The sequence below is a fragment of the Kogia breviceps genome, chromosome 8, assembly GCF_026419965.1.
Source record: "Kogia breviceps isolate mKogBre1 chromosome 8, mKogBre1 haplotype 1, whole genome shotgun sequence".
Lineage (NCBI taxonomy): Eukaryota > Metazoa > Chordata > Mammalia > Artiodactyla > Physeteridae > Kogia > Kogia breviceps.
The window spans coordinates 32,382,330-32,497,140 of record NC_081317.1 but is presented as its reverse complement, the minus strand read 5'-3'; the positions used below and the strand labels follow the sequence as shown (position 1 = coordinate 32,497,140).

The following is a 114,811-nucleotide window of genomic DNA, read 5'->3' as shown; positions in this document are numbered from 1 at the left end:
TGCCTCCTGGTGACAAATTTTCTAAATCTCGTTTAAAACTTTAAAACAGGATTTTTTTCAGCTGTCATAAACATTTTTTCCTACCACAGAAAATTGGTGTTGCCCTCAGGAAACCAATGTTCTGTTACTTAGCTTCCTTTTAAACGTGATTTGATGATTAGAAGTCTCAGTCCTCTAGCCTACCATGCCCCCTCATCACTCAGCACACATCCCGCGAGGAAAACCAGCCACACATCAGGGCTATTTACAGACCCCGGTTGGTCACACTGGCCTACATGTCAGGTGCTCCGCTGGTTTCCTTCCCTTCCCCTAGGAGGGCCCCGCTGCTGATGCTACCCTAATTTTCAGCCTTGGCCTAGACTTGACAAATGCTCCCAGAGAAGTACACAGTTGGCCATCTCAGCTCATGTAGGAAGGGCTCCCCTCGGTCTGTAATTTTAGTTCTTTGCTTCCATTAAAAAGAGATTTTTAAAAATTTATGTATCTTTTTAAGCTGTTTCAGTGGAAGTAATGGCTTTCTGCCATCTGCTATGTCCTATCTGGTAGCAGAACTGAGAACTTGTTACTGGCTACTAGAAAAACGTTAATGAAGCTCCTCAGTCTGACAAGCAAGACTTCACAATCTGATCTCAACCTACCTGTTTGGAACCACACACCGATCTCTCAGATCCTGAAATTCTCTGGTTCCCACCATGTTCGCTGAACCACCCTCTTATCTTTCTGGCTTTATGATTTTTTTGCTCGCCTCATCCTAAGCTTTTAGGATATCCCTCCTCTTTCTATATATCAATACTTACTAGTCCGTGATGCATTCCCACACTAGCCTGGAGTGGTATCTTGCTTAGTCTAAGTGTTTGAAGCCCTAGTTGTTCCATTACTTTCCTTGTGAATTATTCGCCTCTTCTTGTGATATCTCCTGTTTTGATTTCTCGTATGACTTATCTAATTCTTCAGGCTACTACCGCTCTTCTTTCTCAACTCAACTGTAAAGTTTCTAAATGTCAACAACGATGCTCAATTCAGATCTCTATTCCTTATAGTGCCCAGCACACAGAAGAGTCGTCCCTAAAAAGTATCACATCAAATACTGACCTATTTTCATTATCTACATGTTCATCTGAATGACTTTCTAAAGCAAGGCTGCTGCTAGGGGCAGGTATGTTTCTGTGTCTAAGAGCCACCAGTTTCAGAGAACCACGTCTCCAGAATCTACATGTCACCCTTCTCACCATCTTGTAGAGTTTTTCGTTTTTGTTTTTAATCATATCCCATTTCTGCCTTTGCTCTGTTCTCTAATTCTTCGGTGACAGTGAGAGAGAGTCCCTTCCCATTGTGATTTCTCTTCAGCTACAGACCTGTCCTGCTGTAGGTATCTACAAAGCCTACAGTACAATCAACACACAGAACGACAACTTATTCCCTAGGCCCTTAGTATTCATTGTCTCATGCCCGAAAACCTGGAAATACAAGGATCCCTGTTCCTCACTAGGGAAGATGAGGAGAGAGAAGGCCAGAAGGAACCCAAGGATCCTCAACACTGGATTACGGGAGTGGAAGTACAGGAATCTATAGGAAACCCAGCTAATTAGAAGCCAGAACTAGCGTTGGTGTGTGTGTGTATGTGTGTGTCTCATATGTAAATAGTCACAGCATCAAGGAGTATCACTACTGTTGTATTTTTCAATAGACTTTGTGGGGAAAAAAAGAGAAAAGAAAATCTCACTATGGTTGTTTTAAAAGACCTAGTACAGACCGTTCACCAATAACCTTTTATGTCAAATTATTACACAATACACTGTCTCCTCTGCATACCAATAAATACATATCTTAGCAATTACTGTATGCCCTATTAGATTATAACAATATACATGTTCACCGTGTGCATTGTCTTAAAAATGTGTCCTTTGTACAGATCTCCCTCCTGGGCTGATGTACAGATCACAGCCATACTGATACCATATACTTTAGTTACCCATTAAACTGGTAAGAGTGACATTTAAAGAAAAAGTATGTGTTCTCTTATTACCGGTTTAACGTATAAATCATTACTTTTACTGTGGATGGCATCACTCGTACAAAAGGGTTGTATATTAGGACATACCCATTCAGCTATATCACATAACCAGTGAAAAGGCTGTAAGCCTAAATATGCAATTACATTATTAACAAAAAAAAAAACGAACTAACAAGACAGCCTATTGTGTAAAAATAAAGGACCCCACTCCCTGCCCAAAAGCAACAGACCATTATAGACTCAGACTGATTGGGGGGGAAGAACCTGGTCATACGTTGTACAGTCCTTACTCTTCCAAGTCAGTTGCCAGGAGGCAGGAGGTATTCCAGGCTGGAAGTCTTGGAGGAGCAGGTTGCCTAGGTGGTGCTCCAACACTGTCTCGCTGGGTGGACAAGCCTATTGTATTCTGAGGTTCAGTATCAGGGACCATCTGCTAACAGATGCAAGCTTCACCCTCTACTCCAGCCTTTCTCAGTATAAAGGGAGTATTTTGGTTCTCTACCTGCTCACTCTTTTGCTTTATCGGTTGGTTCAGAACTTGAATGGAGAAGAGGGCTGCTCTTTATTTGACTTTCTCAAAGGCTCCAGTATGTTCAGTAAAGTTTCAACCCATGCTGGGATGGAAGGAAAGGAACAGTGCCGACTAAATGTGGCATAATGTGACACATATGACATAATGCTTGTTCAGTGGTATCCTTTGCTTTCATGGCTGGAGATGGAGAAAACTAATTAAGTGGCTGAATTTGGACAGGAATCCAGGCCTCTTAACTCTCCATCAAACAAACAGTCCGCTTTTTTCTCACTATACAATACTATGTAGACAACAGGGAAAAACCTTTTTTCCTAAGCCACGGAGACTTACGTTTGGCAATGCACCAAAATCACGATCTGATGTTAGATCTCAAAGCTGGAAGGAAGTTTTTGGTTTTTGGCTCTTTAGTTTTTGAAATGGCAAGTTACCTTTATAGGTCGAGACGGTATCCAATTTCTCTTTTTTTTTTTTTTTTTTTTTTTTTTTTGTGGTACACGGGCCTCTCACTGTTGTGGCCTCTCCCATTGCGGAGCACAGGCTCCGGACGCGCAGGCTCAGCGGCCATGGCTCACGGGCCCAGCCGCTCCGAGGCATGTGGGATCTTCCCAGACTGGGGCACGAACCCGTGTCCCCTGCATCGGCAGGCGGATTCTCAACCACTGCACCACCACGGAAGCCCAACTTCTCTTTTTTAACGTGTCTCTCCAAAGGCCGAGCTATTGCCACACGCTGCACTTTACAAGAATGAAGATGCCGTGTGCAGGTAGTACCAAGATCAACCTCCCCCTGCTTTGGTTTATAGTACTTCTGGTGCATGGCGAGGCTGTTTGACTATTTCAGAAGAACGAGAATCCAACCTGAAACATATAAATTTGAAACACAGCTTCACAGGTTCTTTTATTTCTAAGTTTTTCAATGCCGTATTAAAATTTTCCAGACTTTTTTTTTAACTTGAAAAGTCTAAGAAGATATTAAAATGGTGATGGTTGATAAGCTCCTTGAAAGAGATTATTGAATTCCTTTATGTCCTATCCAGTGACTGAATATAAGAAAAATAAATGTCAGAGATCCTAGTTTTCGAAACATCTTTACAGTGGATCCTCAGTTAACTGGCTCTTACATAAATACCATCTTCAAATCACTGAATGTTTTCCTAACCCGGAAGGAAATCTCAGGTTAAAGATTTAATGAATCTGAAAACAATTTTAACTCTATCGCCTGGGTCCAATTTGTCAAAATCCTTCTTCATCCTATTAAGGACTCTAATAAACGATTTGGGCATGCTCTCTTCTTGTTGAAGACATGCTGTCTTTCTGCTCACCATTAAGTAATCAATTAAGGTAAGAATTTAACGTCTAATCTCTGGCTTTTAGACATACATCATATTCAGAGTATTGATGTGGGTCTTATCCATCTTCAGATCCCCAGAAGCCCTTGCCAGGGATAGGAGTCATATGGTACCCTAGCCACCCTGGGCATTATATAACATTTTGTGGCAGAGGTGGTACTGCAGACGCTGAGGTTGTCTGGTGGGGTGGTGAGACCACGGACTCAGACCGATCAGACTCCCTGGGTCCAAATGCTGCCTCTGTCATTCACCAGATTTATCATGTGGGATAACTTACCCTGTCTATGCTCCAGTTTCCTTAGATATCAAATAGGACAAGAATACCATCTACCTCACTGGGTGGTTGGAAGGACTGACACATGCACGCATGTACAGCATACGCATGAGTGTTCAGTACACAGTAAGGATGATATGTTAGCTCTACAGATGACTACAAGTCTTCAAAATGGCTTTTTTTCTCTGGGACACTATGGACTGTTCCACTCACTGCATCACTTATTTAAACCATCCTGTATTAATCAATATTTTCTGTTTATGTCCATAAGCTCCAAAACCCAAAACTCACTGAATCCCTTCTCCAGTCACGATATGACCTCTCCGACTTGTTAACTCTGCTGGCCAATGCAAGGGACACGGGTTCGAGCCCTGGTCTCGGAAGACCCCACATGCCGCGAAGCAACTAGGCCCGTGAGCCACAACTACCTAGCCTGAGCGTCTAGAGCCCATGCTCCGCAACAAAAGGGGCGCGATAGTGAGAGGCCCCCGCTTGCCCCAACTTGAGAAAGCCCTCGCACAGAAACAAGACCCAACACAGCCAAAACCAAATAAATTTAAAAAGAAATTTTGTGGGCATACAATGTCCCCGTCGGTTCAGGTCTCCACACTTGGCAGCCTGACATCCAGCCGCTGCTACACTGGCGTATATCATCCGCCTGGCGCCATAGCATTTCAGTTTGCGACCCTGGATAGGAGCCGACAAAGCAGAACTGCTTAACCCGCGGTCGCTGGCGGCTGAGCACCGAGCAACTGCGAACCAGGGATAAGTGAGACGTCGTTGGGCCCCGCGTCCTCCAACATGGCGGGGCGTCCACTCTGTGGGCTCCGTTCCCCGAGACCCCAGCTCGCTTCCAAGCCCCGGCGGTCGCCACACCGGCCGTTTCTTACCCGCAAGTCCAATTCTGACACAGACTCCAGGTCCTCATCCTCCCAGCTCTTGGGGTCAGCTCCACAGCTCCTCCGCAACCACAGCTTCTGCAACTCCACCGCGCTGACCTCAGTCCACGCAACCGGCGGGGCGGGGCGGGGCGGGGCTAACACACGCATCGCCTACTTCCGGCGGCGCCAGAGACGCGGACGGGTCAAAGGTCGTGCGTTCTCAGCCCCGCCCCTGACGCGCGGGCGTATGGTGGACGCGGAAGTCCGGGCGCCTGCGAAGAGCGTGGTGTGGCCGGGCGCTGGGGTCCGAGGCGGACTGGCTGGTCGGCGGCAGCTGGTAAGTGCGGGCCCGCAGGCGTCCGGGCGTCCTCTTCCGCCTACTCCAGGCAGTGGCGGTCTCGGGTCGCCGCGGCGGCAGGGCGGGCACGGGGCTAGGGGCGAGCCGGGGCTGGGAGCGGCTGCCGTCCGAGCGTAGTGTCCTGACCGGGTCGTCCGTTTCTCAGTGCGGACCCGGGATCCTCAAAGAAAAAGGGAGTGAGGATAAAGGGAATGTAGAGTTGAGGGTTTGTTTTTTCTTTGTTTCCCCAGTGTGGAAAGGAATGGAAGATGTTCAGTGCACCTGCATTTGACCCCAAAATTTAGTCGGGAAGCTGGGTGTTTCACCTCCAGTGAAAGCAAGTGGGCGTGATAGGAGAGGCTTGGAAAAAGATCCAGCAGGGGAAGAGAGAGATGTCGGCATCTTCTCTCCCTCCTGCATAAGACCCTTCCAGTGTGTAATCACTGACCTGGAGAAATAATGCCCGAGTACAGAGTACGGGGCAGAGTTCCAGGTGTCACTGTGCACCCAACCCCCACGAGCTTTGTGATTCATCGCAAACGGCCGATCCGGAAGGATGAGTAAACTCCGCAAGTACAGTCGTGGTACAGTATTAGTTGAAGCGCTCAAATTGGACTTGGGCCTGAGTGGGTCTCTCCCTTCAGGAAGCATCCGTTGGGTTCTTACTTTAAGGGACTCGAGAAGTCTTGTCAGCTCCCAGCAGTAGAAGAAACCTTGATCTTTTAACGCCCCGATCTTAAGCCATTTGTAATACGTGTTTAATTATTAGTCACAGGAAATAAGTGACCATGGTGCTCAATAGTTTGGATAAGATGATTCAACTCCAGAAAAACACGACTAACATCAGGAATATCTGTGTTTTGGCTCATGTTGACCATGGTAAGAATCCTTTCTAAATGGCTTATTTTCAGTAATTAAGGGGGTGCCTCTTCGCATGTGTCAGTGGAGTGATGCTCTGGGCAGCAGATGAGAGTGATGCTTGCTAAGCTGCAAGTCTTATTTCCTTTAAAAGTGTGCTGTGGGAGGAACACAGCTAAGTAGTGATTGTTATTCTTCTATGCAGTATATTTTGTTGTCTTTTAAACGAAAAGTTGAGTTTTTAAGTATTTGTCAAGTATTTTGAAATGGCTTTGTAATATAACACGTCTGTAGCCTTGACATAATATCCTCAGAACCTGTGTTACGTGATTGTTTAACTCGTCCGATGTTTTTTGTTTGTTTGGTTGGTTGGTTTTTGTTTTGGGGTACGCGGGCCTCTCACTGTTGTGGCCTCTCCCGTTGTGGAGCACAGGCTCCGGACACACAGGCTCACGGGCCACGGCTTATGGGCCCAGCCGCTCCGCGACATGTGGGATCTTCCCGGACTGGGGCACGAACCCGTGTCCCCTGCATCGGCAGGAGAATTCTCAACCACTGCGCCACAGGGGAAGCCCTGTGAGATGTTTTATATTTTGATTGGTACAGTGTTTTGTCTTATCACTTAAGAGTCTGTGCATTTTGCTCTGTGTAAATTATGCCTCAATTAAAAAAAAATTTTCTGTCCTTAAAAAACAATGTTGCTGGGCTTCCCTGGTGGCGCAGTGGTTGAGAATCCGCCTGCCGATGCAGGAGACACGGGTTCGTGCCCTGGTCCGGGAAGATCCCACATGCCGCGGAGCAACTAAGCCCGTGAGCCATGGCCGCTAGGCCTGCGCGTCCGGAGCCTGTGCTCCGCAACGGGAGAGGCCACAACAGTGAGAGGCCCGCATACCGCAAAAAAACCAAAAAAAAAAAAACCAAAAAAACAAACAAACAAAAAAAAACAATGTTGCTTGATGGATTTTAAAGTGAGGTTGATCCGCAGGGTTGGCAGTACAGATTACAACACTGTGGAGTGCTGGAATCTGTGTCCTTCCAGGTGATGTTTTGTTCAAAGTTCTAATTAACATGCCCGTTGTATCTCGCTTCACTTAGTATAGGTAAATAGGAAATATTTACTAAACCAGTTCTATGGTTAGATGTTAAATTTGTTGATACAATGTACCTACCTCACCCTTTAAAAAAAAGAAATCGATTTAAATTAATATTGTTACTTTAACAGGAAAAACTACTCTGGCTGACTGTCTTATATCTAGCAATGGCATCATCTCCAGTCGCCTGGCAGGCAAATGTTATATTTGATATATACCTGCATTTCAGTAAGTATTAGCAAATCTACAATGTGTTGAGTCCTTCGTTGTGTTCCTAAAGATCGAAAAAGTATGAAGCATAGTTCATGCATCTAAGAAGCTGCCAGTTCATTTAGCAAGATAAAATAGATTGTTGAGATAAAGTTATTTCTAGATTGCTTTATGTTACTTTATATTAATATTTTATAAGTGCAATAATGAGTTTTTGCAACCAATCATTTGAAAACCTGGCATGACTGTGGAAAATTTCACAGGTGGAAGAGATGCTTCACAGTGGGTAATAATGTGGATAAAATGCATAAAGGCTAATTTGTGGATTGTGCTTGATTTGAGTGGAACGTTTGCCTATACTGAGAGAGAAAAAGGTGCAGGTAGAAAAAATGTATCAGATTACAGAGACCTTGAAGGCTAACCTAAGTACCAAAGAAGGCTTCTGAAGCCTGAGGGTCATGATGAAGATCATGTTTTACAAAATGAAATGATAGAGACCTTTGTTTTTAATTGTGAACTGAAAGAAATTGGAATAATTTATTTGCAGTAGAAAGGTAGAGATGTTCCTCCCTTCAGTGAATTTACAGTATAGTCATCTGGATTTATCAGGTGACTGGTAACATAGAGAAGAGGAGACAGAGAAGCAAAATTGAATTTAAAAAGTAGACCTAAGATACTGAAGGAAGACTTGGGCACTTGAGGCACGTTGGGTGAGGAACTGGCCCAAGAAACTGTCTATAGAAGGCTAAAAAAACTGGGTTGAATGAAATAATAAGGTGCTTTTATTTTTCCCAGTTGAGAAGTGAGAAAAAGTACAATAACTCTAAAGTGACTAGATGAAAGGAAATAATAAACCATAAATTAATGAAGTAGAGAAAAGATCAATGAAGCCACAATTTTTCTTCAAAATGATTAATACAGCTAACAAATATGATACAGTGATGGTGGACACGTCATAATACATTTAAAGAGTGAATCATAATGTAAGCCATGGACTTTAATTAATAATAGTGTATTGATTCATTAGTTGTAACATGTACCACACTACACACTTATATAAGATGTAAGGAATAGAGGGAACTGTGTGTGGGAGGGGATGCTTGGGAACCTCTTTACTTTCCAGTCAATTTTCCTTTTCTTTCTTTTTTTTTTTTTTTTTTTTTTGTGTGTGTGAGTGTGAGAGTGTGTGTGTGTGTGTGTGTGTGTGTGTGTGTGTGTGTGTGTGTGTGTGACGTGGGCCTCTCACTGTTGTGGCCTCTCCCGTTGTGGTGCACGGGCTCCGGACGCGCAGGCTCAGTGACCATGGCTCACGGGCCTAGTTGCTCCGTGGCATGTGGGATCTTCTGAGACCAGGGCTCGAACCCGTGTCCCCTGCATTGGCAGGCAGATTCTCAACCAGTGCGCCATGAGGGAAGCCCCTGATGCCTTATTTTTTAAAAACTACCTCTCACCTTTTAAACGTCCTCATTCTGTGATCCAGTGAATGGGTCAGCGGTCAGTTTATTTCTTTTCTCTCCTTATTTTTATAGATTTTAAGAGATTTGTAGCCTTCCTTTTTCCACACTCATGTTATTAGTCTGTTTTTATTTGAAGATTACTTTAGTGTCAATTCTAGTTGCTCTCTGGACTTTGTCTCCAGTTCCTTCACCCCTTTTTAAACCATTTTATTAAGGTTTACTTTATGTATCATCACCTTCAGTCATTCCAGGTCCCTTTTGTCTTTGTGGTACAGTGTTGTACGAAAATGGCTATAGGTCCCAGGGAGTTGAATGGTCTAATCTTTATTTCGTTGAACTGTATGACCTTGGGTAACTTGCTCTCAGAGTGTCCTAGATTGCACAGAGCAGAGGCTTAAGCTAGCTTGGGTTGGGGTGGGATGGCTTATTGACAGAATATGTGTGAAATGATACTGGAAACAATATTCATGAAAATCCAAAAGCAGGAGCATTATTGGAGTGACATCTCAAAGAAACTGAAAGCAGATGTTGATTCTGGATCCAGGATGGCTCTAGAGACCATCAGTAAAAGTTAACGGATCTTCCCTCTGGGACTCCACTGTCATCCTTGGGTTGAGTTCTCTGTTTTTATCTGTTTTCACCCTGTAAGTCTTTTCTCTGTTTTATAGCTGTTGCCTACCCGTAGTGCCTCCATCTTCATAAACTCCCCTTTCCCTGACCCCCTCCTCTCAACTCCTGTTTTTTTCCCTTAGTTCTGTTGTTTACTGCTGCTTTCTCCTACGTTTACGAGCATACATCTCAAGAGCAGGATGTTGCTCAGCTTGTCTTTTGATGCCAGGCTATGGCAGAGGTTGCACCTACGGACTGCCAGTCTGTGGTCGGATGGTCATCTCCTAGTCTGATCAGTGGTGACTGGAGTGGAGCCATAAAGTATTCAACGTGTTTCTTTGTGACCGTGATGGCCTAGAAGGGGCTGTGGGTTAGGCAGTCTCCACACTTGACAGTTAGAGCCTTGCTTTCCATATCTGCAAAATGGGGGTAGAAGTTTGGGATGTTGACTGAGACATGTTCTCAAAACATCCGAGAGATGAGGTACATTCTCATCCCTATCTCAGCATTGACGCTCTGGAATGGGGCATTTCCTGCTGTGAAGGTGGGACAACCTGAAGGGGATCTCCCTTCTGGAAGAGGGAGACCTGATGGTTGAAGAAACTCGGCAGGTGATTTTTGTGTTTACCACTTCTTCCCCTCCTTCCCATGCCCCTTCCAAATGCCCTGTTAGTTGAGGGTCTCTGTACTAAATGTTAATGCAATGCTTTCTGGTTTTGACTCTTAATTTAACCAGCTTTCAACAATGTGTTCAAATCCTCACTTGGATTGAAAGATAAGGTATTTTTCTAGTTTAAGGTAAACAAATAAGCTTCCCAAAACTATGCATATTACAGATAGAGTGTTGAAAACCATCAAGGTGATATTCTTATCTTAGCATTTTCAAGGGCCCCAGTTCTTCCTTGAGAAAATGCAGCCTCTCTCATCTTTACATTGGTGACTAAAATTTGGTACAAATGTTGGGACCATATTGTTAAATCTTGTTATTTTCCTATTTCTTAGCCACCTCTCTTTGTGCCCTTCCCACAAGGATACTATACTTTTATCTGGTCATTTCAAGAGTTAGGAAATAATCCCAATCCCAATATACATTCTATAAAAAAAAATCCTAAGAGGATGTAATACCTTTGAATACTTTAGCCTAGGATGCAGCTATAGATGAGAGAAATGTATTCAGATGGATTAAATACTTAGAAATTCCTGGACTATTGTTGTCAGAAGGCCTGTTGTTGTCATTTCTACCCTGTAGCTGTTCTTCATACCTGTGAGCAAATATTGCTATTGCAGAACTTCTGAAATGAAGTTTTCATTCTAACTTGTCTTTTTAAAATTTTTAAATAAATTTACAAGTTTATATGTATTATAGAAAATTCAGTATGTTGTAGAATATACATTAAAACACAAGACTGAAATAAAAATTACTTCTAGTTTACCACCAGTTCTTTTATACTTTCAGTTTTTACGTTTAATCCTACCATAATTGTACATGTGTATGTGTATACATGCAAGCTGTGAGGTAGATGTCTAACTTAAATTTCCCCCCAAAGAGTTAACTACTTATTCCAACACCAGCCTAATTTGATTATTAAGTACTATATTATTAGTTCTTGACGCGGTGCTGGTGTCAGCAGCTCTGCATGAATGAGGCGGTCTGGGTGGGACTGTTAAGAGTTAGAGAGCAGCCTCTTTCCACCCATGAAACACCCCCCACTACCTGGCCGGGGGCTAGTGCTAGTCGGCTGCAGCCGACTGATGCCCCGTATTTTTCTGTTTTGTTTTGTTTTGTTTTTTCAAGAAAAGTTGGCATCAAGATTTTTGGTAAAATCCTCCAATTTTAAAAATATTGGTAACTGGGCTTCCCTGGTGGCACAGTGGTTGAGAATCCGCCTGCCGATGCAGGAGACACGGGTTCGTGCCCCGGTCCGGGAAGATCCCACGTGCCGCGGAGCAACTGAGCCCGTGAGCCATGGCCGCTGAGCCTGCGCGTCCGGAGCCTGTGCTCCGCAACGGGAGAGGCCACAACAGTGAGAGCCCCGCATACCGCAAAAAAAAAAAAAAAAAAAAAATACTGGTAACTTATTAAAAATTGGGGGCTTCCCTGGTGTCGCGGTGGTTGGGAGTCTGCCTGCCGATGCAGGGGACACGGGTCCGTGCCCTGGTCTGGGAAGATCCCACATGCCACGGAGCGGCTGGGCCCGTGAGCCGTGGCTGCTGGGCCTGCGCGTACGGAGACGGTGCTCCACAACGGGAGACGCCCCGGCAGTGAGAGGCCTGCGTACCGCTAAAAAAAAAAAAAATTTGTAAAGCACCATGTAGAACAAATTGCAGTGGGCTTTAACTTACAGGCTTTCAGTTTGTACTTCAGGCATATGTGCTAGCTAGCTAACAGCCTGGTTCAGTGGGATACTCAGTATTTACCCAGGTGGCAGCCACACTGTAGCTTGGATGTACTCCAAATGTGGAGACCAAGGATATGGCAGGGCTTTCTGCAAAGAGATCCATGTGCAGGTTCACCTCTTTGTAAACACCTCCATAGGGGTTTGTGGTTGTGGGCAAGTGGAGAGTTTACACCCATGTTGGTTTCAACTCTGTGGCTCTCTGGTCTTAATCTCTTAAGACTAGGCCGCGGGGAAACTGATTCATGCCATCCAGATTCACACAAGGCCAACATGTATCAGTCACTTCCCTTACCTTCCAGATATGTGAACATTAACCCGAGGTTCTGATTTCTGTCCTCTTCCTTTGGGACCCGGGTGGGAGGGAAGGGTTCCATTGTCCCTTGTTTGACTAAAGATCAGATTATTTCCTCTTAACATAATGAATGCTTTACCTTGTGAAGTATTCAGCTGATGCCAGATCTAAGAAAATGGGTGCACGATAGTTGGATTCTGAGCCAGATGCCTCATATGCATGATTTTGTTTACTCCTCCCAGCAATTCTGTGAGATGGATGTTATCCTCATTTTACATATGTGCAAGATGGAGTTCACAGGGGTTAAGAAACTCCCCTGAAGACAGAGTAGTTAGCATGTGGTAGTAGTCCTGGGAGCCAAGTAATTACATTTGCAGTCTCGTCGTTTGCACCAGGAGTCTTTGGAAATCAGTCAGTCCCCGGTCCCCGTTCATTAATGACTTTGGCACCTGGCTCATCGTTTTCCTTTTTACCCAAATCCACCAGGGTAGCTTTTACCGTTTCTGAAAATGACCTCTCCAACGGCATGGCTTCATCAGTAGTGACGTGTAGATCTCCACTTCACCCTCCCTCTGGCATGGCTACTTTCTGGATTTTAGCATCATCCAGAACTGTTCATCTTTGACATTTCAAATTCAAATACTCCCTTCTCCACAATCTTTACTCTTCCCAGCTCTGTTGCCTGCGTAGCGAGGTACCCATTCTTTGATTTCAGAAAGCCCTTCAGTCTCTTGAGCCGCATCACTGTCCTTCATTTACTTCCTGCCTCATACAACCCAGATTTGTCTTTTTGCTGACAGTCTTGCCAAGGTCCTCAGTTTGCTTTCTTCACCTTCTGTCCTCCCAGTAAAACTCTACCCCTGATAGAGCTAACTCTCTACACTTTTTTCTCCTCATACTTGCACTGGGTTCTCGGCTGGTCCTCGGGCTGCTGGCAGACTTCCAGTCTGTTGTCTGTCTGGCCTTGCTCATTCTCTGCAACAGCTCTCTTAAACCTTCTAGTCTCTTCCAGTCCACCTCTCAGTCCCTCTCCCACAATCTCAGCGGACATTTTTACGTTCCGTTTCACAGAAAATGGGAGAATTCTCTCAACCTTTTGCCACTACCCCTCAAACTGTAACATTATTAGTATCCTTGCTTGCCTCCTGTCACTGTGAAAGACTTGTGCTCTGGACTTATCTCCTTTGTCCTGGTGCCTAACTGTCAGCTCTTAAGCATGCTAAAGTCTCTCATCTTAAGTGTGTGTGTTTGTGCATGCGTGCGTGCGCGCGCGCATCTCTCTGTCACTCTAAGTCTTAGTCAAAGGTGTGCCGCTGTTACCGTTTCAGTTGTTCTGACAATAGGCCCCATGCTTTATGGTAATGGCACATATTAGCAATGTGAAATAGAGTGAAAGATAGTTGGTCCTTGATCTCTGACTTTCTCTCCAGGGTGATGTGAACATAGAGAAATTCTGAGTAGGTTGCAGAGGTTTAGAACCCTTATATGGGTTCCAGGAAGTGACCATCAATCTTTTTTCACCCCGGGGTTTCTTATTCTGGTTCTTAGCCAAATGAACAAACAAGTGTTGTTTCCTCTGCTGCAAAGTGTAGAGGCATCTGTGACCTTCATGGGAAGTGACTAAGGTGGTAGATAGACCCGGGTGTGTTTCTGTCTTGCAACTGCTTTTGTGACCTTGGGTAAACCTCTTCCCTTGTGGGGGCTTTAGCATGTTTAGGAAATGAAGGGTTGGGCTGCAAAAATGCTGAATGATTTCAAGAATCTCATAACTTTTGTTTTATGCGATGGGAGCGGTTAGAACCCAGAACCTTGCTAGCACTGCTCACTTTTCTCTGGTTTATTTGGTTGGGACCCTGGTGCTTATCCTAAAGGGTAGCTGTGAGACTGATGCTGTGAGACCTGACAGTAAAAGACTCGATTAAGGAGGCACACGGGGCCATTGTTCCAGGGCACTGGTTCTTTGACTTTGTTTAGAGATGTCCACGGTGCTCTCTGGTTGGAGTCTTCCCTGGTGGGTGCATCAGAGCCAGAATTCCTTAGAAAGCAATTTGCATGAAAAGAGGAAGCAGGGGAAGGAGTGGTATTGAAGAAGGCAGTCTTGCTGATTGATGGCAGAATTTCCCACTGAGCCCACTGCATTTTGGAATCCTTAACCTAGTGTTCAGAAATTCACTACCAGTGGAATCTTGGCATGTGAGATTAAATATATGCCATCTTGAGGATCAGGGTTAAAGGTATGACTTTGGAGGTAGATGGGTTGGAACTTTCACCCTTCCATTTTGAATTCTTTGATCTTGGGCAATTTACCTTAGAGTTGGATTCTAGCTGGATGTTCTTCAGTAAGATATTTTACTTTTCCGTGCCCTAGCTTCCTGCTCTGTAAATCGGCCTAATGGTAGTAACTACTGCAAGCGTTGTTGTAAGTAAACATTAGATAATGTCTATAAAATGTTTAGAACAGTGCCAGATAGTGCCCAGATAGGCACTCCACAAATGTGAGCTGTGGCTTTGGTCACTACAGTGTTGTTGTTTTATCATTATCAGTGTCACACAGGGTACTAATCAGGTCATCAAGTTGTTAACATCACACTGGGGAAATTCCTTTAAATGGCCCCATAAGTTATAACATTCAGCCCTGTAGTAGTTCTGGAGCACACAAAAGTTGAAAAACACTGAGTTAAGAGGAGGAGCAAAAGTAAAGTATAGGTATATTCAGGTGTTTGATCATTTAAGTAATTATTATGCCATTAAAAGAGAATTGTATCAGATTTATCAGTGAATGGGGAATGAGTGTAGAATTCTAATGAACTACCTACCGGTTTTCTGGCTGGTTTACTTAATTATCTTTTATTGATAATATGATGTCTCTGTAACCTAGGGTGGCCAGGAGTTCTGGTTTGCCTGGGACTGACTTAGGGCTTAGTGGGACGTGGGACTGACGTTGGCGTTTGATGGGATGTGAGACTTTCAGTGCTAAAACAGGACACATAGGCATGAGTCATGCTCTCAGCTTACTACTTTGTTGTGAGGATTAAAGGATACTGTATATCAAACGTGAGCGCACGTAGCACACTGCTCGGCACATAGTAGCTGCTCTTTAAGTTTGTGACTTAGAATTGACTGTAAGTCTTGCTGCGCATATTCACACACTGCTCTTTGAGAAGTTGTAGGGAAGTAGCTGGCCACCTGCTTTGTGTCTTTTCCATTAGTTTCTTGTAGTCCCAATTCCTAATCTGCACAGTGAGTAGAGGAAAGTTTATGTTGTATGGATATTTTAAGGGCTCAATCATGTGTGATTAGCACAAGTGTTTAGCACAGTGCCTGGCTCACGGTAGCTCTTGATAAGTGGTTACTAGATTATTAGAAAAATACAATCCTTTAACCTTTTATACCGATGCTGTTTGGAATCGATAGTTCCATCGTTGGGAATTCCTAAATTGGAATGGTGGCTGTTGACTGAGCTTTTGTCTTCTTTAGCTTTATTCAGTCATTTCTTAGAAGCTCTCTGACTCTGGGTTGCCAGAGGAAGAGTACTGTATACCTGCACAACTGAAAATGTGTGTCTTCCAATTTCATTTCAGGTGAGGAGGAGTACCTGAGTAATCTGATAGACTCTCAGGACATGTGGATTTCTCCTCAGAAGTATCGACGGCTGTTTGCATTTGTGACGGGTGCATTATTGTAGTGGACGCTGTGGAAGGGGTCTGTCCGCAGGTAGTGGATCAAGCAAGTGAAAGAACATTTGAAGCTCGGCAAGTAACAGTATCCATCCCAAAACATGTCAGAAAAAGGGGCCCGGAGTAGTTGGCACATGGGAATAGTTGGCAGGTAAACATGGCCACCTAACAGTTTATTGTTTAAGACTTTTAAATACAAAGCCATCACTGGCATTTAGTGATCTTACGCCAGTCAAGACTGAGCTCGAGTTGATACTTGAAAGTGTAGATCTTATACATGGAGCATGGCAATTATTGTTTCTGCTTCTCTCCTACAGAATAATTATATAGGTCAATGGAAATTTTATATGACCCTGTATAAAGGGTATATAAGACTGTTCTTATAACAAGAATCTGTTAGAATTTTTGTTTCTGTTAGATTAATATGCTATACATTGTTGTTTTCCAATTTATTTACAGCCAGAAGAATTTAACTTATTTGAGTAATTACACACTAGTATTTCTGCATTTATTAAGTTTTCAAACCAAAGCAGTCCTTTGTGTGTGTGAGAATTTACAACCTGCTGCTCTTATAATGTCAAAAACAGTGAACCAACATGAACCCCATTAGGCCACTCTCAGACCTCTTTCTTTTTTTTTAAAAAAATAATTAAATTAAATTCCATTTATTTATTTATTTATTTTATTTTGGGCCGGGCCTTCCTGACCAGGGATTGAACCCAGGCCCCCTGAAGTGGAAGCATAGTGTCCTAACCACTGGACTGCCAGGAAATTCCCTCTCCAACCTCTTTCAATAGTTTCATTTTGATACTGGACTCTTTCATGAACTCAGAGAAATCAGTTCCACATTTGAACTGTCAGGTTTTGACCTGAAAATGATGTTTTAACTCTGAATAAAATAATTTCATTTTATTTATTGAGCCGGTGTTTTTCCCTGGGCTATTCTTCAGATATTGCATGTGTGTGTCCGCCTTGATTGAGTCCTCAATTGCATCAGTGAAACCTCAGATTCTCAGTGACTTTCTCTTTGCAAGAAGAACATGTTAGTGGACATAATTACGTCCACCTGTGTCACCTCTGCGACGTCCTCTGTCCTGGCCAGCTTTGTCGTGTTCCTGATCCAGGGGTGCGTCAGCAAATAGAAGCACCTGTAGTTCATCAGTGGAGTGAAGCCCATCATTCTACTGGCTCTCCAGTTCTGTCTAGGACACGGTAAGAATGCTGGTCTGCCGCTGCTTTATAAACCTCCAGTAGGGCTCTGGACGGAATGGATGAAAGGGGCCCTGGCCATCACCTGGAAATGTTCTAGCTAGTCCAAAGATGAATGAAAGAGAAAAAGGCAGACCCAGTTGTACACTTTCATGTGACCAAACATGGCCTTAAGCACACGGCTGATCTCACGCCAGAGGAAATCCGTCCACACAGCCTGCAATTCATAATCACCACCACCTCATTCCCTAAGTGACAACTTTTCAAAAAACTGAGGTGGAAGACCCTTAGTCAAAACTCAAAACCTATGCCTCTGACATGTCTGATAGATTTTAGCCTTCAGAGTCAGGGTGTTCTTTGTCTTACTAGGAACTCATCTGTCCTTCAGATTCCTGAGGACCAGGTAAGTGAGAGGTGACCGTGCTTCCTGCTTTTCAGGTTTCTCATAGATAGCTAATTCATAATTTATTGTTCTTGCAGTATGTTAGAAACATAAAATAACACAGCTGTAAGTACAAGCTACCAGGAGAGCTGAGAAGTGCCAAATCTAGTTTGAGAAGGCTGAGGCACTCAACTAAAATAAAAACTAAAGTTGTTTGTAAGAAAATCCTAGTATGTCTGTGGTGGTACTGAAGAAATTCTTATAAGGTTACTAGCAGGCTATTTACTTGAGGTGACAATATTTACAGTAAAGATAGTACATTATTACTGTCTCATTACCTTATGGCAACACAACAATAGCTCCAGAGATGAGGATAAAAATATAAAACACAATAAAAAGAATCAGATTGTATATGCAGGCTTTTATTAGGGCAAACATTTCCATAACCATAAATATCTCATTAAAACAAACAGATGACCAAGGACCTTTGTTAAATAGTGATTTAAAATGAAGTAAAAATTAGTAAATTAACTGTAAATGAAGATACTGCAGCATATAAACCAATGAGTCATCAATAACTTTTAATACCAGGACCTAATAACATTATTTTCCAGGTAAGTAATTATTAATGTGAAAAGCATAATTAATGCAGATGACACAGGTAACATTGTACTCTTCCATAGTAAAGAAATATGTTTAATATTTTTATGAATCCTATCTGGCAGTATAAAATAAACTTTAATGGACAAAAACTTTTAAAATCTCAGAAAAATAGACATGATGAAAAGGTTAATAATGTATACAAATAGTTTAAAGATATTATCACAGGTATGGAAATGAAAGAATCATTTGAATGTAAGAAAATGCTATAAAAGCAGAGGGTTGTCAAAATAGAGAAAAAGAGATATTTGGAAACAAATGAAAAGTCAAGACCCTATAGCAATAACAACTATTTTTAATGTATGACAGATACTGAAATGCCTAGGCAAAAAGAAACCGACTGTTTCCTGAAGTGGTGGTGATAGTGGACAGAGGTAGCTTTTAAATATGCAAGGGACATAGCAAATTAACTTACCACCTCCATCAAATAAAAGTGAGAATCTCTTGGGAGAATTTAAGCACCATTAGTAGACACATCTTATGGCAGTTAATGAAATGCTTCATTTATCAGTGGAAAACTATTTCAATGGTGAAAAGGACACAGGAATCAGAAGCATATTCTGCTGAGACCCAAGGAAGTTAACACTTTCCCGAACTGGAAAAAAATTCATAAGAAGGTATATAAAGTTATTGACTAAATCAAATTTGTTCTAAGAATAACTCGTGCTTAGTGAAATAGCTTACCAGCTGCCACAACTCTGGGATCCTCATGAGACTGATGTCTCCCAGCTGCTCGGCTATCTGCACTCTTGTTCCACCAAAGAACATGAACTGCGGAAATCAATAAACCAGAAATAGATTCTAAAGACTGTGGCATTACTCAAATAAGAAAGACAGAAACATTAATCAGAAACTGTAACTCCTATTCTTTAAATCAAAATAGTGATTATCAACATGGTAACACTAAGTATATTAGTGATAAGATTTCAGTGTGGTGAGCGATTTGGGAGAGAAATTTATAAATTAATTAGTCAAACTGGTTTTGTAGATGAAGAAACAGAAAGCTGGAGAAGGGAAGTAAAATAACACAGCTAAAGACATAATCAAGACTAGACTCAGGGTTTCCCTGGTGGCGCAGTGGTTAAGAATCCGCCTGCCAATGCAGGGGACATGGGTTCGAGCCCTGGTCTGGGAAGATCCCACATGCCATGGAGAAGCTAAGTCTGTGAGCCACAACTACTGAACCTGTGCTCTAGAGCTCGCGAGCCACAACTACTGAAGCCTGTGTGCCTAGAGCCCATGCTCTGCAACAAGAGAAGCCAACTCAATGAGAAGCCCGTGCACCACAACGAAGGTTAGCCCCTGTTCGCCACAACTAGAGAAAGCCTGTGCGCAGCAACAAAGACCCAACACAGCCGCCCCCAAAAAACTAAAGACTAGACCCAAATTGCATGACTTCCTAATACATGTTCCTTTATTTTAAAAAAGCAAGATCATAAAAAAAAGTTGTGTTTATTATTGAACATTTGGGTGATACAAAGAAAAAAACTAAAAGTAGCAATAATGTTAACCACCTAAGGAAAACCTCTATTAAGTGTATTTCCTTTAAAAAATGAGGGAAATCACATTAGGATCTTGCTGTATATTATGCTTAGTCTTAGTAATACATTTTAAAAAATCAACAATGTGTTCTTTCTATGGCAATAACATTAATTTTTAAAATTAATTTTTATTGGAGTATAGTTGCTTTACAATGTTGTGTTAGTTTCTGCTGTACAGCAAGGTGAATAAGCTATACGTACACATATATCCCCTCTTTTTTGCATTTCTCATTTAGGTCACCACAGATCATTGAGTAGAGTTCCCTGTGCAATAACATTAATTTTTCATGGCTATGTGAATTCCTTCTTATAGATATAACAACATTTTATCCCAACCCCTTATTATTGACCAATTAAATTATTTCCAATATTTCAGTATTCTATGAAATACTGGGGTAATGTTCTTGTGCATAGTTATTTTACAAACTTTTTATAATTACAGTATAATACATGTTATCTGTATAGGAAAATGCAGATAAAGTAGGAGGCATTTCAGCACCATCCAGAAATAACCACTTTAATACTTGGTATATCTCTTTCCATAGTTATACATACATGTTTGCATTTTAATATATATTTATGTATTTATATACACATAAACATAAAAATATATGCTTATGGTTATAAATACATTACATGTGACACATATCTATATATCTATTTATGTATCACATGTGCATTACATAAAGAAGGTTATACCACATTGTTTCCAAAGTTTCCTTACTATAAATAATACTGACATAAATTTCATTAGAGCAGCAGTACATGTATATCTATAATAAGAGCAATGTTGATGACAACTTCTACTAACATTTATTGGGTGCCTACTACGTGCTGAGACTGGTTTTACATTTTGTGTGTATTAACTCATTTAGTTTTCATAATAACCTTCAGTGGTAGGTTATTATTATCATCATTTTATGGATGAGGAAACTAAGGCACAGTAAGGTTAAGTAACTCACCCAAGGTGACAGAGTTTTAAGTGGTGGAGCTGGGATTCAAACCCAGGCAGTCTGGATCTGATTATTTTCTTAACATAAACTCCTAAAATTTAAATTGAGAGAAAGAACCAAAGACTATCTTACATATATACACTTACAAATGTACAGTGTATATATTATACACTGTCCTCCAGAAGTGAAGTACTGATTTATACTCAGCATATTATCATATTCCTAGTACACTGAGAATGAATTTAAGATTAAAAAGTGTGTGCACACACATTTCAGTAGTTTTTTTAAATAAAAATTCTATACATCCATTATAGTAAATTAGAGATTTAAAAAACCTTTAATGTCATCATTCAAATGTGATTATATATTTTATATCCTTTCAAATTTCCTTCTTGTATAACTAAAAACATTCATATTTCCTAGAATATTGGCAAAAACAGTTGAAAAATTAAGCTTTTTATTTTATTACCAAATTATTAAGGGGGGCAAGATTAAGCCAATACAACCCTACATAGTACAACAGTACTTGTTTGTCCCTAACCCCTCTAATACTATATCTATATAATATGTTTTTATTAGGTAAAAAATGGCATCCAATTATTGTTTTTTTTTTTTTTGCGGTACGCGGGCCTCTCACTGTTGTGACCTCTCCCGTTACAGAGCACAGGCTCCGGACGCGCAGGCTCAGCGGCCATGGCTCACGGGCCCAGCCGCTCCGCGGCATGTGGGATCTTTCCGGACCGGGGCATGAACCCATGTCCCCTGCATTGGCAGGCGTACCCTCAACCACTGTGCCACCAGGGAAGCCCCAATTATTGTTTTAATCTGCAACTTCTTTAATATATATTAGTCATCTGTGTCATCTTTAAATACGCTTTTATTTTGCTTTTTGCTTTTGGATTTCATTTATGTTGTTTTGGGTATGCACAGAAATTTGAGCCTTTGTACAATAAAATCATTAATTCTTTTTTTCTCCTTCATAGTTTCTTCATTTGCTTTTGGCTTAGAAATGTTGTTCTCACATATTATTAAATAAATTTATCTATATTTTGTTTCAGTAATTCTATGAATTCAGTTTTTTAATTGATATTTATAATCCATCTTGATTTTATTTTAGTGTATGGTGTGAGAAAGGCATCTAATAATTGTCATAATTTTTCTCCGCTTCATGTATTTTCCAACTTGAACAAACATCTATTTTTGCACAGTCCAACTTTCTTTTAACAATATATTATTAAAAGTTGAATTTCTGGGCAACAATCAGCTCAACTCTGGATATGTTAGGTTTGAGATGTCCATTAGACATGAAGTGGAGAATACGAGGAGGCAGCTGGGTATTATGAGTTTTCAAATATTAAAAGTCTAGTCCTATCCTCTCAGATAAACTTTATAAGCATTTTTCGAGTTTGCCACAAAAAAACAAAAATACCCTCTGAAATCCTGACTGGAGTATCTTTCAACTTGAAAAGTTAAATATCCCAAATAGGTGTTTTATTAAATAAATCAATATGGTATACATACTATGTGTATATAAGTAGTGAGAAATGGGTAATTTTTTTCTTTGGGCTTGTCCATGTTTTTAATATTTACAATAACTATATATTATTTTTCACCCCAAAACAACCCAAGTAATATTATTTTAAAAAATCACAAATGGTACAACAGTACAAACTTTCACATATAAAATAAATAAGTTGCTGAGAAACTTCAAAGTTCCCATCACAAGGAAAAAAATATTGTAACTATGTGAGGTAATGGATGTTAACTAAACTTATTGTGGTAATCATTTCACACAATATATACATATATCAGATCTTTATGTTGTACACCTTAAACTTATACAATGTTATATTCAATTATATGGCAATAAAAGTGGAAAAAAATCAATAAAACTACATTCAGAGATTATGTAGATTATGAAAAAAAGATTATGAAAGGAATAGGTGATTTCTTGAGGTTCTTTCCAGTTTTAAAAATTTTTTCATTTTGATGTATCAGAGAAAAAAGCAGTTCAGTATTTGAAAAAGGCTTCATAAGGTATTAATATTCTAAATAAATAAGATTTAAAACAGGTTTACTCAACCCTAAAATCACAAAAAACTAAAAATTTGGCAATAAAAAGTAAAATACACTCAATAATGAGAACAGAGACAAACTGGCCCAAGGAACTTACAGTATATCACCAATATACTTTGCAATTTCATAGATGAGATGGACAACTGTACCTCTGTTGAGTATTCCATATTCTGCATGGAACACTCCAACTAATTTTGTATAGCCTTGATTGACATGAGTATGAACTGCCCTTTTAAATGGGTCACCCCACAGAGCTGGCCCACCAGGTTTCATCTGAAAAGTAGCCAGTTCATAGACTCCTGGAATAGGGAGAAAAATAAGTATTTTACTGAATACAATCAAGCAATTTATAATCCTGTCTAGTTTGGTTCCAGTGGAAAGCTAATCTACATATAGGTTTGGAGGATCATACACATATACATGTTTATATGGACATTTATTAATAATTTGCACTGTGCTTTTATGTTTAGAAAGTCCTTTCCTACTTTAAGGATGAGTTGTTAAGCTTATCAAAGGGAACAAAGAAAAAGGGACTGGAAGATATAGGTAAGTTATTATTTAAAATATTTTTAATCTATAAAATTTATCAATAAAATAGTGAGAAAATAATGGAATAGGACTTTTTAGCTGCCTGCATTTACACTTTTATAATAGAAATGAATAAAGTAGTTTCCAATCTCTTACAGTTCTGTTCTTCTTTCCAACTTCTACTACTTTTTTGCTTTATATAATTTCCCCCTATAGGTTTCCATTTCTACCAGGAACAGCAAGCAAACAATGGACCTGAAGTGACTGTCTCAGAGTTTTTGAGGGAAAACAAACCCTAAAGGAGGTGGTTTTATTATTCCAGGTATATAATATCCAGGTAAATACTTGAAAAGTATTTTACCTTCTGGGAGGAAGTATAGGGTGGGTAGACAGAAAGAAACTAGGGGACCAGTAGATTTGAGAAGTAAGGAAAAACATGCAAAAGTTACTGAAGAATCATCAATAACATAGAGGAAGAGAACCAAGATTTGACATTGTCTTTGAGGCCCACTAGTTCATTTAGATGGTGCCTAAAACTGAGGGGATCTAGGTGGATAAGGATCTAAATAAGACTTCGCAAATCTCTTGTAATGCAAAATGCACTAGAGTTAGGAGTAATGGGGGAAATAAAATTTAAATTCGTTTATGCTTTTTCTAATCTGACCTTTGTTTAAAACTGGATTGAGGTAATAATGTCTTTAAGTCAGCAAGAAGTGAAATCAGGAAGAAGACAAATCTTTAGGAATTATTTTCAAACTGAGAAATAAGAAAGAGGAAGACATAAAAGTTAGACTACAGTAATACAGCTTGGCAGTTTCAGTTAATTCATTCCCCCCAAACAGTCAAATTTTATAAGCAAATTTGTACTTAATGATTTGAGATTAGTAGTAATTTGTGGAAAAATACTTTTATATCTAAAAGTTTGTAATATTTAAAAATTATGACAAAATATCATACACTATCCCTCATCTACCCACATGTGTTCCCAGCTCCCAAGGCCCAACTTCTCAACCTTTAGTGACCATGTCAACTTTTTCTATAATATAGCTAAACTTTTGGAAAAATACTCCATTATTTAATGCTCAATTTTTAAGAATAAGCTAAGAGCTCCAACTTATTTTTATCTCAACAATCAACATGTTCCTGTATTATGCAAAAGATTAACTTCATGTTTTTCCAGTAGAACTTTAGTTTTTATAGCTTAAAATCTTTAATATTTTCTCCATCAAAATTCAGTGACTAAGACAGAAGGACTTACCTTCTTTTGGAGGTTTTTCTAATTTGCACCATGGCACCAGATAAGTAATTTCACTCTCTTGTTTATCAATAAGAGCCAAATTTGGAATGAGAAATTGTTCTTGCCATTCCTTATCTTTGGCCAAGGCTTTCTGAACTTCAGTTCGATGAGCAAAATTGTCTATGGGATGAAAAGGAGTAAGAAAAATAAAAATGTTTGATTTAAAACCACCTGTACTTTTTCTGGGTTTCATTCAGTTTAGTAAATGTTCATCAAGGCCACATAAGGACTGTGTTATATCACTGGAGATACCAACCTAAGTAAATGTGACACCTGTCCCCAAGTTGTTAATGGTCTAAAAGGGGAGTAGGAATGTAAACAACTGATAATGTCATATAGTAATGGGCTTTATACGCTCTACCACTTAGTAGTTAGTTGTGAGGCTTAGGTAAGTTATTGAATCTTTCTGTCTGTTTAATTCCAGGGCTGAAGTGAGGATTAAATGAATTAGCACATGAAAGGAGCTCAGAATAGTGTTTGGCACCTAGTGAGTACTCAATATCTGTTAAATATTCTTAGTAATTTTACTGAGGCATTTAAATTATGGCACCAGTTTAGAAAAAGACTAATTTTCTTTACCGGTGGTGATGGTGATGAGTGGTCAGGTCTGAACTAAATTGAACATACATGAAATTAAGATTTGCTTTTTCAGTCTCTTCTTTGAACAAACAGCTTTCAAAGAAACAGTGCTCATTCTCTTACTTACTGTCATCCATTCTTTTTACCCAGTACTATTTCTTTTCTGTTTGTTACCCACATGTTACTAACATATGGGCCTAGTACTAATATTTACTAATAGGGCCTTATAAGACTAATGGTAAAAGAGTTCTCTGGTTTTCGTTGCAGTTAAGGAATAACAGCTTTCTTAGAACTTTAGTAAGTTATATCAGGACCTTACTAGTAATTTCTTAATGACGTGATTCAGCTGGTGGTGCATTAAAGCATAAATTGTGTTTTTTAAAATAAATTTATTTATTTTTGGTTGCGTTGGGTCTTCGTTGCTGCACGAGGGCTTTCTCTAGTTGCGGCGAGCGGGGGCAGCTCTTCGTTGTGGTGTGCGGGATTCTCATTGTGGTGTCTTCTCTTGTTGCGGAGCACGGGCTCTAGGCGTGTGGGCTTCAGTAGTTGTGGTTCGCGGGCTCTAGAGCGCAGGCTCAGTAGTTGTTGGGCATGGGCTTAGGTGCTCCGCGGCATGTGGGATCTTCCCAGACCAGGGGTCGAACCCGTGTCCCCTGCATTGGCAGGCAGATTCTTAACCACTGCACCACCAGGGAAGTCCCATAAATTGTGTTTTAATGGGGTTTGTTTTATTACAACAGGGAGAACACCTAAACTATGGCCACGTTAAATACAGAATGAGTACTTTTCATATTACAGTACTTTATGACTATTAACTTTGGACAATGATAACCAAACACTAAATGAAATTATTAAAAGTTCTTTAGATATCATCAAGTCCTGATGTGACTTCACAAAAATTTAATACTGGAGTTAAACATTCTGGGGATTCCTGTAACCATTCTTCTTGTAAACCAGGGGTTGGTCAACTTCAATATTGAAAGAACTCACTTCCTTTCCTTTACCTTCCTAGACTAGTATAATGACAGTGAATTCCTTGAAACTCTGGGGGCAGAAAAAAACCAAAGTGGTCCTGAAATATAACAAAATTATTAAATCTTAAGGATGGGTGAGGGCTTCAAAGTTAACTGTCATCCCCTATCAACTTCTATCTCCCTGAAGTCCCTAGATGTTTGAATGATTTCTGCTAAAACATTGATATCCAGCTATAGCTTCAATATAAAGAAAAAATAATTCTACTTTCTTTTATGATCTTAGCCCACTCTGGTTCTTGAATTAACTGCTTTAAATTTTTCATAAAAAATCTTTACAATAAGCCATTCTAAAATTTTTTTTAAGAATTAAAGTCTAGTTCAGAATTTTATGACTTGAAATTGGAGATGCCACATTTTCCCAATATTGCTTCCCATATGATAATATTAAGGTTCCAGCAATGGGCTGTTAAGAGGTATACTGTTGGGAAGAATAATCACTGAATTAATTTTTTTGGTATTGCTTTTTTAGTTTTACTTAACCTGTATGTATTTATAGTAACATAGATCCAAGAACTAAGTCTCATGTAATATCTAACTGAATGGAAATCTGTACTGAATACTTAAGCTGATGACTCATACCATACTTCCAAACATGAAACACTTTATTCACTCTGCCTCCAAATTCTACAGTCCAGAATCCAACCAATTCAGAGTGAGCTGTCCGAAGATGAATGTTTTTCTTAACATTTTCCAGGAACTCATTCATCTTTGAGGGCTTAACATAATAGGTACGAAATTCATAGAATGTTCCATCGTATTGTCTGGGGCCTGTAGCAAAAGATGAGCACACCTGAAGAAAGATAAGGCAAGTTGAAATATATGGGGAAGGTAGGGTTTATAATATTATGTTACAAACAACTCTGAGTCTGGAAACAAGGGACACTCACTAAACTCATATTCTGTTTCGACTTCTATTGTTCTCTCTCCACTGAATTTGTTTAGAGATATGTCAATAAAGATGCCTGCTTTTAAACATTCTAAATATATAGCTAGGGGCTCCACCTTTAGTCACTTTTCCATGAGAAGTTGCTCATAAAAAGGCACTGAGGCAGTCTCTTTACCAAAGGACTACAATTAGGATCCTAATAAATTTTACAAATAGTTTATTATCCCTTATTTAGCCAATATTCCATCTTTATTGGATAGCATATGTATTAGAGTTAAGCATTTAAAACAATTTTTTAACATAGACAGGTATTTTGGCTGGCACAATGACAATGTGTTTACTGGCAGAAAACTCATTTTTTTTTTTTTTAGGTTCTTAAAACAATGGAAATTGCTGGTCAGACAGAAGTATTTTCTAAATCCAGTGAAGTGGACCACTAGTCAAAAATAGGACAGGAGTGTAACTAATGTAATAGGAAACTATGATTAGCCAATTGCATTGTAATATGGTGATAGCCTGTGTAAATGCTAGAAAAAGGAAACGTCAGTAAGTCAGAATGTCTGAATAATTATTAGGGTTTAATTACATATGCAACCAGCAGAAGGGCATTTAATCCATCCAATTATAGCAGGTTGATGGTAATATCCCTTAAGAACCATTCATTACTTTTGTAATAGTCATATGCTCACAATGTAAATTTCTAATTGGCTTCTCCGAGTAAACTTAACTTTCAGTAGGAGATGCTTTGTGTATGTATATGTGTTTGTGTATATATATATATGTATATACAAATATATGTATATACACACATGCGTATACATTCATATAGCATTCTAGTTTACATATCCATCTTACATAAGTTTGGTTAGCATGTGCACATTTCCTGAAGCTGATTATACCAGAATTATCTATTAAAGTAGTTTTGGTACTTATAAGGCTATTGATGAATTTTGGGCTTATACTGACTACCTGATATGTCAAAGGAAAGCAGTAGGCTTCTTCCTCTGACATATATTTTGTTTACAAAACACAGTAATGCATATATTTTACTTAACTGTGTATAAGGCTTAATTATAATCATCTCTCTTGAGGTCATTCCACGTCTATGATGAGTTATACTCTTATTGCCCAACTGACTTAAGCTTGCCATCAAAAACAGTTGCAGCTGCCCCTGTATTTGGTAGATATTCTTTTTGTGCCATCTTACCAAACTTTACTAACAGAATGTTAAGCAAATAAAAACTGCCTAGTATTTATAGTTAAAAAATATTATAAATAAAATATATCAGATATCAGAAAATGGGCCAATAGGGTACTTGTAACAATTGCTTTTTAAGTTGCTTTTCAGGGAATTTGTATTTGGAGATCAAAATATGTGATCAAAGGCACACATTTAATTATTGTTGGCAGAAGAACGTGTCCTCCCTGTGTCCTCAAGTCCATTCTCTACGTCTGCGTCTTTAGTCCTGTCCTTTCCCTAGGTTTGTCAGAAGCATTTTTTTTCTTATTTTTGGTTGACATTTAATAACGTCAAAGTTCAGAGTAAAATTCTAAGGAATAATTCTTGGTCCTGCCCCAGTAGAGAGAATCAGAACAAAGACTATTGCTAATCTTGGGTGAAGGGCCCATTAATGGTTCCTCTTTAGTCTTCACCAGAAAGTCAGTCTCTAGAGTAGATTATAATCCCCTTCTTACTGCTCTTTGAGAAAGAAGTAAAAGCCTAAACACCAAAAGGAAAAAACCTCTAGGTTAGATTCACAGAATAGGCCAATTCCTGACAGTTAAGGCTGAATCACAATAATCTATTTTGTACATGTTTTATCCAGATTAAATGAAGTTGTCATCATATTTGCTACGAGGTTCCTGACACTGCCTGACTAGGGCACCAACCTCAGGAGACAGTGGCATCTGGGTAGGATGCTTCACCACCTGCACCCTGGGCCCCGTCTTGAAGGTTCTCTGCCTGCAAAATGCTGGAAGGTTGTGTATTTCATTTAATAGGGGGAGGCCTGTCCTATTGCCCCTTCAGTCTGGAGGGGCTTGTCAAAACACAAATCAGTAAGAGAGGCCGGACCAGTGTCTAGCACAGTCCCCAATGCGGCGACAGCAACCTCGCAGAGCCGCAAAAACGCAGCAGCTGGCGCTTCAGGGGGTGTTCTCAGGGCTTCCGGGTACCTAGGCTAGAAATGGCCCCTGTCTACGACTGTTTGCGAGCCGGCCGGAGGCAACCCTGGCAGCGGGTCTTCCTCTAACAGCACCCTTCCTCCTGCCGCGCATCCCGGGGTGCGCCGCCTCGGGATTCCGAGACTTATACTACAACCTCTGCGGCAGCAGCACCACGTTGGCAGGTCTGGGCCCGTAGGCGCATGCGCGGCCCGCGCTCTCCCCGCAGACGCCCCTCTTCGCCCCCTCCCCTCAACGTTTTGGGCGCGTCCCGGGCGGCTGGTACCTGAGGCGCCTGCGTCCGAGCGGCCAGAGCCTTAGTCAGGCTCCTTCGGAGGGCAAGCATGGCACGGATTCGAGCACTGAGAAGGGCGGCGGCCGGTATTCTTCCTTAAATTCCTCCTCCTGTGGCTTCCCGACTAGCAGAGAGCGGCGCATGCACAGCTGCCGGATGCAGACTCCGGGCGGACCGGCTCCTCCTCCTGCGTTGGGGCCGGGTGGGGTGGGGTGGCGGCCGGACCGCCCAGTCTGCCAAGTGTCCTCCGCAGCCCAGGCGCGTTTCGTGTTAGCCCTGAGTCTTGCTTCCGCGTTGGTTCCCTCAAACGTTCTTACCCCCAGCGTCAGAAATGACATTAGAATTAGCTGAGTGCTGATGTCGCTCCTGTACCACCTGTCTGGGCCCATCGCCGCATCTCCTTGCGCACCTGCGTACAATTCCTAATCCCCGTCACTGCCCACAGCGTGAAGTTGCAAGCCTCCTAATAATTTACACTGTGTTTTCCAGGAGCTGAGAGGAATGGGGGCACCGAGCTAGATAAGAAAAATTCAAATATAAACATAAGTTGTTAAAATTCTGTGATCCTTAAAAGCAAAACCTTTGGTATAGTCTCCCTTATCCCTGATTATTGCTCACCAGAATAATCACCTTTCAACATTTCGAACTATTTCTTCTGACGCCTGTTTCTGTATTTTTAAATAATAGGCATATTCTGCTATTTCTTGTGGTTTGTGTGTGTGTGTGTGTTTCGTTTTAGATAGTATCTCTTGACTCCCTCTATGGGAGAAGGGGATTTATGTCTCTAGTATAACACTCCCCCCAAATAATTTCCCTTCCTGCGTCTAACAATGTTTACATGAAAAATAATCAGTTAATTGATTACATCATTAATTTACATTATTTACATCATGTTAATGTTTATGTTATTCTTGCTAATAGTTACATTATTGCAAACATTAATGCAATATTACTTATATTATTAGGACTAGGGGGTTAGTTGTACCTTGTACAATGACTTAAATCATCTGTTCAGAGGAAAGGAGGCTTTTTAAAATTAGTAATTCCAGAAGGGCGAGTCATTTTTTCCAGATGATGGGCATCCATTTCTAACTAATGAAGACAAAACAAAGCATCATCTGTGCCCAGACTGGATCTTTATGTTTAAAGTTATTTTCTGGGCTTCCCTGGTGGCGCAGTGGTTGAGAGTCTGCCCGCCAATGCAGGGGACATGGGTTCATGTCCCGGTCCGGGAGGATCCCACATGCCGCGGAGCGGTTGGGCCCGTGAGCCACGGCTGCTGAGCCTGCGCGTCCGGAGCCTGTGCTCCGCAACTGGAGAGACCAGCAGTGAGAGGCCCGCGTACAGCAAAAAAAAAAAAAAAAAAAAGTTATTTTCTTAGACCCCCCCCCAATTAACAATTCATTCCCTCATTCAACCCATATTAATTAAATTTCTTCTATGCTTCAGTCACTTATCCAGAAACTGAGGTGAACAAAAGACAAAGTCTGTGTCGCCTTGGAAGTTCCAGGTTAGGGGAAACAGATAGACAAATGAAGGAAAAATATATCAGGGATTAATAAATACGACAAGGAAAGACAAAGTAGGATATGGAGAATAGAAAGTGCTGGAGGGAGGTAGCAGAGACTGCTAGCTCTTTCCCAATGCCATTCTTGTCCCAACCCCTCTTAAAAAAATACTAATAGAACCCAGGCAGCTTGGTACATCCACGTGACTTAGTCCTGGCCAGTGGGATGTTTTAGCGCATTTATGACCTACTGTAAGTGATCTTAAAGTTGTGTAGGAGGGGTTGTTTTCCTCTTTGCCTTTTTCTTATTTCTGCCTGCTGGAATGTGGATGTAATGGTTTGAGTTCTTGGTCTTTGAGGTAGAAGCCACATGCTGGGGATGGCAGAACAGCAAGAGAGAAGCAGCCTAGATTCTGACACCATGGAACACCATACTAGGAGCCCTGGACTGCCTGTCTCTGGACTTCTTCCACAAGAGAATTCATCTTCTTGTTTAAGCCACTGCTATGTGGCTTACGTCTATGATCTTAATCATCAGAAGGTGACTTTTTTTATTTCTCTTTTTCATTTGTTTCTTTTCTTTTCCTTACACTTATTAATCACCAAATTCTTTGCCAAAACTCAAAATGATTAAACCTGTTAATCAGTTTATCAGTTTCATCTTCTAGAGATATCTTTCAGGAGTCTTTTCTCTTGGTCCAGTGTGGACTAAGTGTTCTCTAAGTTGGCCCTGTAGTAATTCTTGGATCTCCTTTCACTGATCTCCTGGGGAATCTCATTTGCCTTGTGTTGGACCTCATTTTTCCAGGATCTTGTATCTTTTTTTTTTCTCCTAATTTTAGGAGACAGCACATGGGACTTAAACTTTTGAGACTTGCATCTCTAAAAATGTCTTTATCAACCTCCTTAATTTATAGTTTGGGTGGATGTAAAATTCTACATTGGAAATAATTTTTCCTCATATTTTTAAAGGCACTGCTCCATTGCATTATAGTTTCTAGTGAGACATTCATCCTGTTCTGATTCCTGATCCTTTGTATGTGACTTATTTCTCTCTGGAAGCTTTTATGTTTTTCTTGTTTTCCCTAATTTTCTGAAATTTCACAGTAATGTTCCTTGGGATAGATATTTTTTCATACATTGTGTCTCACTCAGTTGACCCCCCTCAATCTGGGAACTCTTAAATTATGAAAAATTTGTTATGTTTCTTGGATTTTGTTTCTTCCTCCTCAATCTTTGGAACTTCTTTTATTCAAACATTATGCCTCAACTTGATCCTCTAATTTTCTTTTTCCTCCTAATTTTTTAATCTTTCTTTTTTGCTTTTTTTGGGGGTGGTCATGAAATGTTCCAATTTTATTTTCTAACTCATGTAGTAAAATTTTAATCTTCTAATTTCCAGTGTTTATGTCCAAGAGCTCCTTTTTACCCCTTTTTCCAGAATGTTTTTTTCCCCACTCTCTTCAGAAATATTATCCTCTTTTTGTTTCATGGGTTCAATATTTCTGTCTCTCTGGGGACATTGATTATAGATGTTTTCTTTTTAAATATTGTTGTTTTAAGTCTTCATTTGAGTTTTATATTTATTTTTTCTGTCTCTGGTACTGGAGTTTTTCCTGAAATGTTTTTGTATTTGTCTATCAGCTCATATTTTGAAGTTGGACTATAAAAAAGTTTGAAAGCTCTGTGAGTATGGGTGGGTCTTGCCAAGTAATGGGCTTTAGTGTAGGGTGATCTGACTGGGCAGTTTCCTTCAGTAGATGCCCATCACCCCACTGTTATTATCTGTAAGTTATTTCTCTTGTCTAGTCAAGTTTTCCCTGCAAGGAAACTTCTGGTGTCCCACCTGTGAGGTCTAATCCTTGTTGCCATGTTCTTGAGGCTAAAGAGAGAAGGAGGCCAGCGATCTCAATATTTGGTAGTATCTTTCAAGAATATATATAATATATATATACATACATACATATATACATACATACATATATATCGTTTAGGCTAATTTGCTGTTACAAATTGATACCAAAAGCATATTATGACTCAAACACTAATGAATTTTATTTTTTATGAGAAATCAGAGTGCATTTACCTACTTGGCAGGCAGCTTTTCTACACATGACAAGGACCAGACTTCTTCCACACTGTGGCTTGGCCACCCACTAGAGCCTCATCATTAACTGCATCCAACCAAGAGAAAGATAGAGGAAACTTCCAAGAATATTTCCAAAAGGAGAATGCTTACAAGATAGGAGTAAAATTTATGGCTACAACTTAGAATTAGGTAAATATTGTTAAGTACTGTTAGGTGCCTAAGACAATCTCCTATTTATTTTCTCACAGGTTTTAATAGTCCTCAAAATGCTATAAGTTAAATTTTATCTCCATTTTATAAGTGAAAAAGGTGAGATTTTGAGAGATTAATTTCCTCAGGTTCACTGCTGCTATGTGGCCCAGCCAGGACCACTTTTTAATTATTGCCATCTGGTCCAATGAATGTGAAAGTGCATTTTACACTGTACATAACAAATAGGTATCAGTTAAAGGGTGGAGGAAATATATGAGGTGAGGAAAGGCAACAATCCACTTGATGATGTCTCTGCTTGGTTTTGTCCAAAGGTCAGGCTTATCAGATCTGCAGAAGGAAGTGGGAGAGATGGATCCAACGCTGGTCCAGCTGCATAGGAAGGCAGTAGCTCTACGTGTAAACTCCAAATGCTTGTACTTCGGTGACATCACTGGGTAAGTACTTTCTTTGTGCTGCATCATTGTGTGGCCACTAGGTGGTGGTATAAACTAGTTTCCTTCATTAGGCCTCTAGTAGTGTGAGCTATTTTTGTTATTTTTAAGTTCCTGTAAGTTAACCTGTAGGTATTTAGAGTGGAGTTGTCTTACAGTTCTTCTTTTTTTGTTATATGGTATTATGTATTGAAGAGAAAAATTTCAGTAAATATGAATTACTTTCAAAACTTTTATGAGTTGCTTTATTATTAATATAAATAAATGGTAATAAAGTAACAAATTTTCATTCATTGTTTCTTAGCAAGTATCCTACTCATATCAGTGAATATGTATTAAGCACTTGTTGTGTGTTGAGTATTTAATTAAATGCTGTGGGGAAGGAAAAAGACTGGATGCCTCTTCTTGAGATTGTCAATGTCTTGGTATTTCTGTATCAGCCTCTTTGCTGCTAGCCTTATTAGAATTAGTAGGAAAGACTTGTGAGCAGCCCAGTATTACATATAATATGAATTTATTTAACGCTGTTTCTATTAATAAAATAAATTGTTTTTATTACTAAAACACATAAATATATGAGTTTAATATATATCCATTATATACCTTTTTAGATGTCCTCTATTAATTGGCTTTCTTTATGTTTTGCATTTGCAAGTGAATTCTAGTGCCAATGACATTTAAAAACCTGTCAATAATAAAAGCAGTTATTTCCTGAAATAGGCTTGGCAAGTCTATTCCTTTGAATAATCCTTATGCCTCACAATTGGAGTTGGGGGGAAATGTTTGGGGAAGGTATTTCTGGGCCTTTTGCTAATTGTTTTGGATTTTTATTATGAAATATGGCTGATTTCTTTCCTAGGTGTAAGTCGAAACACCTTTTACCTTTAGGCACTAGTGCGCTTAGTCTGTGACATGTTTTTCCATGAAGTTCCTCTTTCAAATGAATATGCATTATCTGATGCTCTCCAATGGAATTCTCTTCCTCTCTGCAAGTTGTCATAGACACCTACTAGCGGAGTAATCAACTCATTTTTTAATCTGTGTTAGCTTTACTTGACCATCCTTAATTGCTTTTGCAGCATCTTTATAATTTGTTATTTTAAAATTTATTCTTAATATTGTATTGCAGGCCAGAGCATTAATGTAAGGGGCTTGTAGGACGTATCCAAACCCAGGGGGCCTATTGGCTCTTCTGTCCCTTGTTAGGTCCTTCAGGATATAGTTTAGGATTTCCCCAAATACACTTTATGATTGAAGCTCAGATGTCACATACCTTATGGGAAATCATCATTATTTAGATTAAAATTTCTTCTGAAAAATGTAAGTTGACTTCTCAAGATAGCTTAATAGTGTAAGCTAGAAGTGGGCTTACTAGAAGTGGGGTTACTAGTTCTATTCCTAGAAATGGGCTTCATATTCAAGGTGATTTTCTTTTTATATAGACACTGAATATTAAGAAATATGGTTCCCAATTTTCCTACTACCTTGGTGTCATCAGAAGTTCTCACTCAGCACAAAATAAAACTAAAACTAGTTAGTGAAAAGTCATAACTTTACAGGATGCTTCAGTATAATTCCTGTTTCATAGTGTTTTTCATTAAATAATGGTCCTGAGCCTGTAACTATTTTGGAATGGAGCCTGTTGGTAGATTCATGTGACTAGAGTCTTGTTTGTGATTACCTCTTCAATGAGAGCTAGGCTCTCATTTGGTTGGTTAATTCTTTCCTCTTTCCTATCTAGCTGCCTTTCTCATTTTTAAACAGGTTTTAATAAACATTGATTATTCTCAAATCATGTATCCTATTCCTGTCCACCTCTCTTTCAGAGAATGTTGGTGATACCTATTTCACAGACAAGAGAACATCAGATTCTAATGTACCTGATATTTCATAGGAGCTATTATATATATTATGTCATTTACTTATCTCTTTCTTACTTATTCTCTTTCATTTCACCTTGTGAGGTTGATTTTCCATTTCATAGATTAAAACAAAAACAGCAAACAAGAAGCTCAAAGAAGCTAAGTGACTGACAAAGGGTAACAGAGGTAGAATTTCAGTTTCTTGTATCTCCACATTTTGTTCATCTCTCTTCAAAGGCTCGGTCCTTAAATTGGTTCTCACCATTGGGCATCACCTATAGAAAGAACACAAACTCTGCCTGAGGATATGGATCATTAAGCATTCACCCTTCTCCCCATGTTTACCAACAGGAGTGAGTAGTAGTTTGTAAAGCACGTGTACATACCCAGATTCCCCAATTTTAATGCAAGGAATTTTTTTGAAGCACGGTCACCATGGAAGATTTCCTCAAGAGGAAATTTTCAGCACTAAATATTGCATCCTATATCTTGTTTCATCCAGTTTTTTTGTACTATTTATAAAGCACCTTTGTTCTTCACATATGACAGATCTCTGGTAGGAGATCCTGAATGCTTGTCCAAGTAAATGGCCCTCTAGGAGCCCTATAGGGAGTTGATAATAAGCAATACTGGGGGAGTCAGAATTAAGTCCTCTTCTCCTTTTCCTATGTGGTCTTGAGAATTCTGAGGGTTTTTTTTTTTTTTTTTTTTTTTTTTTACTAACACTGCTGTGTTAGTAAAAGAACTGCTGTGCAGTTCTTTGCTGTTGAGAACACAGCTGTAGCTTCAAGCTTTTACCTCGTAGAAGCCTCTATCTGAACAATAGGCTCACTTTGGGGATTGATTAGAACATGCTATCCTGCATATTCTAATCATTTATAGGGCTGTGCCATGGAAGCCTACTGTGCTCCAGTTCTCTTACCTCTTTGTTCTTATTGCTAGTAAGGTTTTTTATGGAGAACTGTGGTTTTAATTGAAAGAGCAGTTGTTTGAAGTCCGGGGACTTAGAGCTCAGTCTTGACGCTATGGCAAACCTTGAGCAAGACACTTAACATGATGTAAAATGTAACGGTACTTTGAGGGTTGTGAGGATTAACAAAACATATCTGGAAGATCTTGGTATAGATGGAGTACATAATACATGTTAGTTTAATCTGAACTCCAAGGCTGCTATGTTTCATTTTCTATGGTAAAAAGAAACAGCTAATTTAAAGTGATGTTCATGAGTATCCAAGACATTTCCTTCATGCAACATACCTTACTTCCCATGATTTTTTCCGCAGTTTTATTCAAAACTTTTTAAACAAAACAAGTCATTCAGAATGCCTAGTTCCCATTTTTTCTCTCCTTCCTGAAAATGACTCTTCCCAACTCACCTCTGGTCTGTTTCATTTAAGTGTCAGTATAGGGTCCTGAGATTTTCCACTTAAGATAGGTACAATGGTTTATTGGGATTACAGTCTTCAAAACAAGGAAGCTGCTTTAGGGACAGGCATGGATATCTCTATTCAACATTCCTTTTCTCCAGTGTTTCACTAACATTTTCGGTGTACATACGGAAGTCACTGTAGCTATTCCTCCTTAGATTAGTTCAAATCTTAGTCCTCTTTTCTTGAGCTGTAGTCATGCTATTAGAACCAGTTCCAGATGACTGCTGGTAGTGGTGAGGGGGGCAGACCAAAAATAAAGCATTCATCCCCAATAGAAATTCATGTTATAAATTTGTATCAATAATAAGTCAACCTGCCACATAAGTACTTTCTAACCACTGGGCCCTAAATATTGTCAGAGGTTGTACCAGTGGCTCTGGTGTCAGTTTAAATACTTCTTCGTTTTCCTCAAAGACACCATAATCCCAGAAGTGATTTAAAGTTGAATCTTTAAATCTTGCTGAAGATAGTAACTTTTAGATATGTTAGAGATAACGTCTCAAAGACCTAAATTATACCTTACTTATTATTAAATAGCAACTTTTCTTTCTTCGTTGAATTACTTTTCCCCTGTTTATATAAATAATACACACTTGTAGAAAATTTGGGAAATTCAGAAAAGCCCAGTGGAGATATATATTTTGATTATTTTTAGGCATATACTACAGATAGTGAAAACTTGAGAGCACAGTGCATTTCCTGTTTTATGATTTGATGGTAAAAATTAACAATATATTGTGTGTTTTCTCATTAAGTAATTTTAATAAATGTCATAATATCTTTACATAGTAAAGAGGTGTGGGGGGAAACACGTAACAAGGAAATGAAACAGTTTACTGTTGGATTCTTAGCAGCTTTCTGTTTTTTCTGACTTTTGAAGGTAATGACAGTGTTAGAGGACTGGAAATAAAGCTTCCCTTCTATCTATTCCTAATGACTAAAAGGCAGGCTTTAGTATTTTAATTGCCTCCACATTTATGTTTTTCCAGCACCTCCACAATGGTGTCGACTTCAGTTAGGACATTCATGTTAGAAAGGAGACTTAACTCATCTATACTAATAACACCATGAAATAAGGGGATGGAACACATAATTTTAAAAGAGGAACAATCAATTACACTTCAAGTATATAGCATGTGTTTTCATTTTTCTCTAGATGTTTTATAGTTCTTTGGGTGGTTTTTTTTTTTTTTTTTGCACTTACATATTTTTCTTAAATTTATTTGGGGCACAGTATGGGGTAAAGTTTTAGTCTTTTTTCAACACAATTAGTCCAATATGCAGGCACCATTTATTAAATAGTTTATTTTCTCTTGATTTGTAATGCTGCTTTATATCAAATACCAGTTCATTTAGGATATAAATAAACTTCTATATATGCCTACAATATTTCTGCATTCTCTGCTCTCTTCCTTTGGTATCTTTGTCTTTACCTGCACCAATACCACACTATCTGAAGTACTGTAGCTTCATGATCATTCTTGATATCTTGATATAGTGAGTATGTATTTCTTATCCTACAGCATTGTCTTGGATATTCTTGACTCTTTACTCTTCCATAATCTTTAGGATTAACTTGACAAATATAAAAAAATCCAATTTCATTTTGTTTGGAATCGTATTGAATTTTTAAAAATTGGGGCAAATTAATATATTTATTAAAAAATTCCCTAACATGAACAAAATAGAGCTTCACAATTTACTGTCTTTTTTTAATGTCCTTGAATAATTTGATGTTTAATAGTCATTAAGTTTTAAATATTTTGGAATTTTTATCACAACCTATTTCTAACCTATTAATTATTTAATAGTATCTTTTAAAATTTCCAGATGTAAAAGATACTTTGGAAGGTTATAATTTCAACATTTATTTCTAATATTTTTGCATTGTGGCTAGAGTTGAAGTTTGAATGATATTAATTCAAACTTATTGAGACTTGGTTCCTTCCCTAACATTGCATCAGTTTTTGCAGATATTTCATTTGGGTTTTTAAAAATCCTCTAATGTTTTAATGCAAAGTTAGTTATATATGCATATGTGTGGGTATGTGTGTTTATTATTTCACCTATTAGTTTGAGACAGACACATTAAATTCTCCCTTTTTAAAAAAATTGTAGATTTGTCTTTTTCTTGCAATTCTGTCAATACTGAATCTGTGGTGTAAGATTCATAAAGTTCAGGACTACTTTTTCTTTCTGATAATTTCCCTGGTAATGCTTTTTGCCTCAAGGTCCTTTTAGCCTGATTTAATCAAAGCAGTGGCTTTCTTTTGGTTGGTATTTGTGAGATTTATGTTTTTCCAACATTACTTTCAACTTTTGTCACACTTTAGGAATTTGAATTTCTCTTATAAATAGAATATAACTGGATTAGTTGAATTTACCGCTGGTATGAAAGATAATTTCAGTATTAGAAAATGTGTTAATGTAATTCTTCACAGTATCAATCAACTTCTCACTGGTGCCTTTAACTATTTACATTCAGTGTGAATATTTATGCTTCTGATTTTTTGATCCTCATTTGGTGTTTTTTTTAATGCTTTTAAAATTAATTAGTTAATTAATTTTTGGCTGCATTGGGTCTTCGGTGCTGTGTGCAGGCTTTCTCTAGTTGCGGTGAGCAGGGGCTACTCTTCGTGGCAGTGCGCAGGCTTCTCACTGTGGTGGCTTCTCTTGTTGCAGTGCACGGGCTTCAGTAGTTGTGGCACGCGGGCTCAGTAGTTGTGGCTCGCGAACTCTAGAGCGCAAGCTCAGTAGTTGTGGCTCACAGGCTTAGTTGCTCCATGGCATGTGGGATCTTCCCAGACCAGGGCTCGAACCCGTGTCCCTTGAATTGGCAGGCGGATTCTTAACCACTGAGCTGCCAGGGAAGTCCTTTTCTTTCTTTTTTGTGTAGAATATTTATGCCTTCTATTGAATTAACAAAAATTTTTTGCTTTATTTTATTCCCTTAAGAGGTTTGGAAGTTCTATATCTCATTTCTATTGTTTTTGTGAGTTCCCTTAATTTTTTAATGATGCTTGTTTAACTTAACATAGTGTCTACTTACTATCTCTGCAATCCTTCTGAATAGTACAAGGACTTTAAAATGTTTATCTCTGATTTCTAACTCCTCACATTATCTTTCATGTTATTTATTTTTTAAATTTCATTTTTACCTCATATTTAAGTCCTCCAAATTATTGCTGGTTGTTTTTTTTTTTTTTTAACAAGTTAGGGACAATTTGGATTTATCCACATATTTACCAGTTTCTTTGTTTACTATGATATATTTTTTTCATTTGAGTACAATTTCTTTCTTTCTGGAGTTTGATGTGGGGTAAAATTGCTCATCTTTGTCTAAAAGTGTCTTCATTTTGTTTTCTCCCTGGGAAGTTAGTTTAGTTTGGTGCAGAATTCTAGAGTTTTAGTTATTTTCCATGAACAACGTGAAGATATTATTCCACTGATTTTGGGCCTCTGGTCTCATCGATGACATTTCTACTTCATTCTTTATTTTTAAACATTTGACAAAATAAATATTATAGGTATAACATGATACCAAAATTTAATGGGATTTTTCATCATTAAGAGAAGTTTATTCTTCATTATTTCTAAATAACAATAAATAGTCTCATAGAAATAACATCAAGGCATTCTTGACTAACTTCCATGATTCCCTATTGGACACTAACTTTATCATTATAATTTGTTTAATATAAACATGAATATCAAGTATTGGTTTTAGAAAGTGATTTGCTTTGTTTTATAAATCATTACAGTTAAATATTGATTTAAAAACACTTTATATGTCTTAGACTTCGAGATATTTGGATTAAAAAATATAATTTTTATGACAGTAGTCCAAAGGTTTAAATATCAAAGCATTATTTGTTCTTTGAGTATGTCATAAGTCTAGAATTATATAATGCACAAATAAAATGTACTTACTTTTGACAGATGCATACACTTGTGTAATCTAACCCCGTATCAAGATATAGAATATTAGTATAACCTTAGAAGAGTGCCCTTATGCCTCTTCCCAGTCTTTCCCTGCCTCAACTCTCCCAAAGCAACTACTTTTGTGATTTTTTTAAATACCATTGATTACTCTTACCTGTATTGGAATTTGAGTATATACTCTTTATTCTTTTTTTTTAAAGACATACAAACAACTGTACATAATTAATGTATACAACTTGATGAGTTTGGAGGTAAATATACACCATCTGAAACTGTCATCACAATCCATGACACAAACCTATCCACCACTTCCAAAAATTTCCTCCCACCCTCTTATTTATTACTATTATTATTATTTGGTGATAAGAACTCTTAACATAAGATCTATCCTTAGAAAAACTCAAAGTATATAATACAGTATTGCTAACTATTGGCACTATTGTCAGTGTATCTCTAGAACTTACACATCTTGTATAGCCAAAACTTTGTACCCTTTGATTAATATCTCCCTGTTTTTCCTTCCCTCTAGCTCCTGGCAACCACTCTTCTACCCTCTGCTTCTATAAGTTTGACTGTTTTAGGTTCTTCATATACATTGTATCATGTAGTATGTATTTATCCTCTCTGACTGGCTTATTTTACATAATGTCCTCAAGTTTAATCCATGTTGTTGCAAATGGCAGGATTTCCTTCTTTTTAAAGGCTGAATAATATTACATTTAATTTTATACCACCACATTTTATTTATCCATTTATCCATCAATGGGCATTTAGGTTTCTTTTTTTTTTTTTTTTTTGGTGGTATGCGGGCCTCTCACTGTTGTGGCCTCTCCTGTTGCGGAGCACAGGCTCCGGACGCACAGGCTCAGCAGCCATGGCTCACGGGCCCAGCCACTCCGCGGCATGTGGGATCTTCCTGGACCAGGGCACGAACCTGTGTCCCCTGCATCGGCAGGCGGACTCTCAACCACTGCGCCACCAGGGAAGCCCGGCATTTAGGTTTCTAAGTCTTGGCTATTGTGAAATCGTTCCAATGAACATGGGAGTGTAGATATCTCTTTGAGATCCAGACTTCACTTCCTCTGGATATACACCCAGATGTGGGACTGCTGAATCATATGTTACTTCTATTTTTAGTGTTTTGAGGAACCTCCATACTTTTTTCATAGTGGATGCAGAAATTTACATACCCACCAACAATGTACAATGTTTCACTTTTCTTCACATCCTTCCCAACAGGTTATCTTTTTTTTCTTCTGATAATAGCCATTGTCACATGTGTGAGGTGATATCTTGTAGTTTTAATTTGCATTTCCCTGCTGATTAGTGTTGTTGAGCACTTTTCATCTGTTATATATCTTCTTTGGAGAAATGTCTATTCAGTTCCTTTGCCCAGTTTTTAATTAGATTATTGTTATTTTTTGCTATTGAGTTGTAATTAATCCTTCATCAAATATGTGGTTTGCAAATATTTTCTACCATTCCACAGGTGGCCTTTTCATTTTGTTGATTGTTTCCTTTGCTATGTGGAAGCTTTTTAGTTTGATATAATCCCTCTAGTCTATTTTTTGCTTTGGTTGCCTTTGCTTTTGGAGTTATATCCAGAAAATCATTGCCAAGGCCAATATCCAGAAGATTTTTCCTTGTGTTTTCTTCTAGGAGTTTTATGGTTTCAGATATTAGGTTTAAGTCTTTAATCCATTTTGAGTTGAATTTTATATATGGTATATGGTATAAGATAAGCATCCAGTTTGATTCTTCTGCATGTGGATATCCAATCACTTGTTGAAGAGACTATCCTTTCCCCATAGTGTATATTGGCACCCTTGTCAATCAGTTGACTGTACATGTGCATATATGTATGTGTATTTCTGGGCTCTTTATTCTGTTCACTTGATCCATATGTCTATTTTTTTGCCAGCACCATACAGTTTTTTTTTTGGTTTTTTTTTTGTTGTTGTTCGCGGGCCTCTCACTGTTGTGGCCTCTCCCGTTGCGGAGCACAGGCTCCGGACGCGCAGGCCCAGCGGCCACGGCTCACGGGCCCAGCCGCTCCACGGCACGTGGGATCTTCCCGGACCGGGGCATGAACCCGCATCCCCTGCATCAGCAGGTGGACTCTCAACCACTGCGCCACCAGGGAAGCCCATCCATACAGTTTTGATTATATAGCTTTGAAATATAATTTGAAATCAGGAAGTATGATATCTCCTGCTTTGTTCTTCTTGCTCAAGATTGCTTTGGCTATTTGGGTTCTTTCGTGGTTCCATATTAATTTTAGAATTGTTTTTCTATTTCTGTAAAAACTCTGTTGGAATTTAGATAGAGATTGCATTGAATATGTAGGAACTTGGGGGTAGTATGAACATTTTAACAATATTAATTCTTCCCATCCATGAATACGGAATGTCTTTCCATTTATTCATGTCTGCTTTAATTTCTTTCATCAGCATTTTATAGTTTTCAGTATACAAGTTTTTCACCTCTTTGATTAAGTTTATTCCTAAGTATTTCATTCTTTTTGTTGCTATTGTGAATGGGATTTTTCTTTAAATTTATTTTTAGATAATTAGTGTATAGAAACATACTGATTTTTTTTTACATTGATTTTGTATCCTGCAACTTTGCTGAGTTTGTTTATTATGTTCTAACAGTTTATATTGGTGTGTGGAGTCTAGAGTGTTCTCCACATAAGGTCATTTCATTTGCAAACAGAGATAATTTTAATTTCTCCTTTCTTATTTGGATGATTGTTATTCCTTTTCCTTGCTCTGGCTAGGACTTCAAATACTATATTGAATAGAAGTGGTGAGAGTGGGCATCTTTGTCAGGTTCCAGTTCTCAGAGGAAAAGCTTTTAGTTGTTTACCACTGAGTGTTATTTTTGCTGTCCTCTTGCCCGTTTAAATTGGTTGTGCCTGCCTCAGACTTTGTGCTCTAGTTCTTCATACCAGAAAGATGGCAGGTTTTCTGTTAGAGTTTTATCCTGTGTAGCATTGACTTCTCTTGGGCTAAAAACCATAAATGTGGGCAACTCAACCCATAATTTTCCTTATTCTAAGTTTCAAAGTCTGTCTTGAATCTGCTGGCTTTTTAATATTAACTAACGCTTGTTTACTACTCTTCCCCACACCGAGTTTTCTTACAAAGCCTCTAGAGATAAGTGATGAAAGATATTAGTAACATCTAACATTTCTTTCTCTCTTGAATTAGGACTTGACAAGTGTACCTCTTTTTTATCCTTAGCTTAACATTGACAGGATACATATTATTTTTAAAAGTTATTAAATATTGTAATGTGGATTATCTATTTTCATCACAACTCTAATTGAAAGAATTTATATATAGTTATGGGAAAATAGTGAAAAGGAGATAATACTATTTCCTATTATGTGGCCTTTTATTCTGTTTCATATCATTTTTAAACATATTTCAGTTGTTTTTTCTTGAAAGTATATATTTGCTCTCAAATTTCTTCTGAGATTGGCAGTCTGAGAACAGTTTTTAGTCCTGTACCTGGTATGTAATTTTTTCCTCTCAAAAAGTAGGCTGCCTCATCAATCCATTTATCTATTTCCATCTCTAGTCCTGTTGGTTTGCTTTTCAAAGTGTATTTCTCTCACAATTAAAAACTTTTTTTTCTTATAATGTTGAGACATTTGTTTCAACATTTATAAGAAATTTTTCTTATATAGAGTTTAACTTTTGTAACATATGTATAGGAGATATTGGAATCAAAGGTCAGGTCTTTTTTGCAGGATGTTATATTTTAAAATATCTTGAGAGTCTAATAATACTAGCTTCTAAATTTTCAACAGGTACTACATTAATAATTGTTTATGCAACTGAATTACCTCCATCAGAGAATATACCAAATGGAGTTACCCAGAATGTGGCATGGCAATGTAAAATGGGAAACTTACTGCTTGGACTTTAATTAAGAAGTAACTCTTTCTAATAGTAGAATTTTATTACTACTCTCTCTACAACTGATAGCATAATAGAAAACATTGACTATGGTAGAGTACACAGAAAAGATACCAAGCACCTAAATCAGCTTTGAGACAGAACTTCATCACAGTATAAAAAAAGAAAGAAAGAGAAAAACAAAGACAGACACCTCCATAGCAATGGACAATATGTAACCAGTAGTTTGCTGTCCATTCTAGAGAAAAAAACCTTCACAAAAATCATATGATAAAGCCTATATATTAAAATGATCTTCATACATTTTCAAATGCAAAGAGAACTTATTTTCTCAAGATAAATCAGAACCCTTAGTGTGGAACAAGAAGCTCATGTTAACATGTAGAAGAATCAGCAGAGTCTGGAAAGAAAAGAGTACACTGGGAAAGTGTAGACTGTAGTCCTTTAACCACTGGCTTAGGGTTCCTACCAGTTATTTTAGTCATGAAGAGGCATAAATTTATATATGGATATACTCCAGAGTAAAATGTATAATGCTGTCCTACATTTGGATGTGAAAGTTTATTCCACATCCAAATCCTGTTTATGAACTACCATTTATGTATCATTGATGTAAGTACTGGAGATCCACAGCAATGAACAAGAAAGAGTTGCTGCCTTCATGGAGCTTACAGTGGATAAAATAAGACAATAAATCCATAAAATGATAAATCTATAATGCAGTTTTACAGGAGTGATAAGTGCCGGGGGATTACGTTAAGGTTTTTCTGAAGAGAAACATTAGACATTTGAGGAAAGACCTATTTGAAATGACAGAGGGAAGCCTCGGAAATTCTGGGGGAAGAGTATTCCATATAGAGGGAACAGCAAAAGTAAAGGCCTTGGCATGTTTGAGAAACAGCAAGAAGACAGTGAAGCTAGAGTCCAGTGAGCAGATAGAAGGCAGGAGATGAGGTTATAGAAGTAGATGGGGGTCAGATCATTTGGTAAGGAGCTTTAATTTTAAGTATGTTGGAAGACATTTGTAGCACTTTAAGAAAAGTATGACATAATATGATTTACATTTTAAAAACAACACTACAGTTGCTATGCAGAGAATGGACTGTAGGAGAACAAGTGGAGTGGAAGCAGATATATAATTAATCTGAAAACCATTACAGTAGTATAGATGAGATGACTGTGGCTTGTACTAGGGTGGTAGCAATGGAAGTGGTCAGATTCAGACTAAATGTGAAAATAGTGTTAACAAGATTATTGGTGGATTGGATGTGAGTTAAGGATGCTGGCACTTTCCAAGAAGGGAAGAATCGAGGAGAAGTAGTTTGGGGTTAGAGAGAATCAGGAATTCTGTTTTCAACATGCTGTATTTGAAATGCCTGTTAGAACAACACATCGGGGCTGGAGATAAACACATATGAGTCACATTGCTATAGATTAATATATTTGTTTTTAATTTCTGTCAAATTCTGAATTAAGTATAGGGAGTATATCTCTATTTAACTAAATTAGGTAGACCATGCCTGATCTATTGTAATCATGATTCTGGTGCACAGAGTGGACAAAATCAGATATGCAGCATCTTCTAAGTGAATTCTGTCTTTACCAGGCTCATTGCTAGTGGTGTGTGTTAATATGTAAAGAATCATACTGGCTATAGTCTGCCAAATGACAATGTCTGTTAAAAAATTAAAAACAGGGCTTCCCTGGTGGTGCAGTGGTTGAGAGTCTGCCTGCCAATGCAGGGGACACTGGTTCGAGCCCTGGTCTGGGAAGATCCCACATGCCGTGGAGCAACTGGGCCCGTGAGCCACAGTTACTGAGCCTGTGCGTCTGGAGCCTGTGCTCTGCAACACGAGGGGCCGCGATAGTGGGAGGCCCGCGCACCGCGATGAGAGTGGCCCCTGCTTGCCACAACTAGAGAGAGCCCACGCGCAGAAACGAAGACCCAACACAGCCATAAATAAATAAATAAATAAATAATTTAAAACATTTTACAAAAAAGCAAATTGCAGTGATCAGAAGAATCAATATATTGAATTGAAGCCCTTTTTACCAGAGAATGGTAAAAAAAATTCCAGAACATCAGTTTGGAGCAAATTCTGAGAACAAAAAATTAGGAACGTGTAAATGCTCCTCAGAAATAATTGGTGAGGTTACTGGAATGTTGAAGTTATGCAGAATAGAGGTTAGATTAGTGTAATTTAGTTATTAAGAGAGAAAAGAACTAAAGACTGGAGAACTTGGAACCACTTAAATAACATACCATATGTATATATACACACACATGTATAAATACACACACACATATGTATTTATTTATTTTTAGCTTCAAAAATGTGAGTAGATAGAGGGAGATGTGAGGTAAGGGGATATATTAATTAGGATTTATATGGTTGTAAGTGGTAAAATCCAACTAAAATTAGTTTTGCATAAAATACTAATTTGACTCATAAATAAAATGAACACTGGTGACTCTGATTTTAGCCATAGCTGGGTTCAGGAGTTAAAATGACATCATCAGGCGCATTCTCTATCTCAGCTCTAATCCCCTCGATTAGATTCTGCCACATATTGGCAAAGATGACCATCAGGAGCTCAGGGTTTACATTCTTCCAGTTTAGAGATCATTGCACAAAGAGCACCCTTTTTTCTGACACTGGGGTAGCACTTCTGGGATTGAGTCTGATTACCTTGACTCAGGTCAGTTGCTATACTATACAAGTCACCATGACTAGAGGAATAAAAGTCTTTTTTATGAGAGTTATTTTATACTTTTAAGAAATAATTTCTGTGCCATATAGTATGTTTTAATATGAAAATATTATGGAATATTTTATGAAAACATTTTATCACATTAAAGTAGTCTGTTATTCTAAATTGTTAAGGGTAGATTAAAACTATGGAATCATTATTACTTATGCATATATATGCAAGAATCATAAATAAGTATATCCAAACTATATACTAAAGTGATATGATTTATTTCATGGATTCATGAAATTCCAAATTAATATTTGAAAATCTATCAATGTAATGTACTAAACAACTAGGCAAAAAACAAAACAAAACACATGGTCAGCTAACAAGATGCTAAAAAGCACTTGATAAAATACAATACTCATTCTTGGAAAAAATTAAAATCTCAGTAATGCAGATATAGGAGGATACATAATTTAGATAATAAAGATTGTCTTAAAAAATTCTTTGGCCACATATTCAAAATGGTGAAACTCTGGAGTATATCCATAAAAGTAGCCAAAGATTGGTATTAGCACTATTATTATTACTTAACATTTTCTCCCCTTAATGATCCACCCAATTGACTAGCATAAGAAAAAATAATGACATTGCATGTCCTTTCATGTTTCAGGTTCGATCATGATTTAAACAGTTACAACAGTTTTTTCCTCTAGGCTGCTGGAATTCTGGTTTGTGTTGGTTGAGGGTCAAGCAACACATGTGAGAAGACATACCCTTACATGTTATACAACCAGTGAAAATTGTAATCTTGGAGAAGAGTAAAGGGAAAAGAAAATGGTCGTGGTATAGTATTAAATTAAAATAGGAAATTTCATAACTATAAAAATGAGCACAATTTGTGTACGTGTGGCTAGAAAAAGCCACAGCAAAATGTTAACTTGTTTTCTCTAGAATGTGGGACTTGGCTGAATTATTTTTATTCTTAACTTTTCCTCATTCTCCAAATTTTCTTTAAGGAATGTATATTTTATGACTGTAAACATCAGAAATATTAAAAAGTTTTTCTTTGAAGGAAACAGTGGCAAGGATTTGCAGAATTTTGTCCTTAGTTTTCATTAACACCCAAGAAAGGGTTAAGAACAGTTAATGGAAAGGAAATTGGAGAGATTTTTTTGCTGATTTATTACATAGGCTGACTTAATGCCATTTAATGTTTCGATTTCAAGCAATCACTTCACAAAAATATCCACCCTGAGCAGACACACTGACATAGTCTCAATTCTTGGAACAGGATTCTAGAGTCCGCCATTTAGAATGGCCCAGGTGGGCAGTATAGGTAGGATGCACTTTATGAGGCATTCAGTCATATTACACAGTAAAGAGACAAGGCAGAGGAGATACCCATGGTGAGGAGTGTGGGGGATATTAGTGATAACTGTTGCCTTGGCTTCTTTATTTCTGCCAAAAGGAGGTAAAATTTCAGCTTCTTGGCTCTCTGTTTTTTGTCCATCTCTCTCCAAAGGATCAGACCTTAGATTGATGTTCATCTTTGGACATCACCTATAGAGGGGAAGCAAACTCTGCTTGAGGACTTGGATCATGAAGCATTCACCCTTCTCGCTATGTTTACCAATGGAAGAGAGTAGAAGTTGTTTGTAAAGCACATGTACTCACCCAGACTCCCTGATTTTAACCCAAGGAACCTCTTGAAACAGGCTGTGCCTCACTCCCCTCAGAAGGAAATCAAATGCAGTAACTATTGCATCCTGTCTCCCACATCAGTTATGTTTTTCCTCCTGTTTATGAAACAACGTATTCTTCGTGATATCAGACATCGCTGGTGCTAGATCTCCAGTGCATGTCCAAATTTCTGAACCCTAAAATTGCTAATAATGAGCAATAGTGTTCTAGTTAAAAACTCTTCTCATTTTCCTACATGGTTTTGATAATTTTCTTGGGTTTTCTCATTCACATTTCTGTGTGGAAACCAAGAACACTTCTCTGTTGCTTGGAACTTCAGTGAGCTAGGCTCACTGCTGGGATTGATTCATCTAGTTCGTGTTCTTCATGCTCTGACCATCTCTGGGGCTGTGCTAGAGTATGGTAGTCCTATGTCTCTGGAAGCCTACTGTGCCTCAGTCCTCTTACTCCATTGTCGCCTTAACTGCTGATAAAGAGAAGCACTTGACTTGGAAGACCTAAATTTCAATCTTAGCTCCTTGGCATATTGGCTGTACAGACTCGGGCAAAACACTATCTCTCAGCGTGATGTGTCATTTAAAATGTGGGTAATGGTACCTATGTCTAGGGTTGTTTTGAGGATTGGTGTAACATACCTGAAAGTTCTTGGCATAGATTGTATGCACGATACATGTTAGTTTAATCTGTACACCTAGGCTGGTATTCTTTCATTTTCCATGACAAAAGACAGTGACTTATTTAAATTATGTTCATGTATATCCATGGTATTTTCTTTTCTTCATGGTAGTTTTTTCGTTGTTGTATTCAGCACTTTAAAAATAAAATAAATTATTCATAATTCCCAGTTCCCATTCATCTTTTCCTTTCTGGAAGTATCTCTTCTCAACTTTGTCCTTATGTTCCCTGTTACATCTTCAGTATAGGATCCTCAACTTCACCAGTTGCAGTAGATAGCATGGCTAATTGGGATTTCAGTTTTCCGAACAAGGAAAACATTCTTTCTTTTTCATCAGTGTTTCACTAACTTCTTGTGACACTTGCTGCTCGTCCTCAGTGAATGACTTCTTAGTTTTCCTTCTAGAGCTATAGCCATGCTCTAGGACTCACAGCCAAGTATCCCACAATCACAGACGACTATTAGTAATGGTGAAGGAGAGGAAAAAATAAAGCTTTCTGCCCAACAGAATGTCATGTTATAAATTTGTATGCAATAGTAAACTAACATGTCACATAAATACTTTCCAACCTCTGAGCCCTAAATATTTCCAGAGGCCCTTCAGTGGTTCTGATAGCCAATTTAAATCCTCCTTTGTTTTCTTCTAAGAGACTCTATAATCCCAGAAGTAATTTCAAGTTGAATCTTTAAATAATATAGAAGGTAGCAACTTTTAGATACATTAGGGTCGATGTCTCAAAGAACTGATTGTACCTAACTTACTAACATTAATTTCCCTTCTCCTCTGAATTATTATTTCCCTGGTTATACCAATAATACATATTCAATATAGAAAATTTGAGAAGCTCAGGAAAACCCAAAGGAAGAAATGAAAGTAATTCATAATTATAGAATAAATATTAATATTTATATATATCTATTTATATACTATATTTACACACCTGAGAGCACATTGTATTTCTTGATTTACTACCTGCTTTTTTATAATTAACAGTATAGTGTATTTTCCCATATCATTTTACTAGGTAATTTTAATTAATTTTATAATAATCTTTAAATGGTAAATAGGAAAAAGCATGTAAGAATGGAAAAGAAACAGTTTTTTGCTGGATTCTCAGAAACTTTTCACTTTTTTTTTTTTGAAGGTTGGAGGACCGAGATCAGAGATTCCCTTCATTTTATTCCCTGTGAGTAAAAGCCAGTTCTCATTGTCAGAATGTATCACAAAGCCCATTTTATAGAATGGAAGATCAGTGTGATGCACAGTTTTTCTTTTTCAGGTGAAGCAGGTATAAGGGTGTGGCAACCAAAGCTGTGGAGGCACAGCCTCAAGGAATGTCCAATACCCTCCTGCCATTTCTTCCCAACTGTCCCCTCTCACTCCATTTATCTTCTATTGACTTTCTGTCCCCTGACCCTGCTGTGCACTTCCATATCTTAGTGTTTTAGCTCCATCCACACTTATATTCTTCCAGCACTCCAGAATTGTGTTGGCCTTAGTTAAGAGATCACAGTTCTATTTGTATTTTAAGATCCAAATATGTGCCAGGCCCTTTGCTCAATTTTGATGCCAGGTGTATTTACTCAGTGTTGCGGGATGCGCAAAGGTGAAAAAGACTCTGCCTCTTGATCAGGGGACCAACAAGGTTTCAGAAGAGCCTGTTGGAGTAAAAATATTTCTGTGACTATTTGTGGAAATGGAATTTTCCACAGGTATTGATGTTTTGCTTTAGCAGGCAGTACTTTGACAGGACTCAGATTCCAAACTTGTCTTCTCTGAGGTGGGCAACAACTGAAATCTCTGTTCAGGTCTTTTAGCCTTAACTCTTCTTATATGTAGTTTAGGGATCAGCCAGTATTGGGGCAGAGTTTATATAGAAATTTGGGGCTCCTACTCTCTGGCTGTATTTGACTGTGGTTTTCTTTTCTAGATTTTCAGCTGTTGTGGTCTTCCTGAACTCTGTCCTCTGTTTCTTCAAGTCAGTAAGATTGAAGTTTTCTATCTGAATTTTAGGCACCTTGTAGTGGTGGTGACTGTCCTTCCCTTATCTTAAAATCCCTAAAAGGGAAACTCACCCAGTGCCATTCCTTCTTATAAATGTTGACTGCCCCCATTTCATTTTCTAGATGCTTTTGGCCACTTCAAGAAGGTTTTGTTTTACTTTTTTATTGCGGTAAAAACTAACGCGATATAACCCCGCTTAACAAGACTTGAACTGTACACTACAGTATTGTTAACTGTAGCACAATTTGTACAGCTGATCTCGGGAACTTATCCATTTTCAATATATGAAACTTTTAGATTCCTAGATGTCCTTTGGGGTTAAGAACCATGGTTAGAGAATGTATCCAGGAGAGGAATTTTTGTGTCATAGTTTATACACATATTTATCTTTTTTGTAATTTTTTTGTTTAATAAAAAAATTGGTTTGATTTGGGATATATATTCATCTTTACTAATTTTCCAAATTTGTACCTTAACAGAAGTGTACGAGGGCCCCTTTTGCACCATATTCTTTTCAATGCAATCTAATCTGGTTAGTTTGGAGAAACAGTCTTTCAGCCTCATACAACAATGGATATCATTTGAAGGGTGTTGGAAATTACATAAGATAGACATGAGAAGCACTCTGCCTGAAGATATTTCTACTTGGTTTTGTCACAAGGTTAGGTTCATGCAAATCTGCAGAAGGAAGCAGGATAGATGGAGTTAAATACTGGCCCAAAAGGGCAGTGAGGGAAGTTACTGCATATATAGACTCTGCACATTTATAAGTTGTTGCTGCGTCCCTGTGCAGGTACTCTGAGAAGTCCTTTGTAAACACTGCTGAAGGAATCGTATTTTCTATTATATTCTGAGGCCACTAGATGGTGGCATAGACTAGCTTTTTCTTCATCCTTTCCTTGAGTACATACCTGGGAGTGGAATTAAGGGATTAACTTTATCTTGCTTATTTGCTCTTCAAAGTGTTAATTCATATTCCCCGTGGCAATAAGTTAGATTTTGTGTTTCTCCATATTACTGTCATAATTTACTGTTTGACTATTTTTGGGGTATGCAATATCTCATTAAAAAGTTTTTTGTTTCTCTGATAACTATTTTTTTCTTTTCTTTTTTTTTTTTTATTTTTGTGGTACGCGGGCCTCTCACTGCTGTGGCCTCTCCCATTGCGGAGCACAGGCTCCGGACACACAGGCTCAGTAACTGTGGCTCACGGGCCCAGCCGCTCCGCGGTATGTGGGATCTTCCCAGACCAGGGCACGAACCCGTGTCCCCTGCATCGGCAGGCGGACTCTCAACCACTGTGCCACCAGGGAAGCCCACTCTCTGATAACTTTTGATTTGATTATTTTAATATTTTTTATTGGTATTGGGGTTCCTTTACATTGTAGAAATTGCAGTTTTTTATTGGATTGTATTTTTAGAAACATACTCTGGACTAATCCTTTTTTTGTTTTTGTGTACTACAGATAATTTCTCCCATTTATGTCTAGTATTTAAACTTTCTTAATGGTGTCTTTTGTCATATAGAACTTTTAATTTTAAGGAGGCTGAGTCTTAAATTACCTATTTTTTGGTTGCATAATATTTCATTGAGTTGATTCCGGATACTTGGCTCATTCTCCTCCTATCTTTCTCATATTTTGATATTTTAAATAATGAAAATTTCTGTATGCTTTAATTTTTTTTCTTTTGGCTATATCCCTTGGATAAAATTCTAGCTGACTCTCAGTAATGAATAGATTGCTAAGATTTTAAATAGGTAGTGTCATATTATTTTTCTGAAGGGTTGAACCAATTTTTATCATTTAAAATAAAATTTTACTGTTTGTTAAGTGTATTTCTTTGACTAAATAGTTTTTAAACCTGAAAACACATCTGAAAAAAAATTTTTTTAAGGAGGCTGATTTGGTCATTCGTTTCATTTACTTTTTGTTTTGTGTCTTATTTAACAAATGTTAATACTATTCCTGCCCATATGCCATAGAGATATTTTTCCACAATTTTCTATAGAAGTTTTAGAATTTCGCTTTTTAGAATTTGGCTATTTACTCTTTATTAAATTTATATGTGGTGTAGTATGAGGTAGACATCTTTCGTTATCTTTTTTTGTCAGTATTTGGTCTGTACTGATTTACAATGCCATATCAGTCATCAAACTCTATAATATCTGTTATCAAACTCTTTTAGATGCCTGGGATGTTCCTAGACTTACTGTCCTATTCTGTTGATCCATTTGTCTGTTTATGTTCACCAACACTACATTATCTACATATCTACAACTTATAGTCAGTCTTGATATTTGGTATAGTGATTACCATATCCTCATTCTTATTCTGCAGTATTTTTTGGTGACTCTTAGTCTTTCATTCTTTCTGTAAATTTTAGGATCAACTTAATAATATCCAAAGAGGGGATAGAAAACCTCACTTTGTTTGACTTTTAATAGAAATTGCATTAAATTTAGATTGTTGGGGATAAATTTTTTTTTTTTTTTTTTTTTTTTTTTTTTTTTTTGCGGTATGTGGGCCTCTCACTGTTGTGGCCTCTCCCGTTGCGGAGCACAGGCTCCGGACGCGCAGGCCCAGCGGCCATGGCTCACGGGCTTAGTTGCTCCGCGGCATGTGGGATCTTCCCGGACCAGGGCACGAACCCGTGTCTCCCGCATCGGCAGGCGGATTCTCAACCACTGCGCCACCAGGGAAGCCCGGGGATAAATATTTTTGAATTTCTTAACTATATTCAAAATATAGCTCTCTGTTTACTCAGGTTTCCTTATCTGTTTTTTTAAAAAAAAGATTTATAATTTTTTCTGATAAAGTACTTGTGCTTTTTAAAATTAGATTTATTCATAGACATTTCACATATATGTTGCTATTGTGAATGAGATTCTTTTTAAGATACTTTTTTAACCGGTTGTGATTGATACAAGGAACACAAGAGTTTTTAATATTGATCTTTGACTTGCAACCATTATTAACTCAGATGATTTGTTTATAACTTTTCTTCATTTTCTTTGTAGAAAATTGTATTGTCTGGGATAATGATAATTTCATTTCTGCCTTTGTAATCTTTAAATGTCTTATTTCTTCTTCTTTATAAAATTGGATTCTAGTCCAGTGTTATGGAAGAGGCAAACCTAGGCATTTAAAAAATCTCACTTTGAACATTACAATGAATGTATTTAATATTTCATCATTAACTATGATATTTGCTGTGGGTTTTGGATAGGTATCTTATCAGGTTGAAAAAGTTTTTCTGTTCTAATTTGCCAAGATTAAAAAAATTACAATTGCATGTTGAATTTATAAAATGATTTTCCTGCATTTATTAAAATGGTCAGTTTTTTCCTCCTTAATTTGATACTGTGAATTATTGATATTGTGTGAAAATGAACACATTTTCTAATGTTAAAATTTCCTTGGTTGCCTGGGATAACTCCTACTTGGACACTAGGTATTATTACTTTGTACATTGCTGGATTATGTTTGATAATATTTTATTTAGGATTTTTGTATCTATGTTTGCAGTAGAGTGACATTTTTTCCTTCTATTCTTATGCAGTCTTTTTAAAAAAATTTAATTTTATTTATTTTTTTATACAGCAGGTTCTTATTGGTCATCCACTTCATACACATCAGTGAATACATGTTAATCCCAATCTCCCAATTCATCACCCCCCCCACACACACAACCGCCGCTTTCCTGCCTTGGTGTCCATATGGTTGTTCTCTACATCTGTGTTTCTATTTCTGCCCTGCAAACCGGTTCATCTGTACCATTTTTCTAGGTTCCACATATATGCGTTAATATACGATATTTGTTTTTCTCTTTCTGACTTAACTTCACTCTGTATGACAGTCTCTAGATTCATCCATGTCTCTACAAATGACCCAATTTCGTTCCTTTTTATGGCAGAGTAATATTCCATTGTATATATGTACTGCATCTTCTTTACCCATTTGTCTGTTGATGGGCATTTAGGTTGCTTCCCTGACCTGCCTATTGTAAATAGTGCTGCAATGAACATTGGGGTGCATGTGTCTTTTGAATTATGGTTTTCTCTGGGTATATGCCCAGTAGTGGGATTGCTGCGTCATATGGTAGTTCTATTTTTAGTTTTTTTAAGGAACCTCCATACTGTTCTCCATAGTGGCTGTATCAATTTACATTCCCACTAACAGTGCAAGAGGGTTCCCTTTTCTCCACACCCTCTCCAGCATTTGTTGTTTGTAGATTTTCTGATCATGCCCATTCTAACTGGTGTAAGGTGATACTGCATTGTAGTTTTGATTTGCATTTCTTTAGTAATTAGTGATGTTGAGCAGATTTTCATGTGCTTCTTGGCCATCTGTATGTCTTCTTTGGAGAAATGTCTATTTAGGTCTTCTGCCCATTTTTGGATTGGGTTGGTTGTTATTTTAATATTGAGCTGCATGAGCTGTTTATATATTTTGGAGATTAATTCTTTGTCCATTGATTCATTTGCAAATATTTTCTCCCATTTTGAAGGTTGTCTTTTTGTCTTGTTTATGGTTTCCTTTGCTGTGCAAAAGATTTTAACTTTCATTAGGTCCCATTTGTTTATTTTTGTTTTTATTTCCATTACTCTAGGAGGTGGATCAAAAAAGATCTTGCTGTGATTTATGTCAAAGAGTGTTCTTCCTATGTTTTCCTCTAAAAGTTTTATAGTGTCTGGTCTTACATTTAGGTCTCTAATCTATTTTGAGTTTATTTTTGTGTATGGTGTTAGGGAGTGTTCTAATATCATTGTTCTACATGTAGCTGTCTAGTTTTCCCAGCACCACTTATTGAAGAGACTGTCTTTTTTCCATTGTATATCCTTGCCTCCTTTGTCATAGATTAGTTGACCATATGTGCGTGGGTTTACCTCTGGGCTTTCTATCTTGTTCCATTCATCTATATTTCTGTTTTAGTGCCCATACCATATTGTCTTGATTACTGTAGCTTTATAGTATAGTCTGCAGTCAGGGAGTCTGATTCCTCCAGCTCCGTTTTTTTCCCTCAAGTTTGCTTTGGCTATTCAGGGTCTTTTGTGTCTCCATACAAATTTTAAGATTTTTTGTTCTAGTTCTGTAAAAAGTACCATTGGTAATTTGATGGGGATTGCATTGAATCTGCAGATTGCTTTGGGGAGTATAGTCATTTTCACAATATTGATTCTTCCAATCCAAGAACATGCTCTATCTCTCCATCTGTTGGTATCATCTTTAATTTCTTTCATCAGTGTTTTATAGTTTCTGCATACCGGTCTTTTGTCTCCCTAGGTAGGTTTATTCCTAGGTATTTTATTCTTTTTGTTGCAGTGGTAAATGGGAGTGTTTCCTTAATTTCTCTTTCAGATTTTTCATCATTAGTGTATAGGAATGCAAGAGATTTCTGTGCGTTAATTTTGTATCCTGCAACTTTACCAGATTCATTGATTAGCTCTGGTAGTTTTCTGGTGGCATCTTTAGGATTCTCTATGTATAGTATCATTTCATCTGCAAACAGTGACAGTTTTACTTCTTCTTTTCCAATTTGTATTCCTTTTATTTCTTTTTCTTCTCTGATTGCCATGGCTAGGACTTCCAAAACTATGTTGAATGATAGTGGTGAGAGTGGACATCCTTGTCTTGTTCCTGATCTTAGAGGAAATGCTTTCAGTTTTTCACCATTGAGAATGATGTTTGCTGTGGGTTTGTCATATATGGCCTTTATTTTGTTGAGGTAGGTTCCCTCTATGCCCACTTTCTGGGGAGTTTTTATCATAAATGGGTCTTGAATTTTGTCAAAAGCTTTTTCTGCATCTATTGAGATCATCATATGGTTTTTTTTCTTCAGTTTGTTAATGTGGTGTATGGCATTGATTGATTTGAGTATATTGAAGAATGCTTGCATCCCTGGGATAAATCCCACTTGATCATGGTGTATGATCCTTTTAATGTGTTGGATTCTGTTTTCTAGTAATTTGTTGAGGATTTTTGCATCTATATTCATCAGTGATATTGGTCTATAATTTTCCTTTTTTGTAGTATCTTTGGTTTTGGTATCAGGGTGATGGTGGCCTCATAGAATGAGTTTGGGAGTGTTCCTTCCTCTGCAATTTTTTGGAAGAGTTTGAGAAGGATGGGTGCTAACTGTTCTCTAAATGTTTGATAGGATTCATCTGTGAAGCCATCTGGTCCTGGAGTTTTGTTTGTTGGAAGATTTTTAATCACAGTTTTAATTTCATTACTTGTGATTGGTCTGTTCATATTTTCTATTTCTTCCTGGTTCAGTCTTGGAAGGTTATACCTTTCTAAGAATATGTTCATTTCTTCCAGGTTGTCCATTTTCATATGTAGTTTTTGTTTCACTTTATTCTAGGCCCAAAATGTTAGTTTGAGAAGCTCTTCATATTTTCTATTTTCTGAAATAAATGCATGCGATAGAGTTTTTCTATTCTTTAAAGTTTATTAGACTTTTCAAGGGGAATTGTTTTGGCCTGGCAATTTTTTAAGCAACTTATTCACTACTTCGTTGTCTTTGTTTGTTTGTTTCTTCTTTATTTTTTCTTAGTTTTTGAATTGAATGCTTAGTGTATTAATTTTCAGTTTTTCTTATTTTCATATATGTATATATGTATGACATGTATATATGTCATATATAAAGATTGAAATATCTATTTATACCTATAAATTTCCTTTTAAAGTTAACCTATATTAACTGGTTTTGTTGGAATTCTGTTGTGTTGTAACTAGAAATTGTGGTCAAGTGATTTTAACTGTTCAATATTTATTAATACTTACCTTATATTTTAAACATATATTCTCTAGTGTTTGAATATAAAATTTTATAGACCTTACATATTATGTAGTTCATATGTTATTATCTATGTCTTACATTTTTATATATTTTAGTTAATCTTATTTACTGTAGAACTCAAATCTTTTATTTTCACATTTCTATAGCAAACAGTTTGAGAGAAGTTTGTATTAAAATCACCTACTCTTATTTAGTGTCTTCACAAAACTTGAGTCTTTTTGTAATTCTGAAGATTTTTGTTTTCTTTATTTTTCTATAAAGGCTATTTTATAGATCTCTTCATATATTTATTAAGTTTTTGTTAACTATTGCTTTCTTTTTTTCCATTCTACTCTTCCATTTAGGGTGAATTTAGTTCTTCCTTAGGTACATTCTTTAATAGTTAATTCAATACATTCTTTGAATGATTAAAATCCCTTAGTCTTTATCTGAAAATAATTTATCTTCAGTCTTGAAAGATAATTTAGCTACTTTACAGTTTACAGTTATTTTGCTCCAGTAATTTGAAGATATGATTCCATTTATCATCTACATTCTATTTTGTTGATGCCATTTATATTTTACTCTTTCATGCATATAACAAAGTACTATTAAAATTTAATAGGATTATTTATTATTAAAAGCTGATTGTGCTTCTTTTTAAAAAATCTAAATAAATAAATGCTGTTGTATAAATCATTATGACTTCTTTTTAGACCAACTTCCATGTTTCATTATTGGCACTAGCTTTGCTAACATATTTTGCTTTATTATAAATATTAGTGCTCACTTATTTAATATCAGTTAAAAACTCTTTATATGTTTTAAAATGTGAAATGTAAATGTTCCCGCCAAACCATAAAGTGTCAACTACATGATACACACAAAAGAAAAAGCAGAAGGAGGTCTTCTATAGCAACTGTGTATAGAAACATAGTCTAGTCTAGGGTTTGTTACTTTGCTCTTTATCTTATAAAAGGCAAATTAAAAAAATTATGTATTTTGTTTTGAAAAAAGAATATATGTTAAGGGAAAATACTAACAGGTTATAATAAACTTATTGAAAGATAATGTTAATTCTGCATTCACTATACTGTTACATCATTGTACTTAGAATTTATTATGATTTCATCATTGTAGTTAACATAGCTTGTCAAATTTCCTACCTTAAACAATGTACATACTTAATTTAAAAATAGTTTAATATTAAAAAATGCTAACCATCAATTGAACTTTCAGTGACTCATAATCTCTTTGCTGGTGGAGAGTCTTGCCTCAGTGTTGATGGCTGCTGACTGATCAGGGTGGTGTTGCTGAAGGTTGGGTGGCCATGGCAATTTCTTAACATAAGACAACAGTGAAGTTTGCCTCATTGGTGGACTCTTCCTTTCATGAATGATTTATCTGTAGCATGCAATGCTGTTTGATAGCATTTTACTCACAGTAGGACTTCTTTCAAAATTAGAGTCAAATCTCTCAAACCCTGCCGCTGCTTTAGCAACTAAGTTTATGTAATATTTTAAATCCTTTGCTATCATTTTAACAATCTTCATAGCATCTTCACCAGGAGTAGTTTCCATCTCAAGAAACTACTTTCTTTGCTCATGTTGAAAAAGCAACTCCTTATCCATTAAAGTTTTATCATGAGAATGCAGTAATTCAGTCACATCTTCAAGCTCCACCTCTAATTCTAGTTCTCTTGCTATTTCCACTACATCTGCAGTTACTTCCTCCACTGAAGTCTTGAATCCCTCTAAGTCATCCATGAGAGTTGGAATTAACTCCTTCCAAACTCCTTTTAACGTTGATGTTTTGATTCTTCCCATGAATCTGGAATGTTCTTAATGGCATCCAGAATGGAGTATCCTTTCCAGAAGGTTTTCAATTGACTTTGCCTAGATCCATCAGAGGAATCAGTATCTATGACAGCTATAGCCTTATGAAATGTATTTCTTAAATAATAAGACTTGAAGGTCAAAATTATTCCTTGACCCATGGACTGCAGAATGGATGTGTTAGCAAGTGTAAAAACAACATTAATCTCATTGTGTATCTTTAATATTTTGAAAGGAGTCTCTTTTTCTGAGCAATAGGTCTCAACAGTAGTCTTCAGGTATTCAATAAACCATGTTGTAAACAGTGTGCTGTCATCCAGGCTTTGCTGTTCCATTTATACAGCACAGACAGAGTTGATTTAGCATAATTATTAAGGGCACTAGGATTTTTGGAAGGGTAAATAAGTATTGGCTCAAACCACCAGTTGCATTAGCCCCTAGCAAGAGTGTCAGCTTGTCCTTTGAAGCTTTGAAGACAGGCATCGACTTCTCTCTATTTGTGAAAATCCTAGATGGCATCTTCTTCCAGTATAAGAGTGTTTTGTCTACATTGAAAATCTGTTGTTTAGTGTAGCCACCTTCTTTCGTTATCTTAGTTAGATTTTCTAGGTAACTTGCCATATCTACATCAGCACTTGCAGCTTCACTTTGCACTTTTTAATTATGGATGTGGATTCCTTTCTTAAATCTCATGAAACAACATCAGCTAGCTTCAAACTTTTCTTCTGCATCTTCCTCACTTCTTCCAGGCTTCATAGAATTGAGGAGAGTTAGGACCTTTCTCTGGCTTAGGCTTTGGTTTATGGGAATGTTGTGGGCTGGATTTGTTCAGACCACTAAACCTTTCTTCATGTCAGCAGTAAGGCGGTCTGGCTTTCTTATCATTCATGTGTTCACTGGAATAGCATTTTTTAAAAAAATTGGCTGCATTGAGTCTTCTTTGCTGAGCGTGGGCTTTCTCTAGGTGTGGAGAGCGGGGGCTACTCTTTGTTGCGGTGTGCAGGCTTCTCATTGTGGTGACTTCTTGTTGCAGAGTGTGCGCTCTAGGCACACAGGCTTCAGTAATTGTGGCATGCAGGCTCAGTAGTTGTGGCTCGCGGGCTCTAGAGCTCAGGCTCAGTAGTTGTGGCGCACAGGCTTAGTTGCTCCGCGGCATGTGAGCTCTTCCCAGACTAGGGCTCGAACCCATGTCTAGTGCACTGGCAGGCAGATTCTTAACCACTGCACCACCAGGTAAGCCCTGGCACAAAGATTTATGAATACTTGCAAGTATTAGTATGGCTGGACCAGTGATAGCTAACTAATATTTATTGAGAACTAACTCTATCCAGGTGCTGTGATAAGCACTTTATTCAGTCATTTAATATTCACTGCAAGCCTATCAGTATTATATATAATAATAGTATGAGAAACAATTATTATCCCCATTTTACAGAGCAAACAGGTAAAGGGAAGTTAAAGTAGCTTGCCCAAGATAATATAGCTAGAACCAGGATTTAATAACTGGCAATCTGGATCCAGAGTCAGTCCTCTTAACACAATGCCATAGTACCTATCACAGATTCTCTTCTGATCGTCTGAAAATACTACACAGCGTTTAGGTGTGTTGAAATTAACATTCCTGCCTTACTTGCTTTTTCTAGCCTACAGTGTATATCATGAGTTCCTATGATATACAGTGTTAGTACATTATGAAAACTCAGCTGTTGCCCTAATTGTTTCATATTTGTTGAATTTGATGCCCAGGAAAGACTGTAGATTTTGGATGTAAGCACTGTGCCTTATACTATGCTGTATTCCTGTGATAGATTGTTTTCATTGGGACCAGGGCAGCAGAGTGAGAAAATGTCTCCTTTTTTTCTGTCCTCCAGCCTGCAACCAACCATTTGCCCTGCTTTCTTTATGGAGCACAGAAGGGCATGATTCCTTGGCTTATTCCTTGGCTGGTCACATAGGGCAGCCTTCCTGGCTTCCCCATTAACTTCCTATCTTTTTTCTCTTCCTCCTAGTGAGTTACCACCTAGATAATGGTTTGGCAAAGATTTAAAAAGAGGTCATGGTACAATAGTTTATTAACAGAAGAAATTCCCTTCTTCCTGCTCTTCCTTGCCTGTCTCTGTTCACGTTAGCACATGGATCTAACTTCAGAAGTGTGAGTTGAGGCAGTTTTGATTTGTTTGAGCACAGCTGCTCTAAGTAGAAGGAGGAGGAGAAGGAAGAGAAGAGGTTAGAGGAGGATAGAAGGAGCTTATTATTCTGTTACAAATGAGCACTAAACTAAGCACTTATATCTTGAGAGAGTGGGTGTTGAGAAAGAAATGAGAAGAGAGTGGCTCCTTTTCTTTGCTCAAAGAAAAAGGCCCAAATGAAGGAGACCATTTAAATACTTACGACAAATAAGAGAAAGTGGAAAAAGTCATCTCGTTAACACTGAATTAGCCCATGATAAAAGGCCCAGTTTAATCTCTCCATCTTCTTTTATGTCATTTCCATATTTCCCCACACCACGAATGTGTCAAGGGAAAAGATATTGGGGGAGGATTTGCTTACCCATGATCTTCATCAGTCTTGCCCCCAACGTCAGTCCAATATAACAGTAGTAGAATTTGAGATAAAATAGTATAGTTGTTATATAACATGGCTTCAAGAAAAGTTTCCTGCAGTCAGATCGTCACCCCTAAATGCTAATGTATAAATTTTGGAGCCACTACTGATCCTTCTTCTTTACGCTCTGCAGTAGCCATGCTGAAATCCTTGAAATTTACCTCGAACACTACAGTCTTTCTTCTTTATGCTTTTGTATTGATACGAGATCTTATCTTAAACTGGAAAGGCCCCTCCTAGTTAGTTAATACCTTTTCCTAGGAAACTTTCCTGAATTTCTAGTTTGGGTAGGATGCCCATTTAAGTGCTTCCATAGAACTGTGCTTACCTCTCTCCTAGTATCTTTCATTTATTCATTTAGTAAACACTTAGCATAATAGATTCTGTAATATTACCAGAGATTCACCTGGGAGAAGGATAGATACTGATCCTCAAAATGAACATTGGACACAGATTACTTAGTAAAGAGTTAAGTTATACTTTCAAGAAACAATCTCTGTGGTACATAAATAGTTTAATGTCCAAAAAATTATGGAACACTTCATAAATCATTTTATCAGACTAAAATAACTTTTACATCCCAAATTGTCAAAGATAGAACAAAACTATGGTTCAGTCTCATTTGAACATATTTGTAAAATTTGTAAATATATTCAAAACAATTCTAACTGTATATTAAAATAATTTCATGAATGCAAGACATTCCAAATATTATTTAGATATCTGTCAACATAATATACCAAACAAATAGTAGCAAAAACCCCTATATGATCATCTAGATAGATATAAAAAAATCATTTGCTGGAATTTAACATTCTTTTTTTTTTTTTTTTTTTTTGCGGTAAGCGGGCCTCTCACTGTTGTGGCCTCTCCCGTTGCGGAGCACAGGCTCCGGACGCGCAGGCTCAGCAGCCACGGCTCACGGGCCCAGCCGCTCCGCAGCGTGTGGGATCTTCCCGGACCAGGGCACGAACCCGTGTCCCCTGCATCGGCAGGCGGATTCTCAACCACTGCGCCACCAGGGAAGCCCTGGAATTTAACATTCTTGATAAAAACTCTTAGTAATTTAGATATGGGCCAACTTGATTTTAAACGATGAAACTCTGGAGGTGTTTCCCTAAAAGTCAGTTAAGGATTACTGTTATTGTCATCATTATTATTACTTAATATTATTTTTCTGAAATAATCAATAGACAGTTGTAATTTGTTTTTCTTTAGGATGCTGAAAATCTGGTATGTAGTGGTGGAGCATGTTATGATATGTGAGAAAACATACCTTCATATGTTGTACCACTGAAAATTGTATTCTTGCAGAGGAGTTAAGGATAAGGAAAAATGCTCATGATATATTATTATGTGATAAAAGCAAGTTACTTGGCAATATAAATAATCACAATTTTGTATATGTGTAGCTAGAAGAAACAAAAATATTAACTGTGGTTTTCTTTGTCAGATTGGGTTTGAAGCATTTAACTTTTCTTAATCTTTTTCATATTTTCCAGTTTATCTATGCTAAACCTATATATTTTAATTGTAAAAATAAGAAAACAAATTTTCTTAATAGGGAACTGCCCTGGGGCAAAGGTTAGCATCGCTGTGTTCTTTCTAATGATTAGGAGAAGCCAAAGAGGCCAGAAGGTCCAGGCATTTGTTGGCTCCAGCTGTCTCTAAAACCCAAGAAGGAAAAAGAACAGTCAATGGATTGGAATTGACTTGAGATTTTCTGTTGCTTTTTTTCATAGACTAATTCAGGCCATTTAAAGTTCCAGTTTCAACCAATCAATCTCACAAATATATCCACTCTGAGAAGACTACTGACACAGCCCAATTCTTGCAAAAAAGATTATAGAGCCCACCATTTAGAATGTGACCAAGGTTATCGGTACAGATAGGATTCATTTAAAAAGCAACAACAGTGTATCATATAGTAAAGAGAAAGAGGAGATACCTGGTAGAAAGGCAAGGCCTTGGGGAAGCTTTCTCCAAAAAATGTAAAGTTTCAATTTCTTGGCTCCCTGAGCTTTATCCATCTCCCGAAAGGCCCTGTCCTTAGATTATTTTTCACCTTTGGGCACCACCTATGCAAGGAAAGAAAACATCAAGACTCTCAGATCGCGTGCATCTATAGTCTACCTGTATTTGCTAATGGAAGTTTGTCTGTAAATCATATAAATTCAGCCAGTGTTTCCTATTTTGCCCCAGGAGGCTCTTAGATCGGGCTCTACCTCAGCCATCCTGGAAGGCTTCCTCAGGAGTAAGTTTCCAGCACTAAGTATTGAATTCTAATTTCAGAGTTATCAGGTTTCCCCTTTTGTTGGTAAAACGACTTTGTTCTTCACAATATGAAACATCCGTCACAGGACATCCCCAGTGCTTGTGTGAATAAATAAGCTCCTATGAGCCCCCAAAGGAAACATTAATGAACAAGATGGAGTGAGTAAAGGCAAAGGTAAAAAGGAAAGGCCCTTTCTCCTTTTTCTACGTGGTATTGAGAATTATTCTGGGTTTTTCACTAACATTTCTGTGTGGAAACCAAGTGCAATTTTTTTTTTTGTTGGAAACACAGCAACAGCCTTCAACTCTTATCTAGTGGAAATGTCTGTGTGAGCAACAGGCTCACTCCTGGGATTGATTCACCTTGCTTATCCTGAATGCCCTCACCATCTCCAAGGCTGTGCCCTGGAAGCCTACTGTGCCCTAATCCTTTTATCCCTTTGTCTGAAATGCTGATAAGATTTATTTATGAAAAAGTACCATGTCTTAATGCAAACAGCAGTTGGCTAGGAGTCAGAGAACTTAGAGTTTAGTCTCCACTCTGTGGTTTCTTAACTGTATAGACCTTGGACAAGACACAAACTGTCTGAATGTGATGTGCCATCTGTAATATTAGCATAATAGCACCTATTTTATAGAATTGTTGTGAAGTAAGTATGTGTGATGTGGTAATCCTTGATATGAGTAATTGCGCAACCTGTGTTAATTTAATCTGGACTTTCAGGTTCACATTTTTCGCCTTTTTTCATTGTAAGAAGAAATGATAATTTAAAATGATGTTTATAGATATTCAAGATATTTCCTTAATTTAATAATTCTTTTTGTCTATATTTCCTTTTTAATTTTTTATTTAGAGCTTTTCAAATTGATAAAAGAAAGAAGACTGAGGAACTGACACAAACTGGAAGAGACAAAGGACAAATAACAATTATATAGAGTGTGGGACCTTGAAAAGGATCCTAGAACAGAAAAAGACACTAGTGGAAAATTGGTGAAATCTGAATAAAGTCCACAGTTAATATAATGTACCAACCTTAATATCTTATTCTTGATACTTGTACTATGGTTGTGTAAGATATGGACATTGGAGGTTAGTTAAGAGATGTAAGGGAACTCTTTGAACTAATTTGGTAAATTTTCTGAAAGTTTAAAATCAGTTCAAAGTGAAAAGTTAAAAAAAATATAAAAAGTAAATTATTGAGAACTTATTATTTCCATTTCTCTTTCTTTTTCTGAAACAAATCTTTACAACTCTGCCCCAGTACTTCCTATTTAGTTTTTTGTGTAGGATTCTTACCTTCTCCACACCCAATAGGTAGCATGTCCTGTTGGGACTTCAGTTTCTAAAAAAGGATGTAGTGTTAGACACAAGCACACTCATCACTATATATCATTCCTTATTCCATTCCAGTATTTTATCAACTTCTTGGTAATAAATTCATTGTGGTTGCACTTCTTCAAGCTAGTTGACATCTTAGCTCTCTTCTTTTTTTGAGCTATTTGGTAAGACTGTCATTCTTACCTGAATGTTCTGTCTTGAGTTCGTATCAATAGTAAATCTTACAAATATTCCCCAATCTCTGAGCCTTAAAAATTTCCTTAGGACCCATCAGTGGCTCTGATAGCAATTTAAATCCTTCTTTGTTTTCTTCTAAGAGACTCTATAATCTCAGAAGGGATTTAAATAGTATCTCTAAACTATTATGTGGAGAGTAGTAGTAGTTCTTAAAGCTTTAGGGATATTGCCTCAAAGATCTAATTAAATCTAACTTATTAAATGATTATTTTTTAATAAATTAAAAATGTATTAAATTAACATATACACACTACTATATATAAAATAGGTAATCAACAAGGACCTACTATATAGCACAGGGGACTCTACTGAATACTCTGTAATAACCTATATGGGAAAAGAATATAGAAAAAATTAGATATATGTATATGTATAACTAAATCACTTTACTGTATACCTGAAACTAACACAACATTGTAAATCATATATGCTCCAATATAAAAAAAATAAAAATAAAAATTTCCTGATTAAATAAATAATACATACTTATTGGAAAAGATCTGGGAAATTTGGAAAAATTCAAATGAAATTAAATTCATCCACCATTTCAGTTATAGTAACTGTTAATATTTTAATATAGTCATATGCATATACTATATATAATAAACTCAAGAGCATAGTGCATTTCTAACTTTCTAACCTACTTTAAAAAATAATTGTATATTTTGAATTGTTCTGTGTTATTTTTTCAGGCAATTTTAACTGATTTCAAAATGTCTGTAAATGGAAAATAGGGAACAAAAAATAAATGGAGAGTGAAACAGTAATTTTCTACTTTTGACAATAATGACAATGGTGAAAGACTAGAATCAATGATTCTCTTTATTCCCTATTCCTAATGAGTAAAAGCCCATTCCCAGCATTAAATCTTATGATTTTTGTAGAATGGAAAATCCAGTGTGGTATGGTTCATTTTTCCTTTGTGGAGTAGGGGGATATAAGGCTGTAATAGCTGAAGGTGTAGATGCCCAGCATCAAGAGAACACATTACTGCCATTGCTTCCCAACTGCTTCCTCTAAGTCCACTTATCCTGTTGGTTGGCTCTCTGACCGTGTTGTGATAGCTCCAAATCTTATTTTAATTCGATTCACATTTATATCATACCAGCACCTCTAGAGTATATATATTAGTAAGAGGGATGTGACTTTAACATGGAGACCCAAGATCATTTGTAAAAGATAAACCATGAAAGAAACAAAAACAAACAAACCAAAAAACCACCACCACCACAACAAAAAAGATAAACCATGAGACAAGAAGTTAGTATGAATAATTTGGAAAAAGTAATGGGCAACAGTACTTTAATAACATTATAAACATTTGTTATATTTCTTTTATTCCTATTTCAGATCTGATTATGTGAAAGATCTTTCACTAAATTTTGATGTCAAAATTGTGAGGATGTACAGAGATGAAAAAGCAAGGTTCTTGCTTTCAGATAGCTAATTACCTAAACATAAGACAAGGCAAAGTGAAACTTGTTCTGTAAGCTTAAAAACAAAGAACAATAATTTTATAATAGTTTTCTGCCTCCATGAATGTTATTACATGATATTTCTTTTAAATAATATTACTATAATTTTACTGTTTGATTTTTGAATGTTAAACCACTCTTACATTTCTAGAATTAACTCCACTTAATTGTAAGCTATTGTTCCTTTTATATAACACTTCATTCAATGTACTAATTGTTTTTTGAAGATTTTTTTCCAACTGTGTTCATGAGAGCTACGCTCTTAATTTTCCTTTTAAACATAATCCTGTTAGATTTTGGTATGAAGTTTATGCTAGCCTCATGAAATGAATTGGGAAATCTTTCTTAAAAGATTGAAATAATTCATGGTAGAGTTATTTGAGCTAAATATTTTTTAGGGAAGATTATAATAATGAATTCACTTCTTAAATAGATATAGGACTTCTGGTTCCAAACAAGTTGGAACAGACGCTGCTCCCTGTTCTGTTAAATACAGCTAAAACTCTGGATATTAGATATAAAAAAGCCTAAGAAGACTGGGAAAAGTAGTGAGAAAAAAGACCAGCTATTGCCTTTGGGACCCAAGCAACCAAAAGGCAGTGGGTTTCCTGATTTCCTTTTTGCCTTCTATATATCTCAGACTGAATTCTAGATAAGCTTACAACTTGGAAACACCAATGGGAACAAGCAAAAAAGCACCAAGGAAATCTTACTCTCTGTAGCCAAAGGACCGAGAGGAGAGTAGCTTAGCAGGATAGAAAACATTTTGGCAATACTTGCCATATTGCAGGCGAACACCAGAGAAAAATACTTCAGCCCTTCCCCCTCTTCTTCAGCTAATATCAAGTAGGAAGCCTAGACTTCCACCCTCTTCCAGCTGTAGCAGGTGCCCTTCCCCTCCAGAGAGGATTTCAGAAGAGTACTAGTGGGAAGTCAGGGCTTTCCCTACATCCCACTGGCAATGGATTTTCCTATCCCCATTGTGTCATGAAGGCCATGCGGTGAACCTATACTTACACCCCATCTTGTAATAATGAGGTAGTGACTCCCTTCCCTAAAGGGCATGGTTTTAGAAGAGGGCTGCTAAAACAGAAGATTTGAGTAAGATCCAGATTCTCATAGTACATAAAATATCCAGGATAAAAATGAATATCAGTATTCAAACAAAGAATCAGGTATCTCAATGTAAATGATAAAAGACAATATCCAGATGCAATGACAAGATGAACATCTGTTGGAATTATTTTACAAGCAATTTAAAGCAGCATTGTAAAATACTTCAGTGAGCAATTATGCATACATTTGAAACAAATGAAAAAAATAGAAGGCCTAAGCAGAGAAATAGAAAGTCTTGGAAGAGAGATGGGAAATATAAATAAGAACCAAAAGGAGATTTTGGAACTGAAAAATACAGTAATGTAAATAAAAAATTCCATTGGTAACCTCACTAGCAGAATAGATGGGGTAGTATGGAACATGTTGGTATGATTTTCTGTTCTTTTTTTAAACTTGGAGATAGAATCTAAGATTATTTTCTAATAAATATATTTGGGGCTATAAATTTTCTTCTGATCACTGGCTTTAGCTGGATTCCATAAGTTTTTAGTAGTATCTTCATTAACATTTGATTCAAAACAGATTTATTTTTTGTTGTGATTTCTTCCTCATACTATAGGTTATTAGGAGTCCAGGTGTAAGTTCCTAACATTTGGGATATTTTTAGTTATATTTTCTTTTTAAAAATTTTTCTGGCTTAAATCTATATGGTCAAAGAACATTCTATGAATGATTTAAATTACTTGAAAGTATTTGAAGCTTATTTTAATGCCTCATATAGTTATAGTTTTCATTCTGCTATGTATCCCATTTATTGAGTTTCTTATTTCAACTGTTAAATGTTTATTACCAAGTATTACCATATGATTCTTTTCTTGGTAACTGCTTATTTCTGCTTTATGCCATGAATATACTTCCTTATCTCATCAAGGATATTTATTTTGCTCTTTCAAAATTTTTGCTCTCTCTTGTTCAATGAACTCTGCCTCATGTGATCTTGGGTTGCACATTTTATTATCTTTCTTTTATAAAAGTTGTGTTCACCATTTATCACATTATTCTTCTCTATAGAATTTGTTTTCCTCTGAGGTACCTTGGTCAGTAATGTGTACCTTATATGGAAAAGGCAAAAGTCCAGGCCCTAACTTGTGCTACTTCAGGTGAGTACAAAAGTAGAGAGCCCATTGTACTACACTTGGGGTATGTGCAAATATCGTTGCTCATCTGGAAACCCTAAATCTTAGGGTACTTATCCTTCACCTCTTCCTGGATGCTGTTCTTCTAAGTCCTTTTCTTCATTGGTAAAAATATTTCATCTTGTGTAGTGAGATGAGACAGAAAGAGGGAACTCCCTAGGTAGGTAGGCTGCTTTGTGTGCACTTGTAGTGAGTTATTCACTCTTCAATTCTTCTTAGCTCTGGACCACTCTCATGTTGCCTTATGTACCTTTGCTTGTAAGGGTTATAGAAGGGTCAAGCATAATTTCCTCATGGCAGTGCAACAGAGAAGGAAGAACTCTACTCAGAAATACTCCCACAATCTATTTCTTGTCAGTGTCTACGTTCTGTTTCCTTGGGTTTCTTCCAGTTTCATTCTATTCTTCAGGTTGACATATTTTAAATCTCATTTCTATGTCATTTCCATGTTTGAGTGGGCAAGAAGTCAAAAAATTATGCTAGTTTGCTCTCTGCAAAAGCTGGAACTATATTACTTTCATAATAAGTTGTTTATTGATGATTAATTAGATTAAAAATTTATTAAGAAATAGCCCTCATACAGAGACCTATATTGGAACTGAGTTAAGTTAGATTGATCTGTGCTATATTTATTTTTCCCTTGCCTCCATCTCTTGCTATCTCAACCAAATTTATTGATTGGTAGTGTTTTTCTGTTTTGTTTTGTTTTAACCACAGCTCGGATCCTTCCACTGCTTAGTGTTAGAGATATTCCATTCAAATTCTAGGTAACTGACCCCACATGATGTCCCTGTTCTGTTTCTTATATAATGGGCTAATTGGTATTTACTTATTGCCTTCTACTATTCCATCAATCTGTCACTCTTCTGTCTTGATAGATTCTATTCTGCCATGTACAAAACCCACCTGTTAGAGAAACAGGCAAGAGAGAAAATGATAATGAGGCTGTGAGAGATTCTCATGATTAAATGAGTTAACATACTGATCACAGTGTAGCTGTATTATGGCTAATATGAACAATTTAGATAAATTTTAGCCTGAGGATCTAGATGAGGTTCTGTGCCCATTCAACAAAAATGTATGAAAACATTGCCTTTATCTAACTTTAAGGTGATGAAGGCCTATCATGAAATCAAAATTTTGTTCACAATTCATATAAAATATAGCTGTATTTAAATAGAGTACATTATTTTAGGGAACAGAAGAGGCATGAGCCAGATTAAGTGACTGATACCTAATTACATGGTCAGTTTGTCTTTATATGGATTGAAATGGACAGGTGTACCAGCTTCCTGGTAAAGGGGCAAGAAGATGGTATTTGAATGCCATCCATAACTAAGAGATACAGAGGGACCTGGGAGTTAGGGAACTCGAGCAGTGTATGCCAGCCCCTCCAGGGAGAAGCATGGAATGATGTGTGGCCTAGCCTGAGGGAGAGCAGCATGAATAGAGAATCCAGGGCAGTCTCTGGAGGATAGATGGGCAGTTGACATTAGGGGATTCGACCCCAGATATTAAAACCCTAGGCATCAACTTGCCATTTTTGTAATGGGCTATAGTACTTAGCAGAGGACTAAAGTAATTTCATGGGATCTAGGGAAGAAGCAGACCTGGTTCCTAGAACAAGGAGGCCTCAATTAGTACACACTGAATTGAATGAAACCAGGAAGGGAGATGACAAGATGATAGTCTAAGACTTAGAAATGTTGAAGAGCGGTACTTGATCATGAGTTTCGTATTAGTTCATCTTAAATGTTTCTTCTTACAATATGTATCCTGGAAGAGACAGCCATATATATACATGTATCATAGCAGTAGGTGATATTTATGTGGTGGCTGAGTACACTTGAGACAACAGATATACAAGCTGTATCAGAGTGGTTCAGGGAAATACACTGAATACTGTCTTTCTGTTTCTCATTTGAAGGTTTTGAAAATAATATTGCTGCACAGTATTATTGTGAGTAGTACTGCTCAGATACCTGGAGGGAGTGCAGGACTCCCTCCATTGCCTGGGAATGGCCAGAACTGGCCGTGGTGCTGGGTGGGACAACCCAGGCTTGGACTGGATTCCATGTGAATCCTAGCCACATGAAGTTAGAGTTGCTACGCTTGCAAATAGATGGTGCTCAGTTAAATTTGAATTATTTCTAATTGCCTTCCCATATGTACACTGGGAAAGAAGAAAAGTATTGTATAGGAAATATTTGTACTAAAAATTACTTGGTTATCTGGAATGAATTGTAAGTATGTATACTACATACCTCTTTAATTATATTTCTATAAATATATGGCTCTACTTAACATTTCTTTGTCTTGCGTAATTTGCTTATAAAACTCCTTGCAGTTACAGACTATCTTCCATTTGCATTGTAATATGGCTTTTACTGTGGTCACATCAAAACTCTTTAATTCCTACGTCTACTCAACATTCATTAATGAGAAAACATGTCCAACATTTGCATTATGAGCCAGTATACTGAAAAAGTAGTTACATAAAGTTCACAACTCAGAGAACTGCTCTTCACATTTGATTTTTTGAAGCGTGTAATACCATCTTTCATGACATAAGTTGCTTTCCCATTGTTTAGGATTATGTTGCTCAACGACTTTTTAAAACTATTGTCCACTGACAAAAAAGCATTGTTGTCAGATTTTATTCCCTTCTTTTAAAAATTACACATGATGTTTTCACCTGTTTCCATGATGGAAGAGTATTTTACAACATCTGAGTAAAATGATTGAAATCTTCAAGGGTTGATATTGATTTCAAAAGATAGTCATGGCAAGTGTCATAATAATTATCCACTTCAAGTCAGAACAACTTTTCCTATTCATAAGTAAAGTGTGGTTTGCTCACATCATGGAAATTGTTGATGTGGTCTGCTCTGTACTGTGTCATGCCAATGTGGGCATGACTGAAGGACAGGTTGGATAAATTTGGGGGTATTGTGTGTGTATTTGAACAGAGGGCTTGAATGAGCAAAATTAAAATGACTGTGCACATGATTCTGGCTGTTTAGAGAGGCCAGTGAGACCAGAATGAAGCTAATGGTTTCTGAGCCTCCAGGATTTAGAGGTCAAAATAAAGGTGATTAGCAGATAATATATTGAGAACAAATATCATTTTGACCTAAGTGTCACAGATTACTGCTACATCTTTGCATCAGATATAGTTAATTCTCATTTCTGTGTCTTGACTATTTTACCTGGAGAGCAGTTCTAAATTTGTTCTTCGCAGAGGGTGTAAGGACAGAAGATTTATTTGTTTTGTGAGTTCCACCTTAATTAAATTGTATTAGCAACTTTGTTTTAATTACTTCTAAGGGACTTCATCCCAAAAGTACTAGAAATTTTCTAAATTCTATCCAAACTACATTGTGAACTTTAAATTGCTTTGGGGATTAGAAATATCCTTAAAGCAGCAAAATCTTTAAGTTGTTTGGTGCTCCACTGGCTAATCCTTTAAGGGATCCTCTGTTAGTGAAATGACTGTAAAAAGCCCCAACTTTCATTTTACTGGAAGTCAGTTCTATTTTGCTAGTGGTTAATTGCTTTTTTTTTCTTTTTACAGTGTAGCAATGGCAGCTACTTGATATTAATGAAAAGTGAGAAGCAGATAGTTCCTCTTATAGTTATCTTACTGAATTTACTGGGATGGAATTTATGAGACATGCAATCTCATTAAAAAGTAAGGCTACTTCAGTTTCTGGCATTTTAATATAGAAATACTCTATATTCCAGTAAGTGGGGATACAGATAATTATAATGTATTGCTAATGCTTAAGAATATTTTTGAATGACTCACCCCTCTCTTTTATGGGTTTTCTGAATATGCAGTGAGAGGAAGATCAGCAGAGCAGCTGTTAGAACGGAGCAGCTGATTTCTATGCAGGGAGAAGATACTATGTATTTTCTCATACCTGGAGGTAAAAGAGTAAACACCTGTCACTTAAATTTCTTAGTTTATACATTTATTTTTGTTTTGACTGTAGATTGAGACATGTGCACTAGAGTTTTCTGAGATCAGCCTGTTATTCATTATCATGCAGGACAGTAGAGTTACCTACATGTCCCAATTTGTACTGAAAAAGACTAAGGAGAGTAATTTTATCTAACTATATTTTCTTTTATAACCATTACTAATGCCTTTGATTAATATTCTTAGGATATCGCAGGTATATATTTCTCCCCAAATTAGAAATAACCAAACATCATTCCTCTAAAAATGTGTCTTTTCAGTTTGTTCTTCTAGCCACAAAACAGTGCTGCCACTGAGGTTAAATTACTGTTGAATCAGGATTTACATCTAACCATTATGTTTTAGTAACTGCAGAACAGTTATTTTCGCTAAGGCTAACATTAGTTGTGTTTTGGATTGTTTGGTCAAAATGTTATGGTGACATTGCATTCACAATAATTTCAAATTCATAATGTAAGTGAGATACACAATTCTAACCCAGTTGTATGTATTCTGAATCTGTTTTCTAACAAGGGCATACTTTTTTGAGTTAAAGCCTCCTTCATGTGTTCTTTTTTGGTGGTACGCGGGCCTCTCACTGTTGTGGCCTCTCCTGTTGCGGAGCACAGGCTCCGGACGTGCAGGCTCAGCGGCCATGGCTCACGGGCCTAGCCGCTCCGCGGCAAGTGGGATCTTCCTAGACCGGGGCACGAAACCATATCCCCTGCATCAGCAGGCGGACTCTCAACCACTGTGCCACCAGGGAAGCCCAGCCTTCATGTGTTCTAAAAGTCTAACTGATCTTAGCTTAGAGGATTGTAACATGTTCTTATGCTATCTGTGTATCCAATTATAGGTCCACATTACCCATAAGAGAAGCCACTTAAGGGTACAAACAGCTCTTACAAACACTGCGGTTAACAGATGCACATGTATTCTGGCTGCCGCGGAATTCCTTTTGGTGAAAGAAAATATTAACATGGGAAAGACCAGTCTTCTGTTACAGAATTTGTCCTACTGGGGCTTTCTGGCTACTCAGAGCTTGAGGCCATTTATTTCTTGCTGGTGCTATTTATGTACCTGGTGATCCTGCTGGGAAATGGAGTCATCATCATTGTGTCTGTGACTCTCACCTACACACACACACACACACACACACACCCATGTAATTTTTCCTCAGTAACTTATCATTCTTGGATATTTGCTACACCAGTTCTTCTATTCCCTTATTTCTCAGCAGGTTCTTAGCTTCAGAGAAAACCATTTCCTTCTGTGGGTGTGGAGTGCAAATGTTTCTCTTCTTTGCTATGGGAGCCACAGAGTGTGTCCTTCTAAGCATGATGGCATTTGACTGCTATGTGGCCATCTGTAACCTTCTGAGATACCCCATCATTATGAGCAAGAATTTGTATGTGCCTATGGCTGCTGGGTCCTGGATTGCAGGGCGTGTCAATTCTTTGTTGCAAATGTCTCTTGCCATGCGGCTTCCTTTCAGTGGGGATAATGTCATTAATCATTTTACTTGTGAAATCTTGGCTGTCTTAAAATTGGCCTGTGCTGATATCTTCATAAATGTTATTAGCATGGTTGTTGCTAATATGATTTTTCTTCTGGTTCCGGTACTTTTCATATTTGTTTCCTATGTTTTCATTCTCTCCACCATCCTGTGAGGATTCCTTCTGCAGAGGGAAGGCACAAAACCTTTTCCACCTGCTCTGCCCACCTCACAGTGGTGATTATATTCTATGGAACCATCCTCTTCGTGTATGCAAAACTCAAAGGTAAAGACTTCTCTGGTGCAGACAAAGTACAAGTCACAGACAAAATCATCTCTCTCTTCTATGGTGTCGTGACTCCTATGCTCAACCCCCTCATCTATAGTTTGAGAAACAAAGATGTGAAGGCAACTCTGAAGAATATACTCTGTCAGAAATGCTCCTCAGAGGAAATGTGAATGTTGCTTTTTTTTAAAAAAATTCATTTACTCTGAATGCAGGACTAGTTCTCACCTGGAGTTCCAAAGTAAATGTAAGGGTTGGGAGTATCATTAATTCTTGAAATTCTCATTTTTCTGTTCCTAGCATCTAAATGTGAGAGAAATCTGGGGCCTATATTCTTCATGACTGGCTTAAAGAAAAAAAGGGAAAGAAATCTATGGGTAAAAGGATTCTCATCCAAACCACCCACCTTCACAGAATTTATTTATTTATTTATTTTAACATCTTTATTTGAGTATAACTGTTTTACAATAGTGTGTTAGTTTCTCCTTTACAACAAAGTAAATCAGTTATACATATACATATGTTCCCATAACTCTTCCCTCTTTTGTCACCCTCCCTCCCACCCTCCCTATCCCACCCCTCTAGGTGGTCACAAAGCACAGAGGTGAACTCCCTGTGCTATGCTGTAGCTTCCCACTAGCTATCGAATTTACATTTGGTAGTGTGTAATGTCCCTGCCACTCTCTCACATCGTCACAGCTTACCCTTCCCCCTCCCCATATCCTCAAGTCCATGCTCTAGTAGGTCTGTGTTTTATTCCCATCCTACCACTAATCTCTTCATGACTTTTTTTTTTTTTTTTTAGATTCCATATATATGTGTTAGCATACGGTATTTGTTTTTATCCTTCTGACTTACTTCACTCTGTATGACAGACTCCAGGTCTATCCACCTCATTACAAATAACTCAGTTTCATTTCTTTTTATGGCTGAGTAATATTCCATTGTATATATGTGCCACATCTTCCTTATCCATTCTGTTGATGGACACTTAGGTTGCTTCCATGTCCTGGCTATCGTAATTAGAGCTGCAATAAACATTTTGGTACATGACTCTTTTTGAATTATGGTTTTCTCAGGGTATATGCGCAGTAGTGGGATTGCTGGGTCATATGGTAGTTCTTTTTGTTTGTTTGTTTTTTTTTTTTTTTTTTTGCTGTATGTGGGCCTCTCACTGTTGTGGCCTCTCCCGTTGCGGAGCACAGGCTCCGGACGCGCAGGCCCAGCGGCCATGGCTCACGGGCTTAGTTGCTCCGCGGCATGTGGGATCTTCCCGGACCAGGGCACGAACCCGTGTCTCCTGCATCGGCAGGCGGATTCTCAACCACTGCGCCACCAGGGAAGCCCGGTAGTTCTATTTGTAGTTTTTTAAGGAACCTCCATACTGTTCTCCATAGTGGCTGTATCATTTTACATTCCCACCAACAGTGCAAGAGTGTTCCCTTTTCTCCACACCCTCTCCAGCATTTATTGTTTCTAGAGTTTTTGATGATGGCCAATCTGGCTGGTGTGAGATGATATCTCATTGTAGTTTTGATTTGCATTTCTCTAATGATTAATGATGTTGAGCATTCTTTCATGTGTTTGTTGGCTATCTGTATATCTTCTTTGGAGAAATGTCTATTTAGTTCTTCTGCCCATTTTTGGATTGGGTTGTTTGTTTTTTTGTTATTGAGCTGCATGAGTTGCTTATAAATTTTGGATATTAATCCTTTGTCAGTTGCTTCATTTGCAAATATTTTCTCCCATTCTGAGGGTTGTCTTTTGGTCTTGTTTATGGTATCCTTTGCTGTGCAAAAGCTTTTAAGTTTCATTAGATCCCATTTGTTTATTTTTGTTTTTATTTCCATTTCTCTAGGAGATGGGTCAAAAAGGATCTTGCTGTGATTGATGTCATAGAGTGTTCTGCCTATGTTTTCCTCTAAGAGTTTGATAGTGTCTGGCCTTACATTTAGGTCTTTAACCCATTTTGAGTTTATTTTTGTGTGTGGTGTTAGGGAGTGTTCTAATTTCATACTTTTACAGGTAGCTGTCCAGTTTTCCCAGCACCACTTATTGAAGAGGCTGTCTTTTCTCCACTGTATATCCTTCCCTCCTTTATCAAAGATAAGGTGACCATATGTGTGTGGGTTTATCTCTGGGCTTTCTATCCTGTTCCATTGATCAATATTTCTGTTTTTGTGCCAGTACCATACTGTCTTGATTACTGTGGCCTTGTAGTATAGTCTGAAGTCAGGGAGCCTGAATCCTCCAGCTCCATTTTTTGTTCTCAAGATTGCTTTGGCTATTCGGGGTCCTTTGTGTTTCCATACAAATTGTGAAATTTTTTGTTCTAGTTCTGTAAAAAATGCCAGTGGTAATTTAATAGGGATTGCATTGAATCTGTAGATTGCTTTGGGTACTTGATACTTCTCTTCCTCTATCACCCATATCCAAGCCTGGAAATCCTGTTGCCTACCTTTTCAATATATCCAGAATTTGACTATTTCTTACCATCTCCACAACTATCACTCTGGCCTGGAATAACATCTTTTCTCCAAATTACTACAGTAGGTTTCTAAAATCTTCCTGACTCTAAAATTATTCCCCACAAAATGATCTTTTTTTTTTTTTTTTTTTTTTTTAAGTTTTTTTTTTTTTTTTTCTTTTTCGGTACGTGGGCCTCCCACTGTTGTGGCCTCTCCCGTTGCGGAGCACAGGCTCCGGACGCACAGGCTCAGCGGCCATGGCTCACGGGCTTAGCTGCTCCGCGGCATGTGGGATCCTCCCGGACCAGGGCACGAACCCGTGTCTCCTGCATCGGCAGGCGGACTCTCAACCACTGCGCCACCAGGGAAGCCCCCACAAAATGATCTTAGCACAACATGTGATGATTTTTTAAGAACTTGTAATAAATATTGTGATATGTGAACATGATTCACATCTTAAGGAAGAGAGCTATCGATACCAAATTAAGGTCTCAAACTCTGCTTTTCTCACTGTAGCTTCTAGGATCATTCTGTTGTGCTTGTCTTTTACTGATAGGAGGTCTCACTAGAGTGATTTATTAAAAAATAAACTAAGCATATTTAAATGGCCTTTAAATATTTCTTCCTTCTAGTATATATAGAGTGTATTTGTAAATTAAATTGATGGACTTGGTTTTTACTTTTTTCTCTACACAAATGAGACTGCAGCAAATAAGACAGAATGAAACCTTGTATTTATCCAGTTCTTCTTTGAACAGAGTCCCAAGGGGTGTGTACTCAAACTTTTCACATTATTAAATGGATTCTCCCTTTCCCTAACACTTTATAACAAAGCTCTGCACATAGTTTTCCTAAATTCTGATCAGTTCTGAGTTGGGATATTTTCATCTCCTTGACACTTAACATATCTCCCCACCCTGATTCTAAAAGCATTAAGTAATAGGGTTCAGTCTCTTCCATTTAATGCTCTGAGTCAGACTTCCCATAATTCTCACATAAGAATTGCCAGGTGTTATAAAACATACAGATTAGCATATATCTCCTCTGGAAGTTCTGATTTGGATCTAAGTTGAACATTTGCATAATATTTTTCACAAGTATTCCAGGTGATCCTTATTTTCATGATGATTTTGGAAAGTTTCAGGATAGCTTAAAACAAGTAAAGTAGCACAGGTATTAGTATGTTCTCAGATTGTGGGAAACTAGTGAAGTGGAAAAAAAAGACCGTATCAGAAATCATGTAAAATCTTATTCACCTGAAGAAAAGAAAAGCAGAGATATTTAGAAAAAGACTTTAATAAGACATTCAGGAATCTCGTGGAATGATTAAGTTCCCATTTATTGTGTGATTGCAAAGGCAAGCATCTATTTCCTTTGAGTTCATATGACTATATTTGAAAATGGTACTTGGGAGTGGGTCACAGTGAGATGTTCCTTAAGACCTTGAATCAAAGTTGCTCTCTTAGAGCTAAAATATTAAGTTTTCCACAAGGGGTTGAAGTTACTCATCTGTTGAAATTAATCACCTGTGTGAGTGAACCATCTAAGGATGCTGAATGTAAATATTGCTAAGTGTGAAGTGGATGGTACTGCAGAGAAGCAGGACTGAAATGTGATAGTTTTGTAAACTGCTTTCCAATGAACTGTTTCCTCTATTGATAAAGAATGTTGTAACAATGGAGGTTGCTGATAATGAAACACAGAATGATAAAGAAGTAATCAAAATGCAGTTCAGGATTACATATACAGTTCTATCTTTGGAAGACAGAACAAAACATGTTTGGATGATGCAGAAATTTACGCCATCCTGGATCTAGTTGTTTAGACAAGATGACTCTTGCTGAAGCACCTGAAATCTGAGGACCCTCTCTAGGCCTTTGATGATTCAGTCAGGTGGGTTAAGAGCCATTTTATTGGGTTTTGCCTCTGGACAGCTGGTTGGCCTCTCAGGCAATAACTAGTTCATCCATATCCCTTTAAAACACAAAGTTGTTGAAGATGATAGCACACACTCACTGGGGCTGATGAGGCATAAAACTACAGATTTTATTTTCACCCACATAAACAAATAAGATGGATATTTATAGGCTCAATGTTTGTGATTACTTGAAATCAGGTAAATGTTTTGTTGTAAGTGATTGTAGAGATTGAGTGGGTAAGAGTGTAATATATCTTCCGTTTTGCTTTTATTATGATACAAATCCCCAGTCTCTACCTTTGGAGAGATTCGAAATTAATGGAACTGTTCATCTAATACCTGAGAAGGAAACAATTTTCTCATGTTTACTAAGGGTACTTGGATTAAGAACACCAGCACAGTTCCTATACATTGAATTCTTTCCTCCGACATGGTTCCTTCATCAATCCATTCACCCTCAACTGAATCATTCCTTGCAAGTTCTGTCTTGTTCAGAATGGGACATTCTGTTAAAATTATCTATAATTGTCTCACCTTCTCTAAGTCTAAAATTTAAGGGGATTATGTCAATGCTAGCAAGAGTCACCTTCTCCATAGAATAAAGCCATCATCCACATATACCCCAAAGACATCTCTCTGATAAAGAGGAAGTAATGTACATGCATTGGCCTCATAACTCCCTAGCTCCAGTGAGGGTGGAAAAGACAAGGAAAAACTGGTTAATATGCAATATTGGTGTAATTATAATTTATGTAATTTTGCTCACATATGTCAAATATATCCATGAATCTTTTTGCACAATATGTGTGTACATTAGTAAATAATTTATTTTGCAGTGTAATTTCTACAGAGTAGAAATCTGTTGTTTCTTAGCCATAATTGCTCAATTCAGCATGCTCTAAGGAAAATAAGTAACATGGTGTGTGTTGTGTGTGTGTGTGTGTGTGTGTGTGTGTTGATGAATTCACTTAGACATTCAGAGTACAATATGAGAGTACTTTGACCTTATAACCATGGATACTTTAAGATCTCCTGAATGCTATTCCTTTACTTCACTTTATATACAGGATTACAATGCACAAATACTTGTCATGATGTCTTTGAACGTACACAGATATTTACCCATCCCCCACATATATATCCTAAATAAACAAAATCATTCATGTGGTAGTTTATCAAATCTAACAGATTTCACATTTTAACATTTAAACTAGGAAAATTTCTAAAATTAATGGTGTCTTGGTTTTATGAACTGATATAGCTCGAACTATATTCACACTTACATAAAAATACTATTTCTTTGTAATTTCAGACATAATTACAAATCATATGAGGATAAATTATTTCAAAATATACTAGGCTTAATATCTTACACTCTTGGTATATTAGTTATTGTCATGGTGCTGCCAGAGTTGAACACTTAGATGATATAGCAAATTAAATATGAAAAAATAAGCAATCATCTAATTCTAATGTTATATTAATATTCAATGAATGCTAAATACTTCTCCAGAAACATGATTCATTCTACCTAAATTATTTATTAATATCAAAAGTTTTATTTACAAGGTAAATCAAGATATTGGACTTAATGTTGAACTCCTATCTAAAATGAGTATTTTCCAGGGTTTGGTTTATTCCAGCGACTTTGCAATTTTCTGGATAATGTTGGAGATTATCCAGATGAGTGTGCTTGCTCCCATATTATCTGAAGATAGAAATTAAAACATTACCAAAGAATTTCTAAACAGCAATTTTTTCAAAGCTGCTTTCACCTATTTGTTTCATAGACTATAGATGATAGGATTCAACATAGGGGTTAATGCACCATATACCAAAGTCATAAATTTATCTATTTCCTGTGAATCTACAGATGAGGGCTTCAGGTACATGGAGAGAGCTGTCCCATAGAAAAAACGACCATAGTCAGATGGGCTGCACATGTTGAAAAGGCTTTGCTTTGACCATCCACTGAGCTGATTCTCAGGATGTTGGAGAGGATGAAAGCATAAGAGATACAAGTTAAAAGCATCAGCATAGGAACAAGAAGTACGGTGATCACCAGCATAATTAATTGCACCATGGAGGTGTCGACACAAACAAGTTTTAAGACAGCCAGAATTTCACAAGCAAAATGATTGATGACATTACTACCACACAGAGACAGCTGCAATACAGACACTGGTTCCACCAGGGCAGTGAAGCAGCCTGTCACCCAGGAACCAGCTGCAATCTGCACACAAATCCTCTTGTTCATGATGATGGGGTATCTCATGGGGTTGCAGGTGGCCACATATCAGTCATACGCCATCATGGACAGGAGCACACACTCAGTGGAGCCCATGGCAAGAGAGAAGTACATCTGAGTGGCACACCCTGAGAATGAGGTAGTGTTTTTCCCTGAAACAAAGTTTATTAGCACTGGAGGGAAAGCAGAAGAGGTGTACCAGACATCTAAACAAGAGAGGTTGCTGAGGAAGAAGTACATGGGTGTGTATAGGCTGGAATCCAGGCTGGTGATGGAGATCAGAATTATATTACCCAGCAAGGTGATCAGGTACATCAGCAAGCACAGCACAAATGTGATGACCTCAACTTTGGGGTAGTAGGAAAATCCCAGGAAGAAAAAAAATTGTTACAGATGTCAAATTTGCCTGGAACATTTTATTATGTCATGGTCATTTGCATATATGCATAGAATGATTAACATTACATATTATATATAAAACATAAGATCCTCTCCCTTTATATTTTCTGGTATTTTTTCTTCACATCAACTTGTAGTCTGTGCTTAAATGTTCCTCTAGCTTGGTGATAGCATTAGTAATGTATATTTGAAGGAATTTGTCATCATCAATAAGGAAAATTTCAATCAGGAAGTCAACAAAGTATCTTCAAGGTGTTATTTTTGCTGCAAGTCTTTTAAAGACAATGTTGGGGGAATGGCAAAGTTTATTTCATAAATATCATGAGAGACTGAGGAAAGAAACAATCTTATGGGGTCTTTCTTTTTCCAAAAGTACATTTGTAACTGATCTATGGTGAAGACATTTGTTTACCTCTGAACCATTGGAATGATTTTCTTCCCCTAGTTGGGTAACAGTCTTTTTAGGAAACTTTTCTGCTTTCCAAGTTCAGTATCTTCTGCCATTTTTAGGGTTCTGTCAAAAATAATTTGGGAAATTCAGTTAGTAAAAAAAGACAGATTTCTGCAACCACAGATTAATTATCTGAAAAGCTTGAAAATTTAGACAAAGCCCAGACTTTCCATCTCAAACCCACGAAAATGCTGATATTCTCGTGATGGGACTTATAGCCAAGATTTCCTTCATATGGCCAGAATTGTCCTGACATATGTGCTCCAGAAACTTCCTCCAAAGGACCAACCATTCACACTGTAAGGCAATTTAAGTTTTTTGTTGCTTGTGAAGTTTCTAATTCATGCAGCAAATTAAAGTTAGAAATCTATTTGTACAGTATTAAAAATTCTGAAACTCCAGGGACAATCTCCCACAGATCCAATTATAGTCAGTAGCTGATCTGTTCTAATTCTTGTGTTATTCAAACAAGAAATTACCTTTTTCCTGTCTGTGCTGACTTTGGGAAGGGAAACTTTGCTCCGCTCCTAATTGTGTTATTAACTCAGTCAATCTGGTTTTTAATTCTCACTGTTCCCCTTTTTGTTTGACTATGGAAATGTCCTTGCTTTTCTTTCCTCATTTAGACAAGATTCACTGCAACCATAATACAAATTGTTGATCAAAGGGAAGAAAAGAGGTTGACTGACATCTGGCCCAGAGTCCCATTTCCAACTCACTTGTTCAATTCCTGTAGACCAAGGCTTATATGGCTGGAAGTAAATCATTTAGGTTGACCTGATTATGCGTAGGAGGAAGGGTCAGAAGAGAACTGTGCTTTAGAGATACACTCACAAAGTTAAGATGGAGGCAGTGGGACTTCCTTGGTGGCACAGTGGTTAAGAATCCTCCTCCCAATGCAGGGGACATGGGTTCGAGCCCTAGTCTGGGAAGATCCCACATGCCGCGGAGCAACTAAGCTGGTGCGCCACAACTACTGAGCCTGCACTCTAGAGCCTGTGAGCCACAACTACTGAAGGGCGTGCACCTAGAGCCCGTGCTCTGCAACTAGAGAAGCCAACGCAATGAGAAGTCCATGCACCGCAACAAAGAGTAGTCCCTGCTTGCAGCAACTAGACAAAGCCCGTGCAGCAACAAAGACCCAATGCAACCAAAAATAAAAAATTAATTAATTAATAAATTTAAAAACACATGGAGGCAGTAACTAAGACTGAGGAAGAAGGTTGCTGACCTGATTCCCTACTATGTATAAAGCACCATCTGCTTTGGAATTACCTTGAAGCACACTGAAAAGAAGAGAGATTCAGAACCTCCATGGTATTTTCTGTCTGAAAAAGAAATAACCAAAATTTTAACAAGTTTCCTGATGCTTATGAGTCTGTATTCTTCCCTATCTCCAATAATAGTAATAGCATTTACTCACATACTTAGACCAGTAATCTAGAAGTAATCTTTGATACTTTCCCCCCGCTTATTCCATACCTAGCTCAGAAGGAAGTCTGTCAGATCTTCCTCAAAAGTACATCTTAGATTTCCAACTTCTAGTAACGATGGAGTATCTTGTGGCAGAGTAGCTTAGATCAGACTAACTCTCCTGCTACTAACAATTATAAACTCTGAATCAAATATAAAAAATGACTGTTTTATGACACTGGAGAGTGATCAAAACCAGGCAGAACAGGAGGGAATCCAACCCCTGAAAGATGTGAACCAGACTGAGTGAGATCAACAGGGCACTCCCGAGTCCATATAGCAGATGTACTCAAGCAGAAAGTAGCAGTCTTGATCTGAGGAATCAGATTAGCATTTGGGGCTGCCAGAGCTGCTGGAAATCTAGGGATACATCCTGGAAAAGAAGGAGCCATAAAGGAGGAAACTAAACTCTATGTAAAATCTCTCATCAAATCCTTGACTGACCACTGAATTGGGCATGAAGAGAGTGAGACTTCTTAGGACCCAAGGGAAAGTGACAATTGGAAGGCTAAAGAGTTGAACAGAGATTTTAATAAAAAGCTCACAGCTGGGGAGAGAGAGTTTGGCATTCAAGTCCCACCAAAAAGAAGGGCTTGGTAAATACTTCTAGATTTCCATTGAAACCCAGGTTGTTTTTCCATGCATTAGACAGGTATATGGGCCCAAATAATAGGTGTGGTCTTAAGTGAGATTACAGTTACCTCACACAGAGCATTTAAGTTAAGAAGCATCTTAGTTTATATCCCAGCTATTGTGTAGCGTAGGAAATATTCTTCAGGGAGTCATGTATTATAGAAGAATCTATAACCACAGAAGGGTTTATTTACTGTAAGTGATTTTTATCCAGGGACACTTTGGAAAGGGCATTGAGTAGATATGGTCAGTTCACTCCCTCAAACATCATTAGTCTCTGCTCAGAAATCCAGTTGATAAAGGGCCTATACCGGGAAACCTGTCTTTTTTTTCTCTTTCTCCTAAGATATTCCACCTGGTAAAGAAAGTGAATGGATCACAGGCTAGTTGCTTTAACTCCTTCATCCTTGGGCAGATAGAAAATTCCTTTCATAAGGTTTTTACACTTTACATTAAGTGACTTAATATTAATTCAACATAGAGTGAAAGAAATTGAGGAACCATACTGTAAACCCAAGAGCAACCACTATAAATCCTAAGAATAAATTTAGCTTAAAAGCTAATAAAGGAGATACAATGAAATAAAATAATAATAATTTAAGACTTCATTAATCCAAAAATACGGAAATAAAAGAAAACAAGTAAGAAAAATGGAGGGGACAAATAGAAAGCAAATAGTAAGATAATGGATTTAATCCAAAACATATTGATAATTACATTAAATATAAATACTAAAAACTCCAATTGAAAGACAGAGATTGACAGACTGGATATAAAAAAGGAAGATACAACTTTGTTGTTTTAAAAACTATACTTTGGACAAAGATACGGAGAGGTTGAAAGTAGAAGGATGGAGAAAGATATAACAATCAAAGACTAAATAAAAGCTGGAATGGCTATATTAATTGCAGGCAAATTCACTTCAAGAAATAGAATGTTGCCAGAGATAAATGATAAGAAGGTCAAAGCATCAAGAAGACATTAAAATAAAAGCTAAATGTATATCTAGCTAATAGCATAGCTTCAAATCTATGAAGCAAAAATCGACACAACTAAAGGAAAAACAGGCAAATCTATAATTATATCGGGAAAATTTTAACACCTACCTCCAATAATTGGTAGGGTAAGTAAACAAGAATTCAGTATGGATTCAGAAAATTGAAAAATACTATCAAACAAATTGATTTGTTGACATTTGTAAAACACTATTCAACAATTACAGAATATGCAGTTTTTTCAAGTGAGTATGGAACATCCACCAAGATAAAGATATGCTGGTTCATAAAACAAGTCTCAATAAATTTCAAAACACTAAAAACATAAGAAAATGTTCTCTGACCACAACAGAATTAAATTTTAAGCCAATATCAAAATAATAATTAGATAATTCCAAAATGCTTGTAAATTAAGCAGTACACTCCTAAATAAACAGTGTGTCAAAGAAGAAATCACAAGGGAAACTAAAACATATTTTGAGTTGAATGATCATGGAAATAGAATATGTCAAAATCTGTGGGATGCAGTAAAGCAGTGTTTAGACAGAAAGGAATAGTGTTAAATGATTATAGTAAGATAGAAGAGAAGTTCTTAGTCAGTTATCTAAGATTTCAACTAAGGCTGGAAAAAGAAGACCAAAGTAACTCGGAGTAAGTAGAAAGAAATAATGAAGAGCAGAAACAACTGAATTAGAAAACAACACACAAAAAAACAGAGAAATGAACAAAGCCAGAAGTTGGCTATTTGAAAAGATTAATGAAATTGGTAAACCTCCAGTTAACTCATTAAGAAAAAAAGTGAAACCACAAACTAAACATTTCAGGAATGAAAGAGGGAATATTACTGCAACAGAGACAGCTTTGCTAGTGAATTTTGTCAATTTAAAGAGTAAACAATATTAATCTTACAGAAACATTTATATGAACTCAGAAAAGAGGATAAACTTCCATATATCAGGAGAGAACACCTATGAACCTTTTTTATGAGGCCACCATAATCTGGTACTAGCAAAACCTGACAAGAATATTATGACAAAATAAAATTATAGACCAATATCACTAGTGGATATAGACTCAATAATTATTAATAAAATCTTAGCAAATAATATCCACCATTATATCAAAAGGGTATTATATCATGAACAAGTGGGTGTTATACAAGAAAGGAAAGATCAGTTTAATATTTGAATATCAACCAATTAATTTTATCACATTAACAGAATAGAGGGAAAAAATTCTTATGACCATGTCTATAAATGCAAATTTAAAAATTTACGAAAATTCAAACCCTATTTATGATAAAACACTCTCTGTGAACTAGTAGTAGAAGGATACTTTCATAAGGACATGAGCAATATAGTAAAATAGGAGTTTCCAGAGCTTGTCGCCTCACAGAAACATCAGTTTGAACAACTATCCACAAATGAAAATACCTTCACAAGAGCTAAGGATTCCAAGTGAGAGATTAAAGATGGGTAAAGACTTCTGGGTTTTCACTGAAACCCAGCATAAAAATAAGAAAAGACCCATTAAAGAGGGTAAAACAATAGTTTTGCATTACCCATGTCATCCTTCTCCCAAGTCTGAGCAGTGCAGTTCGTAGAGAGACTCCTACTTCATGGAGGAAGAAGAGTGTAGTGTGTACCCTACTTTGTCATGAACCCCAGCACCAGGCTCACCCCAGTGAACCCTGGCACCATGCTAACACCTGTAATCCCAGACTTGCCCTTCCATATATAGGCTCCTGGCTGCCACAGTGCCAGTCCAGGCCCAAAGGCCCCAGGGTCCAGGTCAGGGCCCGTGGACCCAGGCTCAATGCCTGCCTCAGTGACCCAGCTTCCAGGCCTGCACCAGGGTTAGGTTGGCACCTGCAGCCCCAGAATCCAGACCAGCCCCTGCTAATAACTTCAGTAGATGCAGAAAAATGTATTTGACAAAATTCAACACACTTTTCTGAAAAAACTTTTGACAAATTATAAGAAATATACCTCAACATAATGAAGGCCATATATGACAAACCCACAACTAACTTCATATTCACAGATGAAAAGCTGAAAGCTTTTCCTCCAAGATCAGAAACAAGACAAATGTTCCCACTCTTGCCACTTCTATCCAATATAGTACTGGAAGTCTTAGCCAAAGTAATTAGACAAGAATAAGAAATAAAAGGCATCCAAATTGGAAAGGAAGAAGTAAAATTGTCTGTGTTTGCAGATGACTTTTTCTTATATATAGAAAACCCTAAAGCCTCCAGCAAAAAAGCAGAATTAATAAATTCACTAAAGTTGCAAGATACAAAAATCGACATACAAAAATCAGTTGCATTTCTATACACTAACAATGATCACAAAAAGATATCAAGAAAGCAATCCAATGTATAATAGCATCAAAAGTAATATAATACTCATGAACAAATTTAATCAAGAAGATGAAAGATATGTACACTAAAAATTACAAGACATTGATGAAAGAAATTGAAAAAAAAATAAATGGAAAGATAGTCTGTGCTCACAGAGTAGAATAATTAATATTGTTAAAATGTCATACCACCCAAAGCAATCTACAGATTCAATGCAATCCCTATTAAAATTGCAATGGAATTTTCCACAGAAATAGAAAAAGCAATACTAAAACTTATGCAGAACTGCAAAAACCCCAAATAGCCAAAACAATCTTGAGAAAGAACAAAATCTGGAAGCATCACACTTCCTGAATTCAAAATATACTACAAAGCTGTAGCAATTAAAATGGTATAACTGACATAAATAGACATAGAGACCAATGGAACAGAATAGAGAGACCAGAAATAAATCCATACATTTACAATTAATTGATCTTTGACAAAAATGCCAAGATCATACAATAAGGAAACGATGGTCTCTTCAGTAATTGGAGTTTGTAAAATTGGATATCCACATGCAGAAGAATGAAATCGGGTCCTTATACCATCTACTAATATCACCTCAAAATGGATTAAATACTTAAATTAATACTTGAAACTGTAGAACTACTAGTAGAAAACAGGGAAAAAGCTTTCTGACGTTGGTCTTAGCAATGATTTTTGGTTATAACTCCAAAAAGGCAACAAAAGCAAAAATGGACTATTGGGATTGCATCAAACTGAAAAGTTTCTGCACAGCAAATAAATGAATAGAGTGAAGAGTAAACCTATGGAATGGGAGAAAATATTTGTAAACCATACATATGATAAGGGGTTAATATACAAAATCTATAAGGAACTCAAATAGCTCAATGGCAAGAAATCAAATTCCCTGTTTAAAAAAATGGGCAAAGGACATGAATAGATATTTTTCCAAAGAAGACATACAAATACCCAACAGGTACTTGAAAAAAATGCTCAACATCACTAATCATCAGGGAAATGTATATCAGAACTACATTGAGATATCACCTAATATCTGTTAGAATGGCTATTATCAAAAAGATGAAGGATAAGTATTGGTGAGGATGTGGAGAAAAGGAAACCCTTGTGCACTGTTGGTGGGAATGTAAATTAGTACTGCTCTTATGGAAAACAGTATGGAGGTTCCTCAAAAAGTTAAAAATAGTACTACCATATGATTCTGGGTATATATTCAAAGGAAATGAAATCAGTATCTCAAAGAGAGATCTCCATTCCCATGTTCACTGTAGCATTATTCACAATAGCCAAGATAATGGAATCAACCTAAGTGTCTATTGATGGATGAATGGATAAAGAAAAGTGGTATATTCATAAAATAAAATATTATTCAGCTTTAAAAGAGAAGAAAATCCTGTCACATGCTACAATAAGGATGAATCTCAAGGATATTATACTAAGTGAAATAAGCCCGGCACAGAAAGACAAATATTACATGATCTCACTTATATGTGGATTCTAAAACAGTTGAATTCATAGGATGATAGAATAGAATGATGCCAGGGGCTCAAGATTAGAGAAAAATGCAGAGATGTTGGTCAAATGGTACAAAGTTTCAGTTATGCAGGAAGAATAAGTTATGGAGGCCTAATTACAGCGTGGTGAATATAGTTAATAAATACTATATACTTGAAATTTGCTAAGAGAGTAGATCTTAAATGTTTACTCCACATACACACAAAAATAACTATATGAGGGATGGATATGTTAATTAGCTCGATTGTGATAATCATTTCACAATGTATACACATTTCAAAACATCACATTGTACATTATAAATATATATACCTTTTATTTGTCAATTTTACCTATATAAAGCTGGAAACAAATAAAAATAGTACCTAACAACAACAACAACAACAACAAAGGGTACTTCCAAAGCATAATAAAGGACATCTATGGAAAACTTCAGCTAATACCAAACATAATGAAAGAAGAGATGAAATTTTTAATTTCAAAAATCATAATACTTGAAATTTTCTTTTAATAGATGTTGATGTTTTGGGATCCTATCTAAGAAATTCTTGTCGTCCCCAGGGTAAAAACGATATCCTGTGTGCCCCACAAGAAGTTTTATAGATTGAATATTTATGTTTAGGTCTATTATCTACCTCAAATAGATTGTTGTATATGGTGTATATACTTGTTCCAGCATTATTTATTGAAAAACTATCCTTTCCCCATTGAATTACCTTGGCATCTTTGTTGAAAATCAACTGATCATATATGTGTGTTTCTTTCTGTACATCTTTATTCTGTTCACTGATTTATTTGTCTTTCTTTATGTCATACTGCAATGACTTGAATATTATAGATTTATATTGAGTTTAATGATGCGGTAAGTGTAAATCCTCCAACTTGATTCATCTTTTTCAAGATTGTTTTGGCTCTTCCAGGTCCTTTACATTTCCATATCAGCTTAGAATCTTCTTGTCAGTTTCTCCAAAATTTCTGTCTGGATTTTGAATGGGATAACATTAATCTGTAAACTGACTTGGGAAGAAATGATATCTAAATAACATTGAGTCTTCTAATCCACGACAAGGTATCTCTGTAATAGGTCTTCCTCAATTTCTCTCTACAATGCTTTGTAGCTTTCACTATAACAGTCTTTTTTTGGTTGTTGAGTTGTATGAGCTGTTTGTATATTTTGGTAATTGAACCCTTGTTGGTTGTATCATTTGCAAATATTTTCTCCCAGTCCATAGGTTGCCTTTTCATTTTGTTTATGGTTTCCTTTACTGTACAAAAGCTTGTAAGTTTGATTAGATCCCATTTGCTTATTTTTGCTTTCATTTCTATTGCCTTGGGAGACTGATCTAAGAAAACATTGGTACGATTTAGGTCAGAGAACGTTTTGCCTATATTCTCTTCTAGGAGTTTTATGGTGTTGTATCTTATGTTTAAGTCTTTAAGCCATTTTGAGTTTATTTTTGCATATGGTGTGAGGGTGTGATCTAACTTCATTGATTTACATGTGGCTGTCAAGCTTTCCCAACACAATTTGCTGAAGAGACTGTCTTTTTTCCATTGTATATTCTTGCCTCCTTTGTCAAAGATTAATTGACCATAGGTGTGTGGGTTTATTCTTGGGCTTTCTATTCTGTTCCATTGATCTTTATGACTGTTTTTGTGCCAGTACCACACTGTTTTGACTACTGTAGCTTTGCAGTATTGTCAGAAGTCTGGGAGACTTATGCCTCCTGCTTTGTTTTTTTCCCCTCAGGATTGCTTTGGCAATTCTGGGTCTTTTATTGTTCCATATAAATTTTAGGATTTTTTTTTTTAGTTCTGTGGAAAAAGTCATGGGTAATTTGATAGGGATTGCATTAAATCTGTAGACTGCTTTGGTAGTATGGCCATTTAAACAATATTAACTCTTCCAATCCAAGAGCATGAGCTATCTTTCCATTTCTTTGAATCATCTTCATTCCTTTAAAAATATGTTATAGTTCTCAGCATATATGTCTTTCAGGTTTATTCCTAAGTGTTTTTTTTCATGCGATTTTAAAAGGGATTGTTTTTTTACATTCCCTTTCTGATATTTTATTATAAGTGTAAAGAAATGTCTTGCCTTGTTCTTGATCTTAAAGTCTTTTAAGTGACTTTATCTTGTTATTTCTCCTTGCCCATGTCCCTACATTCTGCCTCTTTTTTTGTAGTCTATAAATGGAAGGGACTGAAATATATCATCTTTTTATTTTTAACTGTGGCAAAATTGGTTAAATTTACCATCTTAACTAATTTTAAGTGTACAGTTCAGTTGTGTTAAGCATATTCACGTTATAGTTCATCAGATCTCTAGAACTTTTTCATCTTGCAAAACTGAAACTCTGTGCCCACTATACAGTAATCCCTGTTGCCCCCATCCTTGGCAACCAACTTTCTATTTTCAGTTTTTATGAGTCTGACAACTTCATCTGAGTGGAAATCATACAGCATTTGTTCTCTTGTGACCAGCTTATTTAGCATAATGTCCTTGATGTTCATTCATGTTGTAGCATGTGACAGGAATTCCTTCTCTTTTAATGCTGCAGAATATTCCATTACATGTATACATGACATTTCCTTTATCCTTTCAATTGTTAATGGACATTTGGGTTGCTTCATTCTCCTGTCTATTCTGGATAATGCTGCATTAAACATGAGTGTACAGATATCCCTCTGAGATATCACTTTGAGTTCTTTTAGGTATATACCCAGAAGTGGGATTGCTGGATCATATGGCAGTTCTATTTTTAATTTTTAAAGGAGGCTGCATAATGTTTTCCATAATGACTGTACCATTTTATATTCTCACCAACCGCACACAAGGGTTTCAACTTTGTATTCTTGCCAACACTTGGGCATAGGAGCTACTGGATTGAGGGGCTTTTCTTACTTAGACAACCTAGGTATTGCAAAATCAGCATTTTTCATATTCTCATTCCCTCTTCCCCCACATAAAACAAGCAAGCAAGCAAACAAACACCATGTTTCTCCTGCTCTGTTCTGATCTTGAGTAAATTGTTTAATTAACACTCACCAATTTTCAATTACTTTGTTAGGTGCTGGTGATGAGAAGATGATAAAGGTATAAACACTTCCCTTACCATCTTCTCAGTCTAGAAATATAGTGTAAAGGTGGAATCATTTGTGAAGCATGGGAGTGAGTGAGTAACCTTTGCTGTGGTCTGGGAATGGGTTACAAAGGACTTCTTGGAAGAGTTGATACCAGAGTTGAATTCGGAAGATTATTAAGGGTATCCAAATGAGTATGTGAAAGAAAAGATTTCCAAGACAAATAGAATAACATGTGTTTAAATTTAGAGTTGTAAAATGTTATTTTGCATTCAGGAAAAAATAAGTAGATTGGTGTGATATAATCATTATATATGAAGAGGGAGTAGCAGGTGGTAAAGCTGGAATTGTCACACCAGGTTGTCTATGCTAATTTAGTAGCTTTCTAGCTTACATTTTAGGTACTAAAGAAGTATTTTTTTTTTAACCAGGAGAAAAGCAATATGAATATTGCTTAAATTTAAAAAAATATCACTTTGGTGAGAGTGGGGAGACAGGATTAAAAATAAAACTGAAATTAAAGCTCTGACAATGAAAATGGATGGGCAGAGTGGAGTGCTGAGATAGAATAGATTGAGATGTGTATAACTTGGGTTATATTGCCATCTGGTGTTCACCATACAGTATAACTTGATTCAGGGAGTTAGAACGTTAGAGTTGAACGTAATTTGAGAAAATTGGGAAAAGAGGAAAATGAGCTCTCAGTGGAGATCAGAATTTGGCTTTGCAGGTGCTTAATTAATGTCTTATTTTGACACATTCTAGAAGCTCCTGGGAGCAACGTGAAAGATGTGTCACTTTCAGTCATTTTAGGAGGGTCTATGTGCATAGATAAATCATGAGGGAAGTCACCTAATGAACATGTGGGGCTGAGAGAATTTCTTTGATACTTTCCTGATCTCCCTTAAAGAAGACAATCTTTCATCCTGACTGAACGTAAGTCTGGCTGAGTAATCATTAACTTCCCCAAAGAAGAGTCAATATTATGGGAAATACAACCTCATCTTCTAAGAAGTAGGGTTTTTACTCAAGTTGAAGCCTCCATGGAGTTAAATTTTCTAGAGGGGAAAGACCATTAAACCAAGATTAGGGTTATTGCATAGGAGGATGTATTAGTTTGGTAGGCTTCCTTAACAATATACCATAGACTGTGTGCCTTGAACAACAGAAATTTATTTTCTCCCAGTGCTGGAACCTGGAAATCCAAGATCAAGGGGTTGGCAGGGTTGGTTTCTCCTCTGAGGAGACCTCCCCTGAGGCCTCTCTCCTTGGCTTTGCATGGCTGCCTTCTTCGTGTGTGTTTACATGGTTGCCTCTCTGAATGCATCTGCCTGGTGTCTCTCTGTGTGTCCAAATTTCCTCTTGTTACAAGGACACCAGTAGTATTAGATTAGGGCCCACTCTAAGGAACTCATTTTAACTTGATTATCTCTTTAAAAACCCTATCTCCAAATATGGTCCCATGCTGAAGTTCTGGAGGCTAGGACTTCATCTTATGAGTTGCGGGAGACACAATTCAGCCCAGAAGAGAGAGTATGGCTGGCTATTTCATACTTCCTCAGGAACATACTCAGGGCCTACTATTAAAACTAGTACCTGGCTCTGGGAAACACTGGGGAGTCCTGTGAAGTAATCTGCCTGCCAAAATCCATACTGATGGTCTCTCCAAGCAGTGGTGAGTTTTCTTTCATGGTGGCAGGGATAAGCTTTCTGGAACCTTTCTTGAACTCGGATACCAGCAAAGCAGATGCTTTAGGCGGGGGTGTGATGGTAATTGTTAACAGCTGGGTGCACAGAACTGTGTTTGTACTGCATTTCCTAAACAGAGAGTAAAGAAGACATTGTCTCATTCCCAGTGGACAGGGACCTCAAGGCCTGAAGATTTAATGTAGTGTCATTTTTGCTTCCTTGTATAATTTTTGGTTTGTTTGGGTTCTCTAAGGCTGGCATAGAAGTTAGAGTTTTAAAAATTCATGTTAAAGAAAAATTTATGAGGAGCAAAGTCAAAAGAAGTGTGGTCAAAAGAATCATCAAAACAAAAGGTGGCTTCAGACTGAACTAGGAACCTGGGGGCAAAGCCAAGGGCTTAGAAAATCCAAGGTGATGAAAGCAAGCAAGAATGGATCCAAATGGACAGAGGGAGGGCTGAAGTGGACAGAGTTACTTCAAATGGGTGAGATTTTGAATATTTCTGGTAGTGTGGCAAGGGCAGAATAAATTTATTTAAACAAATTTAAGTATGACTCACTTATATCACATGATTGTCTATTTTGTGGATAAAGTGTCTTATACCACTTTTGATTACCATTACAGTGCCTGGAAAATAGTAGTGGCTGAATAGAGATTTGATAATTGAATAAATAGCTCATCACAGAGCTCATGCTCCTGTAAACCAGCACAAGATAACAAGCAACGAAATGCTACACTGTCCTACCTTGTGTCGAAATAGGAAGCAGCTCTACATGTGAGCTCTACACTCTGCATTTTTCCAAGTATTGTTTTAACTATTCCTTGGAAGGATTGAGTTTAAATTTAAGCTCTATACTGTCATAACCCTCTTGCTACACTAGATGACGACAGAGACTAGCTTGTCTTTCTCTGCGGTTGCCCTACTGAAAAGCTCAGGAAGAAAACAAATTCACTGGTTTGTTTTCTACATATTGTTATTGATATTTACAAATAGTGAAAAAAAGTTGTTTTACTTATATTTTTATTCAGAAGATTTTAAAACAAAAATGAACTCTCGAAGAGACTTGTAGTGTCTTATATCAAAGATTAAATAATAAGTAATAGTTCTGTGCTCAGCACTGAGCTGGAATCTATGGGGAATAGCAATGAGGAGAAGGCTTTATCCCTGCCCTTGAACTTACTAATATCTCTTACATGGACATAATGTAATGTATCAGTCAGCAGCTCGCTGGCCTCGCCATTGCTCAGGGTAAACAATAGGAAAGCTCTATGAAGAGCATCTCTGATCTAGTGCTGCTTGTGTTTTGTGTAATCACCAGGTAAGATAAAGCATTTGTTTCAGTGTTAAGTGATTTTTAACGCTTCAGCCAAGGCAGAGCTCAAGGTTGACCCATAGTGTGGTTTCAGTGCGGGTGGGAGTGTGGTAGTAGACTGTCTTGACAAGACACACACTATTGTTTCTAGTGAATGACTTCAAAGAAGGTGTATTCGTTTTGCTAGGGCTGCTATAACAGTATCACAAACTGGGCTGCTTAAATAACAGAAATATATTATCTAGCAGTCCTGGAAGAGGCAAGACCAAGATCAAGGTGTTGGCAGGGTTGGTTCCTTCTGAGGGCTGTGAGAATCTCTTCTGCCTCTTGCCTAGCTTCTGATGGTCTGCTTGAAATCTTTGGCATTCCTTGGCTTACAGAAGGGTCACCCCAATCTTTGCCTTCATCTTTGCATGGTCCTGTGATCATTTCTGTATCTAAATCTTAGCCCCCACCACCTTTTTAATCTGCTGAGAGAAATTATACAAGATAAGGTGCTTTAAGGATATTATAATTTTTGAACAGTTACGAATTCATTTATAAACATAATTATAAAATTGAATGCACACATAGGATATAATGAGACACATAAATGCTGACTGAAGGGGACAAGGTAGGGGCTGATTCGAAGATATGTTTAGCCCCTTAATTCATAAACCCTTGCCTGAAAGAAGATTTGGAAAAATCAAAATGATCTATTAGTTATAATTAATGCAATGGTTTTCCAAAGTACACCTGGAATGATCTTTGATAGGTCATGTGGCAGATTAAAGAAGCCTGCGCATTCTTAGACACTCCAAGACAAGACATGGGTCTATGTCACCTCCCCTGAAGTGTGAGCAAGCCCTGTGCTTGCTCTAATAAAATATTGCAGACATGATATTGCACCAGTTTTTCAGTCCAGGCCTTAAGAAAGTGGCAGCTTTCTTAGCTTCTTAGCTCTTGGAACACTTGGTCTTGGAGCCCTGAGCCACCATGGAAGAAGTATGGCTGCTCAGCTTGGAGCCACCATGTGGAAAGAACAGGCATTTGAGTGAAGCCATTCTGGATACTCCAGTCCAGTTCTGCTGCAGCCTAATCCCACCAAATTTTCCCTTTTTATAAGAAAGGGCTTACCCTACCCCAGTATGACCTTATCTTAACTAATTATATCTGCAATGATCCTATTTCCAAGTAAGGTCACATTCTGAGTTGGGGAATTAGGACTTCAACAGATGAATATTTGGGGGACACAATTCAACTCATAGCAGAAGTCTTTCATACTATTTCCCAGGTCGGTATTATAAGTATCCTCTGGTTGATTTCCTTTTTGGGGAGTGTGTGTGGCTTTTAAAAATCATGAGATGGCCCCTGTATAAAATGTATAAAATCTATCATAGAATCTATGCTAAAAAGCAGTAAGTTATCTCTCCTTCTCTTCTTTCTTCCTCCCTCCCTCCTTCTCTTCTTTCTTTATTATTATTTTTCACACAATGGTGTTAGACTTACATCTGGTACATGACTAGCAAATACTGAATCAGTAGAAAACAAAAGGAGCACAAAAGTAGGAAAGGATAGGAGAGGTTTCTAATTTATCAAAATATTAGCAGTCATACTTCATGTTGTAAACAAAAATGACAACATAGAGCCTCATTAAGTTATGAAAAACTAAGTTTCCTACAACAGATATTCTAAGGCCACTTAGCCAAATGAATCTATTTTTTTTTTTTTAAGTCTTGAAGGACACTAGCTGCTTACCTCATAGGCAAGGCAGGCAGGCTCCTTGAAACATCATTCTGTATTCTCTCTGCTATCCAAGACGAAGCACACTGGGGAATGATGTGGCCTATTGCAGCCAAACTGGCCATGAGGAAGAATGCTCAAAAACAGGAAGTTAATGACTTTAGTGAGTGCATGTGTCAACCTTGTTGTATTGTAACTGGACTTTTGGTGTTGAATTAAATTTGTCTTTACAAGATGCATTATTTACATTATATATGATTAGAAAAATGTTGTTCTGGTCATTCATACATACAACAAACTTCTAAAGAATTCTTTCTATGTGAAGGCTCAATTTTCAGCACAGAGAACTCAGAGCTGGATAAGGCATGGTCCTTGTTTTCAGGAGAATCCCTCCATGCAGTTGAGCTCATTCGACAGCCTAGATATACACGTGCATTACAGCAGCATGAAGAACACTTGAATATCTGCTGAGCCCAGTGCCAAAATCCTGGACAAGTGTCAGAAACTCTGCATGTGCATATGGCTGATGAGGATCCCATGCCAGCTCATGGGAAATTCTTGTACTTGGGCCCTTGCCTCTTTTCTCAAACATCTTTGACTGTTCTGCTGGTCACGTTTATGGGTCAGGCAAATGAGGGTAGGCAGAACATGTGGAGATCACCTCCTGGATATACTTTGAGCACATTTGCTGAGTATGATTGTCATCGTGATTAGTGTCCTCCTCCCCAATGAAGGACGACTATTGAATATCCTCTATTAACCCTAAAGTGTTCACTGATTCTTCAGTTCATCAGCATTCTCAAATAATGTTATTTAAATTCTTAACTCTTCTTTCACTGGCTCAAATTTATTTTCAAAGCTCTTAATTTTGCTTTATTCAACAGCTTTTTTTTTTTTTTTTTTTTTTGCGGTACGCGGGCCTCTCACTGTTGTGGCCTTTCCCGTTGCGGAGCACAGGCTCCGGACGCGCAGGCTCAGCAGCCACGGCCCACGGGCCCAGCCGCTCCGCGGCATGTGGGATCTTCCCGGACCGGGGCACGAACCCGCGTCCCCTGCATCGGCAGGCGGACTCTCAACCACTGCGCCACCAGGGAAGCCCTCAACAGCTTTTTAATATGTGAAAATATATTCCTGGTTATAATTATATAATTTATTCAGGCAGTAGAGTCCTATTTCTGGAGAAAACATCTTCCTCATTTGTATGCCAGATCAGCTATACTCCTTCAGAGAACAGTGTGTGTCCAGTGCTCTGCCATTGGAGAAAGTGTGAGTCCCACTGTCCCACAGCAACCAAAGAGCTGGGCGGAGAACTGCCAGGCAAAATGTACATTCCTAAAAATTGCGAAAGGAGCCCTGGTGGTTGGACGTAGCCTAAAGTGGAGGTCTACGTGTTAGTATAAGATAGAGTCCAGGCCTTCAAGGAGTCACACAGACTAAAGATGGCACCTCATTTGTTTTCATTCACACTGTGTTCCCAGCACTGAGCACAACTTACATGTTCCCTGACTGCATAACAGGTTGAAAACAGGTAACTCAGTAGTTTTATTGGAGGCTGTATTAAAAGCTGCTTAAAGGACCAACAATTTATTTGACAAATGATTTTCGGGCAAGTCACAGGAGACTACAAGCCCAGTTGTTTTTATTATTGATTTTATTATTTTTAAGAATAAATAATTTAGAAATTGACAAACATAATTGAAGTATGGCCTATCAAATCGAAGCAAAGCAAATTTGCACATCTATAAATCAATAAACCAGAAAAATTATCCTCCTGACTAGTGCATGGTGTTTGCTTGCCTAGCCAGTGCTCAGTAACCATTTATTAATTTGAAATTGAAGGAGAAATTTCTAAAAAGTAATCTCAAGGGGCTTCCCTGGTGGCGCAGTGGTTGGGGGTCCGCCTGCCGATGCAGGGGACACGGGTTCGTGCCCTGGTCCGGGAGGATCCCACATGCCGCGGAGCGGCTAGGCCTGTGAGCCATGGCCGCTGGGCCTGCGCGTCCGGGGTCTGTGCTCCGCAACGGGAGAGGCCGCAGCAGTGAGAGGCTCGCATACCGCAAAAAAAAAAAAAAAAAAAAGTAATCTCAAGTCAAAAGCAATGTACATTCTTTTGTAATAAAAACTTTACACCATGATGACAAGTTTAAAGCTCTCATTTGGCATTGCTTGAGTCCCTACTATGTACCCAATATCCAGACCTATGACGCACCGTCCTTTTCTGAACTTTATTATTTCACAATAACAATTTTTCTTACCATGTATATACAAATTAAATTGTCTGTCATTCTCTATTAATAGAGAGAAGGAGTTTCCTTTATTAAGCTCTTATTGGAGACCAAATTTTCCCACTCTGAGAAAGATCAAATAATTTCTAGCCTTTCAAATTCTTTAATTCCATAAAAATTAATGCTAGGAATATTTCAATTAGGAAATATGTGCAGTAGTTAACTTGTTTAAGAGTGTGGTAAAAGTCATTTCAAAAAGACTCAATTCATGGAGGACATTAATTATAGCAAGAGGTCTTTTGATATTGACATCAAATCACTATAATTTAAGTGTTTTGACATGTGCTGACATGCTTAACTTTCTGAAACACATTTAAATATTTCTGTAAATCATCTACTAAAGGTGAAGAGAAGACTACCCATAACACCAAGTATCCTTGAGAAATGACCACGGCATTCACTGTGAAGCCACATTACAGAGTCAAAGTTGCTAGTCCTTCTGCAGTGTAAAATGAAAATGTTTTATGAGTCTAAGTGGGACCAGTGAGTATTGGTGCTGCCGTTTCTAAAGGAGCCATGGCAAGGTGACTTCAGTTCTTGTAGGTAGATAAAACCATCCTCTGTGAGGGTATCTCATAGGACTTAGCACACAACATCCAAGAGTTTAATTATCCACAGACATACCCATACAGTTTAAAAATAATTGACTGAGGGACTTCCCTGGTGGTCCAGTGGTAAAGAATGGGGGAACTAAGATCCCACATGGTCCAGGGCAACTAAGCCCACGTACCACAACTACTGTGCTTTGGTGCCGCAAACTACAGAGCCCACGTGCTCTGGAGCCTGCACGCTACAATGAAGAGCCCACATGCCACAATGAAGAGCCCACACCGCAGTGAAAGATCCCACATGCCACAACTAAGACCTGATGCAGCCAAAATAAATAAAATAAAATAAATAAATAAATAAAATTATTGACTGAATTATATGCAGTGTCTACACCTTACTAAAGTGACCAGGCTAAAACAAGGAAAAGTGTCACTGAATCATCTGCAGTGTACATGTTCCTGTGAACAAAAGAGGAGTCTTACCTACTTACGTCTAGAAAAGGAGGAATTTTGCCCAATATAGAAAAACATTATCCAAAAGACACAGTCTGACCACTAGAAAAGTGAACAGGATTGGTGGACAAGGAGAGATTGCTGGCTTTTCTACATCTCTGTTAAAATATTCCTCAAGAGCATCCAATTCCTTTGCTCTGATTCTTTGTCACTGAGCAACCTTCTGATGATGCATTCATTTTCAAACTACTGAAGTCTCCTGTGTCTAATACCAGGGAAAGAGTGCCCTGAATTTGGTGGAAGTGTTTCTTCTTCCAGGATAAATTAACAAATCTGCTAGTGTCTGCTTTACCACCTATCGAGAATTTTGTTGTTATAAACCAGCCCCTCAGAGATCAGTTCCAGCCCCTCAGAGATCAGTTAACTCTTGGCACACTGACAAGTTCAAATTTCTGGGATTAAAAAGGAAGAAACTTTTGGAGATGATGGATATAGTTATTACCTGGATAGGGATGGTGGTTTCATGGGTGTATATATATATGTCAGAATTCATCAAGTTCTTCCCTTTAAGAGAAGAGAAACTACAAGACAATATGTTGATAACATTAATATAGAATTACAAATCCAGCTTCTAGATCTAGAAGACTATGTATATCATGAGTTAGGATTAATTCAATTTATGTACTATTCTTATGTATATTACAGCAGAGGTACACAATGGAAGCCTGTTCAACCTGAATTTGCTCATGGAAGTGTTCGTTTTGGCTTATAGTCTAATTTCTCAAAGCTTAAATTATCTTCCTCATTTAGACACAACAATATTTCATACAAAATATTGCATTCACATTATGCAATCAATAAACAACTGAAACTGTTTAGGGGATGCCTCCTTTGGGAAAGAATCCAGGCTATGTAGTTCATCATATACCCCACCCAGTCTTTTCCGCCCTGGGCTCTTGCCTGGCCCATAGGACTAGTCCTGTCTCCCTGAAACAAGGCTCCTCCACATCTGGCTACTGCATGCCTTCTAGTTTCATTTTTGCTCTTTCCCCAGTTCTCCTCAGGCTCAAGCATTGCCAAACACTGGGAGGTGGTTGGTCAGAGACCTTCACACTTCTGTGTCTTTGCACATGCTGTCCCTTAGGTCTAAAATGTCCTTGTCAACTTTATATTCTTGGTTATCTTTTAAGAGCCATTGCAAGTATCATATCAGTTGTGCAGTCCTCCCTGGCTCTTCCCAGGATAGGTTAGGAATTCTACCTCTGCTCCCTAACAACTTTGTGAAACTCTCTAGCACCTCTTAGCATGTTGTACTATAATCAACTGTTGAACATCTCCACAACTAAACCATGACTTTATTCAGTATTTGACATTTAAAATAAATTTTTACCTAGGCTTGGTATAGAAAGGATCCTTTCAAACCCACAGGCAACCAGAAGATCTAATAATCCCAGTGACCCAACTGCTTAATTATCTTACTAGTAGACATTGTGACATTATTTTAGAAGAATGCATAACCATTTTGACTTTATCCAGAAATTTTTGGGCAGAGTTCTTCAAGTAGGTGCAGTGTATTCTTTCTTATTTCATTACAGTTATTACACTTCTGAAACGAATATATCAGAGGAGACCTAAAAACCGACTTTATTAAAATTCTTCCCATCAGATATACTACAACTACGTCTTAGCTGAATGCAATTTGTGGTAAGTTCTTAGAAGAAAATCCTGTTCTATATTTAACTGTAGGCTTATCTAACATAGAAGTCGCATTTAACTCTGAATTCTGTTTATTCTCTGTTTGGTAAAATAATCTATTGCCCCTTTAAAATAATAATTCGTTTCAACCATTCTCTATCACTTTCAACATTCCATTTCCTCCAAACATCATGCAAAGTTATTTTTCCTTTTCTTGAACATGCTTATTAGTTTCTCCCTTTCTTTTTCTGGTCAAATGCCATCAGGTTTTAATTAATTCCTTCTATAATATTTGCATGCTATGATTTTCTTTAATTTATTTTGTCTACATTCTTGCCTTATTTAATTCAAGGGAACATTTGAGGAATGGATATAGTTTGCATAAAGGATGCTTCACAAATAAATTATTCTGCTTCCAACTGCCAGAATGGGTAAGCAAAAGCTTGCAAAGCCATTTCTATAAAGTCTATCTGCAAACAATGAGAACACTCCTGATTAATGTAGGCTAAAGCTACACCGAAAGTCATTAGTACACTTCAGTTGTACTTGCCCACTTCAAGTTTTTAAAAGTGACGCTGAGTTTAAATGTTTGAAATTACTTTTTCAGCACCAATTTTAAAAAGAATGCATCAATCTGGCCTTGTTTGGCTGATAGCTCTCTGTCCAGATGGAACTGTGCATGTGAATTTCTTGAGCATTACAAGCTTGGAGGTCCAGTGATTGTACTATGATGTTTCACAAACTAAATTTTGCTCCTTTGTGAGTTGTTGCCAAGATGATAGCATTTAGTTTATTGAAAATAACTTCAATTCCATTAAAATTAACTGGGTGAATTAATATAAAGCATGTTTTTTGGAAGGTGTTAGGAGACAGAGATGAGCCTAAGGAGAAGGAGAGCAGGGCTGGAGGAAGAGGTACTGGTATGAAGTGACACAGAGAGGGGAAAGTGTCTGATTAGAGGTCTCCAAGAGGGAGAGGGAGAGAGAGGATACAGAGGGGGTGCCAGGCTGTAATGATTTTTGTTCATTTTTTAAACTCTCCATTACTTCTGTTTTTTTCATAAAACTTTACAATTTGATGTTTTATAAACACTTATGTAATTGCTTATTATCTCTCTCCTGTAGTAGAGTGTAAGTTCTAGGAGTGCAGAAACTGTGTTAGTTTTATTTTCAAATATATACTAAGCACCTGTCATGGTGCTGGTAGATCATAGATTCTGAATAAATATTTGCTCCATAAAATAAGAAAGACTGAGAAGTTAATACATTTCCAAGTTCTGGAAGTATATGAGCCATGAAGATCTGAGCAACCCAGGCAGGAAAGGAATTGTGAAGGTAACTTAAAGTTAAGTATTTACAGGGAGAAATGAAACAGCAGGAAGATTGGAGATGGAGCAGGGGAAAATTCTGGTGTTTTCGTACGGAATTAATATGATAACATTTAAAATGCCTTAAAAGATAAACTAGTTTGTTTGCAGTAGACTAAAGTAGATAAAGAAGTAATTAATATTAGAACATGTATATATGAGTTTTATTTTATGGTGAAAGAGTAAAGAAGTAGAGGAAGTAAGAGAGGCTAATTTTAATGGTGTTACACCAGGCATAGTTATTGTGGCCATGTTTCTGAACAAATGGGGGATTCTTCTTTTGCTTGTAATTAATTTAGGAATTCTCTTTTCTACCAAAAGAAATTTAAAACAATGTCTCCATTCAAGGGAGAAAGGCGATATGGTGCTGAGTGACTTCCATCAAGGCTGCTCCCTGTCAGGCAAAGGATTGGGGTGAATCCCACATCAGTTTATATCAAGGGATAAGAAATAGGATTTACTGGATATAAAGAAATAACACAAGGCAAGATCAGTGACACAGATACCCATGTCTGCCTGTCTCTTACCACTGCACAGAATGGTATACCAGAACCAAGGCTTCTACTGATGAAGTTGAGGGTCTCATTTTTAAAGGGCAAACATGAGAAAGTGGCTTTGTCAAGAAAAGAATAAACTGGCCAGTTGCATTTTGGGTACTGGCTATTTATAGGGGTCATCTGGGATGCTTATGCCCCAGTATCTGAAGATCTTAGGACCTATGCAATATTGCAGTTCTCTGGGGGAAGGAAGCCTGACACCTGGGATGCTGAGCCTGCATAAGCTCCTTTCATTGGGAGCCTACACCAGTTTCTCAGCCTGCTTATTGTCTGGGAAACTCAGGCAGAGAAGCACAAGTCATCAGTAGTACTTGCTTTGTGCCCTTTGACAAATTAACTTCTCAAGGTCTCAGTTTTTTTATCTTAAAATGAGAATTATGTGTACCTCGTGGAATTCCTTGGAAATTTGGATTTTATTCTAAATGAACTAGACGTATTTGTTTCTCAAAAATGTACTACTGAACAAATGGGGGATTAAAAAGAAAAACTAAAAACTACACTAAAAACCACTAAAAACTACAAAGTTTCATTTTCCTGACCTTCATGACTTTTTGGAAAGTACAAACAAATGGTAACTCCATTCCAGATATGAGTTAATACTGGAATTTAAGTGCAGAGTGCTAGAAAACTAGAATTCTGTTTGAACTTAAATATTATTTAACATTTTTTAACAGTTACATCGACCTCAATATTAGGTAACAAAATGCTCAATGATCACGACTTAGAGACCTTTTTATTTACACATTTATTGCAAAGTAATTCTGGCAAGAAAAAGAAAAGGGTGGCATGATTGTTTAGATGATGTCAAAAGGACAATTCCTGAGTTTTCTGGCACATACTAAGAGCATATTTCTCTGTTTTTTAATAAAACTGGCATGGAGAATCACAATGTCTATGTTCTTATTGCCCAGAAATAACTCAAGCAAGACAGTCCATATAGTTGGAGAGGCTAAGGATGTTCTAGACCAGTCTGTGAGGAGGGAACTCTTAGTGTGGTGTGCCGTGGAACTAACAGGATGCTTTCTTTGTACCAAGCACCATGTTTTACCTTTTACACATATCATTGCATTGCATTGCATTTTCACAACAGTCCCTGTTGTTCTCCTTTAGTGGTTCATCTGAGAAAAAAAAAAATAGATTACTGAAGAATACTGGGTAGCAATCTGAGAAGGAAAGATGCCTACCTTATTTTTAATTGAAAGAGTGGATTACTTTAAAAAGTTTCTGTAGACTTAAGGTCTTAAGAAATTTCAGAGCTAGGCAGCAAAAATATTTTTTAAAATAACAAAATTAGCTAAAAGATAACAGACTAAACTCTAAATAGAAGGGTACTTTAAATAAGAAAAACACCAAGGACAATGGCTACACTCACATTGTAGTAGAAGACAGGGTCATGGTCTGCAGTGAGGGGACTGGGTCAGGCTGTTCAAGAACAAGGCCTCATCACTGTGCATGGAGGTCAGGACCTTAGAAGCTGGAGTGACACAGATCAGGATTCAATCCAGGTGTCCCTATTCTCCAACTATATGACTTTAGGCAAGTCTTTTAAGTTGTCTGAGTATTTGTTTTCTATTTATAAAATGAGAATAATAAAATGCCTCCATCATACAGTCCAGATTAACTTAGTTTGTACAAATTACACCTAGCACAGTGCTAGGTACATGAACATTCAGTAAGTGGGCTTATTGTTTTTAAAATTTTTATTGCCTGGGCAACTTTTAAACGGTTTCTGGTATATAGGGTTGGAATGAATCTGAGGTCCCTAAGATTCCTGTGTCCCCAGTTGAGAAACCAGTGTCTTGGGGCTCTGTGCCTGGCATCAGGGGTTCATACCTTAAGGGAGTGACATTGATCTTTTTTCCGCTTATAACACAGAGACTCATCAGAAAGGAGACATTCTTCTTAATTTTGTTCATACCAAGTGCCATATTTCCCTTTTCTTATAAAATAGCACATAGACTTCAATCCAGAGTCCTTGTTAATGAAAATGTGACATGAACTATTGGCTTTAAGAAATCATACACACTATTTTAAAGAATTGGTATTGATACTTTCATTTGTATATTAACAAGCACACTGAACACATTTATAGCAAAACACAGATCTCATCTGAATGCCTTTCGACAATAAAAATAGTTAACTCTTTATTTCTTACCATCTTTACTCCTGTATTAAAGAAAAGGCATGAATACGTCTAAGTGAAACATGAAAGCTGCTTTTCTGCAACATAGATTTATAAGTACTCTGAAGTACTATAATAAGAGTGATAGTAAAATTCCAATCATTCACTGCTACAAAAGTTAAAATACAAAAAATTTATTGGAGTTTCTTTTAATCATCTTTTTTTTTTTTTTTTTTTTTTTTTTTGCGGTACGTGGGCCTCTCACTGTTGTGGCCTCTCCCGTTGCGGAGCACAGGCTCCGGACGCACTGGCTCAGCGGCCACGGCTCACGGGCCCAGCCGCTCCGCGGCACGTGGGATCTTCCCGGACCGGGGCACGAACCTATGACCCCTGCATCGGCAGGTGGATTCTCAACCACTGCGCCACCAGGGAAGCCCTCTTTTAATCATCTTTTAAATCTACAAAGATAGTCAAAGTAGAATACTATTGGTTTTTATTTCTGAAAGTACTTTCCCATAGGGCATTATGCTGCTGTGTCAGACCAGGAACTCCTTTCCATCACTTTGTGTGAGTTTTATAAATTAATGAAGATCTTGTTTGGGGGGAAAACATGCCATTTAAGATATTGTATGTTAGAAAGAGCTCCAAAATTCATAGGTTCCTTTCCATTTAGGCACTTGAAATGCTCAGATTATACTGAAAGCTTCTTGAGGAATGCCAAATGCAGTTGCCTCGGCAAGTGAGCAGCAGAGCCGCAGAGGGTCATCTGAAAGATGTTTTGATCCATGGCTGATGTCACTGGAGGGATGGCTCAGTCTAAGACTTGAGATGTCTTCAAAGACCTAGGATCTGTGGTTTAATTAAAATGGATGGACAGAGGTGTAAAGGGGGAAATTTTTTCAACAGCTTCAAGACTAGAATTTATTGACTTCAAAGACAAAGAAAGTAGACAAGATGATAGTCCAAGAGGATAGAATAAAATATGCTAGTAAAAATGGAGCAGCATTTTGTTTCTTTTTAAGATCTCTTAAACATTGCAAAACAACAAAAAAAATATATTCAAAGCACCCTCCATAGCTCTGGTTCTCAGATTTCTATGTTCATTAGGATCAGCTGTTACAATACAGATGCCCAAGCTAGACATTAACCCTAATGATTGAGATTTTCAGTGGGAGAAGGTAGGTGATTCTAATGCAATCAATGTCTAAGAATAGTTACTCCATGGTTTTTGTCACCTGACATACCAGGCAATAGGGAAAGGGCTCTGGATTTTAAGACAGTAAAACACCACTATTTTTTTTAATGAGGTATAGTTGATGTACAATATTGTATAATTTGCAGGTGTACTGCACAATGATTCACAATTTTTAAAGGTTATATTCCATTTATAGTTGTTATAATATATTGACTGTATTCCCTACGTTGTACAATATATCCTTGTAGCTTATGTATTTTATAGATAGTAGTTGGTACCACTTAATCCCTCACCACTATCTTGTCCTTCCCCCTTTCCTTCTCTCCACTGGTAACCATTAGTTTGTTCTCTATATCTGTGAGTGTTTCTTTTTTGTTATATTCAGTAGTTTGTTTTATTTTTTAGATTCCACATATAAGTGATATCATACAGTATTTGTCTTTCTCTTTATGACTTATTTCACTTAGCATAATACCCTCCAAGTCCACCTACTGGGTTGGCCAAAAAGTTCAGTCAGTTTTTTTTTTTTTAACATCTTTATTGGAGTATAATTGCTTTACAATGGTGTGTTAGTTTCTGCTTTATAACAAAGTGAATCAGCTATGCATATACATATATCCCCATATCTCCTCCCTCTTGCTTCTCCCTCCCATTCTCCCTAACCCACCCCTCTAGGTGGTCACAAAGCACTGACCTGATCTCCCTGTGCTATGTGGATGCTTCCTACTAGCTATCTGTTTTACTTTTGGTGCTGTATATATGTCCATGCCACTCTCTCACTTCCTCTCAGCTTACCCTTCCCCCTTCCCATGTCCTCAAACACATTCTCTACATCTGCATCTTTATTCCTGTCCTGCCCCTCGGTTCTTCAGAACCATTTTTTTTCTTTTTTTAGATTCCATATATATGTGTTAGCATATGGTATTTGTTTTTCTCTTTCTGACTTACTTCACTCTGTATGATAGTATCTAGGTCCATCCACCTCACTGCAAATAACTAAATTTCATTTCTTTTTATGGCTGAGTAATATTCCATTGAGAATGATGTTGGCTGGGGTTTGTCATATATAGCCTTTATTATGTTGATGTAAGTTCCCTCTATGCCTACTTTCTGGAGGGTTTTTTAATCACAAATTGGTGTTGAATTTTGTTGAAAACTTTTCCTGCATCTATTGAGATGATCATATGTTTTTTTTTATTCTTCAGTTTGTTAATATGGTGTATCACATTGATTGATATGTATATATTGAAGAATCCTTGCATTCCTGAGATAAACCCCGCTTGATCGTGGTGTATGATCCCTTTAATGTATTGTTGGACTCTGTTTGCTAGTATTTTGTTGAGGATTTTTGCACCTATGTTCATTAGTCATATTGGCTGGTAGTTTTCTTTTTTTGTGACATCTTTGTCTGGTTTTGGTATCAGGATGATGGTGGCCTTGTAGAGTGAGTTTGGAACTGTTCCTCCCTCTGTTATATTTTGGAAGAGTTTGAGAAGGATAGATGTTAGCTCTTCTCTAAATGTTTGATAGAATTTGCCTGTGAAGCCATTGGTCCTGGACTTTTTGTTTGTTGGAAGATTTTTAATCACAGTGTTAATTTCAGTGCTCGTGATTGGTCTATTTATATTTTCTATTTCTTCTTGGTTCCGTCTCAGAAGGTTGTTCTTTTCTAATAATTTGTCCATTTCTTCCAGGCTGTCCATATAGCTTGTAGTAATCTCTCATGATCCTCTGTATTTCTGCAGTGTTGGTTGTTACTTCTTTTTCATTTCCAATTCTATTGATTTGAGTCTTCTCCCTTTTTTTCTTGATGAGTCTGGCTAATGGTTTACCAATTTTGTTTATGTTCTCAAAGAACCAGCTTTTAGTTTCATTGATCTTTGCTATTGTTTCCCTCATTTCTTTTTTGTTTATTTCTGATCTGATCTTTATGATTTCTTTCCTTCTGCTAACTTTGGGGGGTTTTTTGTTGTTATTTCTCTAATTGCTTTAGTTGTAATGTTGGGTTGTTCATTTGAGATGTTTCTTGTTTCTTGAGGTAGGATTGTATTGCTATAAACTTCCCTCTTAGAACTGCTTTTGCTGCATCCCATAGGTTTTGGGTCGTCGTGTTTTCATTGTTATTTGTTTCTAGGTATTTTTTGATTTCCTCTTTGATTTCTTCAGTGATCTCTTAGCTATTTAGTAGTTTATTGTTTAGCCTGCAAGTGTTTGTATTCTTTACAGATTTTTTTCCTCTAATTGATATCTAGTCTCATAGTGTTGTGGTCGGAAAAGATACTTGATATGATTTCAATTTTCTTAAATTTACCAAAGCTTGATTTGTGACCCAAAATATGATCTAGCTTGGAGAATGTTCCATGAGCACTTGAGAAGAAAGTGTATTCTGTTGTTTTGGGATGGAATGTCCTATAAACATCAATTAAGTCTCATACAGTTTTAATTAAAAATAAAAAGTGCATTTTTCATTTTCACCAAGAATTTTATTGAGCAATGTATTCACTAACCAAATGAACTTTTTGGCCAACACAATATGTTGTTGCAAATGGCAAAATTTCATTCTTTTTATGGCTGGATAGTATTCCATTGTATAGACATACCACTGCTTCTTAATCCATTCATCTGTTGATGGATACTTAGGTTGCTTCTACATCTTGGCAATTGTAGATAATGCTGCTACGAACATTGGAGGGGTGGGGGCATGTATCTTTTTGAATTAGTGTTTCTGTTTTTTTCAGATATATATCCAGGAGTGGAATTGCTGGGTCATATGGTAGTTCTATTTTTTAGTTTTTTGAGAAACCTTCATACTGTTTTCTACAGTGGCTTCCCCAATTTGCATTCCCACCAACATTGTATGAGGGTTCCTTTTTCTCCACATCCTCTCCAACATTGTTATTTGTGTTCTTTTTGATGATAGCCATTCCAACAAGTGTGAGGTGATATCTCATTGTGGTTTTAATTTTCATTTCTCTGATGATTAACAATGTTGAGCATCTTTTCATGTGTCTGTTGGCCATCTGTATGTCTTCTTTGGAAAAATGTCTATTCAGGTCTTCTGCCCATTTTTTAATTGGGTTGTTTGTCTTTTTGATGTTGAGTTAAATGAGCTGTTTATATATGTTGGATATTAACTGCTTATCAGTCATATCATTTGCAAATATTTCTTCCATTCAGTAGGTTGTCTTTTTGTTTGATAAGTGGTTTCCTTTGGTTTTCTCTCCTATCATATCACTCATGGAAAGTGGAAAATTTTATTAGAACATTTATCAGTGAGGCTTCTTCGAAGATTTGATGTGGGTTATGTGTGCTTTCATTCAATAAATGCCTTTTGATGGCCCTGCTAAGTATAATCCAATGTAATTCCTGTTGGCAATAAAAGGATGAATCAAGTTATCTTTAATTTACTCATATTCTAATTGTAGAGGCACACAAGCAACCAGGAAAATACAATAGAGGGCATGAAGATAGATATGCACAGACAGAGGATGGCAGTAGGGAGTGAGAGCTTTAACCCAAGGTGAAGAGGGGAATTTCTCAGAGCAAATTAAGCCAAATCTTGAAAAATGATTACATAGCTAAGATTACTTGGAGTTGTCTATAAGAGCATAATTCATTCAGAATTGATCTGATAAAAAGGTCATGAAACAGCTGGGGTAACCACAAGTACTTAATATATCACTTTTTAGTATACTTGTGGATATACTTAATTAGTACCAATTAAATATAGTAATTAATTATACACAGAGCAATAGTTGTGGAAGAAGTGTAAATAATGGAAAGAAGCAGATCACGACAGTCTTTTTCAGTAAAATTAGAAATTTAAAATTTATCCTGTAAACAAAGAACTACTGAAGGATTTTTAAAAACCAAAGTGAAAAGACCAGATTTGCATATTTGAAAGCCCCTTCTGCCATTCTGATCAAATTATGGAGATTAAAGGTACAGTAATGCAGTTGAGGTCTGAGAAAATATTATGGTAATCTGGGCAAATGACAGTGATAGAGATGGGAATGGATATGAAAGATATTAAGAAGACAATAAACAGGACTTGCAGACTTAATATGAGTTGATTGTGAGTAAATAAATGCATGCAAAATCAACATTTGATCTGCAGAAATACTTCACTGCTGAATGTTTTAATAAAATACCCATTCCCCATAAAATGTGAGATTTGGAGAGAAAACTAAAGTGGACTTGTGCTCTTGGAATCCAGAAACACTGCCCTGTCTTCTGAGGTATGGGGGTGGCAAGAACTGTGGAATTTGATAGACATGTCTTGTTTATTGTCTGCTTAATATTTTCTTAATTGGAAAATGACCTGGTAAGTGTTTTAAAAATACTAAATTTTGCTCAATAGGAGAAAGATATATAGGTTTTCTCTTAATCAATATTTTAAATATTCTGGTGTTAAGGTGGTTAACCTAGGATCAACAGCATCTGTCGAGCACTCAACAATATTTTTATTTAATTAAATTTTTTTTCCAGTTTTATTGAGATGTAATTGACTTAGGTATATTTAATAGCCCAAACCATCAGGGTTTGCTCATGGATGGAGGTAAAGTGAAAGGAGAGAGTCTGGGGTGGTAAGTGGATGAATGGCAACATCATCAACTCAAGTAGTGGAGAGAGACAGGTGTTCAGGGAGGATCATGAACTCCATTCAGCCACGTGGATTTGAGGGGAACATGGGACATCCAAATGCAGGTACTGGACAGGCTGTTGTACAGGTGGTGCTGAAGCTCAGGAAATGAGTCTGGGCTGGTGAAGGGAATTCAGAAATCCTCACTGTTATTATAATGGAATCAAGAGAGGACATGTGATGAACATTCAAAAATACTAATTATGCAATTAATATTAAGCAGCTACTATATTCCATGAACTGAGGAGATTGACTGAAGGACTCTGTTCATAGGGCTTATATTGTAGTGTTAATGTAGGACACAACAAATCATGGTCTACATGCCAGATCTTTTCAGGAGTGTTGTGTGAGATGGAGGGAAGAGTAGTCACCTGGGACACTTCATGGTATGGATGAGACTCAAATTTGCTTTAAAAAAATATGGTAGTTTTGCTTTCCACAATGGCACAAAAAGACACCAGGCAGAAACATATTCATGAAGTAAAAGTGTAGATACATTGAAAGGAATTAATAACTTTTACTTTTCTGATTAATTTTAAAAAGAAGAGGGAAGGAAGGGGAAGAGAAGAAAGAGCAGGAGGAGGAGAAAAAAGAGGAAGAAAGTGAGAAAAAAACTATTTGAAAAAAATTACCTGTAACACTTCCATCCAGAGATAAGCTTCATTAACAGTTTTCTGAATAATATTAAAGTCTGTTTTAAAAGTACATATTGCACAGTTATTGCAGCTGTTTTTTGCTTTAACTTTTTATCATTTTACATAAAGTAATTATGAGACTAATACGTAAAAAGGTATGAGAATTAGGTGAGAATACTAATCATAGCACTGTTTACACTTGTCTGCTCAGCTTTTTACATTTAGTCTTTTAGTGTCATTATATTTATTGTTTTAGAATGCTAACAAAAACAATAGCAAACAAAATTCTGCTATGATAAAATAGTAGCATTGATATTTTGGTATTTTTTATATCTCTGTATATTTCTTTAATAAATATTTGAACCACACTATATAGACAATTTAGTATTCTTCTTTTCCTCCTTACAGTTTAACTTT

General features: G+C 37.3%; 1 protein-coding gene, 1 long non-coding RNA gene and 1 pseudogene across 8 annotated transcripts; 2 read left to right on the top strand and 1 right to left on the bottom strand.

The window, feature by feature from the left end:
• The first annotated feature begins 5,227 nt into the window (after positions 1 to 5,227).
• On the top strand, positions 5,228 to 74,540 carry LOC136794751 (uncharacterized). Of its 6 annotated transcripts, none has more exons than XR_010841909.1 (9): positions 5,228 to 5,386; positions 6,156 to 6,265; positions 7,467 to 7,563; positions 15,884 to 17,191; positions 23,271 to 23,346; positions 23,545 to 23,665; positions 25,050 to 25,112; positions 33,703 to 33,825; positions 74,438 to 74,540. It is a non-coding gene; the product is annotated as an uncharacterized lncRNA (long non-coding RNA). The 6 variants fall into 6 exon arrangements; XR_010841907.1 differs by lacking the exon at positions 74,438 to 74,540 and adding an exon at positions 66,415 to 67,901; XR_010841906.1 differs by lacking the exon at positions 74,438 to 74,540 and adding an exon at positions 51,205 to 51,247.
• Positions 17,973 to 29,896, bottom strand: LOC131761050 (protein NipSnap homolog 3A). 2 transcript variants are annotated; one of them, XM_059071306.2, is made up of 6 exons: positions 29,574 to 29,896; positions 26,818 to 27,028; positions 24,587 to 24,745; positions 22,950 to 23,099; positions 18,915 to 19,001; positions 17,973 to 18,825 (listed from the first exon to the last, which is right to left on the bottom strand). In XM_059071306.2, exons 1-6 carry the CDS (start codon positions 29,631 to 29,633, stop codon positions 18,749 to 18,751), a joined length of 744 nt encoding a protein of 247 aa, XP_058927289.1. In that variant the 5' UTR covers positions 29,634 to 29,896; the 3' UTR covers positions 17,973 to 18,748. The 2 variants fall into 2 exon arrangements, with proteins under 2 accessions (XP_058927289.1, XP_066897204.1); XM_067041103.1 differs by lacking the exon at positions 22,950 to 23,099.
• Positions 74,541 to 75,690: 1,150 nt separating the features above from the next.
• Positions 75,691 to 77,073, top strand: LOC131760782 (olfactory receptor 13C7-like; annotated as a pseudogene).
• The last annotated feature ends 37,738 nt before the right edge of the window (positions 77,074 to 114,811 follow it).

Bases quoted from the DNA above. Each gene is read 5' to 3' on its own strand.
- LOC131761050 (XM_059071306.2), bottom strand. From the start codon at position 29,633: ATGCTTGCCCTCCGAAGGAGCCTGACTAAGGCTCTGGCCGCTCGGACG. The intron at 24,746-26,817 runs GTATGAGTCATC...TTCATCCCATAG, and splicing joins GTTTCATGTTTGGAAGTATG to ACAATTTTGCTCATCGAACT. The intron at 19,002-22,949 runs GTACAGTTGTCC...TGATTTCCGCAG, and splicing joins ATATGGAATACTCAACAGAG to TTCATGTTCTTTGGTGGAAC.